This window comes from Phoenix dactylifera, chromosome 14 (genome assembly GCF_009389715.1).
Source record: "Phoenix dactylifera cultivar Barhee BC4 chromosome 14, palm_55x_up_171113_PBpolish2nd_filt_p, whole genome shotgun sequence".
NCBI lineage: Eukaryota > Viridiplantae > Streptophyta > Magnoliopsida > Arecales > Arecaceae > Phoenix > Phoenix dactylifera.
Window position 1 is genome coordinate 10,235,873 of NC_052405.1, and position 129,821 is coordinate 10,365,693.

Consider the following 129,821-nt stretch of genomic DNA (forward strand, 5'->3'; position numbering starts at 1 on the left):
ATGTAAATTAGCATATCGTGACAAACAATAGATGTATAGAGTGCTTTGAAGTGGCTTGGGTAGAAAGAGCACTATTATGTCTAGTACTTTTATAGAAAATTGTAGAAGATTTATGATAGATCAATGGCTGAAAGTTAAAAGTTGGTTTTCTAGTACTAGTTTTAATAACCAATAATCTTCTTGCCAAAAACTTCTTTATTACCAAATTTTATTGCTAAAAAAATTGAGTAATAAGAATTAGATGTTTAAGTTGGATGTTTCAATCAGTATAAAAATATGGCGAAGGCACTGCAAAAGAATATGAAAGTTTGGATAGACTATTTTAGGTGGAGACTAATTTTTGTTCAAGAGAGGCAATAATATTAATTAATAATCCAAATATTATATTCTATAATTCTTTGAAGTTAATATTTTCCAAATTTTTCATCAAGAAGATGAATGAGTTTTATTATTGCAATTGTAATTAGAATCTAACAAGGTAATATAATTGCGAGTTATGTCATAAATGATGAATTAGCATGCAAATATGAGAGACATGTTTGATATGACTTGTATCCTGCTCATCAATATTAAGAAACCAATTTGGGCATAGAAAATATTTTCATTTATAAGAAAAAATAATTACAGCAAAAGTAGATTAAAAATTTGTAAAAGTCCAAATTCAACATATATCAAGCTTTGCATCTAATGAGCACCTACTGAAATAGAGGGAAAAAATACATATTTAAGAAAATGATGAAAAGGATTGTGTATCCTATTGAGAATGAACTTCATGTAAGTCTGTATTCTTTGCTGAAACTTTTCTTTCCTTTTTATTTTCTCTCGCCCTTACATCTGAATTTAGACCGACTTATACAAAAAGGAAGAGAAGTGGGTACTTCATGGAAAATGTTGAATCCTGGGGATAGCTCAAATAACAGGCTAGCTGGTCTTTTCTTGAATGATGAAATGGATCATTTTCTGAGAAGTTCTTTTTCAGAAAACTTAATCACCGAATGAACATGGATGGCTGTTTAGGTGATGATAGAGATTCACGAGTTGATTAGTGCATATAGGTTTGACAATTCTCCTGATTTTAGAAGAGAGAGTTTATCCTAATTTGTAGGGGAGCAGTCTAAGTCTATAGCCGGCTGAAAACCCAGAAGTCAAGGGGGTAATTGCTCCTCCTTGTCCCCTTCAGCTTAACCTGGAATGACATGAACTGTGAGTGATATTATTTCTCCGCAGGAGGTCCAGACAGCAACAAAATGACTAATAAATCAACCATACTAAAATCTTTTGAAAGAACGAGGAATTATGGGAGGATCCTTAACCTTTGATGAGGAATATGGCAGTGATAGAAATGCTGTTATCGTTCGGGGGATGGTGCAGCCTAATAAGCTGAATTATAATAAAGAGAAAGGGTGAGCATCCACTTCAAACTTGAACAAGTTATACGAAGGTAACCCTAATCTGACACCGGGGCGAGGAGAAAGTTTGAGATACATTATTTTCTGAAGAAATCAAACATTAGCAACAGTTTCAGAAAATAAAATTTTCAGCTCAGAGCTAGCTTCAGATTATATATTTGCATGCCTGAAAGTGATTTATATGTATACAAGGTACTGTAAAAATCATTAGTGATATATTTGCTAGCTTTCGAATAGTTTCAGATTATATATTTGCTTTCACCAAATATATACATATATATACTCTCCTTTGGGAGGAATACAGACTCTTCTTCAATATAATAAAGCATAAAGCTTTCATCTTTACAAGAACAACAAATACAACTTGACAACCTGAACCAATGATTTGATCTGCACCAAAGGCTAGCTTTTGATTATTAAATAGGTTGACACAATAGAACCTCCCATGCATCCTTAACAATAGGATCCTAAACAAAACAACAATAATTGTGACAAAAAAAAAAAGGCGATACAAAGATTTACAAGATTCAGATCTGAAAAAGTAGCCGGGCCAATGTCTGACCTTCAGGCATCTGCTTCCACATCCCTTCATTTCAGAGACAGAAAAGTAACACCTGAATTGTCTGGATCTTTGACGGCATGTTCGCGATGATCAACCTGAGGCATGCCCTACCAGAGTTTTTCTTCTTTTTTTAACCATGTGAAGCCCTACTTGCCTGACACCTGGTGCTTGTTTGCAAGTTGCCCTCATCCCTTGACAAGTTCTGCATCACAAGTGCAACTCAAAGTTTGTCATCCCAGTCACAGCGTGAGATGCTAAGTTTATTCTCCAATGCAATTTATAGTACACTGTACACTTACGGGAACGTCTGCAGTATTGACAAGAAAATTTCTAACACGAAAAGTGAGGTCTTCTAATTTGTGAACTCCTTCCTTTTTTGTTCAGATGTTCTGTAGACTATTCTTTGTTATGTAAAGAAGTGCTTTGGAAGGGTAATTCATAGGTGGGAACTAGTACAGAGGACGCCAGTGGATTGGCTACACACTGCAAACTGAAGCAAATCATAAAGCAGTAGCAAGTGCATTAAGTCTGGTGCCCAACATCTTAATTTTATTTTCATATAGGACCTGCATGGTTGCATGTCACTAGCTGGGGGCATCTCCAGTTACGACAACCGGTTGCATTCTAGTGTTTGTTTTTATTTTAACAGGCCAATTACATGTAATTGGAGCTACATAATCTGCTCTCCCTCGTATAACACTGAGGGTACTCGCCCAAGGCGGGTTCCATTAGTTTAGCTAGTAAGGTAAGTCAGTACAGTCTAGGATGATGAAAGGAAGTCGAAGGTTCGTCCATCCAATTTAAATCTTCCTGTGGCAGACCTTACTCTACCCCATCGGATACCCCACCAGACAACTAAGGAATCTATGTAGATGGGCTACATACATGGACAAATAGAAAGGTAACTCCCAGATGCCGCAAGCTTAAAGGTAAAAATAATGAAAGAGAAAATAAAAGCATAAGTTCATATATTATAGTAAGAAGGCTGGAGTAGACAGCATGAATCATCATAACCACAGCAACAAGCATAGAAGTTTATCTTACTTCATGGAAAAAAATGAAATTTATGCTGACTAAATCTACAATTTCTTAAAATACTTCCTCATGCTACAAGAAGTGAATAATCTTCTGGAAGGGTTTACACATCAAGGGTTCACATTGGGTTAATCAAGGGTTCACATAGGTATTTCAGTTGACTCTGGCCAAGAATGACTTATGCATTATGGACTAGGAGCTCAAAAATTCAAATTAGCTCTGTAGCCACAGGTGAGCAGCAACATGTTGGATTGAGCCTGGTAATTTTGATTGTATGGTAGAACTGATTATTCACAAGCAAATCACCAGAGAATATCATGAACTATAAGAACTATCATATTTTCATGACCAATTTATCCTTAACTACCATTACAGGATACTGGCTACATAAAAGCCTAGAATGTTGGCCATTGGTCAACTTAAACATGTGCAACTTAATTTCTATCTATCTCCCAAGAGAGGTGGTAATAGTCAGTAAGATACTGGTTAATCAAGGCTTGGTTGAAGTGATCAGCAAGGTTATTCAACTAATGGTTAAGAGAACAAAAGAAAAAGATTCTGTAAAGAAAAGTGGATGTATAGCTTGCTCAGGATTTGTCATGCTTTGATCTCCACTTTAAATTCTTCACTTCTCTCTCACATTATTTGGATGCCCAACCCTTGATCTCTTCTCCTTGGTTAATTTGTTTTCATTCCTTAAGGTACATGACTGACAAATGAACCCCTATAAATGGACTGGTCATTTGGGTATGGGCCCGTAAAAAGAAAATGGGCTGGTTATGCATTTATTCTTCTCAATCTGATTATATATAGGTCAGCATTGATGAAGAGTTTCTTGACCAAACCTGACTGATTGCCACCCTTAAGAAGTAGAAGCTCCACGAAGACGGGGAAGTAATTAAGAAAAAAATGCAATGACTCACCAAGCTGTGATACTAAAAGAGACGAACCTCGCCAAGTTGCAATACAATAAGAGATTAACTAAAGCAGGATTGAATGATAAACAGTGGCGGCATCACATATTTACAACTCAAACAGTGGCGGCATCACATATCCACAACTCAATCAAAACGAGACAAATTATAAATGTGGTTTTTAATGAAAATTGAAAAAAGAACATTGAAAATGCCAACAACAAATACAAAAATACTGCATTCCATGAACTTCACAACTATAATGACTAAGATAAGAGTCAATCAGTGCTCATGCAGGTATGCAATGACATATGTTTGGCTATTATAAACCCGTGCACTGCTTTGACATGAATATACAATTCCACTGACAAGGCCACATTGCATCATACAAAATTGGTTTTCACATGTTTAAAGTACAATAAATGACCAAAACAAATCAAAATGATTTTGTCTTGAATTAATGTTAGCATGATCTAATCTCTAATACACTCAAACATGCATGCTTGCATGTATATGTGTTTGTATGTATACGCATGGCATGCACATCCATACATGTGGGTATATTTATAAATTTTATATATGTGACTTCAACCACACTCCAAACAGGAGGATTAGAACCTGAATCCTGCCAATTAAATACAAATACTGACTCATCCAAATTAAAAATCCACAGTTCATCATGATTGTTATTATTTAAAATGCCTACAGAGCAAAATCGACATCATATGAAAGTAAAATTAGTGCTAAGATGCAAAAATAGATAATGAGCTATATAGAGTTACAAACTATGAATCGACATTACACAATTTATCATGGCATACGCATCTTAAACTACAAACAACAAAAACACAATCAGTCTGTGTACTTCTAAAACATAAATATAATTAATTCATTGCACTCTGCCATTAAACTTGTCCATTTTATAACAACTTAGTACATGATAAGACAACCTGAACAACTAATTAATACTTTTGTCCTAACTTTCTCTTGCTTGGTGCCTCTCTTCCGCCATCCACAACATCCTCTCTCTACCTCTCCACCCCCTAACAGCACTACATAGCAAATAATCCGATAGGCAAGTTCTTAACAACCTCTCCTTGTCATCCCTCACACTCTTACCTCATTATTTTATCATTAATAAAATAGGAAAGGTTATCATAATTAAGAAAAGGAAAATGTATCATCATTCAAGAAATTGAAGAACGAGAAGTTTTCAATCAAGGTAAGGTTTGTGATACTTCTCTTGATTTTCCAACTTTTTTTTGTATTTATAGATTTGCTTTCATGTTTACCACTTGTTTCATTTTTACATTCAGAAAGTGGCTCTAAACCCAACAACAAGTGCATTTTAGTTGTCCAGGTTACTTTTTATTTCATTTTTTCAATCGATAATATCAACTTTATACATAGTTTATCATGAGTTTAAATTCTGTTTTGTATTTCAATTTTGTAAGTATATTGATTTTTTTATCTTATTACTTAATTTTATTTTTTAGATTGATATTTGCTCAATTCAGTTGATGTGTCCTGTATGAGTTTATCCATGTGCATTCCCATGCAAACTGATATAATTTTAATGAACAAGTAACTTGTCAACCAGCTCAGAATTAGATTAATTAAGAAAATAAACATTCATAAATAATAAGATTTTCTTTATATTTTTTTCAACAGGCATAGAAAATTTGGTTTTTCTTGTCTATATTTCTGATGACACAAAATGTGAGAGTGAAATAATGAAGCAAAGAATTATACAAAGATTTACCTTGAGATACATCAGCATCTTTACAAAAAGATGCCTGAAGATTTTGTGGTGAATTGAAATGTGACTCTGTCTAAACAACTGCCCTAAGAGCAACTTAATGTGAACACTGAAACTGCCTTAAAAATTGAGTTTCTTGATCTCATCTTAATCCCCATTTAGAATGATAATTTCCATTCTCTATGGCAAATTCAACTATGCATTCAAAAATGTGATTTATTGAAGTGACATTAAAAAGAGAACAGGGGGGAAAATAGTAACTTGAACAAATCATCAGCTTTGGGAGGAGATGGATAAGGCATCATTAAGGCTGGAAATGGGCTTGAGCCGGGTTGCCTTCGGGCCGGGCTTTGGGCTAGGCCCGAAAGAGTTCATGCCGGGTTTGAGCTTAAATGTAGAGCTCATTGATTTTTCAGGTTGTGCTCGGGTATGCCGTTGGCCCAGCCTAAGCCTGAGCCCGAACAAGGCCCAACTTAGAGCCCAAATGCAGGCCCGAACCCATTGGGTTAGCATGGCCCAATTTATTTTTTGGCCCTTGCCTTTGGGTTAGCATGGCCTAACATGTCCTTTGAAAGTAATCTTTGCATTTGTGAATGGGTTAATGTCATATATTAATATTACCATGTAGTTCTCCCTCCCTCTCTTACAAAAAAAATAAGGGTATCTGCATTTCTCAGAAGTGCAGCAAAGGAGTCTAATTAATCCTCAGGTGAAGAAGCCGAATGCTGACACAAATTACATATGCTAATGCTGAAGCATGTTTCCTTGCCAACAATGTCACCTCTGCCTTCTTTTTTATTCTTTTAGTAGTTGGAATCTTAACCAAATTGCCTGATCTCAAAGCAGTCACAGGTCATGGTAAATCTCTGGTTATGTGCAGTACCCACCCTATGTCTACTTGAAGTACAAAAAACATAGCTAGGAAGAGCTACCTGAAGTTCCGACTAGGCCAAAATGAGCCATGTTTCAAAAGCCTGATGCTAAGCTCAAAAATTGGGGATATATAGAAAAGCACGGTCCAACGCTTTTTTTGGCCCAAATGCGTAAATTTGGGCTAGGGCTCGGGCCGGACTTGGGCCGGGATGGACAGGATGTTATCAAGCTGGCCCAATTGGGCTTGGGTTGGGCTCGGGCCTGGGTTTTTGAAAGATTTTCGGGCATAGGCCCGGCCCGAAGCCCGGAAAAAAATTCGGGCCAGGCTCGGGTAGGGGTGTGACCCAGCCCGACCCAACCCATTTCCAGCTCTAGGCATCATACGTCCAAGTCACAAAAAAACCAGCAAACTTTATATGGTTATTAGTAATTTTTAAAATATTACAACATAGGTACATATCAAGTTTTGGTAGGGCAAATGGGGAGCGGCGATGGGGGTTCCCTTCCCATAGGGAATAAAGGTTATTTTAGGAATAAATGATAGTTTGGAAAGCATATAGCTGTTTTATCCAAATACTGGAAATAGCTTATACTTGCCTCCTGATTAATTACTTCACAGACTTAAAATTTTATGTTTTAATACATTACTCAGCCACAAAATTGATCCAGATTCTTAGAGAGCACCAGGAACACCAAATAGAAAATCAAACAAACAATACCTGGTTTTGTTGACCACAAGGACTTTTTTGCAGAAACAACTTCATCAAAAGCCTTTTGCAGAGCATCTTTTGCAGCCTTATAAGTCACCAAAGATGTTGCCCCTTCTGCTGCATGTTTTAGAACATCTAAGAAAAGATCGTTGCATCGCTGAGTAAAAATATTTTGAGCATTTCCCTGAATGTTGGCACAATTTTCATATAAAACAGTGCCACTCTTGGCATTCTGTGTCCACCTTTTCAAAATGAGACCTTCTGGAAGCTTACAAAGACCAACCGCCTGAAAAGCCCTCAATATATGTCTGCATATGATGCCTGAGAACTCAAACTTTTGGCAACTACATCTTGCTCTTGTTTCAGAAGAATCAAAGGTGACGTCATATGTCATACGGGCACCCTCTGCATTAAGAGCCACATGGTATCTGCAGACAGAACCATCCTGGAATTTTTCCACCGAATAACCCAAGGCCTGGACAAGCTCCTCCTGAAATATGGCAAATATGGTTTTTGTGTAGGTCTCTGATGCTTGCTTTTCTAATAATGATGAAGTTTTCAAAACAGGTCTAGTTATCATATTAGCAAAATCTGCCTGAACTTCCTTCTCATACTGTCCTGCAATGGCCTGATCAAACTTTGCAACAAATTCAAATAAGCTTGTCTTTGTTTCAAAATTTCTTTGAAAAAACTTGTTCATACTTTCAGATCTTTGAGTAGGAGACATTTCTGCGAAGAACTTATCCTTCAAGTATACTGTGGCCCACTGTTGGCGGACCTCATATAATGATTGAATCCATTCATTCTCCGTCAGATTATACTTAAGAAGGAATGCCTCCCATAATGACTCAAAGTCTTGAACCGTATCCGTCTCATCGATGCATTTCTTCATATCCCCTTTGAGAGAAGCTCGAGCTGCTTGTGTTGAACAGATATCAGGCAACTTCTCCTTGCATTTGCTCAAGATCCTCCACTTGCAAAAACGGTGATGGGTGCCATGGAATACCTTCATAACTGCTGCTGCTAAAACTTTGCAATGATCAGTAACGAATGAAACTGGAAGACGTCCACTCATAGCCACTAGAAATGTTTCAAACAGCCATATGTAAGAAGTTTCTGTCTCATCCAAGAGCACGGAACACCCAAACACAACAGGTTGCAAGTGACGATTTACCCCTGTAAACAGCACAAAGGGCATCATCAGCTTGTTTTTTTTATATGTTGTATCAAGAGCAACAACATCACCAAAGTAACTGTATGCCATCCGAGCCTTTGCATTGGCCCAGAAAACATTCTTTAACTTGTTAGTTTCATCAACTTCAATTGAATAAAAAAATGCAGGATTCTTTGTTTGCATCTTTCTAAAGTATTGCAAGAGGCTAAAGGCCTCGCCTCCTCCCCAGACAGCATTTTGTCTTTCCTCAGCACCAAAGCCTTCTCCAAACAGTGAGCTCATCTCAACAGGGAAGGCTAGCGGTGCCCTCTTCTTCTTGGGCTTCGATGCTCTAATATTGACAACAAATGCATGGTTGTGTTCAATAATGAGCTTAGTTACTGCCCATCTGTCCTTATCCTTCCGAACCACCTCTAACATTGCCTTGCAACCTTCCCTTATTGAAGCACGCTTCCGCCTCTCCTTGCCATCATTCTTCCTCTTCTCGTTCTTCAGGTAGAATCCTTCCTTGCAGCACACGAACCGCCTCATGATGATGGAGTCATCACGCCTCGAGGTCCTAAACCTATTGTTGCGGACTCGGAAGCCCACATGCTCAGCATAGTCAAAGTAGAACTTCCTTGCAGACTCGAGCGAATCAAATTCCATGCCAACGTAGGGCTCGCTCGGTTCCATTTGAAGTTCCAGTTTCCCCTGTACACCTCCATCAAAAGGGAACTCTGTCCCCATGAACTGGCAGCTCATTTCAACCACTGGATTTTCTACATCTCCTTCCTCCTCCTCCTCCTCCTCTTCTTTTTCACCGACATTATCTTCAAGTAAAACTGAATCACCAGCGTCAACTTCAATCGACTCGGGATTGAAGTCCAGGCCCAATGCCGCTCCAACCTCCATCAAAGTTACAATTTTTACGGCTATAACACACGCGAAACCTATAAATCCTTGAAGATTTCAATCTGATATCATGCTTTTTGCCAGAATTTCCCAAAACTTCTAGAGATACGCCAATTATATGTGGATTTTCATGCATGAGACCTAATAACCACATCAAAAAGCCTACAACAAAGAAGAAATACACAAGAAACGTACATCAGATCATGGAACGCGAGCATCTCACGCCGCCCATCAACAGTTGCCGTCTTGTCCCTATGCCGAAAATCTCCGTACTCGACTACAAGAAATGGCTCGAATCGCGGGCCCAAAACACTGTTCTTGAGCTCCCCAAGCCGAATAGGGAATCTAGTCACGGAGATAACCACAAACCCTACGCCACTAGCTGGTGCCCCGAACCCTCGACGCTGAGAGAGAAGTAAAACCCTAGAGAGGCCCCTTCTTTCCCAGGGAAAAACTTGGAGCCGTTCGTCACCTACGCCAGAGAGAGAGAAAGAGAGAGAGAGAGAGAGGGTGGGGAGGGCAGACGAAGCCGCCGTTTGATCCGGAATTGACCGTATTCTAACACCAATCATCTGATCTTGACCGAATGCTAATCTTACAGTTGCAGGCGTCATCTTACGATCGACGCTCCCGCATATTAAAAAATAAAAAAATGTATATCAAAGTGCCACGTAGGCACACGGAAGAATGCTTAGAATTCTATGCGGAAGTAAAGCCGCATAAAAAGATATATACGGACATCCTCATACCGCGCACGCCGACACGCATACAAAAGAATGCATAAACGTTCTGTGCGGATGTAAATCCGCATAACATATATATCAGGAAATTGTCATAAATTGACCCATAGAATGACGTCACGCATAGGAATGAACGCATAAAGTTTCTGCGGAAGTAAACGCGCATAAAATATATATGCGGACGTCCCCATAATTTCACTGCGGTGCACCTGCATACAAGAGAATGCATAAACGTTCTATGTGGAAGTAAAGCCACATAGAACGATATATGCGGCCGTCCTCATAATTATCCCAAGGACGACAATGCACTTGCGTACGAAAGAATGTGTAATAGTTCTGCGGGAAAAATTAATCCGCATAAACAGACATATGAGGACATCCTCATATATTGCACCTACGGTGCACGTGCACACAAATAAATGCATAACAGTTCTCTGCGGAAGCAAATCCGCATAGAAACATATCTGCTGACATCTCATAAATTGCGCTGTCAGACAGCGACCTGCATACAAATGAACGCATAGATATTCTATGCGGAAGCAAATCCGCATAAAACAATATATACGGCCAACCTCATAATTTTCCATTAAGAGCGCACACAAATCGAATGAACGCATAAATATGCTGTGCGGCCGTAAATCCGCATAACAATATATATGCGGACGTCCTCATATGGGATCCACATCGGGGAAAACGAGACACTATCCAGTGCGATCAACGCCTCTGCCCCTTCGGCGCCACCGCGACCAGCCTAAACTCCGGCGGCCACCGCCGACCACCCCAGTCTTAGGCCAAACGCCACTACCAACTCCGCCGACTCCGATGTCGCCGGCGGCTTCTTTGTCGTCCCATTCCAGCGACCCCACCCCCACATCAAACGTTTCGAAGTGAGGGGTCGGGTCGTTTGACGGGGTGGCGACGCCGGCGAAGGGCGGGGTCGGAGTTAAGGACGGTGGGCTCATGGGGCTGCGTTCCAAACTTCCAACAAACAAAACGAGATGGATGGATAGCATGAAAAAGAAAAAAACAAACACTTTCCACTATATTTGAACCCTGCATCTTGGGAAAAACATCTCTCCATGAAGTCACTTGCTAAGATTATCTTGATTAGGAAATCAGAATCCAACATCTCCTCTTTCCAACTCACATGCCTCCAACAACTCTTCCAGGGAAATTTACAGAGCATCCTGTTGAGTCAAAACACACACACACACACACACACACACACACACACACACACACATATATATATATATGTGCAATTTTGGGTCATAATTAGCTTAATTAATCCATATATATATATATATATATATATACATACATCCAAACAGCTAATATGAACAAAAATACAGAGAGAAGAGAGAGAGAGAGGAGAGAGTTTCTGATTTCTGGTACAATAGATCATATCAACCTGCATGCAAGGTTGGAGAAGATTTTCTATTGAAGTATAAGGTAGAGCTCGCATAAACTGTTAATAAGTGATCAAGTTCCTAGAGATCAAAGCTGTGGCTGTTGAAATGGAAGACTGCTTGATTCCAGCTGCCTCTGATGTTCTGTGACCTGATCTCCCTCGCAACACCAGACTGGAGGCCAGGTGGTCCACATACAATTACACCCACATCGGCACGGCCCACATTCTCCGAGAACGAACTGAAAATGTCTGGGAGAACCAAAAAAAAAAATGCAGATTGAGTCACCTAGTTCAGTTTCAAACTAAAATACCACTGTCATGAGAAAGACACACTTAAACTTTTCTTTCTCCCTTGCCCTTTAACTTGTGGTTGTCATAAAATGTGAAAGAATATAAAAGACTGTTGGTGAAGACAAGGGGACTATTTTTTTGTTTTGGCAGGAAGATAAAGCTACTATTTGCAATGAAGTTGAGAGAACCTAGTTCTATATAGAAGTATGAGAATCAATGAGGCACTTCAGCCTTTTTTGTTATTATAAAGGCATCAATTTCCTAGTAGGATCCATCATAATTTAGCCTATGTGAAGTTGTGATTGTGCTTAAATGGATTTTGAATGTCTTAATCTAGCTGTGTCATGCTGTGGTTTTGCTATGTCTCTCCAACTGGTTTGCGAACTAGGCAAAAAACATGGTAGTTTGAATAAAGGTTGACAGACGATACGAGAAATTGGAATGAGCACCGATCTCTGGAGACAGTGATCAAATAGAAGAACTCAGTGGATCAATGTCAAAAATCTTGCATCAAACTTTATCAAAGAATGAAAGTAGGTCAAGGCATCTGAAGCTTTAGTCTGTTGATGTATGTATTGTCAATCATTTGAGGATTTTGCAGGAAGGAACGATTTATTTGTGCCATATGAGCACGTGCAGTTGGAGCAATCCAGTAGAAGTATGCTTTGATATTGTAACATGAAGCTAATGCGACATGGTAACGTGTCGGGTAATAAATTTTACATAATTTGTTGCAAGTCCTTATAAGAGTAAAGAAAGAGTGCTCATTACCTTGAAAATCAGGCCTGCATCCATACCGAGTCGTTTGCAGACTTGAAAGACTTGTCATACTCATCTCCCCATGGAGACTTGGCTCCCTGCAATGCCCCAAGTTGCCTTTTGCAGCATCAACTGTCCACTTTTCATTGCGTGAGCTACATTTTTCCCATTGGTTCCAGAAGTAAACAACAATACCCCCCAGAAAAATGACACCAGCAACCATGCATAAGGTAAACAAGAGCCCCCGGTACCACCAAGCAGATACTCCAAATGGTTTGATGTAATATACTTCCACAATACCGAATAATAGAATGAAACCAAGAGTAGATGCAACGACATAAATTCCAGACCAGATGTTATTCCCTGTGCCAACCAAACATGACATCATACTACCATTTGTTGTGGAAAGAGAGGGAGACATCATGCTCACATCAACTTTACCCTCTTCCTGCAATGAAAACATTGAATAAGAGTCTAGCGGCTATTCAACCCAAGGAACAAAAGAATGATGTTGATGTTGGGCATCTAGGCATACCAATGAAGGCTCTGATTCTTGAGTTACATAAGCTTGAATATCCAGATGCAATTTATCGGAGAAAGATGAATATATGTGCTGTGCATCAACTGCTGAAAGGAGAGAAAGCTCCTTAGATTTTTTAACAGCCCAAACAACCAATACATTCTTTGGTAAACAAGGTTTTCCCTCCCTAATTCGGTGAAGGATGTCACTCAATATGGCCAGGAAGGGTGAAATACCAATGCCACCAGCTACCAGTATGAGATTTTCATACCTGAGAACAGAAAGTGAGAGTTGAATCATGTGACTTAACGGCAAGCAATGACATGGGCTTCTAGTGCAAAAATGTCAGTACACACATTTCTCGCAAAACAGCATATCAATGAAGTACTGGAAAAGTTAAAGTGATACAACTACTGTTTGCTTGTAACATTTCTTTTTCTGTTTTTTAGGGAAAAGAAGAGGACTGTGGTTTCCTGTAGTCAGATCAAATTACGGAAGAGAGGAGAGGCTCACATCAAGTGGTAGGGCGACTCATGTCCATATGGCCCTTCAACAGAGGCTGTTATACTACTAGGTTGTGACTGAGAGTCCTTTTGAGGCTGGTCCGGAACATTAGTGATGATATCCCTCAGTTTCCCTGTCCATGTGCCAAGTACTTTTATTAAAATTGACAGATGGTATCTACCATCCAAAGGACTGGAGGAAACACTGAATGGATGCCACTGCAACCATGGCAATTCTCGTACTTGAAGGAAAATAAAGCTGAGAGCATTGTAACGAAGATCTGCATATTCGAACAAACTCATAGTTAGTATTAATTTCTATTTAAAAAGCTAGAACTTGAAATTTCTAGCTAATGAGAGATGGCATCCCTCTGACGAGCATCTTGTTTACTTTATAACTATGACAAAAAAGGATTGATAATAGCTAATCAGTTCAAAAGAAATATTTTGATCTTAAAGAAAATGATCAATAAGTCATACTTGCTGGCTTCGAAAGGATCAATTCCACGGTTCCACATGGGCGAGACACTGCTGAAATGATATCAACTGTAGTTCGAGACTGGCAGAACCGCAGAAAACGATCAAGTATGAAAAGGAAAACTGCTCCAGCTGCCATGCTGAAGATGAAGTCTCCAACATGCAGCGCTAAGAACACAACAAAGATCACATACAATTGATGGGTGTAAAAGAAAAGCTCAAAATAGTTTTTCCGCACAGGATGCAATGATGTCACCCACATCAACAAACCCGCCAACAGGCTAATTACCCCAGGAAAATTAGCAACACCAATATTCTTCCACTCTCGAATCTGAAAAACAAAACCAAGTGTCAATTGATTGATTAAAGACAGAAATACCAATTCCAACATGATCCTCAATCAAAATTTTGAAATTATTTACATATTGAAAATAGATCGCACAATATGGGTTTCAGATTCTGATTTTATGGAATCATTTATTGTTTATAGTAGTTTGTGGTACTGGTGTATACTGTCGCGTCCCAAGCACAGCATGCCACACCATACCATATCATTACTTGATACAGGAGGCGTGCCAAGTGTTGGTATGCAAAATTGATCCCCGTACCAGGCATGCCAATACTGATACTAATATGGTACCGGTATGGGGTCTGATACCAAGATTGCAAACCTTGGCGTATGCTATGGAGTTATTTAGTATTTGGTTTATTTGATACCTAAACTTCGAATCTATATAATTGATGATCCATCCAATTATCTCTAGTAGGATCTTGGAATAAAAGAAGTATTCAAATGCACAGCTGGACAAAGCTCTGATGCCAAGGATCAGGTTATGATCCTCCTTGATATCTTGAGGCACTTTTCAAGTTATAGGTTGTCTAGTAGATGATCCGCACCAATGATCACTAGCAGCATCTTGGAATGAAAAAGTATTCAGAGACAGTTGGACAAAGCCATGATGCCAAGTATAGGGTTGTGGTCTTCCTTGATATCTGTAGGTACTTTTCAGGTTAAGTTGTCCAATGATTTGGACCCACAAAGCTTCTTAACAATTTCCCCGGAAAAAAATTGCATGTATATTTGCATGTCTTTGTGTGTAGATTCATCATCCACACCACATGGCTTAAAAGTTCATAGAGAAATTATTTTTCTACATTTAAGAAAGGTTTAAAACCAAGTTGTCCCTGGAAAGAAGATAGGCTTTTAAATACAGAAGTTTTCTGCCTTTCCAGCATCAGTTATTCTTGTAATTGTAACTTTAAGTGAAAAATAAGTAACCAAATTACTCATCCAAACTCACTTCTTGCTGGAGACGCCCCTGCAATGACCACGCAACAACATAACATATGCCGTGAAATGTGAAGAGAGCCATTGTAAGATGTCCAAGCCAGACATGGTATCTGGTGGCATGCTCAAATGGAATATCTATTAAACGAAGAAGAACTGAACCCCTTGCAACTGGCAGAAACAAGAATAGCATGCAAAATAGTCCAATTGAGCCTAACCGAAGCCCAATAAGTTCCAGCATGAAAGTACTGCAAGTTTGAAGTTAGAAACAAGTTAAGGCTCAACTAAAAAAGCAAGCTACACATATCTAAGTCTAAATGAACTTCAAGAACTATTCTTTTTTGAGAAAAAGAACACCTGTTCTTAATATGTGCATCCCATCATACTATCTTAATTCAGGGCTAAGTTACTAGAAAGCATGACAATCAACAGATTGTGAAGTCATGAGATGTCAAATTTTGGAAATCTCAAGAGTATAAAAAAAAATCTCTGCAAAGTTCCCAAAGTAATTCACCTTGTCTAAACCTATTTTAGCGCACGTTGCATGACAGTCAAAAACGTCCTTTGCAGTGATACAACAACAGCAAACTGATATGATGTAATTTCATTCTTATAAAATTACTAATAATTGCAAAAAAGTGGACAATTTTGAAGTTCATAATAATGCCTTCAGTTCATGGTTTCAGCATATGAAGATAACCTTGGCCATGATAATATGCACTCACAATATGTGTGTGTGTGTGTGTGTGTCTGTATACATATTTCTTTGGGGTTACTTCTGGACTCAATCAAAGATAATTTAATCTTCAAAATAAACCAAACATAGGAATATTAGAGAAAGATCTGTGAATCCAATGAGAACAAAGAAACATATCAATTAGGAATTTGCAGAAGCTCCAATATATGTTCGCATGTTTTCTCTCATGCTCTTAGGTACGAATGTTGTTGATGTAATTGTACTTGAACGCATACTCCACATTAAGCATGTAAGCAAATGATTTAATTCAAGGTTCGTTAGGAATGGCTGCAATTTTTTAAGCTGAGCATCAAACATGTTACAGAGAGGAAGATATATACTTTATTGGTGGACACCATAAGAGCATTTTGATGTAAAATTTTCCGTTAGCAGAAACACAAGCAGGAAAGCATCCGGAAGTCCATGATAATTATTTTTCTGGCCAATAACAACATTTAAAAGCATGGCAAGGCTGTGTCATGATAACAGAAGTATTCAATAAGAAATTTTAGAAAATTATTCTTTAATCTGACAATAAGTATGAGTCAAACAAGTCGATAGGTTGTTTCGTCAATGAATCTACCACATGTAAACAATGAATAGTTTCGTTTGTGGAGGTTCAGAGGAGGAACGAGTGCTCTAATAGAAATGATGAGGATAATACCACGTTTTCAGGACTTTATGAAAGAATTAGTGGAAGGCAATCCCTGCACATACAGAAAAATTACATCTCTGATACAAGATATCTGCGACAAATGTTAAATGGAGACAGGCAACAGCTTTTATCAGGTTTTTGCGAGCCAAGCAATTTTCTAAGATGCTTATCTTGTTCAAAGTAATCAAAGTATGTCGTCCATGTCTTCAAATGGCAGAGCATACGCATGAAAGAGAACTCTGTGGCCTCCACAGATATTTATTGACCAACTTGTGAAAAATTAAGAAACCTGATACCAGAGGCATTAAGAAAGACCAAATTGTAACCTAAAAGATTTAATGGAAAGACCACATCACTCAAAAAGCAAAACTATGAAAAGAAAGATGGCACCTTATCTATCAGGATTAAGTACAGAATTGTCAAACAGACATTCAACTTTGTCATGAAAAGTTTCTGTGATTGGCTAGATTAAAGGGAGGAAGTATATGAGATACCTAGTTTCAAACTTTTTCTTAGAAAAAAAAAGTTCCTTTTACTGGAATAAGGGATGGAAAAAATAATTGCTTCTTCATACTTAGCATACCCTTTTTCTTTCGAAGGCAGTGGAAATTTCGAAATCAAGCTATCGGCTTGTATTGTATAAGCAGTAATCGACCAGAGAACATATACAGAAAAAAGGAGGATCCCGATAAATTCTGCAGCAGAGACAACACCAAATGGTCCATCAACTAGGACAGGGAATGTCCAGAGTCGAAACCTCGAAAATTTTGAATTCTTCTTCCTGTCGATGAAGTGAAGCCTAATGAGAAAACCAAGTTTTCAAAAAACAAATAGGATAAACTGTAAATCATGATCATCTTATAAGAACAAAATCATGAAGCATCAAGAAATTGCATTGGTGCATACTCAAAATGATCTCTGGGGAAGGCAGTTATGTATATAAATGCCAGAAATGCAATGATGAGAATCGGCGCACTGAATCCAAGAAATATGCTTCCTGCAGTTCACAAAGCCAGACATTACATTACTCACTAGTATTTGTCCACCTCTTATTTAACAAGAATTAACTTGAAAGAGAGAGAAAGGCTCATTTTATGACAGACCTGTAATCCCAAAAACAGAATTTTCGGTAATACTAATCCATCTCGATTGCAGACTCCTCACCAAGTCGGTAGGGTAGAAAAATATTGCAGCAACCCAAATTATGAAAATGATCCACATCAAAGATTTTAGCACCCATTTAGCCAAAGAGCATGCAAAAGGCATGTGCTTGGAAGAGCCATGCTCAACCCCTCCATTGGACAGAAGGGGCTCGTGAACCGAGAGTTTGGCCATGGGAGAGGAGAGAGCACAAGGTTAGCTTTCAAACTGAACTACAATCAAGAATTTTGACGTACACCAATGCTCACACCAACTTTCAAACGACCTACTTCCCTATGAATACCACAAGGCTGACAATATAGACAAAAAGAATCCGATAATCGGCCGCATTCCAATCAGTTTGTCTGTGAAATAATTATATGCAACGTATGGCCGACCGATCGACACATACGAGCTAATTTAGAGCTACATGCCAGCAGATGATGAGGAAATGTCCCTGAACCAACAAGCATCACACATTCTTCTCATGGATCAACATCAGGAGTCAGAATAGATGAATGACCCAAAGAGCATCAATCTCCTAGACACCAGAAAAAAGAAAAAAAAAACAGAACGTAAATATAAGAAAGGGAGGATTATAAATGGCAAAGCATTTCAATCAATCACAAGATAGAATTTGACCTTTCATCCCAAATTTATGAAATCAATCGCACATAAATTCTGAACCTTGTTTTTTTTTTGATGAAAAGGAGGCTAAAAGCCACCCAATTTTATCGGAAAAGATGAATCAAATAGTACAAGGCCGTAGAGATGGCTGAAAGGGTTCAGCTTATTACAAAACAACACCCAATTAACTGAAAACACAACAGAGAACGGCTTAAGTACTAAAATATCTATAACTCTTCTTTTTTAATTTCTTGCTTCTTACTCAATTTTCATTTCTAATGTCATGGGGCCAAACCAGCTGAAACCAAGTAAAAAAAAAAAGAAAAAAAAAACTACCATAGAATTAAGGAAGGGGTAATCCTTTGAGCTGTATTTTTTTGACCTTTTAATTGTGACATGGTGATATCCATTGCTCAAATTTCAACAGCCCTTCAAAATTCAGTGGTGGCCAAGAGAGTTATCCTTTGGAAGTGTGTGGACCGAGTGGAAGCAATAAATAGAGCGGCAAGGAAGCAGGTAAAGCAAATGCCTGAAAGGGAGAGGGGCTTTATGTGGTGGTCGTAGTGGGGATCAATGGTGGTGGAATTGGGGACCGCATCGTTTCGTAGAGATTCCTGAGAAGCACTGCTGTGTGATTTTTCCACACAGTACTTTGTCATTGGGCTAAACATTGCTATCTTTCTTAATCATGGAAACAAGGAGAACAAATTCATGAAGAAACTGAGTGGCTTGGAGAGAATGGAGTGTCAACTGCGGCAGAACAAATAAGGCTGGCTCGAACAATACCGTTAACCATCGTAAACAAAACATATACAAGCGAACCGCACCGTTCAAAACTCGGAATGCTGTAGATTTTGAGTCTTGGAACCAGGGGACGCACAAGTTTCATGTCGATATTGGATAAGAAATAGATAAAACAACAATAATAAATATCATAATTTACGAAAAAGATAAAATATTAAATTTAAATATTAAATAATATTAATAAAATCAATAAAAATATTTAAAATAGAAAATAGATTACAAGAAAAATAAGTTTGTTACATCGAGTGGGTGGCTAGAATAGCAGGGATGAGAATTTTGAGGCTTTAAAAAAAAAGGAGTGGGTTTGGTAATTTGAGTTTTTTTTTTTTCAAAACAATCTATTTTGTTGATTATTATATAATATAATAAAGTTTTTGAATAGATTTCACCCATAGATAAATTTGAAAGACCCAGAAAACTCTCAATGACGTCTTTAATGTGATAGCCATTCATGTTTGTTTTCATGCGCATCACACACATTCAATGTTAGTTTTATTTTATCGACTTATATTTTAATGATAGAGCGAAGATATTACCTACCTTAACTTATCTTATTAATAAATTTTTAAAAATAAATAATATAATAAAGGGCTCCGCACATGTCTTGCTCGGAAATGAGTCTGCTTCTCCTCGCAAGTAACTAATTTTGATATCTATAAACTTGTATAGGTTTGATATCTTTTTGGCAGGAGATGATTTTTTTTTAAAGGAATGATGATGTCATTTGATTTTTCTTCTCCTTTTAATTACCCTCTTTCTTTGTAGGGTAAGAAAGTGTTTGAGCCTTTTGTTTATTTTGGAAACAAGACCATTTAATTTGCTCGTGGGGTCCTTGCGAAGTTCATACTAGTACTATCCATCTCACTCTAGTTGTGAAAATTGGATAATTTAAATAGCATAACAATATACCACTAGATGCATAGAATGGTGATTTTCAAATTACATAATTTATTAACAATAAATAGTTTAGAGGTAATAGATTATATCCAATTATTCCTATGTTAGCACCTTATTTCGTACAAACTAGGTCACACTTAAACCTAAGTCCTTTTAGCGTAAAGGATTCTAGGGCATCAGCCAACGTGGGCTCATCCCCTGAAAAATCCCCATGGACCATTTGTTGCTTTAGTGTTAGTAATTTGGAATGCTGACACAAATTCCAATTTGACTGGAATCACCTTATCTCCCGCAATAACTTCTCAGCTACATCGCTTTATTATTTATGGGAGCAGAGTCATGATAACAAATTTAATGTACCAAATAAAAAAAAGATTTTATATTAAAGAATATAAAAGAAAAAAATAATATATTAAAATATTTGTAGAAGAAAAAAAATAAAAAAATAAAAAAATATTTTTCTATTCGATGCGTATTTGGTATATCTCAAAGGTTATATAAACTCATCTACATACTCCATATACGAAAAATAATACAGGCTCATATAGAATCATACTAACAAAAAAAAATATTACTCGTTGATACAAGCTATTATGTGATCCCTAAAATCATTCTAACAAGATCATGCTAATAAAGAAAAACAATGCTGATTGATACAGGATCACACTAATAAAGAAAAATATTATGGGTTGATACAGGTTGTTACGTGATCTTTATGATTATGCTAACATCCTTCTCAAACTCAAGATGATACTATAGGTGCCAACTTAAGTTTGAAAATCTGATCACGAATATACCCATGTAATAGATCAAGCGCTGAAGTAGCAGCTCAGAAGCCGACTTGATAGACTAGGAGTTGATAGAGCAGCTCAAAGGCGGACGTAGTGGTAGATCAAGAGAGCACAGCACGAGATGTTATAGCAACTCAGAAGCTAATGTAGCATATTAGGAGTTGACATAACAATGCAGAAGCAGATATGGCAGATTGATGTGTCAAGTTAATATAGCAATATAGAATTTGATATGGCATAACAGAAACTGACATAGCAACTTAGAAACTGATGCGGTAGATCAGAAAGCTAATGCAATATACTGATGTGTTTGACAATACTAATATAGCTAACTAGGTAAAATAATGTGTCCACTGACATGACCGACTAACATAGCAAACTAGTGTGTCTGTTGATGTGTCTAACCGATGCGACAGACTACGCATTTGCCAGTGTGGTTGATTTGCTTATCTGATGATGTGGCAGCAAAAAGACAATAAAAGATGACACTAGCAGCGGGCACAAAGCTCAAAAGAAGGCAACAGAAGGTCGACAATCCTCATAGATGGAGGCACTATGGAAGAGGAGCAAGAGACCACGAATTGGATGGTGAAAATGCTAGAAGCAGCAAATAAAATTGGAAATGGAGGAAAAGAGGCCAAGCAATAGTGAGAAGAGATTGTCGAAGATCTGAAGCTGGGGAGAAAAGAAGTAGAGCGGAGCTGCAGATCCATTAGAAAATAAAGGAACTTTGGATGTTAACCTACCGAAAGTAGAGGATATGCAGATCGACTTAGAAATATGAGATTTTCGAATATTGATTCACTAAAAAATAGAGGATCTATGGAAAAATAGAGGATTTGCGAATCCACTGAAAAATAGAGAATCTTCGAATATTGATTTACCGAGAAACATAGATTGATAGATCGGCAATAAAAGTCTTCAAAGCTTCTAGACATGGTAACGATGGCCACAGTAAAGGAGGAAAAAATGATGGCGGCAGATTAGGTGATTAGTGGCTCTGATACTATATTAAAATATTTGCAGAAGAAGAGAAAAACAAAAAAAAGAGAGAAAAATAATTTTATTTCGCTGCTCAATCACATTCAGTACATCTTAAGGATTATATATACTCAATATAAGAAAAATTATATATATACTGATATAGAATAATGTTGACAAAGAAAAATATTACTCGCTAATACAAGTTGTTATGTGATCCCTAAAATCACTCTAACAAATATTATACTAACAAAGAAAAATAATACTGACCAATACATAATCACGCTAACAAAAAAAAATATTGTGAGCTCATACAGATTGTTACCTGACTTCTAAAATTATGCTAACACAATACAATATATAATAAAATATTGATTTGGGTTTATGTCATCTTGCTTTGCATACGAGTAAGGTCAAGGTAGAAGATGTACTTGCCAAATGCAGGTAGTGGCTGATTGAGAGGAAATCGTGCTAGAAACTACTTGAGTTTGGATTGGATGAAATTTCACACCAAGCAAAAACATGGATCAAACCTGACTTTATATTGAGTTGATGTCAAATTACCAACACAAACCTAAACTAATCATGTAATATAAGTCCTGATTATACACAAACTATTGTTAGATCCAACCATATTCAAGCTAAAGCGGCCAAGTTGCATCCATAAGTTTTACAATCACCAATACCAGTCATTTATTTTCTTTTTTTTTAAAAAAAAAGCAGGAACCAAGTGGATTATCATACATACTGCCCCAAGGAGACATTTTCTTTAGATATTGGCTTGCTCAACACTCTAATAAGCTTAATTTTTCGAAAATACGATGCCTATTCACCATCCTTCTGGTTTGAACATGAAATCCCCCATCTATGGAGAAGGGTGCCAATCGGCTAAACTAATAGCTATTGACATTACTCAAACTTAATTTGATCAATTGCAGTCTGACTTAAATCATACAAACATCAAGGGAAAATAAGTCTTAGATTGTGCATGGACCACTCTTAACTAATTGGTTTCAAAGCTCCCATCTTTACCACTCACCAATAGTTGAATCCCCAACATACATATATAAGAATCGGCAATCCCTCAGTTAACAAGCCGGCAATCCCTCCTCACCTCTCCCTGGTCCCCTGTGAGTACCTCCACCAACCCCATCTTGCTCATCGCCTTGGCAAACTTCCTCGCCCATTTACTTCGGTCTGCCGCCATGCGTTCCACCACCGTCCTCGTCCTTCTCTCCGTCATCAGCACCTGGTCCGACGCGAGCAACCCCTTCCCCATCTGCATCTCCGCGTAGTAGGAGCCGTCGAGCGACGTCCCGGCCGCCGGAATAAAATTTACCTTCTGCGCCTCCAAAGCTTCCGCCGCCGTCGTCCTCGGATCCGGACACTTCGTCTTGAGGTACTCAGCGTGGACCGTCTCTATGGTTGGATCTTGTGGCAGGGCGGCCGTGTAGTTGTAGAGCCGGCCGCTGAATGAAGGGCAGTGAGCCCCTCCGATGGAGTGCGCACCGGAGAGAACGACCATCTCGCTCTGCGAGAATCCTTTCTTGGCGAAGTTTCTTGTGAGCTGCTCGACGGTGGCGAATGGCCCCGGGAGGTCGAGCGTTTCTACGGCACGGGAGACGGTACCGTCCCGGCGGCCGGAAGGAACCGGGTAGTGCTGGAGCCCGGCAAGGACCGCAGCATCACGAGCGGCGAAGGCGAGGATGTCGGCGCAGGAGACGGTCCCCGGGCAGAAACTCTCGATGATGCTTTTTATTGTGTCGATGACTTCGATACCATGCAGCGTGTAGCCATTAGCCACCGACACCTTCTCGACAGGCTCGCCGGACGGCGTCTCATCGAGCAGGATGGATGCATCGCAACCCTATAGGAGAAAAAGTCCAAATCTTGAAATCTCGTGCGAACCATGCAGGAAGAACGTTAGCTCAAAAATATGGAATCAAATCCATGCATGCATGCAAGTCTTTTCACCAAAACCAGGCCTGCGAACGTACGTCATGACAAACTTACTCGAACGAAACAGTCGTGGAAATGGAGGCGGATCAGGCCGGCAGCGATGGTCGGATCCAGGAAATGGCGGTTGCGGACAACATCATGCACAATCTGTTCAACATCCGGGCATGTAGAGTTGTAGAATCCAAGTTGGAGTTCTGACCTCCTTGTGTTCAAAGCATTTGCGGATTGCACGAAGATGAGGAAGAACAACAGGGTGGCCGGAGCCATGGTGGTGGTGGTGGTGGTGTCACCCAGAATAATTGGAAGAGCACAAGAATTGGGAAGGAAAATGGATGAATTCTATTTTTAGAGGTTCGTTTGTCTCAATCACCCCGTTGACAGAATTATTGGCCGCGTTGAAGGGTCCTAGATTGGTATGTTCAAACGGTCAAACTGTTAAGATTGTCCTCCAAAAGTGTAAGGTCAAAGCAGCTTCGATGTTGCGAGGCTCCCATTCATGCACAAGAGAATTTTCTCTGAGAAAATTTGCTAAGACCAATTTGGACTATATTTATAAAGCAATGCTATGAGAAAATGCTATTTATGCGCATTGTCTTGTTGTCACATAGACTCAATATAAACCATGGTGCTATCAAGTTCACCGTGATATGTGTAGGATGAACCTTTTTTTCTGCTCATAATTGGCATTTTCTCAATTTATGGGGATTAGGATATAATTAGATATAACAATTGTTATTAACCTGGAATTAGAATATAGGTAGCTGTAACAATTGTTATTAACAGTTGCAACGAAAATTAGTGCACAATAAGCATAATATAGTTGTAGCTCGAATTTCTATATACGAGATTAAAAATTTAAATTTATTTTTAATGATTATTATGCATATTTAAATTAAAATTATTTGTTAAATTTTATTATAAAGAATGAGAGAATGTAAAAGAATAATTATAGATTCAATATATCTCATCCATTGCAATGAGATTATTGCTAAATGCTGACCATTAATCAGTTCCTCATGAAATTTGTAAACCTCCTAAGTAGTGACCTTCCAAAAATATTTTAAATCAAGTAATGGCCAGCAAAAACTTTGGAATTTTGCCTTCTTGCCCCTTATACTTGGGGCTTAACTTTCCCAGCTCCTATTTTAATTTATCTAATTTTTTGATATATTTCTTTCTCTCACCTATGGCCTTAGTAGTAGTAACCTTTATTACCACGAAGATAATTCAAGAATTTTGTCTATATATTATTACTTTTCCTTGTCATATTTGATGAATGTTTTACTTCAAAATGTTAAATGATTTTCATACTTTGTTTACTTTGTCATTGAACCAAGGACTAGCTTGTTTTGAAGTTTCTATGATCAATTAATATTTGAAACTATAGTCTCATAAGTTTATAAAGAAAATTCTCTATTCAATATCATTAATATATGCAAAAGAATTGCATATGCCACATAGTGGACCAGAATTATCAACTTCTTCCTCTTATGCCACACAATGATATATATATTATTTTTTTAATCATTTTACAAATTTAAATATTATATTTAGTTGCCGCACAAGAACGTGTTAATTAATGTTTGTGTGCATTGAAGCCTATTTTGTTTATTTCTTTCTCTCTCTCTCTCTCCTTATGTACGATATTTTCTCAACTAGTGGTTCCTTAGGCCTTAAACAAGGATCCATAGAAATAGCCATGTGCCATCAGATTAATCGATAGTTTTTATTGTGCAAGTCCTTTTGATGCCAAACTTGGTTTCTTATTTTCTTTCTGTAGTTATACAATGTAAGCTCTATAGGCAGTTTCATTCATCTATCAACTAACCAATTGGCAAGTCAGTGTTTGAAGGCACAAGGGAGGAAGGGACATAGCATAGTTACTCGCTTAACCAAAGGAGTTGTTGTGGAAGAGGTGAGATTCAAAGGGTTGGTTTCTTCTGGACCGAGTTTATCAGCAATTTCAGAACTATCAAAAGGACCAATGGTATTCGATGAATTCCACACCAAAAATATTGTGTTCCCTATACGCAAGGATAGTGCATTATTAAGTGGGAAAATTTTGTTCTAATCTCTTAGCAACATTTTAGAAGCCGATGAACCTTTAGTTTGCCTAGGAAGGGGAAGATAAGATTCTCTGCCTGCCATCTCATGTCATATTGTAAAATCCATCTGATTTCCTAGCAAAGAAGGCTATCTTTTCGGTGTTAGATCTTGATATATGCAATGCATGTAAATGAAGCACCACTGCTTTCCATCCATATCTGATTGAAGAAAATGAAGAGTCGGCTAATATAATGTTTTTGAGATTTGGGAGTTAATTTTAAGATCCAATGTTTTACTTTAAAGAATTTTGACTTTTTCTTTTTTAATTTAATAGTGAAATTCCTAACCATTTAGTTTTTCTTTACTTAGTGCTAGTTGGAGTTTGTAACTGGAGTTGCATCAGCTCAAGTAGCAGGTCTAGTCTAGTTTACTTGTTTGGATGATTTCAACTTAAATTGCATAGTAAGTTGAGTTTCTTGTTGAGTTACAATTCAGAACTATTTTGCAGTAGGTTGACTTACGATCAAAATAGTTATGGGATTAGTTGCAATTGCTTGAATAGGTATCGTAATAATAAAAAGAAATATTTTCTTTCCTTCTCCTTCCTTTTCTTTCTCCTCCCTACCTCATGCTTTCAAGTCTCTCCTCACCACCTTCAATGTCTCCACCGGCCTCTACCACCCCCGAGAGCCCCATGATCTCCTCTTTTACCTCGATCTTCAATTCTTCACTGAAGAAGGCTTCTCATTTTTCCCTCTCTATTCTCCCCCACCCTACTATTGACTCCCTCCTAGTTTCTACCCTTGTTGTCGACGGTGGCACCTGTCACCTCTGGTAGGCCCTTGGCTGCATCCTTCATGTTGGGCTTCATTGCAGCACCCTCTTCCTCCACTCCACCTCCTCTTCCTCCACCTCTCATCCTTCACCTTCTTCTCTTTCCTCAAGACTTGCACCACCACTTGTTCCCTCCTAATGGATGCATAGGCTCTCTCCACCAACAGCTTCAACACCAACCTCTTCGTTTAGAAAATCTTCATCTCCATATATGTTGAGCACTCTCATCCGATATACGTTTGCAAAGTGTTCGATAGAATGTATATTAAAGGCATACATCTTTTTCCCAAATTCTCCTCTAAACATAAGAAGTGAACTTCTTTTTGTAAATCAACTATTGTAGCTTAAGTTGTAATATGATTTGAGCATTCATTCAACTTCAACTACATGGCTCCAAACAACTCTTCTAGTATTACATGTGATGCACATGTAGCTGGTAGGGATAAAACATTGCAAATTGAAAACTTGATGGAAGTAGAGTCGGTCTAAAAGTAGTCATACTGAAGGAATTCTGTTACAATAGTAGAAAGATAAAATTAAATTCACAATAGAAAAGTCCTACATTAATTAAGATTTCACCTCTATCTCCTTCACTACCATTTACATAAATGCATTACTAAATTAGTCATGCTAAAGCCAATGTAATGTCTCATTTTTGGGAATGTGCATTTTAAAATATGGGCAAGTTGGGAAGACTTTTCTAAGTAACAAATAGAGGTAAAAATTTTCAATTATTGAAAAGTAAATGAATGAGAAGATCAATGGAATTGATTACATGGATGACCTAGCCATGAAAGTATTTAATTAAAAAATGATCAAGCATAAGAAATTCCATATTATTGCATGTAGAAATCTAACAATCCGCAAAGAAGACCATCAATATTAAGAAACCTTTCTAAGTATTTAATTGAGTAGAAAGTAAACTCTAACTACCTAATTGAAATGTTGTATATTATGTCATATTTGTTACTAGTTAGCATTATCTCCATAGGATAGAAAACATAACTGACTTAAAGAACAATAGGGAGTAATGTATTGTTTACTGGGATGGTGGTAAGATGAAGTAGTGATTGTGATTTTACAATTTACATATACAATTTTTTTTATACTCAAGGGAGTAATGTTTGGATGATTGAGATCGTGGTGAGATAAAGTATAGATAGTTGTGATTCTATCGTTAAAATATTTAATTATTTTGCTACTAAGTCTAGATTCTTAGGATGCACTATTCAGAATTGAACCATTGATTGCTAAGCAGAAAGGTGTAACCATTAAAGGTTGGAGCAAGCCTCGATTCATCTCTTAATCATAATAACAATTGAAAATAGTTAATTTTATAGGGTTGTGATGTTAGAAAAAAAATAAAGAGTTTATTTGGCTAAAATAATGCTAAGATAGTATATTTTGTCCTCTTCATTTTATTTTTCTTTGGCATGTACCATAGGAAGACAACACTTTTGAGGATGTGTTCCATAATATGCCGTAACCTCCCTTTTTATTTTATCATGACATCTATGATTCTTTTTTCATTTATGCATAATTTTTTCTCCAATATACTTTATATTATACATTCACAAATAACAAAGAGAATAAAAATTAAGAAAATAATTATCAGATCTATTATAAGACTTTTTGATTGATAGGATCATGGCCATTCATCAAGATGGCCCTTCTGTTCAAACACGTGCATGGCACGTGCTCCGTCCTTTATTCATATGCTAAAGGACATGTGTCGCACCGTAGCTTTCTTATTGATTCGGTTGCAAGAACGCAAAAGCTTCTCTCTCCATCTCTCTTCAATTCATTCTCTTCTTCCCCACAAAATTTCGACAACCGTAGAAAGACAAGAAGGAAGAAAATCGAAACCCCAGAAGGAAGATTTAGAATATAAACAACGATCTCGTCTTCTTTTCTTCCCCTCCCTCTTCTCCCGCCAAGAAGGAGAAGCGAAGACGAGTAGAGAAGAAAGCAAGAAAGAAGGAGAGAGAAGAGGGAGAGGGCAATGACTCTGCGCCCGGTGCCGGCGAGCGTCGCCAAGCAAGCAGAGCTCCGGAGGCTCGATGGAAACGCCTTCTTCAAGAAACAACGCATCGGCGCTGCCATTGATGCCTACACAGAGGTATACTCATACCCCAACCGCTTCTTTCCTCCTGTTTCTTCCGGTTCTTAATGATCCGGTTCTTGATTATTCTCTAGCAGCCTTCGATTTGATTTGGATGGTCTTGGGACTTCTTTTCTCTTACATTCAGTTTGTTCTTTGAGTCAGAGGGAGTCAAATCACGGTCTTTAGGACCAAGATGCTAGTTTTCTTTTCCAAATCGAGTTCTTGATCTCGTTGTTCGTCTTAAGTTTCGACCTTTATTTGTTCTCTGTTACCTGTTCTATTTCTTTGCTATTTGATTGGTTTCTTTTGGTGTTTTTTCTTAATTTTTCACATGAATTCTGAAGGTTCTATATTCTAGGCCTTGGATAAGGAAGCAAGAAATAGCTGTTCCCATCAGGTCAATACACTACACTACTTTCTAGGTTCTCGTGATGTCAAACTTGGTTTCTTGTTGCTCTCCGTGGTTAAGGAAGTTACACTCTTTAGGCATTTCCATTCATCTTCCAACTGATTGATAGACGATGCTACAGTTCTAGATGGGGATAGGCAAGTCTACTTTTAAGGCAAGGCCTGGACGTATAGGGCTTGGAGCACCCAACTTGTTTTCTTCTGGATTAAGTTTACTGGTGATAAGTGTCAGTGATAGTTTATTGAATTAGTTAGTCAAATATTTATGAACCTTCCCTTGGTGTCTTTGTGAGGATAGAAAAAGGCTTAGGTACTATGTGAGCATTCTAAAATATCGGCAAGCTGCAAGGCTGCTATTAAGGAAACGGAGGCAAAACCTTCAGTTGAATGCATGATCTAAATATTGAAATATTTCTTTGAAAAATGATCAGAGACAAAAAAAATTTCACCATATTGCATGTAGAAATTTAGTAGTCTGCATAGAAGTCCTTTGTTTTATGATTTATATATAATATCTGGAAATTTAATTATTTCCTATAAATATCTGTACTCAATGTCGCTCACTCATGCCGATAAACGCTCTTATCTTGTTTTCAATTTAGGGTTTGCTAATGTTACCAACTTACCCCTAGTTATTTCAATGCATACTAAATAACAAGTAGAGAACAAGATGAATATTCTTAGAAGTCAGAATAATTTAAGCAAACAATTATATTAAAAGTTTGTAGCAAGAACCAGTACCAGAGCTCGTATTGGCCAACAATCGATTTGGTATGGTACTAGTAAGTATCGTACTGAGCCAAGGTGTATCGGAGTTGAAAGCTTGGGAGAAGAGGAGGGGAGAGAGGAAGAAATCCTAACCCTGACCTTGACCCCTACCCTATCCCTCGAAGGAGGAGAACCAGGAGGAGAGAGAAGATGAAAGGGGGAAGAGGGAGAAGGATAAGGGAGGGAGGGGGAGAGAGATGTACCAAGGGAGAGGCATTAGCATCGATGTTGATCTAGGGCTTGAGAACCATGCCAGATCGAGGGAAAAAAAGGGCGTCAGCATTGCATTGGCGTTGATCGAGAGGGAGATACCGTCTGAACTGTCAATCAGGGATAGAGAGAGCTGGAGAGAAGTTTCAAGAGGTCAATAGACAGAGATCGCTGGGAGAGAGATCATCGAAAGAGAGAGATTACAAAGAGAGAAGAATCTAGAGAGGGAGACCGGATAGAAGCTTCAAGAGACCCATCGAGCCATATATATATAAAAGAAGATTTAATTGAACGGTTGAACCGTGCTAGTTACCGATCGGTCTAGTTCGGTATGCCTCGAATTACCTGGTTCGGCAGTCCATGGTTTGTAGGTTATTTAAAAGAAGAGTGATTTATTTAAAAGTCAAAGGTTTATATGGGGTTACCTTCATCATTAATTTATGCCACTTTTGTTTGCTAATTTATGGTATAAGGCGCACGCTTATAGTTTTTTGGTCTTTATTGTACTTATAGTTCTATGGCATTTAAGCTCTCTAGAAAGTAATAAGTAGCTCGCACAATTAATTCCCAGGGGAAATTAAGAGTGCCATAAAAGCTAAACTGCATTGCAATCTTTTAAGTACTTTATTAAAATTCTGTGTATTGTGCTACATGCACTGCTCAAAAGATTTAGCATCATCTCTCTATATATAATGCAAGAGCCTAAGGTGAAGATTTAGATTGATTGTGGTTCTCCTTGTAAAAGTGGCCTTTATTTAGTAATTATGTCCTATTAAATGCTTCCTTCCCTCTCTTTCTCTGTGTGTGTGAAAAGGGAACACAACTAATGAAACTTTGAAAAAGTTTAATGTCAAGAAAAAAATCTGATCCCCAATCTTTACATTGGTTGATGGAATCATGGGTGTCCATGAATACTTTCCTTTTTAATAAGTCCTATGTATGCTGTATATTCAGTAGTTAACATAAATGAATATTTAAATATTTAAGATTTATCATATGTTGAAGGAATCATGATGACCCATCAAATATCTCCTACATTGTATCAACATTAGCTTGTTCTAGTGCTAGTGTGTGTGTATGCACACACAAATCGATCTATTGGTTCGATCTGCAAGAATGCTGCATATGATTTTTGCTAGTTATTCTGGTAATATTCACTCTCCACACCTCACACCTTTATAGGTACTATGGATACTAATAGTAGCTCATCATGGTTCAGTTTTCTCTTATTGCTTTAGATAAACAAGAAAAATTTACGAGCCAAAAGTAGGCATGCATTTACATGGTACATAATCAAATAATAATAGAAAAATCTTTTTTCAAATAAATCAAAGCCGTCCTGGATCCTCTGACATGCATTGCATTGCATGAGGCCAACACTTAGTGAATGTTGAAAGGACTGTATACAGTATATGCTATCATCCAATGCTAAAACTTGAAATTAGCTTCAGCTGGTGTGTCCATAGCCCTATCACACTCCTCAACCTTAAAGCTACTTCCATTTTCTGAAAACACACTTAGTCCAGTTCTTACTCGGTGGGTGAGAAACAGATAAGTGGACCTCCCAAGAGAAGTTGGAGGGTATTTTTCAAGTTGCATAAATAATGAGAAATATTTTTAGGAAATCATACTTCCTATTAGGTGCCTTGCACGTGCCCAACACTAGTTTATTTAATGTTAGAAGGATAATAAGCCTTGAAATGTTCACAATCTGCTGTCAGCTGTACTAGTTAAAACCCGAACTTTCATGTTCCTTGTTCTCTGCAGCAACTCCACCCCTCAACCCCACCCCCAAAAAATTATTTCTTGGTTTCTTTCTTCTTTGGAAGCTTTATCAGGAACATAAAAGAATGATAAAAATCTGAACCCTAGAAAGGAAATCAGGAAATATAGATGATCTTTTCTTCACTCCCTTCCTACCTCTAAGAAGAGAGAAGACAAGTGGAAGAGAGGAAGGAGAAGGTGGGGAGGGTGATGGCATTGGTGCTGGTAAGCATCGCTGGGAAAGCTAAGCTCTGGAGGCTTGATGGTAATGCCATTTTCAAGAAAGAATGCATTGGAGCTGCCATGGATGCCTACACCGAGGTGTCTGTAAACCTTAATCACTATTTGCCTTCCCCCCCTTCCAATTCTAATGATTAATTTCTTGATTTCATGGCAGTCTTTTGACTTGATCTTTGGACTTGATTCGGATGGCCTTGATTCTTTATTTTTTTCTTCTATGTAGTTCATTTTCCAAGTCAAACGGTGTCAAACCATTGAATTCTTGTCACGTCAAATCACATTTTTTTCCCCTGATATATTGCTCATTATTATTAACATTATTTTTTCCTCCCCAAATGGAGTTCTTGATCGTATCCCCTAAAGTTTTGTTCTTTGTTCCTACTAAGCTGTTTCATATCTTTGATATCTCTTTGTTTCTTGATTCAATTGTTTGGGATTTCAGGCAATTACTTTGTGCCCAAATGTGGCAGTGTATTGGACAAACCGGGCACTCTGCTATCAGAAGCGGAAGTCTGCAAAAGCAATATATATCTCTTGTTCTCCTTTTTCAATAATTTCTCTTCATTATGTTGATGGGTTTTGCATTTCGTTGCTTGTTGCATTTGGTAGAGAGTGGACAAAAGTTGAAGAGGATTGCAGAAAAGCTCTCGAACTTGATAGCAATTCTGTTAAGGTAGGCACAATCTCACTATTTATATGCATATTAGTTGTTATGCTAAATTTATGTTTTAAAAGTGGAAGCCATGGCCTTCTTTGTTTTTACGATGTTTGCATATTGTTAGATGGTTTGAATGCTCTCAATTGATTGCTGCCCTACTAATTATAGTTGTGCTAGGTGATTGCCTATTTTGGTTGATGATTTCCTATTTTGCTCAAAGAAATATCAATTGGATCTGTTTAGACCTTTTAGGCATGATTCATTTGTTGCAATCTGGAGTAAATAATTATGTTTACTCTGTTACGACTGCCATTTTACTGGGATTGTTGTATTTGGGCCATTCTTTGTAGTCTAAATGGCATTTTAGGTCTTTATATCTACTTTTTGCTTTAGTTAATCTTGAGAGTGCATACGTGGCAGCCTGAAATCTGTCCAGAGGGACTAATTTGAGCTGCATGAGAGATGGTGTAAGGTGCGATGATTGTATTATTCCAGGACTGCCTGCAAAATGCATATTTAAGCATGTTGACAAACATTCATGTATTCAGATACATATGCTCATACATACTCATGTTGGTACCAGTTTTCTCATCTAAGGTAAATGTAAACTAGATTGATGGATAACATGTTGGATAAATCCAGGTAAGTGGTTATGGATCAGCTTAGGTTGTCTGCTTTGCAGATCCCCAACCATATATGAATAAATAATCTAAGAATCCTAAGATTTACATCAAATGCTATATGTATAACTGTTCTAGTAAGATGGTCGTAGTTACATGTATATGGATAGGGAATTGGTTAATATGAAGGCGGTTCCAAACTGGACAGTTGGTTGAAATCATCTTGTATTGGTTAAAATGGAATCTTCCTGATTACAGAGACCTATACAATCTAAGGTTCGCCATACTGGCTAGTACCGTACCGGTACCGGTACCGCACCGGTATGCAGTCTTTTACTGTACTAACACTTGGTACTTCTCACCATCTTGTACCGTATCGTGTACCGACATTATAATAGGATGGTATTGGTTCGGGGTCTAGTCCGGAGACTCCTTGATACAATCTATTAGAGTTTTTTTAATCATTGATAAAATTCATGGTGGACAAGAAGGTTGCTACAGTGATCAATTGGATCCGGAGCGGGCATGCCAGGACGGACTTGCACCCCCTAGTCCATGATATTTGCCACCTTATGGAGGAGTTTGGGTCTTTTCGCATTTTGCATATGTTTCGGGAGGCGAACAATGCAGCGGACTGGGTCGCCTCCTTTGCAGCATGCCATCCTGGTGCCATCTCATGGGAGGCCTTGGAGCACGTGCTGCTGGCACTAGAGCATACTTTGTACTGTGATTATTCTGGGTGTACTCATGGCCACATGTAGTGAGATGCCGCTGCACAAAAAAAAAATACGTTTTAGTAAATAATCCATCTTGTATCCAAGCTATAAATGTTTTCAGTAAATTTTGAATGGACAGTCGAGCTAGGGCTATGTTGCTGTCAAGAGCTCAATTTCTTTCATAAATGTAGATTGTTCATTGTCTGAAGATGGTGTTAAAATTTGGTTACTAACTTACTATCCGGGATTGACATTAGGCCTCTTAGTCAGAGTTTTTCCTTTATTTTTTCCTTTGACATATAGCTTACACTCATGCTAGATGATGAGCATTCCTTGTTTACTGTCATTTGTTTTACTATCACGTGATTGGATAAGTTGGAATATTGTATCACTCTAGGTTTCAGATCTTCTGGATGCTTGGATTAGTTTTGAGAGAGTTGGTACATCAAAGTGGGGAGGGGTTTAAGTGGGCAATGAATATTATCAGTTTGAGCCAAATGGTCATGGAGACATCATAACGCTGATAGTGCCTGGTAATCTTTTTCTTAACTAAATTGTGTGGAATCTTCAGAGAAACATGTCAACAGTAACCACACTTGCTAGAATTGTTGACTTAAAGAATATAGACTCTCTATAGAAGTATGTTCCAGTGGTTTGGAGGGACTGTTAAAAGTTTTGGGAGGGCTTCTATTTGACTTTGTTTTGAGGTTGGGCTTGGTTTTCAAGTATTGGAGTACTGTATGGTTCTGGAAATTCTGTTATGATAGTTTGAACCGGGAACTTTTTGTGTTGGATGTGGGGGAAGGCAGGTTTGCAATTTAAGGTTCACAAGACATGCACAACCACTATTGACTTCAATAATCAATCGATTATTGTTTTTGAGGTACATTCCTAGAACAACCGCTAATAAATGTCTCATTTATTATTACGGGGAAGAGATGGTAGCAAATTAGGTTATTCATTTTGAGTTAAGATGAGACTGAATGGTTCTTTTATATTTCTCTCAATAACTTGTCGATGTTAAAGTGTGTTTGAAAAAAGCACCTAGAAGATAGGTTTAATTTGAAATAACTTACTTTCTGTGGGAGATTCTGAAGTTTTTAACAGGTTGGATATTTCAAAATGATGGTGATGTCTAGTTCTGTAGTTCTAGGGACAATAAACTATAATTTAACTATCATTGTGCTGGATAGAACGAAACAAACTTGACAATATCATGCAGAATTACGCCCATTTTGAAAATTATTCTTAATAGACAATATGCATGTATACACATGCACACATGTGTGTCTGTCTTTCTGTGTTTGTATGCATCTAAGCAGATACACATATACATATCTTGTGTTCTTGTGCATGCATGCACATAAGGGACTTGTTTGGGGGTTGCTAAGATTTTGACATATTGTTGCTCACTTTTCTTTCTTTCTTGTTTTTTTTTTCTTTTTAATTTTTTAACACTTGCTGTGCTGCCTCCTGCTGCGGCATATTGTAGATCTTGTTTTCCACATTTTGATTGACACCGTATTCATATCTTGGGAATCAAATTGGAAGATATCTCAGTTAGTATTCTTAAATTGGGAGCTTCTTTACGGTAGCAAATTGGAGACTATAAGTGCTTGCAAAGCCATGGGAAAGTCTACATGGAAGCTGGTTCTACGTGTGCCCATGTGTTTCCTTGTGCTTACTTTAATTATTTTCATGTCCATATATATGTGATGTATATGTAATATATTTGTATCTGTATATCTATTGTGCATAATTTTATTCTTCCCTCTTTGCCTTTATCTCTTTTCATAATTGTTTCTTGGATGACAGTCTTTTGTTTGTCCATATGCTCCTGAACTGATGTCCAATTTGCTTTAAGACATGTTGTGCCTTGAGTAGATATTGAAAGGATTATAAGTCTTTGTAACATGTACATAATTCTGGCTGTCACTGGAGCACAATTACTTTACCTTGAATCTGTTTCAGTTTTGCCTCTTTAAATATGTCTTGCACATAGGGAAGACATACTTACATAAGTATTTGAGGCTTTTCTTGTTACCTGCAATTTAATCAAATGAAGACACACAAGAAAATTAGTAAAATCTTGAAAATATTAAACTAAAAGAATATTAATGTATTTTGCATATCACAAGTCAATATAGTTCTGTAGCAGCCCTGTGCTTTATCACTATTATGGTGTGATCTAAATATGTGGATGAGGTATTTTACCTTCTTGTTCCCTTTGCCTGTTTTGTGCCCTGCGACAAATATTGTGATGTAGCATCTGCCATGTCTTTTTAACAACCATTGATTCAAAAATTATTGTTACTAATATTGTGGTTATACAGTGGTTCTTCATAATGAATATGATATACTGTCATGTCTTGCATGCAACTGCAATTTCTTTTCCCTTATGTACTGATTTGTTTAAATGATTTTCTATGTCTTGTGTCATAACCGACTGTACTTTCTCTGTTATATTGAAAGGCTCACTATATGCTAGGGCTTGCATTGATAGAAAGGCAAGAATTTGCTGGGGGAATCAAACAACTGCACAAGGTTGGGTACTTGTAATAACCACTATAGTCCTTGCTCTCTTCCTTCTACATTTATATCACAATACTTGAGTCAAGCTCATATCTCTTTTTTTGCCTTTCCTTTCTTTCCATTTTTTATCATGACTCAAGACATTCAACTTGGCTTTCAACTAAAGATTTTGTGAGCTTTTATTTCTTTCATGTGCCTATGATAGTCCGCTTGACCGGTACCGGGACTCGTACAGGTCAGCGGCTGGTTCGGTACGCTACGGTACCGACATACGGCATGCAGTGGCGTGCCTGTCGGAACCGACACACCATTTTTTTTCAATATTTTTAAGTTTGAATTAATGGTAATTAATATTTTTTTTATTTTTTTCAATGATTTTAAGTATAATTTGATGTTTCTTGATGTTTTTAATGTTTCTATGATGTTTCTTGTCCTCCTCCTCCTCCTCTTCTTCTTTTGCTTCTTCTTCTTCTTCTGCTTTAGCTTCAGCTTCTTCTTCTTCTTCTGCCTCTTCTTCTCCTTCTTCTTCTTCTTTTCCTCCTCCTCCTCCTCCTCCTTCTCCTTCTTCTCCTTCTTCTTCTCCTCCTCCTCCTCCTTCTCTTCCTCCTTCTTCTTCTCCTTCTTCTTTTGTTCTCCTTCTCCTTCTCTTTCTCCTTCTTCTTCTTCATCATTTTCTTCTGCTTCCTCTCCATCTTCTTCTCCTTCTTCTGGTTCTTCTCCTTCTTCTTCTTCTTCTTCTCCTTCTTCTTTTTATCCTTCTTCTTCTTCTTTTTCTTCTTTTGCTTCTTCTTCTTCTTCATCATCGTCTTCTTCTTCTCCTCCCCCTCCTCGTTCTTCTCCTCCTCCTCCTCCTCCTTCTTCTTCTTCTTCTGCTTCTTCTTCTTTTTTTGCTTCTTCTTCTCCTTCTTCGGCTTCTTCTACTTCTTCTCCTCCTCCTTCTCCTCCTCCTCCTCCTCCTCCTTCTTCCGCTTCTCCTTCTTCTCTTTCTCCTTCTGCTCCTCCTCCTCCTCCTCCTTCTGCTTCTCCTTCTTCTCCTTCTCCTTCTTCTCCTTTTCCTTCTGCTCCTTCTTCTCCTTCTCCTTCTCCTCCTCCTTCTCCTTCTTCTTCTACTTTCTTCTCCTTCTTCTCCTTCTCCTTTCTTCTCCTTCTCCTTTGTCTCCTCCTTCTTCTTCTCCTTCTCCTTCTCCTTCTTCTGCTTCTTCTACTTCTCCTCCTTCTCCTCCTCTTTCTTCTTCTACTTCTTCTTCTTCTCCTTCTGCTTTCTTGTCCTTCTTCCCCTTCTTCTGCTTCTGCTTCTGCTTCTTTTGCTTCATCATCATCATCATCATCATCATCTTCTTCTTCTTCTCCTTCTTCTGCTCCTTCTCCTCCTTCTCCTTCTCCTTCTTTCTCTTCTTCTTCTTCTCCTTCTTCTCTTTATTCTTCTTCTTCTTCTTCTTCTTCTTCTTCTGCTTCTGCTTCTTCTCCTCCTCTTCCTCCTCCTTCTTCTTCTTCTTCTTCTTCTCCTTCTGCTTTCTTTCCTTTTGCTTTCTTCTCCTTCTTCTGCTTTCTTCTCTATCTCCTCCTCCTTCTTCTGCTTCTTTTTTTTCTTCTTCTCCTTCTTCTCCTGCTTTCTTCTCCTTCTTCGACTTTCTTCTCCTTCTTCTCCTCTTTCTCCTTCTTCTCCTTCTTGTCCTTCTTCTCCTTCTCCTTCTTCTATTTTCTTCTCCTTCTTCTCCTCTTTCTCCTTCTTCTCCTTCTTGTCCTTCTTGTCCTTCTTCTCCCTCTTCTCCTTCTCCTTCTTCTTCTTTTGCTTGCTTCTCCCTCTTCTCCTTCTCCTTCTTCTTCTTTTGCTTGCTTCTCCCTCTTCTCCTTCTCCTTCTTCTTCTTTTGCTTGCTTCCTCTTCTCCTTCTCCTTCTCCTTCTTCTGCTTTCTTCTCCTTCTTCTTCTTCTGCTTTCTTCTCCTTCTCCTTCTTCTGCTTTCTTCTCCTTCCGCTTCTTCTCCTTCTTCACCTTCTTCTTCTTTTGTGTCTTCTCCTCCTCCTCCTCCTCCTCCTCCTCCTCCTCCTTCCGATTCTTCTTCTTTTTCTCCTTTTCCTTCTGCTTCCTTCTCCTTCTTCTGATTTCTCTCCTTCTCCTTCTTCTGCTTTCTTCTCCTTTCTTCTCCTTCTTCTTTTGCTTCTTCTGCTTCTGCCTTTTCTTCTTCTTCTCCTTCTGCTCTTTCTTCTTCTTCTCCTTCTGCTCTTTCTTCTTCTTTTGCTCCTTCTGCTCCTTCTTCTTCTTTTGCTCCTTCTCCTCCTCCTCCTCCTCCTCCTTCTTCACCTTCTTCTCCTTCTTCTTCTCCTTCTTCTCCTTTTTCTTCTTCTCCTTCTAATTCTTCTTGTCCTACTTCTTCTGCTTCTTCTTCTTCCGCTGCTTCTCCTTCTAATTCTCCTCCTCCTCCTCCTCCTCCTCCTTCTCCTTCTTCTTCCTTTTCTCCTCCTTCTCCTTCTCCTTCTCCTTCTTCCCCTTCTCCTTCTCCTTCTCCTTCTCCTTCTTCCCCTTCTCCTTGTTCTTCTTCACCCTCCTCCTCCTCCTCCTCCTCCTCCTCCTCCTTATTCTCCTTCTTCTACTTCTCCTCCTCCTCCTTCTCCTATGTCTCCTTCTTTTTCTCCTTCTCCTTTTTCTCCTTCTTCTCCTTTTTCTTCTTCTTCTTCTTCTCCTTCTCCTTCTCCTTCTTCTTCTTCTTCTTCTTCTTCTTCTTCTCCTTTTCCTTCTTCTTGTTGTTGTTGTTGTTGTTGTTGTTCTCCTTCTTGTTGTCCTTCTTCTTCTCCTTCTCCTTCTCCTCCTCCTTCTCCTCCTTCCTCTTCTTATTCTCCTCCTTCTCCTTCTCTCCTTCCCCTATTTCGAATCTCTCTCTCCCTAATTGGAATAGAGATCCCCCCGTTTCAAATCTTTCCCTCCCTTCCTCCCTCTTTTTCTCTCTCCTTCTCCCTCTCTCCTCCCTCTTTGGCTCTCGCTTTGTCAATATGCCCTGGAATGGCACAGTACGGATACGTACAGTGCCAAACCGGTTCCTAGCCGGTATGCCTTCCGATACCAGCTCGGTGAACCATGCCGATAGGGTTTTGCTTTGTTCTGATTATATTGTGCCATGAGAAATTCAACTTTAATGTGTGCTTTGGCATCATATTTTAGTTATCTTTTGAGCTGATTTTGAATCTTGAATAACTTATTAGTTTACCGCCTAAAATAGGCTTTTGATCTGGGGAGAGGGAGAAACCCTGTGGGATGTATGGTGGAGGAGATTTGGCAGACTCTTGCCAAAGCAAAGTACATGGAATGGGAACTTTCATGGAGCAATCATGCGTGGAGGCTGCAAAATTTGAAGTAGGTGATGCCTACCAGCACTTGTTGCCAAATTTCTGTTTCTTATCTTTATGTATTATAAAGCAATGCAGGCATCAAGACCTATTATTAGATTTGACATTACCAAAATATGTGCTGTCAAATCAGGGAGGCCTGTGAGAGAGCTTTGGCAGAGTATCATTTTCTTGATAATTCTCTAGCTGAAGATGCATCAAAAGATGCTGCTGATGATCATTCTGAACAACTTGAACTCCTAAACGAAGTGTTCTGTAAAGCTGCACAAGCTGACATGCCGACACAAGTGAGAACTCACTCTTAAGAACCCTATATATGCATCCTTATCATCTGGACCAGTAATATTTGCCATACTTGATATTGTAGGTGCCTGACTACTTGTGCTGTAAGATTACACTTGATATCTTCCGGGATCCTGTGATCACCCCAAGTGGTGTTACCTATGAAAGGGCAGTGCTTCTTGAGCATCTTAAGCAGGTGTTTTATTCTTTCTTGTTGTAGACATGTGGTTCTCTAACTTATATGTTGCTGCCCTTCTCTATAATTATGCATCAAAGCCTTGACTATAGGTGGGCAAGTTTGACCCAGTCACAAGGGAGCCGCTTGAACAACACCAGTTGGTGCCAAATCTGGCCCTCAAAGAAGCTGTGCAAGCATATCTGAATGAGCATGGCTGGGCTTATAACAGTAGCTGATGCTGGAGTTGTCAAGCCAGACATATATACAGCATGTTGCCCCCTCGCCCCTTCTGTATTTTTGATGCCATCATTGGCTTCAGTAGTGGTGTGATGCTTTATTTTTTGTATGATTCCTTCCGCCCATTGCATGGAAAACCTTTTTTTGGTTCCTTGGAATGGTTGTATAAAGATCTTTTAGTTTCTGGTCTGCAGTGATGGTGTAGTGTTCTGGGAAACTTATATCTTTAGTATTATATTTAAATATACTAACTGGCAAAGGTGGCATGAGGGTTTGGTTTTGATGTAATTTCTTGTTTGCTTTCCAATGCTGTGAATCCTGTTATGCAATGCAGGCATCCCAATTCATCTTTCGAATATGCAATGCTAATTGTTTGGGCATATGCAATGTGGGCGTGGAATCTTTTTTCTTTTTATTGTATCAATGTATTTGTCGTAAAGGCATTATCTTTTGTGACTACCGGTAGATTTCAAGGAATCAAATCTGAATTCCATGACTAAAAATCCTTTCATCTTAAACTTCTGAAACATGCCTCCGACATCTCCTATAGGCTAGTTTTGGCCTATCTAAAGATTTTTTTAAGCATAGATGCCCAACAAGAAATAAGGTCTCTACAAGCCTTCGCTTTAAGAAAGTCAAGCAGAATTTTGAAATGGGTAAGGTAACAAGGTTGCACCTTTTGGCAAGTAGGTGGCTTAGTGTTTCTCGAATTTTTTGTGCAATATGATTTTTCCGACATGCAAATTTTTGATTGCTGGGTTTGCAGCAACAGAAAGTTCTTAGGAAGTAAGAGTTGAAATGAGAATGTTGAAGTTTACTTTACCTTCCATCTCCAGCCTTGGTATTTGAGCACCATGGGGCTGCAGAATGATGTTGAAATTAGAGGCATCCAAAATCAACTACTTAGAGAATTTTTTGCATCTCAGGACTGACAACAAAGGTATCTTCCTAAACTGTTTATTTTCCTTGTCGACCTATTTCTTGATATTTTTAGCTGTAACCTGGTTTAAATATCAGAAGAACGAGGGCTTGGATGCTTGAGTTTAGGGGAAGAGAAATATCGTCTCTGGATGTTTGATATCATAGGTTTTGACAGTAAGTGTGCAGCAGATCTTTGTAGTTTGTCACTAATTATGCAATCATTTCCTATATAAATTTGCAATATAGATGGGTATGTGGACTGGATAATTAAGTGGAGTGCATCTTATAGGCCTATATCAGTAGGATCTAGCAGTATTACTGATTGCTTATAAAAAAACTACTGCCCTTTGTTCACATAGCACATGATTTATTTACTTAGTGCCTACATCTTGCTGACCTTAGGTGCTTGACCTCACGGAACCTCTACCGGCCATGATGTTGGTAGTTTACTATTTCTGACCCCCTTGAATGAATTGGCATGGGGCTTGGTGATGTTAAAACTCCCTATCAAAAGGATAAGGTATATGACTCTTGGATAAGGTTGGTGAGTCAATATGAACCTTAACAGAGGTGCATAAATAGCCCTGAGATCCAGCATAGAAGGAAAAGTGATTGAAATGGTGTCTCATTACCATATGCTCGTTAAAGGATTTTAAGTATCGGTGCACACAGTCTATACTGGTTGTTTGGAATTTACCATTCGCCGTTTGAGAACACCGGGGGGTTCGGGGGGTGGAACCCCCTGGCATATCATCGGTAAAAATAAATATCCTATTCCCCCCCGAGGGGGGCTTTGGGGGGGTAACGTTCCATAACCTAAGGAAGGGGAGGGGGTTCGGGGGAGGAGAAACCATCCCCTCCCCTGATCCAACGGAAATAAATTATCGAAGAGAAAAGATTCCCCATTCTATATTTCTATAAGTATTTCATTCTCCCGAAAAACGAAGGTCGAAATCCCTCTCTTTCTCACCCCAGGGAAGACCACTTTTATCGTATATAAACAACAAGTAATTTCCTTCCCTGACTCGCTCGGACACCTCGCTCAAACACCTACTTCCAGATTAGATGGACGTTACCCCCCTGCCCCCTCGGGGGGATATCCGGTCCATAAATGGACCTGTCACCTGGGAATTGGTCGTTACCCCCCTTCAAAAAATACTAATACCAGCATTCCTCCTTTATGGGGATTGTAGAGTTGTACGGTAATTCATCTCTATTTTGCTATCCAAGTAGCAAGAGGCATAGCTTGTGGCAGTATGGTACTGTAACATACTAGTATGAGTACTGGAACTTTAGACCTTGGTTTCACTTTTTGGAAGAAGAATGGGCTGCAGATGTTGATGCCAACTTCCTTGTGAATTTGACAAGTTTTTTGCAATAATCAAATTGCCATATGTTGGTGACAGTTCACTAGAACTTCTTGAGACAATCAACTGTATGTAGGATAATATGATGCAATTAGACTGGAAATTTGCTGAGGATGAGATAGGTCCATAAATTTGTCAAGAAAGCCGTACCATTATACAATGTAACTTGAGGAGCATCCTTGGTTTAGAATGGATTTGATGCCTTGTCTCTTTTGGACAATGCTTGGATGACTATTAATCTGTTCCTTTACGTTGTTGGGCTTCTACTTGGTGCATTGCCTTTTCCCCTCCCCCTTGAGATCCATTATAGGGAGAATCAAACACATCATAATCTTAGAAGAGAATATTACCTCTTTGATGGGTGAAGCCATAACTCTTTACCTTTTGCAACTTCCCTACTAGTTAAATCTCCTTCAAGATGCCTGTGGTGATAGTTGAGAAAATTGAGAAGATTTGGGGGAGGCAATGATGGAGCTTAAAAGCAACACTTAAGTGAGGGCATCAACAGATTGGTCATAGGCATTGGCTTGTTGTTAGTGGTTGCTGTAATTTTCAAAACTGGCTCCCTCTTTGGAGATCTTGATGGTAAAAATAGTCTATAGATCGTTATTGCAAGATATGCAAGAGGAACAATATTTACTTTCACATTGTTTTCTTCAAGTATGCTGAAGCTGGGGTTCTTTGAAGCACGGTTATTTTATGATTGGGAAATGAGCAATACTCGCATAGATTTTGAAACAAGTTTATAGACCTAGTTTATACAATTTTCAAATATACTCGCAAAACTACCTGCAAATGCATGCTAAATTAAATACCATTTTAAGAAAAAATAGTAAATTTGCCTATTATTTAATGTATATCAAATGGTTTTAATTTTGAGGGTCATAATGATTTGAAATATTTATTAGTGCAAATTTGAATGGGAAAGAGTAACATTACAATGGCGTGAAAAATACTAGTTCATCAATACAAGGTGAATGCTCAAAATTATACCTGTTGGAATCCTGTGGTTGAGAGGACATGGGGCAATAACACACGTGTTTAGCATAAAGGTCTCAAGTGCCTTACCTTCTTAAATTATCAAAGGTTTGAAAGTTCAAACCTTTCTCACCTCATAGATTTGAAGGAGCATGACAGTCATCTAATTATCTCACACAACCATCTAATATGACCCCACCCCCCTCGGTTGGTAGATTTTCTAATCTTTTCAAAAGACAGAAAGATTTTGGTGCATGAGAATATCCATTTGTCAGTTGACGTAGTTTTACAAGTTCAATCACAACTGTCGATGGTTATGATATCTGATCATTATGGTACAGTTGGATTAATATGTAAAGTAACAGATTTGGCTAATCAATGTCCTCTATTGACTAACATTCAAATTCTTGAATTCAAAGAGTGATCCAACTATTCTCATAAAAGAAGGAGAGTTCCAAGTGAATTGTGCAAAATGTTAGCCAAAGAAAAAGGGGGTTATGATGGGATTAAGTCTCATCCTCCCAGATCGATCTATTCAATGGTATGATATGATTCTTTAATAAAATTCAAGGGCTGTAAATAGTTCTGAGTTTCATATCCTACACATCCAAACTTCTGATTTTAGTAGAATTCCCTTATTTTAAGTTTGATGCAGGTTGTTTCCACTTTGATTCAATGGCTTTGATTGTCTCTGACAGAAAATATATTGGCACATCTATATATAGTATAAATTAGTTCAATAAAGATCTTTTATGTTATATGAACTCATAAGTGATGATCTATTTCACGACATATTTTCCAGACTAGGACTCTTGGGATGTGAAATTGAGTTTATGCTAAATTGCTGATATGTTTGCTATCATAAAAAATGTAGCTCATAATGTGGAATATAGAAAGGTTGGTGTAGAATGCAGACATAATATTTGCTCCTACAGAATTCTTCAAGTGCATTGTATGCATGCTATGCTATCACAAAATATATGTCATGTCATCCATGATTGAGAGTAAAATTGTTGATTGGACATCTTGCGATAAAATATGCACTTGAAAAGAAAATATGCAATCCTTGTTGTGCACTTGAAAGTATGCAAATTGTTGTGCACTTGAAAAGAAAATATGCAATCCTTGTTAGGAGATAAAATATGCAATTTTTCCAAGAAGAGAAAGTATAATGAAATCTAAAGAAAGCATTGCAGAATCTGTTTGCATTATATAAAAGAATGAGGAGGCAATGAGGAGCTACTTTATTAGTTAAAGTGTCAGTAGATGGATGGGTTTCTTAGTTTGATGTGACGAGTTGAGGTTTGTTAGGGCATTGACATTTTCATTCCTCAATACAAGTTCAGCATGGTGTAGAGTATTTTGGCATCTGGAAGTGATTGAATGATATATTTGAGGATGAAATTTCCTAACAAGACTATTAACATTCTCAAGCAGCGTTAATTGGTCAACAATTTGGACCCTATCAGTTAACACCTAACATAATGGCAAGCATGTGTTCAATGTAGCTTAAAGTTTGAACATCGATGATTGTTGCTTAGGACCCAACACTGAGATTTTTTCATTATCGGAGAGTGAATTTATTTTGCATGATGCAAACAGATAAAAGGTTATTCTGTGTATGTGACTGTGTATGTATGTATGGTGGGAGTGGGAAGAGAGGCCTTAACCTAGGCCTCCTTGGATGTTTCAGACACCTACAGCCTTCCTTCTCCATATTAAGCAAGGTGAGGCTATTTCTTTAGGATTTTGTCATTCTCGCCACAACCCCGCTGCCGGCCAAAAAAAAAAAGGTTGTAACTGGTGTACTGGAAAAATTGGCCTCTTTTAAAGATGATGCAATTGCTGGTTGGTGATGAAGTAACCCTCCTTACCTGTTGATGCTTCATGCTCATGCTGCTCTGCCATCTGAATCTCTGTTAAAGGTGAGAGCCACCTATTATGGTGCTTTAAAATGTTAATGAACTCAAGCTAGGTCATTAGTACCTAATAGTTCTTCAAGTAGTGCAGTTGTATATAAGCATGTCTTACCCACTTTTTGGTTGTTTTCCATTTGTGATTACAACAAATCAGATACCCATCGCTTCCATTCTTTTTTTTTTTAAATTTTGCTTTGTATAGAGACAATTTTTTATTCTGTTGATCCATCGAAAAGAAAAATGTTGTAAACTTGAACTCATGTATTCTCATACCATCTCCATCGTAAATTTTCCCAGTCTTGAAAGTGGTGCAGTTGTGCATAGGCACGTATCACCCACTTGTTGGTTGCTTGTCATTTGCATTGCCATGTACCTGATATGTATGACGTGCATTCATTTCTTTTATCTGTAGAATAGTATATCATGCTTGTACCTGTCAAAATTGGGAAATAAATTCATTTACTGTTCTGTGTTGCTCTATTGTGCTTGTCTTATCCAATATTCCAATCCTCTCTTCTTTTCTTTTTTTTTCCTCTTTTGTCCAGAGGCATATTCGGATTTACCTCATGATCGTGATAGTTTTCTGATTTTGCAAATGTTTGTCAAAATATAATCTATGCCTTAACTAAAAGTAGAGTTGTCAACATCTTTTAGAATTTTGGAAATTGAAAAAGATAAGTTAAATAAGTATGTTCATCCTTTGTTTGAATGCGCTATTAAACCAAAATTGGGATTATCCTCAAAGAACTATAGTCGAGTGATAGGGAGGAACCGAGTCATAGACCAAGAGGGAAGTTTGGTCTCTTGAGTTCCTGATTGTCAGTCTACCATGGATGGATCTGACTGGGAAAGTGAATCTGATTGCGCTTTCATCTTGAAAAAGGATGGGTGATCTTTGCAATCATGGGCAAGTCTATTGGTTAGTAGGGTGCTACCATCGAGGGCAGAATGCTCCTCTACTGATTCCAACAGCTTTGGCAGATTGCTTAGCACACCGTTCATCATTACCACAACAATTTGTTTTATCAATTCAAATTGTGACTCAGATCTCACATTTATTTCAATTCCAGCAAACATTGACATTATAGCTTCATTCTGATTGATTCTTAATAAATTAGTATCCGCATGCGGTGGACTTGATTCTAACAAGGATGATGAAAACATGAACTAAATTCTGATAATATCAAATTTATTTAATATTGAAGTCCTAAATTCTAAATATATGCGGATGTAAATATATGCACATATGAATGTATATAAAAGTATGGATATATGTATACCTACATGTTTGTAATAAATGTTTTATAATAAGATATATTATTATAAAGTATCACTTCTTGTTATAAAGAAATAAAAAAAATAAAGATATATAAATAAAGACATAAAACAAAGATATTGCCTTTTCCTCCCTCACCTTACTCCAAACTTCTGGAGAACTCAATTTGAAAGTTCCAATCTTCTCTAAGAAGCAAATTGCCTGTTATTAAAACAAACCTAAGAAAGCAATCACTACTATCAAAGGAACAGAAAATTAAAAAAAAACAGATTGGAGGTCAAACTTTTTCTCCTTCTCCGTCTGGTTCTTTGGTGTCAATGTTTGAGAACAAACTTAAATTCGCATAATATGATTGTAATTGAGACATTCATGCATTGTATGCTGTCTGAGTGGACTGTTCTTTTCTACATCTAAATGATTTATGTGATTGTTTGTAACATGCATATGAGAATTGATCAATTAGTTCATTTTGCAAGTTAATATTGTCTGAATCCCTAATGAGGAACAAGATGATTATTATCATTGGTGGTCTTTGCAGGTTTGATGAGGCATCATACTGAGATGCTGGAAAAAAACAACTTGGGAGGGCTGAGGGTGGAACTTCAGTAGCATAGAATTTTCACCTGATACCTCATGCTGCCCTGATCTCTCTCAAGTATGACTGATTTATTGCAAAGACTTTCATTTGATCATGTCCAGCCTGGATATCCTGGACAATGCATGTTGCTGCTTGAAGCTGTTAAGGTTATTGCATGAGATTGCTGAGGAACAAGCTCATACCTCAGATCTGTATGGTTGTCCCTTTCTTGTTGACTTTGTTGCCTGCAGAGGCAGCATGGACTTTTGGAAGTTGGTATAGTCAGTCTGGTGTGATGTGATGCCTACGTTTTACCAACCCATGATCCATACCCTAAGCATATCGTAATTATCGGAGTATTGCTTAGCATGTTCTAATCTGTGTATATTTTTATTTTGTCCTGTTGCAGTTGTATATGTTTTCCATAATCAGTTGACCTTGAGCCATGATAGTAAATCTTGGAACTTTCTAGCCCTATGATGAAAATCTTGGCTTTTTGATTACTGACCACCAGCACATTATTTTCCTGCTGCATCATTTTGTAAATTATTGAGTAAAAAAAAAAAGGTTCCGTTCTGCACTAGACTTCAGTATTTCTGGTCTCAGCCTTTGTTTCCTTTAATCTGTTAGGATGCGCTTGTTGAAATGCTCTATGGTCTGAGTTATGGAATAGAAACTTTAGTGTTTTATTTGTCTCGAAGCCTCTTTTATGTCTTTGTTAATAGCGATGTTACTTAAAAAGGTGCCCTTTTCCTTGCCAAAAGAGGGTGCCAATTTTGCTGCTTGTGCCTTAATAGAAGCAATTCATTGCTTAAGTTTGCTTATGCGGATTAAGTGCTAAATACTGTTCTTTCTTTGTATCTATTGTCACAAGGGCTTCTCTTTTCCTCTCCTGTGGGCACTCAGCAGAGCTGGGGCAATATTTTGGAATTATTTTGTTTGTCTTCCATTTGCTATGTTTGTACAAGAAAAAAGAGCTGTCACCTTCTACCATTTTCAATGAGATCATCTCTGAGGTGTAACATAAAATGCAGGGCCTGTGTGTTTGCCGAGGCAAACCAGAATAATTCTGGACGTGGATATTGTCGGTGTCGCTGGTGGGCTGGAACTAAGATTCGCCATCTTGGTATCGGATTCTGTACTGGTGCCGCACTAGCATTGTATTGGTATGAAATTTTTTCAATGTAGCGAGTGTCGGCACGCCTTTTATACTATATATCGATATCCAACTGGTACAGTACGGTATGGTATATTTCATATCGTCCGATTCGGGTTAGTATGGCGAACCATTGCTGAAAGTAGTTAAGCTTTTGACCTCAGAGATGAAGGCGAGGATTTAAGAGTGAATTTCTCTTGTCTTCTCTTTATTATTTATTTTTCTGCAATCAAGAGATTGGTGGAGCCTATGATATTGTATTTGGGGCACATGGTCGCAGCATGATCCCATCTGGGATTTTCGAAGCCATCACTGCTTCAACATCTGCTCAAATTACCTCCATAAAATAATTTGATGAGGGTTAGTATGATTCGCTGGTACTGGTACTTGAAGGAGTCAAAATATATTTTTTTCCATCATTTTGTCCCATTCTTCTTAGCCCCTTATCCATGATGTCCACCGACGAAACAAAGATACTGATGTTTTTGTTAGGATAAGATTTCTTTCCTTCAAAAAATATCAATGAACCTTTCAGTTTCAATGCTTATGAAGGCTTTTAATCCTTACCTAGTCCTCTTTTCTGGCCCCTGCTTTCATGATGAGAACGCCTATTGATAGGTTATGATCAGTGACCAATAAAGTGGATTACCATGGAGTGAATTGTTCTATTCTGAGATGTGAAAGTTTGCACCACCATAGCACGAGGTAATGTGTACGTGATCAAATATTCTTGCAAATGGGGTCGGGTCTCTTTTGGAGTGAGCTGATGATGGTGGTGGTGGCAGTAAACAAATGAAGTTGAGAAATACTAGGATGCTGAAATATTCAAACTGATAGACTTGCAGCTGTTATATGCTATGTTTTCTGTATCTGTTTGAATCTTTCTTGGAGAGTTGGGAATGAGATGGACGGCATAGTCGAAACTTATGGAAAACAGAAAAATTAGAATATAGTGCACGATTCATGGAAGCTTGCAGGTTTTGCACTGCAATTTTCTAATCCAACTTGAATGTTAGTTAAGTCAACGAAGTTGGAGGCCCTCTCTCTTAAGGCTTCAGCATTTGATTGAGCCGCGCAAGAAAAGGATGGCTTTTACATCAAGAGGAAAAGGATGGCTCAGTTATCCTATTCTTTCATGCCAAAGATTATCAAAGAGTTGGTGGCAAGTTGAACAGGTTATGTAGTGGCATTTATTAAGATTTTTTATTTTGTCACTGCTCTGGTTCTCTGGAAATATATCAGTAATGGGGGTCTTTGTATGTTCCTTACTATGATATATAGCGAGGGAGAAGGCAAGCTCTCCTTGTTTCTAGCCCTAGCAATCAACACAATCTAATTTACATCAAGTTTTTGGCTTAACCTGGTGCTGTGGGCATTGTGGCAGGACATGGGATGATCATCATGAAGATGGATTCTTGAGGACAGTTGTACATGCGAATTTAGGGAGAAGTTTGGTCGTCTTGAAGCTTCGTGCTGGATTTGTATGGACCTGCTACTTCTTGATAAACGCATTAACTGGAGTTTGAGATTAATGAATCCAGGATGTTGGGTTTTCTTGCTTGTTCTTCTCATTCAAGTGTTGGTCATATCAGCAGAAACAGACCCTCAGGATGGTATGTATGAATTCGTTCTCACTGTTAATAATGTTCCTGCTTAATCTTTTTCCCATTTGGATGGACAATGATAACCTTTTGGTATTCCATTTGGGTGTGAATGAGTCTTTGCATGCTCGTGGATTTTTCCAAAAAAAAAAAAAACAGATGAAAAAACCAGGTTTATGTCTGGAGTGACAGCTGATAAGGCATCTTGTGATCACCTACTCTGGATGGGGCTTGTGGGTTCTTTTTGTTATTTTTTGCTAAGAAGGGCTGCTTCAGGCTTACCTATTAGATGCTTCTGTCTTAGGGATAATTCTGCGCTCAAAAGTAAGTGTTTTTAACTTCAAATTCTTTCCCATGACATACTTAAGGTAGTAGGCCAGGCAAAGATCCATCTGTAACAGGAATAAATCTTCTCTGTCTTACCAGTTAGGAATATATGAAGAGGCAGGGTATGCAATTCTGTTCTAATTGTCACTATACCAATTTTAGCACTATATGACCCAGATGGACTTTATTCTATATCAAAGATGAACATGTCCAAAATTTTGTGGCAGCGATTGGTGTGTTTTCTTTTGAAATAGAATGAAAATGACAGGTTTAGGCTAGCATAAATTGCTTTTGTAAGAACTCATAATGGAGCATATGTCTCTGATGAATCTTTTTTGTCCTGTACAGCTGCTGCGCTAAATTCGCTTGCCAGTTTGTGGGAGAACACACCATCCAACTGGATCGGCTCGGACCCTTGTGGCAACAATTGGGTCGGAATCAGCTGCACCAATTCACGCGTCATTTCAATGTGAGAGTGCTCCGAAGATTTTGTCTAATTCTCTACAAGTGTTCTGAGCTTACCTATAGGTTTTGCTGTATTTCCTAGAACCATTTTATCATGATACATGTTTTTCAGAACACTCTCAAGCTTGGGACTGATTGGGACACTTTCTGGAGATATTCAGTCTTTAAATGAATTGCAAGCTTTGTAAGTTCTCTAATATTTGGTGATCAATCTCTTCCAATAAGGGCTTGTTGGAACTTTATATCAACTTGAAAGGATAATTTACTTTCCATGTTGATTGTTACCATTCAGTTGTAGAGGCATGAAACAGTGACCGCATACCAAATTCAAGATTATCCCGCTCATAATTTGTTGAATTCACTCTTTCTAAAGATGGTTGCCTAGAAGGCCCTGCTTAAGCTGAGCTGCCAGGGTTCCTGCCTTAATATTTTACATCATGCTTGAGAATAGAGGATGAGATTGATTCACAAATGAGTATTGGATGTTGCCAAGTCAATACTTGCAGCTGAATTACTGCATCTTTTTTGATATATTATATTCAATTTGTTGGTTGATAATTATTCTTTTAGGTTTCTCCCTATGTTTGTTAGTTTTTTTTAACAGTATTTCATTTTTTGGGCTGCCGTGACCTCTAGGCACCTGCCTAGGTGCTGGGACACTGTAGCTGCCTGTTGGTGTTCACATTTTTTGAAAACAATGGTTGAACTGATACATCTCTCTTTCTCTCTCTCAGCTGGATTCAGTCACTGGTATATATGCCTGCTAATAATTCTTCATATACTACATTATTTATCATCAGCTAATCCATGCAGGGATCTGTCTTACAACAAGGGTCTAAATGGGGGGATTCCAGCATCAATTGGGAGTTTAAGTAAACTAGTAAACCTGTAAGTAATGTTAGATGATCTAGGTTGATGCAGCTATGAGTATCCTTGATGGATAAAATGCTACAACTGACATTCTTTATTTCGTTTCCCTTTTAGGATTCTCGTAGGTTGCAGCTTTTCCGGTAAAATACCTCCTGAAATAGGCAACCTAGCAAGGCTGGTCTTTTTGTAAGATCTGGAGTTCCATCAAGATTTGCTTGTTTTCTTTATTTACTGAATATGGCATTGACAATATTTGCATCAATTATTATTATTTCCAAGATTTTCTGCATTAATTTCAGGACCAAACAAACAAACAAAAAAAACCATAATGCTTATCCAAATTGTAACCATGCTAATCTTCTATTAGACTAATATAGATAAAGGGAAAAAATTCTTTATGATGCTAATGTTACATAATTGCCAAAATTCTTATATTATGCTGAAACAAGAATATTTTGTGGACATGTATACTCCAACCAAGAGTTTCTGCTTCTGTTATAACAGAACTTTGGAGAATTTTCCTATTTACGCTTTTTAGAAGTGAGGTTTGTATTTTAAGAGACCTGAAAACAAATAAAATTTTTTGGAGTGAGATCATCAAAAATTGTGACCTTAGAAAAAATTCTTTAGGATAATTATATATTCGGATATGCTGGCAATTATTTTTGTTATCAAGAATTTCTTCATCAGTATTGGGACAAATAGAAAGCCACTATGCTTGTCTAGTGCAAGTATGCAAATATGCTAATCTTGTACCAAACAGTGGACGAATTAACATGAACAAAAAATGATTTCATAAGTTAACATCAGATTACTGCCAAAAATCTTAAGAAAAAGGTGAAATGAGAATACTCTGAATAGGTGTGTACTCCAACCAATAATTTTCTTCTTTTCTTCTAACACAGAACTTCAATAATATCTCACATTAAGACATTTTAGAAGTGACTATCTTAATTTAAATGGCTAGGAAGTAAATAAGTCACTTTACAGTGAGTTTCTGGAAAGATTGTGGCCTTTAAAGTTTTTCTTTAGGGCAAAAAAGAAAAAACGATCTCTGCTTTTCATGTATCATGAGATCAACAATTCCATGGATATCTGTATAAAACAAAACTGGAAATATTTGTAGACCATATAAAACCATTATATGTATCTTGCTGCATACATCTGAAACTGAAACACATATTTCTGAATTGTGTTTTTGACTTTGTAAGAATAGATATATTAACTTCTGCAATGTGGGAGAATATTCTATTGTATGAGCCTCATATCTAGTGGACTTTTACATTTTTTTTCAAGTCCTTAGTTAATAAGACTTTAGAATTTTTAACCTCCTTAGGTCTTGCTTGGATGATTGGGCTGAAAATCTTATTGGATTCGTGGGTTGAGCCAGTACAACCAGCAAGATCATAGGATTACAGGCTAGGCTAAGCCTATATGCATAAATAATACCCAGAAATAGCTTTGGAGTAGGCCGGCCCAAATCCCATAGGGAGAAAAAAAATTATCTTGAAATACGCATTGATCCAATAAGATTTTTAGGCTAATCATCCAAACAGGCCCTTAATATTTCCTCTCCCAATAAAACACAGAATGAGGATTAGGTATCCTAGATATTCAATTATTTAAAGAAAGAATTGTCAAATTGAAATTCTTTTTAACTTAGAAAATAATCACAACATTATTTTAGCCCAAAAGGAAGTTCTCCTTATCTTGCAAAATCATCACTCCTTATCTTATGATATTTCTGTTAGATATGTTAAGCTTGATATACATTATTGACCCTTTCTCTATCAACTTAAGATTTGGGGTTAATTGGTTACTCAACATAGTATCAAAGCTCAGTTGTGCTGGAATTCTATTATTTATTTAATTATCCCCATTTATCTTTTATTTTTGTTCTTGTCTATTTCTGACTCATCTGTCCCTTCCCCTATCAATTTAAGCATTTGGGTTCAACTGGTTACTCAACAAACATCTGCCATGGATGTCTACAGATCTTTAAATTCTAATAGCTTTACTGGAAGCATACCCGAAACCGTTGGTAACTTGTCAAAACTTTATTGGCTTGACATGGCTGACAACAAGCTTACTGGAACAATACCAGTCTCTGATGGCAATAAACCTGGTCTCGATTTGTTGACCCATTGCAAGCATTTGTAAGTTCCATCTTCTCTAACCTTGATGTCAGCAAGTTATTCTATACCATTGTTTAGTATTTTGAATAATTTACATTTATATGAACTACAGCCATTTTGGAGTGAACCAGCTCTCCGGTACCATCCCAAGTAAACTTTTTAACTCAGACATGCGACTGATACATGTGTAAGCTTATGAACCTTATTTGATGTATTTTAGTTTTTAGATATTAACAACTAGTATAAGGAAATTCTTGCAAAGTCGAAGTTTCCATAACTCATTTTGTTGCTCAGGCTTTTTGATAACAATAATCTTATGGGAAGCATCCCACGTACTCTGGGACTCGTGAAACCGCTAGAGGTTCTGTAAGTGCTTCACATGCATAATTCGACAAAGACAAACACAAATATGAATTCAATAAGCTTCTAATATTGATTGTTTCATACTTGGACAGCCGCCTTGATAGTAATTCATTAAGTGGGCCTGTTCCTTCAAACATTAACAACCTCACCAAAGTTGCCGAACTGTGAGTTAATTATTTGGTCTACACTATATAGAATTACGGTTTTTATATGCACATGTTCAATTTCTATTTAGTTCTTTCTGAAGATGATCATCTTTAATTCCAGGCATCTAGCAAATAACCGGTTGACTGGTCCCTTGCCAAACTTATCTGGCATGACTGCGCTCAGCTTTGTGTAAGTAAATAATAGTATTGGATGAATTTTCCTGAAGTTATAATTTTCGAGGATCCAGAATAATGAGATCTCCCTCTTGCCATTGGGAGCTTTAGAACGATGGAAAATAGAAATCATGGATCCAACTTGAAGTGTATTTTATGGTCCAAAGTCTGTTCTTAATGTGTAAATGTCATCTCTACTATGTGTTAAGACTGTTATGAATTATGATTATATTGGCTGTCAACTAATCAGTCAACGACCTATACAGGGACATGAGCAACAACTCCTTTGATGCATCAGATGTTCCACCTTGGTTCTCAACCTTGCCATCTCTGACATCATTGTAAGTAGATACATAAATTTATAGGTATATGGTATGCGTGCATGCATTTGTGCAATCATGTGGTCATGCATACATGATGGAAGGATGAATGTGTTATGCATATATGAATGTTTGCATCTGTCATATGTGCATGTTAAATGAAAAATGTTGCTTGCATTCTGTAAAGTAGATCCATTCTTCCTTAGAAACTTCCGAAGAGCAATGTATTGCAACATTAGGTATGGTAGAATTACCCGCAGCCTGCAGGCCACTTAATACATAACTTTTTCATGAATCTTCCAATCCTTCTTAACTACAGATACTTGGAATACTTAAAAATTGAAGGGCAGCTTCCAAGTGCTCTATTCAGCTTTCCACCATTACAGACAGCGTGAGTATTGCTTGGTTGAATGGCTCTCTCTCTCTCTCTCATGCATACAAATATAGGGAATATCAAAGTTTCACCCAAATTCTATAGATGACCTGCATCCGTACGTAAACTGATGATCTTGTTGATGCAGGAAGTTGAGGGGCAACCAATTCAATGGAACTCTAGACATTGGCACAGACTACAGCAGCTCACTTGAACTTATTGATCTGCGGGACAATGATATCAGTCAGATCACATTAGGTGGAGGAGGATTTGACAAGGGAATTATGTAAGTCACTGCAGATTTCTTTTCTGGTATATGCCCACTTGAGTAAAGATATAAAGATAAATTTATTTTTTTTTGTCTGGATCATTTCCCATTGTGGGGAATATTAGAAGTATAAACGAGATTATCATGCTTAAGAAAAGGATTATTTCCCCTTACATTTAGTGGGGTGGGGTGGGGGGGGGGGTTGGGGGGCGCGGGGAGGATTATAGTATGCATGCATTGGGACTAATCTTATGTCACATACACATACCTATGCATGTATTTGTATTTATGTGTGTATGAAAGAGAGTAAAACATAAAGTAAATTCTTTAGTTCTTTTCTCAAATTATTGCAGGAAATACTAGAAGTACAGAAGAGTGATAATCATACTGAAGAAAGGGTTCCACCCGTACATTTAGTGGGAAAATGAATTATAGTTTGCGTGCATTAGTACCATTTTTATATCATATAAAGTATTCATGCACACATACATGTGTGCGTACATGCCAGATACTGGAGGCACGAAGGAGATAATTGTGCTTAAGAAATTATTTCTTGAGAAAAAAGTAATAGATTGCAATTTTGCATACAATGCTACAATTCTTATATCATAACCTACTGACTTTGCATTCGTATAATGAGTTTCTTGCAGACTTGTGGGTAATCCAATTTGTAATCAAGGTGGAACTGATCTCCGTTACTGCAAAATTTCACAACAGTCCACTCCTGCATATTCAACTCCACAGAACTGCGTTCCTATTCCTTGTCCATCCGACGAAAATCTCAGCCCCAATTGTCATTGTGCATATCCATATACTGGCACTCTATATTTCAGGTCTCCTTCCTTTTCAGGCCTTGGGAACGTCACAATTTATCAAATCCTAGAGGATGCTCTCAAAAGTTCATTACTAAAGCAGGTCCCTGTGGACTCAGTGTCTCTTCAGAATCCATTTGTAGATCCTGATAACAATCTGGCAATCACTCTGCAAGTCTTCCCAGGTGCCAAAGATCGTTTCAATGAAATAGATGTTTATACGCTTGGTTTTATTCTCAGCAATCAGACCTTCAAGCCTCCCTCCCTTTTTGGGCCTTACTATTTCATAGGAGAAGGATATTCTGCTGTCCGCGGTAATCTATCTAGACTCATCCCTTATTCGGCTTCTCTAAAGCATATCTGATGGGCCTTTTTATTTTGTTTTGGCATGCAATTGTGTATCATCCAGTTATGGCACCAAGTTCAAAGTCAAATCGCCAGAATGTGATTATTGGTGCATCAGTTGGTGGAGCAGCTCTTGCTTTTCTATTGACTGGTTTTGTTTTTGTTATTAGACGCAGGAGAAAAACTAGAAAGGTTGAAGGGAAGAGCCAGTCTATTGGTAAGATGTCAAAAAATCAATCTGGATTTTAAGCCTTCTCTGCTTACATGTTTTTTATTGGCATCATCAATTGACATGCTTTTCATTTGTAGCATCTTGGGGTCGCACTAAAAGCAGCAGCAGTGTTCCACTTTTAAAAGGTGCAAGATCGTTCACTTTTGAAGAACTAAGGAAGTGCACCAATAACTTTTCAGAAGCCAATGACATTGGAAATGGTAGCTACGGAAAGGTACTCCCTTCCTCTTTCGCATATATGGTACATTTTAGTTGTGATTGATTCTAAGTATATCCATATATCATAGGATTAGGATGACACAATCTTTGAGTATATCCACACAATCGGTATACCCCCTCCCCTTTCCAAGCAGAGAGGCCGAGCAGTTGTTTTGTACCCGCCACCGCCACCGCAGCCACCCTTCCTTAATTAGTGATTGAGGGAATTAGAAATGTTCATATCCTCCATTTAATTTCCTGAGCTGCTCCTACATTACTTGTTGGCTTCACCCGACTCCTAAAAGTTCCTACAATTAATCTTTATCCTAAGGTACTCAGCAAGATCATTAGAGCTTAGAGTTAGTGGTCTCACTTGTTTCTAGTTTATTACCAGCTCCAAAAAGGAAGTATATCTTAAATTCCATGTACGATGCTTCATGTTTTCACAATAGTTGTGTCTAGCTTGTCACATGCACTGCATGATACTGCAAATGAACAAGTAGAGAAGGCCACTTATGAGCTGAAATACCTAGTAGGGTCTGAAAGTGGCTCACCATTGATTGGATTAAGCTGCAAACTATGCTTCAAATGAAGCTTCATTGATCAGTCAGGGGCATCAATATTGATCAAGGAGGCATGAGATTAGGTCTTAGGTTTACTTCTGTTTTGACAACAAATACCATTAGTGAAATATTTTAAGAGCCTAGAAACAGTGAGGAGAACCAAGTCCTTCATTCTCGACAGGCAGTGGAAATATTGCTTTAAATAGACAATAATGAAGCAAGGTTCAAAGTCTAGGTACTTATACCTGTACCAGTACCAGTACCAGTACACTATAATACCGAGGACCAAGAAGCATAATGGTACAGGTGTCTTACCACTATGGTTTGGTTCTGCCAGTACTGTACTTCAACCCATTAATGAAAGCATGTTGCTAGGATAAGAATACCACATACGTAAATGTAAAGTTGCAAAGTTTAGGGGTTCTGCTCTGTAGATAGAGCATAATCATGGTGACTCTTGATGAAACCTACGTCAAGAATTGCACACACCTAATGCAGGCAACAAGGACATGATTAAGCTTGCAGGGATATTAATAGAGTCAACTAATTATGCTAGGAGAGCACAAAAAATGAAGTGGAGGCTGCAGGTATGCCTCTTGTAGATACCACCATGAAGTAATAAATTCTTCATGCCAATCTAATAAAGAGTTAGGCTGTAAAATTGTGACAAGGATAACCAGAGAATGGATTATAGTCATCCATCGATCCTTTCCATGCGGCCAACGACCTTCTAAAAACAATTTTATATTACATGAGTGAGCTTTATATATCTCTTGCTATGAAGTGCATCAGTGTAGTTTTGAAGCATTTCCTACATATGAGGCATGGATGGTTAAAACCACAGCCTATATCTGGTACACATAACAGAACTTTCTTGCTACTTGCCATTGTAAATATTGAAATACACAGTTGTTGTAATAAAAATAATTGCGTGAGTTCTGCTTACTGCAAGTATCCCTGCCTCTTTTTTTTTTTTTTTTTTTTTTTTAAATGAAGGAAAATCATCCTACTGCTCAAATGCTTCAAAATAGAACTTGTCTGCCAGAAAGTCCGGCACTTGACAAGCATAAAGCCACTTAAGAATGTTCCTGACCATTAAGTTCTGTATTATAAGGTAATAAAATAGAGAGCCTTACAAATGGTGCTCTCACGTAATAATACAAAATGACGTGTTCTATATACAAATGAAGTGTCATTGTCACACTCCATATCCGGCCCGTGACACGGCCGTGGTACCTCAAGCTACTGCCCACAATAACACGAAGCCTCATTAACAATTCATACAAAAGTATTATTTTATTCATTAATTTTTTTTTTTAACAGGAATCATATGAGCTATAAGGTTCAGTAAGTAACCATGCACCATTTTATCGGATCAAGCATAATGTTTTTCATGCTAATGCATCATTTGAAGAATACAACAATCATAGCAAAGTAAAGCATTTCATAGACAATATACTCAAAATAGTCATAAAGCAATGCATGTCCAATTATGCGAGTTCATAAATATGGCTATGCATCATAAAATTTTGCCATTATTCCATGCTTTGATATCCGTACTCTCAGATGGTAATGCAGCTATGGACGCTTTTATTCCCACAGCAAGGCCTTTACCAACTACTATTATCTATTGGCAAGGTCATATGCCGACTTACTATTATCCACTGGCGAGGGTCGTATGCCAAGTTGCTATTATCCACTGGTGGGAGTCATGTGCTGAGCTACAGTTACCCGCTGGCGGGGGTCATATATGGCAATCTAAGAGTTCTTAAATCATATCATGCTTTTCATAAATCTTACTTCATAAGTACATTGAAAGATGAATAATGGCATAATAATGTGTAAAATCCATGATCATGCTACAAACTTCATTTTTCATGCAATTTTCTACATCAGTATAAATTCATACTTACAATTAAAGAGTGATTTTGAAATCAATAAGATTGTCCAAGATTACTTACCGTGATTTGCTCACACAATCCTAATCTCGTCCGTCAAATTCTCTATACCTATCAAACAGTTTAAGATCCATTATTAAATTAAAATCTCAAAATGGACGTGAATAGATCTCAAGCCCAACCGGATAATTCGGACTATAAAAACCGTGATCTCTCTCTTAATTATTATTTTCTTTACTTATTCTATTATTTATATTTTTATTTTATTTTTCTTTTCTTTTTTCTTCTCTGTTTCTTCCCGAGGCTTCCCCTTTCTTTCGTCTTTCCTTTTCTTCTCCTCCTCTTCTCTTCTCCCGACTTCTCCTCCTCCCCCCCCCCCCCTTTCTTCTTCTTTCTTCTCCCGCGAAGGGAGGAGGGCGAGCTCGGGAGGGGCCGGGCCACGGCCAGCGGCGCCCTCGGCTGCGCCTGCGGCCGACGCCCGCACCGGCGACGCTCGCGGCCGAAGCCAGCGGCGGCCGCACGCGACGACGAACCGGTGAGGCTTCCCTTCATTCTCTCTCTCTCTCTCTTTTTTTTCTTTCTTCTTCTTTTTCTTCTTTCTTCCGTCTCCCTTCTTCTCTTCACCGAGATCCCCTGCCCCACCGAAGAGGAAGAAGGGGACGGGGCTCCGGCCGACAGCCGGCAGCTGCCGGCTGTCGAGCCGTGGAGTCCCTCCTCTGTTTCATTCTGGAAACAGGGAAAAAATAAGGAAGAAACGGAACGTGATCTGGGAGCTTACCAATTTCCCGGGATGAACTGCGACGACCCCTGCTCCGGCGCCTCAGTGGTTCGTTCAGGAAATCCTCTCTGAAGAAGGAGGAGGAGAACAGTGAGAGGGTCTGGAAATAGTGAGGCTTCGGGGCTTCTTAGGAGGTGGTAACCGCTTTAGCGGCCTGGCAGCTGTGCCTCCCTTCTTTCGGCCCGAAGCAGGAGCTGGTGGCCTCCAGATGGGCCGCCGATCTTGGTCCAGGTCGGCCCATCTGGCCGCCCAGTAGTCACATCATTTGTGATTTCGTGATTTGTGATTTTGCCTTTACAGGTTTACAGAGGGATACTTGGAGATGGGCAACTGGTTGCTGTCAAAAGAGCACAGCAGGGATCCACGCAAGGTGGGCTTGAATTTAACACCGAGATCGAGCTGCTTTCCAGGGTCCACCATAAAAACCTTGTCACTCTTGCTGGTTTCTGCAATGACCAAGGTGAACAAATGTTGGTCTACGAGTATGTTCCAAATGGTACCCTGAAAGAAAGTCTATCAGGTATTCCAAATACTTCTTATTCTTATATATTTTCCATTTTAACTGAAAAAACTGGAAAGGTAAGTACTCTGAATTTCAAAATATGCAGAATTTCGATCTTTCTTCTGATATTGTCCCTCTTTGAGAAAGTTTGCCTGGACATTGCATGCTGGCTTAGTTAATTAATCACTTTTCCGTCTTTGTGATTTCTTGAACCCATGTCTTTGACGAAAGGACACAGAATTCATGGAAAAAAGGGACTTATTTTAACATTTCTTGTAGTATTTTACTTTTTCATGCATAAGTTTTATGTGCATCATAACAGTAACTGCAAAATGTTACAAAGGAGTCAGGGAAGTAACCAATTGCATTGAAAATCTTCAGAAAGCTGTGTATAAGGGAATCAGCCAGCAATCAGTCCATTGTTCATGCATCTTCATAAGAATCTAACCTAATTGTCTGGCAAGCAGCAAGTCTCAGTTGACATCCACCTTGTTTGCGATATTATCATAGAAATGTATCTGCAAGTGTCATATGTGTATAGGGTTTATAAGGGCACCTAAGGCACTTATATTCTTGAATATCTGTTATGTTAACTTCTTATAAAGAATACGGCTACATTTCTTATGTTCAGTGATATGTCGGATCGTCTGGACCAGTTTCAGGCCTCAAACCTCAAGTTTTATGTATAGCCTCAGGTTACCACTTTCATGATATTCGGTTGTCATATGCTCTTACTATGTTTAATGTCCTTTTGGTGTACATTTCTGGGGATATATCCTCATGCTGCCAAAAATTATATTGAAGTATTACTTGAAGCAAAATCAGATTTTCTTGTCATGTTATATTACTTGTATTTGGGTACAGAAATATGGTATATTGGTTCCTGCCCCTGGTTCTATCTTTACATCTGTCAACACAATTACAATATCTTTTAACATTACATATATTCTTGAATGCATTAAGAATTTGTGTCACCAATTTATATTGTTTTTATCTATTTGTTGTTGAAAATGAATTTTGCTCTTCATCTTCAGTCATCTGCATCAGTGGTTTTATTCACGGCCATACTTCATAGGATTATATCTTTTTGTTGACTTCTATCATGCAGGCAAATCTGGCATTCGCTTAGATTGGAAAAGGAGACTTCGAGTGGCACTTGGTGCAGCTAGAGGTCTGGCTTATCTACATGAGCTTGCAGACCCTCCCATTGTTCACAGAGATATCAAATCAACCAACATCCTCCTGGATGATCATTTGAATGCAAAGGTTTCTGATTTTGGTCTCTCGAAGCCACTGGGAGATGATGCAAAGGGATATGTTACGACTCAAGTGAAGGGGACGATGGTGAGTAGCGAACTCATTAATATAAACTGTCATAAATTTGATTTCTTTTATCTGTAAATATGAGAGTTCTGAAGAGAGAGTACTTGATTCTATGAAAGAGAGAGTTCTGCTAGACCGTGTTCTGATCATGGTGCTTCTACCTTTTAAAGCATGGTTGTTCTTGTCTTTACAGGGATACTTAGATCCTGAATATTACATGACTCAACAGTTGACTGAGAAGAGCGATGTGTATAGCTTTGGTGTGTTACTCCTAGAGATAATAACTGCAAAAAAACCTTTAGAGAGAGGGCGATACATTGTAAGAGAGTTGAGGGTTATGATGGACAAGAGAAAGGATCTCTACGGCCTTCATGAACTTCTTGATCCAGCAATTGGGTTAGGGACAACCCTTGGTGGCTTTGAGAAATATGTTGACTTGGCAATCAAATGCGTAGAAGAATCATCAAATGATCGGCCTGCAATGAGTGAAGTGGTGAAGGAGATTGAGAACATCATGCAGTTGGCTGGTATAAACCCAAATGCTGACTCTGCGTCAGCTTCATTAAGCTGCATCGGTTCAAGAAGTAGCCCTCTTCATCATCCATATGGTAATGAAGGCTGCTTTGACTACAGTGGTGGGCAACCTCCTTCCGAACTAGAACCCAAGTGAGTAGTTGTCTGCTATTTGCCTACAAGTTTTCAGATATTGGGGCTATTAGAAAATTTCTATCTGCTTAAAATTCAAATTGTTTTTAATCATGCGATGAACAGCATGTTTGATTTCTGAAATTGCGGTCTAGCATTAAAAATATTTTATTTTTTGGCATACGTGCTTCAATTGTAGAGGTTTATTTTGTCTTTCTTTAGTCTACCTATCATTTACCCGAGTGGATTTTGCATAGCATCCACTTGATTATTGATTTTGCAAGAAAATATCAGTTTTTCCTAGAATTTTACATGTTTAGATAATATTTTTTTGCAGGAAATGGTCATTTTTTTCAAGCTCAATACACTTTTAGGGGTCCCCCAACAATTTTGCCCTTGAACCTAAACAAGGTGGATGGTAGTCTAAACAAATGTCTATTGGATATTTAACGTGTATTGGGAGTTCAGCATATATATATTAGGTGTTATAAATTTGCATATCACCTATGTTGTACTTAGACCCAAGGGCAAAATCGTCTAGGGATCCCTAAATGTTTATTAAGCTTGAAAAAAAAACTGACCTTTTCCTGAAAAATCAATAATTAAGTGGATTTTTATGCAAAATTGACTTTACCAAAAGACATTCTCCTCTCTCTCTGTCTCTCTCTCGCATTTGACACGACACACATACATAATGTATTTATGTGTGTGCATAGCTGACTCGAATAACTGGGTAAGATGGGACAGTTATAATTCTATACTATTCATGCACATGCAAACATTTACACAATACATGTATATATGTTTGCAAGTATGTACGTTTATGGCCTTCTTCTCCCTTATCTTGTTGACTTGTAGGTATTCTTCTCATTGCGGCTAAAGCTGAATCTTTGCATAGATTATCATATATTGCTTTTAAGCCTTGCTCTTATCATCTCTACTCCCCCCCCCCCCCCCCCCCCCCCCTCCTCTCTCTCTCTCTCTCTCTCTCTCTCTCTGTCTGTCTGTCTGTCTCTCTCTCACTCTCACTCTTTCGCTCCTCCCCACCCCCTCCCTCATATCTTTTCCAATCTTTAGTGTTTTGTGTTCTGAGGATTTTCTTCAAGAACACACTATTCAGTGAAAACCTTTTGCATGCATTCCACCACCAAAATTCTTAGCATATGCCCCTTACCTCTGGAATCTTAAGAATTTCTCTAGCTATTGTCTTTGCACCTTCCATCTAAAATGCAAGTACCTGAGAGAATGTCATATCCCACTACTTCCTCTTCTTGTGCTGAGTGGAGATGAGGGTTAAAACACAAATGAGGAAAATGGACACATTTAATGCTCATTTAAACTACATGATTAGCCTTCAATGCTTGGAAACATCAGAAGGTATCTAAGTAATTGGGTAGTGTGTGTAAACTGCTGTATCTGCCATTTGTACTGTAACCATGCCCATACATATGCAATATGGGTCTGATAAAATGTTCATTGGGCATCTGCCTTGTAACTGTATATATTGATGCATGCCCCAATGAGATAACATATGCACCCATTACTTGCTCTGCAAATTTTATCATACATTTTTAATATATTTGGGTTGAATCAATTGAACATGTAAAATCACAAATTACACTTCTATGCTATTTTTTATATGAATTTAATGGTCTTTGTGCAGGTGAGAAGTGATCAAGATCATGTCCATGTATATTTTGTGAATGCTGTGCTGTGGATTGTATTCACTCATTGCTTCAACTGGTCTACTGAGCCAGCATACTGTGGCAAATTATTTTGAAGAGGCAATGTTAACTGGAGTATCAATGTATTTTTTTTGTGTGTGTTAGTAGAGTTTGTTGTATGTGCACATTCTAGTCCACTAGTTTGTATTGAGCGTCAGTCAACTTCTAAGTCTTACTGTATCTGCTGTTCATTTGAATTTCTTTTGTGCTTCAGAAAGTAATTTACTTGTTTATTACTTGAGATTATGAAAATAGAGATTTTCTTTTGAATGCAATTCATAATAGCCCCTTTCCACCAGCTTGTGCAAATGCTTGTATGTGCACGTACATGCTGCTTCTCAAGGTGGCAGAGCCTCTGCTCCGGAATCATATTGACATGGGGTCTGGAATAATGTTGCTATTTGTCAACAACAACTGCACTATGCCCCTAAACATTTACAGTGCAGACCAGCATGCGGTAATAACTAACCATTATGGAGTCAAGATTTAAGAAAAAAGTAAATTCTAACAGTGTATAACAACATTTATCTCCAAAAGCCACTGCAAAAAAATGCTAAATGTTTGATTTATAGATACATTAATAAAACACTAATGTAACTATTTTAATACAAGAATCTTCGAGCAGAGCTGTTTCGTGTTTGGGCTATTATGACTGTCATAAAGCACATAATAGTCAAATGCTAGTTAAATACTTGCTGTTATATATTTCATTTATTCAACAGAGGTGTTCTGAAACTGTTGAAACAACCATTGTAACATTAGAAATATTTTGTGGTGGAAGTTGCTGTATGTGCAGTTTCTAGGGGCTTAGGTTGTATATTGAGTTAGTCAACTGGGAAGTCCAATGTATTCTGCCCTTGAATTTCTTTGTACCGAAGAGGGCAATGTAAACTGGAACATGCATTGATGTTTCCTTCTGAAAAACATGATGAGAATGCCACCATTCATATATTGAAACCTCAGGACCTTTCCCAAGAAGAGAGGGGTACCAACATGCTTGACCTAAGGTCCATTGGCCTATACAGTGGACTTTTCTGTATGTGCAATGTCTAGCAGAAGGATTGTTGGGCTACATTATTCTGTTCTATATGTGAACATCATCCCTCTCTACTAACTCAAGTAACTTATCCGTGTTCAATACTAGCCACTGGATTGGGTTTTGAACCAAGGGCTGATATTTATGCCTGCTGGTTGGTCTTTTAAGGGGGCTGTTTTTGGTTGGATGAGTGTGTGCAGAACAAGAGAAAAAGAGGGAGAGATGAAGATCTTTGAGGGGCCTCTGTACAGTATGATCTTGCATCTTTGAGGGACTGTTCTTGTTCCCTGTTTTCCCCAATGTTAGGGAGCAAGTTAACTAGTTAAGGGTTGTATTTATCCTCTAATCTTATTTGAGATGATATCTTCCTACTTGTATTTTTTGTAATATCCTATTGTTGATAGCGAAAATTACATTTGCGTTGTTCTCCTGTGGTTGCAGGCCTCGGGTTCCGAATAATGTAAATTTGGTATCCACTTGTGGTTGTGTGTTTGCGGTTGCTTGATAATTGTTCTTGTTATATTATCTATTCATGGTGACCATAGGTCTGATTGATATGTATGGATTTGAGTAGACACCCACCAAGCATTTGCAACAAGGCCTAAATAAAGTGGTGCATGCCTTATTGTGCACAAGTGTTTCTCTCCTGGGAACCTAGTATCATTTCTATTAGAAACAAAGTTTCATCCTCTCATAACATAACAATTGGCAACAAAGCTTAGTCGATTTATGCTTGGTTTCTTATTTCAGAACTTTGGTGGAAGGGTCGCTTCTTGGGAGATTGTGGTCTTCTAGTCCACCCCCCCACCCCCCTTCTTTCTCTCAAATGGACAAGGCAATGGAATTTGAAAAATTGAATGAGAGAATTAGGCAATTTGGAAAACCATGATGGAGGACTACCTTATTGCAAAGAAATTGGATCTACCATAGGAAGGGAAAGATGTTGAGCCCTTGGATGTGCTGGACAAAGAATCGGAAAGTCTTGACTGAAAATGCTTGGCGGCTATTAGGTCATGTCTTACCGTTTATACTCTTTGATCTTTGCTAATGCGAGATGGCCTCCGAGCTTTGGGAAACTTTAGAGTATTCATTTGAGCAACCTTTCAGTGGGAACAAGATGCATTCTATGAAGAGGCTATTTCTTGTGAAAATGAAGAAAAACATCACAATCTAAAAGCATGTAAATAAGGTTTGTTGTACCGGTTGGTACTATATCATACCGGATATACCGTATTATACGGATACTGAACCATTATGCAGTCTCATAACGTATTGATACTCGGTATGCTTCGCATTATCGTACTATACCGCATACCAACATTGTAATAGGATGGTACTTGTATGGGGTCTGGTACCGAGACGGCGAACCTTGCAGGTGAATGTGTTTAATTCTATTATGGTTCATTTGAAATCTTTGAAATCTTTTGCCATACAGTGACAATCACCACAATGAACATGATATTTTCTTCTAGAATAAAAAGAAATTGTGTGGTTATGACAGCCAAAGTTAAATGCTTTAGTGACTTGTAAGATATTATATCTGTGATTGCTGGTGTATAAATACTAATTGATTGTATACATAAATGTAGCATGTATATATATATATATATGTATTTATGTATGTATGTATGCATACATGCATGGATGTTTGTATGTATGCATGTAAAAGAACCTTCAAGGATTATTAATTTGTTTAATGTCCATCATGACTGTCATGTAGCACATGACAAGCATAGTGTGTATAAAACATTCACTGCTAATATGTTAATAGTGTAAGAGACGTGTTGTGAACCTATTAAAAGAGCCATTATAATGTTATAATTTTTTTTTCTAAAACCATGATTGACAAAAGATGTTATGATCTCAAGACTGTTAACTCGCAAACAAGAATCCTGTGATTTTGTTTAGCTATTTGTGCCATTACGACCTTTCAGAGCCCCATTTATGCCTATAAAGAAGTGCAATATATGATATATCTTTCATTATTATTTCAATACATGACATGCAAACTAATTTTTTCGTGATGTTTTAGGGATTCCTCTGATATGATGATTTGTGATCTAAAATATTCCAGTTTCAGACACATAGTAGTGGTGGATGAGACAAATGTTTATGTGATTGTAAAGTATTGAATTGTATGCAGTGAAACTGAAAATTGAGGTAAATGCCTGTCATGAGACAGCTTTTCTTATTCTAAGTTCTAACTAATTAGGCCCACAGGATTTTGGACAGAACAGTTTGTCACAAATTGCACTTTTTTGGGTGTTTAAGTTCCTTGTAGATATTTTTCACCATCATCATTTTCAGGATATCCATTAATCAGCACTTAATATTGTGCACTTAAAATGTATACGCTGACAGAAAATTAAAATAATCTTCTTTAAAATCAATGTCTCTATGTGATCAAACTATTCGGGATCAGCTGATGTATTATGGTTTCGAAATTTATTTTGTTTAACATCATCGAAAGCTCTTTACTTCTACCCTTTTAAATCAAGTCTTACTAATATGCCATATAAATGTGAAGAAGTACTACTATTAGCATGGTAATAATTTACTTCATAATTGATAGTCATTACTGTTATGATGTTGTTGTGTCACATCTACCATTTTTTTTTATATCCTTTTTCTTGCTCATCCACACCTCTTCTGTCATGCACAAGGATATGAACATGCATCCAAGAAGTGCAACCTTATATTTTGCTCTCCATTTGTACCGATTATTTTTGCAGATCCAATTACATGTTCAGATAAACAATTGTGAGGCTCCCATCATATGGTAGAGTTAACAATCAATAACTGCCAATATTGTACTACTGTTTACAATTGGAGCTTCATACCTTAAAATTGGGGTCAGGTCCTGTCTCTTGGACCAATAAAGGGAGCGAGTCAATCCTTTCTGGGTGGTATACCGTACACAAGCTTGGTGATGACGTTCATACTTGTCTGGAGTGGAGGGCAGAGTTTAAATTTTAGTTGGTGATAGTGGTAATAAACAAATGATTGGAAACTTAAGGAGGCATGCTGAAACATTCAGCAATTCACATGCCATTTATATATAGAGAGACTGGCCAAGTCAAACCCTTGACTTGTTGGAGGGCAGTCATGAGAGGATATAATATCCAAGTCCCAAGACATATAAAAAAGAGAAAATTGAAAAGAATTTTTCTTCTCATCTCAATTGTATTTGAATACAAACTGAAATATGGGAAATTTCAGAGTTTTTCGCAAAATTTGGTCAACTATAAAGGTCCTACCTTCACCAGGGAGAATTTTGGGGTTCCTTTGTTTTGTGCTAGGAGCAAATTGACCTTAAAAATTAATAGATCACTGAAGTAGGTCTATGGTTGAATTGGCTTACCAGATGTGATAATGGGAATCTCTATATATACTTCTGTTAACGAATGAAAGCTCCACAAATACAATGATAATGGTTTGGTATCTTGAAGCTTAATAAACAAAATGACAAGTTTAAAGCATTGCCATGGAAGAACTGGTTTTTCAGAAAAGGTGATGCCATGACAATTACTTTTGAATCTTCTAACAACCACCTAAGCAACTTGCTCTAAGCGTCAGAACTCATAAGTCAACTATAATTTCAATTGCACTTAGCTTAATAGCTAGCATTACAAAAGTTAGCTAGAACTAGTTCCTCGGGGCATTTTACCATGGATCAAATGTGATGAGCATGTAGACTTTGGGCCTTTTTAGATTCTGTAAGAAGTTGATCCAAGGAGCGCAATACCCAGTTTATGGTTATTCTGCCAATCAAACACCTTGAAGCTATCTCTTTGGTTTCAATGAATCATCAGAGATTAATCGGTCGAGGATGTTTGGGGTGTTTGCTGACTCTGATATTTCTCACTTCCATCATCTCAGCAGATACTCTTCCTGAAGAAGGTCTCTCTCCCTCTCCCCCTCTCTCTGCTCACCCCCCCAACACCTCTCCGTGTGTGTGTTATCTGCACCTTCCGGCATGTGCACCCGGCGTGTGTGCATGAATAAGCAATTTTTTGTGTTGTTTACCTTACCTGTTTCCATTGAAGCTTTATTTGTGCCAGTCTAGCAAAGTATGACTTTTAAGTTTTAACTACAAATTAGATAGTGTTTATGGTATGCAAATGTAATTACTCTACATAAATGAATAAAATTTTAGTAAAAGTCACACAATTGTGCAAAGTATTATCTGCCACAATAAGGATGAGCCTTTTTTTGAGAAAATAAGGAAGATCATTTATTTTTAAACTGTTCAGTCAAATAGCTCTCTTGGGTAAATAGGTCATGGATGAATCCAAGCCTAAGAGATGCAGAAAAATGTTGTTCTCTAATATAGGCAAATTTCTGAAGTGATACTGGAATAAAAAGGCATATATGGAACTTGAAGAGTTGAATATTCTGGCTTAAAGGGAAAGCAGATATTATATATATATATATATATATATATATATATATATATATATATATATATATATATATAAATGTTCCTTTCTTCTCTACCCTCTTGTAGTTTCCTTACTGATAAACATAATTGGTTGTGCTCTTTATCTAGGTGGATGATTTTTTTAGGAAAAGTGCACAAGTTATATTCAGCAATTTAACAGAATGATTGGTGTTTTATTTCTTTATTTTGAGCATGTAACTCTTTTCTACTAATCCTTGATATATCTTTCTTTTCCTGACATAGATGCTGCTCTCCATGCACTGGCCGAGAGTTGGGATAACCCTCCTCAAAGCTGGGTTGGTTCGGATCCTTGTGGAAGTAATTGGGTTGGAATCACTTGTTCCAACTCTCACATCATTATCATGTCAGTTCTGCAGACTAAAATTTCATTAAACATTCACAGAAAAAATACAGCTGCAATTTTTGGAATGCTTAATTGCCATACATGTATTTCAGAACACTACCAGGATTGGGACTTGGTGGGACTCTTTCTTCAGAAATTCAGAATCTGCCCGAGTTGGTGGCTCTGTAAGTTTCTGTATCTGGTTCTCTATACTGCAGAAAGGATGAGCCCAGCTATCAACTAATTGCCAGAAAACATATGCTTTTTGCTTTACGGTCTTGGATATCATGAAATAAAAAATATAATGCATGAAGCACACCATCAATATTTAATTTAACTCATTCAACATCTCATCTGTATTTTCTAGTCACCATGATTTGCATGTTTCTAATATGCCTTTAACTTGTTAGTCTTCTTATAAGTTCACTTTTGTAGGGATCTGTCTTACAACAAGGATTTGAATGGACCAATTCCCCCATCTATTGGGAATCTGGTGAAGCTAAAATACTTGTGAGCTACTCCTGCTGTTTGAACTGACATAGATCTATGTAGGCTAGCTGGATCATGACTTGGAGCTGATCTTTTTTAAATTTCTTTTTTCACACAGGGTCCTTGTTGGTTGCAGCTTTAGTGGTAATATCCCTCCAGAATTAGGCAACCTAGTACGGCTCTCCTTTTTGTACGTGGCACAGCTGTGTAAACATTTCTTCTGCTCTCTTAAAGTTGTCATCGAATTAAGAGGAAACTTGCATGAAGAGTTATTGGTTTTTTTCTTTTTCTCTTTTGTGTGTGTGTGAGAGAGAGAGAGAGAGCGCTCACACGTGCGCGCCCTTGCGATAGAGAGAGAGAGAGAGAGAGAGAGAGTTAAAAGTCCACTTGAAAACATCAAAAATTAGAGGATATTGTCATATGCCTTGTGTCATATAGTAAAGACTACATTGATGTCAGAAATTCAAGTTACAAATACACAATAATGATATTCACTTATGATCATTGTCTTGTGAAGTTGAGATTTTTGGGTGCTTTAATAAATTTGACTGCTCCCATGTACTTTGGTTTTATAGAGTTCCAAATATGGCATCAAGTGCTGTTACAATCAGTTCACCTAATTATCATTTTGCACCATTCATATCGTTCAGTCCTTTTGGCATGTTTCTAAATTAAATTAATCAACTGCACTTCTTTTCATCAGATCTCTGAATTCTAACAACTTACGTGGATCCATCCCTGGTTCTCTTGGTAACCTGTCAAAACTGACTTGGTTGGATATTACTGACAATGAGCTTTCTGGACCAATTCCTGTCTCCAGTGAAAATAATCTCGGCCTGGATATGTTGACCAATTGCAAACACTTGTATGTGATGGTATTGTTTTCTGTGAACTTTGATCATTTATTTCATGCCCTTCTAACAACTTGAAGGAGCATTTTCTTTGATTACAGTCATTTTGGCAAGAACAATCTCTCTGGAGCCATTCCACCTAAACTCTTCCACTCAGACATGCATCTGCTACATGTGTAAGCTCCTGAAGTCCCAAGTTCATAAGCCTTCTTATCATTTTTTATTATATATATATATTTATGAGAGAATAGGAGAGTAGTGATATATGAATTATGAAATGCTTCATAGAGTAAGTAAATCTCTGATGAAACTGAAAATGAACAAGTTGTTGTTCTCTCTATTAACAATTTTAGTGCTCAGGCTTTTTGATAGCAATAGCTTGTCAGGAAGCATCCCTCCCACAATAGGACTTGTGCAGTCCTTGACAGCTATGTAAGTTGACTCTGTAATTAAATTAGGCATGAACACTCAGCTCATGTTGGTATTGCTTCTAAATTTTAACTTTTTGTTTTTGCTTGTTTGACACAGTCGTCTTGACAGGAATCATTTAAATGGTTTTGTTCCTTCAAACCTCAATAATGTTACCAGCCTTATAGAATTGTAAGTGTTTCTTTCTGCAGTTAGAAATTCCTCTCGTTCTTTATTGCTAGTTTCAGAGGATGATCACCTTTTCATTTCAGGCACTTATCAAACAACCAGCTGACTGGTCCCTTGCCAAACTTAACCGGAATGAATGCGCTTACTTATTTGTGAGTAATAAGACAATTGAGTTACAGGATAATAAAACTGCAATACATTTCTTGAGGCTGAAAGAAAAACAGAAGTGACTTCTTATTTCATAGGGACAACCAAAACAGTTGTATGGATCCTATCAGTTCATATGAGAAAGCAGTTTTTCTTTTATCAATTAATAGTTCTCTGTTGTTGTCTAAGGCATGTTCTCACCATGTAAATTTTATTTCCAGTACATTGAATTTGATGGTCATTTTCAGTGGTTTCTAGATTCACTTCTGTGATGAATCTCTGGCTGTAATGAGTGTATTTTTTTTTGGGAGCTGTAATAAGGTTCTCTGAGTACTAACCGACAATTTCTTGTGTAGGGACTTGAGCAACAATAGTTTCGATGAGTCGGAAGTTCTACCTTGGTTTTCAACTTTGTCATCATTGACAACAATGTATTCCCCTCTCTCTGTCTCTCCCTCCCTTCCTCCCTCCCTCCCCCTTCTATGATCTGTGAGGTGTGAACAGGAGTTCCAAATTTTGGCATATCCAAAAGGTGCCAACTAGATGAGTTGTTAAAAACTCGTGTTGATACAAGAGACTTGGGTTCAATTCTTTCCTGTATCCAATAAAACAAAGGAGGAGCTTCCACCCTCCTACTAAAACAACAACAGCGGCAATAGTAAATTTAAAAGACTCGAAGGGCATTTCTATATGACATAAGTTAGGCAATTCTACTCTTGCACTAGGTCCCTTCATACATTATCAACAAGTTGTCTTCTTGGCTTGCAACATCAGCACAACCTTCCTTAGTCATTTTCTGTAGTTTTAAGGTATTGCTTCTAAGATTTGATTTCTTTGTCAATTTCAGAATGTTGGAATACTCAAAAGTTGGAGGGCAAATACCAACATCTCTATTTGAGTTTACACAGATACAGACTGTGTGAGTATGATTTACATAAAAAAATGATACTGTTTTTCATTTTGAAATTTAAATTAGTCAAATTTAGCTTTTAACCCCAGAATATTCAAATGCGAATTGTGCACCCTGTAAAATCCTTCTCTTTTTTATCTATGTTCTGATGACTTGAAATGGTGGAGCCAGGAGGCTTAGGAACAACCGGTTTAATGGCACTTTGGATCTAGGAACCAACTACAGCAACCAGCTCTATCTTGTTGATTTGCAGAACAATGAGATTCAAAAACTCAACTATGTAGTGTACCCCAACAAACTAATGTGAGAAGCCACATATATTTTTTACTCAGATACTTTCAATTAAGAAAAGCTATGTTCAGTTTTAGCTCTATTTATCAAACGGTGATAGAGTTAATGTTTAAAAGAGGATTCTCTATATTCAATCAAGTTATTTATTTATCTTTTAAGAGAAACCAGAGTTAAAATTTTGTTGCAATTTATTCTTCTCGTTGTATTCTGGTGTTGATAGCCATGCATTCTTACTTTTTCATATTTACAGACTTGATGGCAATCCATACTGTAACCAAGGGGGATCAAGTAACAGCAAGTATTGCACAGTTCCACCACAATCCAATTCCACCACTTATGTGACTCCCATATTGAATTGTGGGAATATTGTCTGTCCTTCAGATCAAGACCTCAGTCCCCGCTGTAACTGTTCATATCCATATGTGGGCACCATATATTTCAGGTTTATTACCTTCTCAAACACAGATAATACAAAATATTATCAAGTTCTGGAAGAAGGTCTCTCCAAGTTGTTTGAGGATAACCAAATTCCGGTGGACTCAGTGTCTGTCCATAACCCACACATAAATATCGACAACTACCTTCAAATTGATTTCTGGTTCTTTCCAGCTGGAAAGCTACGTTTTGATGCATATGATGTTGCTAAAATTTCTAACTTGTTCAGCAATGTAACCTTCGAGGCCCCATCTGATTTTGGGCCCTATTATTTCATTGCAAGACCATATACAGGTAACTTAATTTCAAGTTATTCCCCTCCTACTCTTTCCGACTTTTTGGGGTTTGACAGATTAAAATCTCTTCCTAATTCATTTAGAAGCTGAATTGGGTTCGAAATCACAAAAAGTGCCGGTCATTGTTGGAGCAACAGTTGGTGCAGTGGTTCTTTCATTGACAGTTATCATTTTGATCATTTTTGCACTTCGACAAAAGAGAAAGGCCACAAAGGCTGTAGAATTAAGCCAGCCTTTTGGTAAGATATGGAGGACAAAATTTGTAACTCTTCTGTCTTTCCTGTTTATCATGTCATATCTATAAATCTGAGTTTTGTAAGCATTAATATCTAATCGTTTTGGCAGGATCTTGGGACCTGAGCAAGAGCAGTGGCAGTGCTCCAGACTTGAAAGGGCCAAAATGGCTTTCATTTGAAGAATTGAAGAAATGCACGGACAACTTCGCAGAGCAAAATGAAATTGGGGCTGGTGGCTATGGAAAGGTAGTTCTTTTTTTTAAAAAAAAGAGAAAAATGATAGGTGTGAGGCTTTGATTTTGTTATGTCTATTCAAAATTTAGAAGTTTTGCTAGTATAATAAGATTATTCAGCACTTGAATTTATATAAAGAATAAATACAGCTTATGCAAGCAGAAACACTATATTGACGGTTCCTAGGTGGAGCTAAGCAGATAAATCTTTTTTTTCTCCATTTTTTCCTTTTTTCTAGAACTCTGAACACTTAAACAGCAATAACGTAAACAAGTATGTCCTCTCTAATTTGATCCTTACCAAGACAACTTAAATATGTCAAATTAACGTGCTTGCAGTAAGATCCAGATGTAGCTTTAATATGTGTTATCATTAATTTTACTGTATCCAAGTTCCTTTCAGAAATAACCTATAAACCTGCACCTGAATGCAAATGCATTCATAGGATCTGAGTTACTGGCAGAAATAACCAAGACTGGTACCCATAGTGCCATATGACTGCTATGGGCATATGGAATCTTCATAGTTCATATGGTACACCAGTCTGATAACTATTGTTGGTACAAGGATCATACTGAGTGCCAATTCCCTATCAGTTAGGTATGGTATGCTTGGTACTGACCTGCATTTAAAACCTTGTGTATGACAAATTCTTACATACTCACTCCTGAAATTACATCTGAGTATGTTGAAACTAGCAGTTTCTACATGCTGGTAAATTGATAAAGAGCTATGCACTTGAAAAATTTCAATGATCCTATAAACCATTTCGTTTTCAACATTACTACTACCACAGCTATTGTGCTGAAGAACATTCAAACGTCTGACTTTGATTATATTTAGACTGATATAGAAGTGGACTACCAAAGCACCAAAGTATTGCTCATTGACGTCCCAATGAATGAATGAATGCATATATTGGAAACATATAAAAAGTTTGTCATCTGTAGTTTATGGCTACTTTTACAGGTTTACCAAGGAACACTTGCCAATGGGCAACAGGTTGCTGTCAAAAGAGCTCAACAGGGATCCATGCAAGGTGGTGTTGAATTCAGATCAGAGATTGAGACGCTGAGCAGGGTTCACCATAGGAACCTCGTCAGTCTTGTTGGCTTTTGCTTTGACCAAGGTGAACAAATGTTGGTGTATGAGTATGTTCCAAATGGCTCTCTAAAAGAAAGTCTCTCAGGTATTTACACTTCCATTATGGATGTTTTCTTTCACTAGAAAGCTGGGAAAAAAATGACTCTAAAGTTTGTTGTTAAAGATGACGATTTATATTTGTTGCTGGAAACTGGACCCGGGGGCGACCGGTCCGCTGAGAAGGAGGAGCTCTGGCGAGAACTGGCGGGCGGCGATCTGTCGGCGAGCGGCGTCCTCCGCAAGGGGCCTGCAAAAAGCCGGTGGCCGGGGTTTCCGGCGCCGGCCCTCCGATGCCTAAGTCAGAGGGGGCAAGTGTATCAAAGGAGAGAGGATCTGTGTCCAGGTTTTGGCGTCCCCCCCTCTAAGATGGGAAGGTTCCCTTTTTATAGAGGGGCGCTAGGTTACCTGTGATGTGATGGGGCGAAATTGTCGTACGGCTGAGCACGTCGCATGAATTGGTGCACGATCAAATGAATTAATGCCTTGCCGTTGGGGATGAAGTCGGGATCAGAGGGTTGTTACGGCCAACTGGATGCAGCCGAACTAATTTGCCGTGGAGGACTGGAGATCCGTAGATAACAGGCGCCACGCACATTAATTGTTGAGTAGGCCGGAGATACGCATTGATTGTTGAGTAAGCCGGAGATACGCATTAATTGTTGAGTAAGCCGGAGACACGCATTAATTGTTGAGTAAGCCGGAGATACGCATTAATTGCTAGGGGCGGTGGTAGGGTGTGGTCTCTGATCGGACTACAGAAGGATGTGACCGCAGTAGGTGAGTGGCGAGGTCGGACTTCCGAGATCGAGAGCTCCGAAATCGGGCGCCTGGTAGGGCGCTAGGTCGGGCGTCCGAGGTCGGGCACTTTCGAGGTCAACACTACCCCTCGACTTCCGAGTCCGAGCCGTTTCGCGAGCTCGGGCTTGGGAAGTAGTTGCCTTTATTGCATTGGTGGGGGCCAGTGAGTCTTAAATTATTCCGGCGTTCCGCGTATTTCGGGGCGTCTTTAATGAGAGGAGAGGGGGCGGCACCCCTTCGTCCTTTGAGGTCGCTTCGTATAGTGGGCTCATGATGGGGCTCCAGGATCCGACGGAACACCGCCTTGATTCCGTATTCGAGCTCGTGAAACGGCTTGGACTCGGAAGTCGGGGGGTAGTGTTGGGGAAATACAAGTCGCCCCAAAGCACGTGAGCACATCGGCAGCACATGACCTCGAAAGCGCCCGACCTCGGACACCCGACCAAGCGCCCGACCTCGGATGCCCGACCTGGCGCCCTACCAGGCGCCCGACTTCGGAGCTCTCGATCTCGGAAGTCCCACCTCGCCACTCACCTACCGCGGTCACATCCTTCTGTAGTCCGATCAGAGACCACACCCTGCCACCGCCCCTAGCAATTAATGCGTATCTTCGGCTTACTCAACAATTAATGCGTGTCTCCGGCTTACTCAACAATTAATGCGTATCTCCGGCTTACTCAACAATCAATGCGTATCTCCGGCCTACTCAACAATTAATGTGCGTGGCGCCTGTTATCTACGGATCTCCAGTCCTCCACGGCAAATTAGTTCGGCTGCATCCAGTTGGCCGTGACAACTCTCTGATCCCGACTTCATCCCCAACGGCAAGGCATTAATTCATTTGATCGTGCACCAATTCATGCGACGTGCGCGGCAACTTCGCCCCATCACATCACAGGTAACCCAGCGCCCCTCTATAAAAGGAAAACCTTCCCATCTTAGAGGGGGGGACGCAAAAACCTGGACATAGATCCTCTCTCCTTTGATACACTTGCCCCCTCTGACTTAGGCATCGGAGGGCCGGCGCCGGAAACCCCGACTACCGGCTTTTTGCAGGTCCCTTGCGGAGGACGCCGCTCGCCGACGGATCGCCGCCCGCCAGTTCTCGCCGGAGCTCCTCCTTCTCAGCGGACCAGTCGCCCCCGGGTCTAGTTTCCAGCAACAATATTATTTATGTACACATGTATGTAAGTTAGTCTTGTTCCCCCCTTAGTGATTGCATCACAACTTTGCGTCTGTAGGTGGAGAGAATGCTATTCTCATCTTGATATTGTTGAGAGAAGGATGGGAAAGAGGATACCATTATAGAATACCGGGATCCAAGTTACCCCAAACTAACATTGAAGAATGAATCCCGACCTTATCTTAATATTGTTGACAACTATATTAACCCCTAATGCAACATCATCGAGACACCTTGAGTCATCTTAAGCCCCCCATTTACAAGTATGTGGGCTACCTAATTTAGCACTTCATCATGTTTATTCTTTTCTTTTCTTTTCTTTTTCCTTGTCTATGATTTTTTTGTTGCCTTTTACCTTCAACCATCAACCGATTCTTGCGCACCTACCACTTACATTTAGTGGTGAAAATTACTATAAATGTCTAGAACATTTAGGGAAGCCTGAAGAAAGTGGCTGAAGAAGTTTACACATATCCAAGTTCCTCCACCGTTGTCGCTGCCCCTCAAGCTGACCTCCTGCAGCTTCACTGGTCTTTAGCAAAAGCTCTCTATTGCTCAGGTTTATGAGTAGGCTATGGAATACACCACTGGCTAAAATGATGCCTTCTCCATTGTGTATTTTATATTCAGTGTTTCGTAGTCTTTTGGCTGACACCATATGCTGCCACTTTTGTTACTTTACACCCATAAATATTTCTTGGCTCTAGGGATTGCATTTGTCAATCATATATACTTGTAGGTATGGGCTTTATAAACCAATTTATAGATCTCACTTTGTTTTTCCAAGTTCATGCATTTCAAGTACCGTAAGGTTGAGGTGAACATTGATGCATTTCAGTTGGTTGCAGCAGTAATTTCATTGTGTCCATACTCTACAGACTAAGTGTTGTTTCTTAAATTTTAATCTGAAGGTAAATCTGGAATTCGTTTAGATTGGAAAAGGAGACTTTGGGTCGCCCTTGGTGCAGCAAGAGCTCTTACTTACCTACACGAGCTTGCAAACCCCCGCATAGTTCATAGAGATATCAAGTCAAACAACATCCTTCTTGACCATCATCTAAATGCAAAAGTTTCTGATTTCGGTCTCTCTAAGCCAATAGGTGACGACAATAAAGGTTACATTACAACTCAAGTTAAAGGGACAATGGTGAGTACTCTAAATGAAGACAGGTTATTATGCTGAAAAAAAAAGAGGTGGGGCAACAGTTTCTAATGTCAGAAAAGAGCTCTTATGTGCATAATCATTTTGTCATTTTTACTGCAGGGCTACTTAGATCCTGAATATTATATGACTCAGCAGTTGACAGAGAAGAGTGATGTGTATAGCTTTGGTGTTCTACTTCTGGAAATGGTAACTGCAAGAAGACCTATAGAGCGAGGACGACACATTGTAAGGGAGGTTAGGGCTGCTATAGACAAGTCGAAGGAGCTGTGTGGTCTCCATGAGCTTGTTGATCCTATAATTGGGTTAGGCATCGCACCAGCAGGGTTTGGGCGATTCATCGACCTGGCGATTAAGTGCGTGGAGGAATCAAGTGCTGGCCGGCCTTTAATGAGTGAGGTGGTGAAGGAGATTGAGAACATCATGCTGTTGGCTGGCATGAACCCGCATGGCGGATCCACTTCGACTTCTGAAAGCTTTGTAACAAGGACTAGGGGCCATCCGTATAGCAGCAACTCTTCTTTTGATTACAGTGGTGGGCCATTTTCTCCCAAGATAGAACCTAAGTGAGTTGCAGCAATTAGTAGTAATAAATTGTTTGCCACTGACCTCTACATGTTGTCGATGTAAATTCTCTTATCTTTCTGGGTTTGTTTGAAAACATGAGGTGCTTTTTGCTAGTCAAATTTGGCTATGAACTTATTTGACTTCCATTATATGTAAGTTTATGTACTTGTGATATTGTGAAGAATGCTTTCATCATTTTTGTTCTCTTTTTGAAAATGAAAACAGGGGATGGTAATAAAAACCAAGAACTTTTTAGGGAAAAGAAATCAGAAACTGGATTCTCCCCCCACTTTGATGAAGACTCAAAATACAGGTTAAAGTCAATTGCTAAACTGGAAAAGCTGTGGAAATTTGAAGTTCCTATTTATGCAATTTGTTTTCCAGAACAATGGTCGACAGCACATACATACTGCCCATATGTGCCTGTTGCTGCTGATCCCTACTGAATTTATTCTGCATCAGAAAGAAGCAAAGAATGTGAACAAAAACTCAAAAACAAAGCCCTTCATAAAATCTTTCAGCTCTATTGTGCATCTGTTCTTTAGCTCCTTTTATTACCTTCCTTATGTCTGCTAGTACTCACAAACCCCTCATCCAGTTCCAGCATTTGATCTTAGTCATTGGTCATGAACTCATCAGGTCATTGGCTTCTCCAGCAGTGCAGACATGTACCACTCATCCATCTCTATTCCCCGGTCGAGCTTCCGTGCGGTGTTCCACCTCAGTTTCTTGAATCCAATGCTACTGAATATGGGCAGATATCTGGTGTTCATCTGCGTGCCGAGGCAGAAGAAGTGATCAAGCCAGAAGAGCCCCCCCGGCCGTAGCACCCGGTAGATGTCATAGAGCGCGAACTCAAGCACAATGTCAGGGATCCAATTGCTGAGAACATGCATCGAATGCACGATGTCGAGCGTGTTGTCGAAGAAGGGAAGCCGGTGGGCGATGCTGATGTGCATCGGCACGAGGCCTCTCGACGCGATGAAGCTATTGAATGGCCCATCAAAGTTCATAGTGCTTGTGACAATGGTGATATTGCGCTCCCGCATCCGGGCTGCGAATGTGGCGGTGCCACCGCCGATGTCGAGGCCAATTCGGACCGTTCCCGGTGGTTTGGTCCCCAAGACACTGTCAATTCCAAAGTCGAGATTGCCGTTGTCGCCGAGCCACCGGACCTTCTCCCGGCCATTCAAGTCAAAGCAATCCTTGCAGTCATAGGACCCTTTTGCCTTGCCTCTATGAACCAAGCAGCTGTAATTCTTGCAGCTGTATGCGTCCCAGACGATGCTGGTGTCCGGCGGGATTGTCCAAAGGCTTGCCGGAAATGGGGTGGGCTCGACATACCCGTCAGGAGATTTCGGATGGCATCGCCGGCGGGGGAGCGGCTCACACCCTTTGAGCATCAATCTCTGCGCGAAGATGTCGTCGCTCGGGCAATCCTTGCCGACTTCATAAGACATGTACTCGGTCAGCTCCGCTTGGAATCGCCGGCAGGGAGAGCCGAGCGTCGGGTAGAGCTCGTCGGTCCCGAGATTGGCAGTAAATCCAAGAGGGAGCTTATGCGGCCCGACCGCAAGCTTGAGCTCCCCGGAGAGCACATTTTGCCAGCCGTCGAGATCCTCCGGCGGGGTCTTGTCGCCATGGGCCTTGCCAAGCTCATCGAGGAGGGCCTCAAGGAGGGTATTTGAGGTGGACAGCCGGCGGTGGAGGTCGGCAAGCTGCTTTTCGCTGGCGGACAGCTTGTGTCGTGTCGAGCTGAGCTCTCGGAGGAGGGCCTCCGAGTCCCAAAGGTGGATCCGGGGGGCAGACTCCAATGAGGAGGCCGAGAAGAGGTAGATAGAAACAATATTAGTCGAAATTACGAGCAGAAGGATCTTCAACTTCGATCCTATTGCACTCTGCTGCTGCTGGCCATGTCTTCTGGGGTGGTCCTCCATACTTCTACCATCCAACTACTACTGTTGAGTGTATTTAGAAAAAAAATGGAGTTCCTCCACAACTCAATGAGGTATTCTCCTAGTAATGGGAGAGCATGGAATTGGACTCCAATGGAGAGATGAAGAGTGGTGTTGTGGAGGGAGAGGAGGGGGAGTTCTGTTTAGGTTTTAATGATGGTGGGAAGGTGGCGAAGTATTGTAGCAGCGAGGGAGTTCGCACCTGCCTAACGCGCTAGTGTGGGGGAGGCGTTTTTCGTTATCCGCCACTTGGGTCTTTCCTTTGGATTCAAAATTCGGTTGCTTGAGGGGATTGTCTACCGTTGTAGACTGCAACGGCTAGTTTAATATTATTATTGGTGCCTTGGATCCCTTACTCGCGTCGTGTGACCCGGCGTCGGTCGGGTTTGGGATGAGAGAGAGGAGTGAAAATTGTAGTTTACGGTACTTCATGTGCCGGTCCAGATGATGGTCAATGATTTTTTTTTTTTAGACGAATGGACTATATCTGAGAAGTATAGATACATCCAAAAAGTAAAAAATAAAATATATCGGAGTGCCAAGAGCAGCTCCCTATCTTTAATTCACAGAGTACTTATAGAGTGAATGACTACATAATCAGCCATCCAATTTGTAGCTTTATTGGCTTCATAGAAAACATATTTGGCTCTCATCTATTTAGATATTCCGAAGCAAAAAAATTAGGCCTAACCATGACCTCTCGGGTCCTCAGATCCAGCTGATACCGTGGCCAGCTGGTTCTTTTTGGAAGAGGTACTAAGGTGGTGCAGAAAATGTGAGGGGATGGTGCTGGAGTTGACTCGGAAATTAATGGAGGCGAAAATTATTGGGATTGGTTCCGATTGGTGGGTGAAAACCAGCCGAGAGCAGGATTGTACTCAGGCATCTTGAATCAATAGAAGAGACTTTACAGCCTGTACTATTAGAAACCTAATTCACTTTGATTAATGATGTGTCCGAAAATAAGATCAAAAATAATTTTTTGAAATTTGAGATTAAAGTATCTTTATTTAGTGTCCGTCGTTGGAAGCGGTAGCCCCAAAGTGTGCCCGTTCTTGAAACTCGTTTGGTCCGCAATATATATATATATATATATATAAAATAAAATAAACTCACATGGAAAATAAAAAAATTCATTTTTCACCGGTCAGCTGAAAATTGGGATAATTTTTTTTTCAAAAATACCTAAAGCTTTTAAATAGAATATGGTAAGATATTTTTTTTTGTTAGAGTATAACATATATTTTATATGACTTTTCTAGAAAAATAGATGTTCAATTAAACATAAGCCACTCTAAAATGTGCTCCTTTTTTAAGGTCAACCAAACATACAAAGCCTACATTTTAGGCATCTTATATTCAGGCATAAGCTTTTCAAGAAATCATTCAAATTTTTTTTTTTTAACGAACCAAATGAGTCTTTAATATACTTCTAAGACTTTAGTTCAGCAAAAATAATGGCACTTATTTGAAAAAAATGGCCAATTATCTCGCAAATTGAAAACTATCTATCTCACATATTTGAATCATATATTTTATAATTTGAAAATGGAACTTCCTTCCTCTAGCAAAAGAGGGAGCCACCATATAACCTATTTTACAAGCCTAGAGATACTAATTGTATTAATTGCCATTTGCTACTAAAACTTATTTTATGAAGCAATAATTTTCACAGCAGTTAATATTTACTTTAGCGGTTACAATATTTTTGTACTGAATTTTGTGAGGCAAAATAATTTTTGTGCAAGTCTAATTAATTTTTATAAATTAATTTTTATAGTTTGTGAACTGAGCTTTAGCTCAATTATCTCAACCCCTTGTTTCCAAGGGGTCAAAGGTATGAGCCAGTGTTATTCCTCAAGATATTTAACGTTTTAGGATTTTCAGAGAAAAACTTCAAGATTCTACATTAGTGTCTCAGACACACTCATGTACATTTTCTTATAGTATAGGGTAAGATATGAAAAGCATAAATCATAAACAGCTTAGCTGACTCAAGGATAAGAATGTTAATGATATGGATTCGATGCAGTTAGTAAAAAACCAAAATCCACTACCACCTTCCGAAACCAAAATTGAAATTGAATATTTTTTAAAATAAAAAACTATAACTGCCACCGAAAAAAACCATAATATTGAAATCAAAAACCATTTAACTTTTTTATGTATTTCAAAATTTTTACATATATATAATCAAATTAAAAATATCATCCATAATTTTTATAATATAATTCATGCCAACTCATCTAATAAATATATCCAAAATAATAGCATAGCCATTCTTATGGAGTCAATAATTGGATTTACTCTAAATATAAATGGTATTAAAGGTATTAAATATTAGGTGTATTCAGTTTCGAGTTAGGTTTCGGATTCGGTTTTACTCGGAGATTCACTAAAACCATAACTGAAACCAAAACCGAATGAGTTTTAATTTTTAAATCTATCATCAAAATTATTCTCATTTAATTTCATTTAAAATCATCCTGCTCAATTCAGAGACATATAAAAAATTTAGATACCCGTCTCGTTGCATTCCGAGTCCTATCTCAAAGTCCCAATCATGCTAGATTATGAAAGTTCGTCACTAAAATAATATTTTTTAATAATAAAAAAGGATTTGGGATCCAATACTTGGATATGCACCATTTAAGATTCAAAAATTTTAATTGACTAAACAGATTGGACTAACCACTAGAGTAAGCCCTAGTTCATCAAAGTGGCAGAGGTAAAAGCTGCAGCAGTGCATGTCAGAGTTCGCCAGTACCAATGGGTCTTTCTTGGCAAGTTCCCCCCAATAGTGTTACAGAAGTTACTTATCCAAAAAGAAAGAAAGAAAAAAAAAAAAAGCTGTTTTTAGAAGTCAACAAAGTTAGAACCCCATCTCTCCAACCAAACTTTGAGGTCAACCGACTCGAGTTGGATTCCTTCCACCATTGCCCACGGGAAAGACGTAGAGAAACTATCAAACTTGAGATAAGAAATGGAGGACTTCAAAGCTTTGAACTTTAAGAGCATGTAGTAGAAGGATCGCTGGTTTAAGTGGAGCTATCACGATCCTGGATCGTGCTATTTTTTTTTATTTTTTTTTGATGTATCGGAGTCTTACTATATACAGCCATGAGTATGCCCGAAATAGTTACAGTACAAAATACGTTCTAGTGCTAATGGCACTTCCTCCGTTCTAGTGCCAATGGCACTTCCTCCAATGCCCCCTATGTGATGGTTGCAAAGTGATGTGCTGCGAAGAAAGCGGCCAATGACACATTCATTTATTTAAAGCTATTGTTTATTATATTTGGTGATATGTAGATGTTAATCGCTTTTTCTTACTCGTTCGTGCCACAAATTTAACGCAGGTTCCAACTTGGGGCAAGATCCTGTGCTCAAAAGGTAGCTTTAGCTCCAATAATTTATAAGAACTAGCCATGGAAGGAAAAGAATGAGTCGGAAACTTTACAGCAAAGAAAGACTCGGGTAAACCTGGGCTAAGCTTGTTATATGTTTGATTTGAATAAATTGAAGTTTTTTGGCAGGGGACATAATGGAATTCATATTCATCCTTTAAGAAAAAGGCTATAGGCATTAGGCTATGCTGATACAGAATAGGAGATAGATCTATCCCCAATCTGACTCCTTCCAGGACCAAGTTTCGGATTGGTGGGACTATAACTAAGTAATGGCATTTTGAGAAAATACTTACAGATAATGGGCTATATAAGAAGAGATAGCCCTTACACAAAGGGCATATTTGGTTGGGGAGAATTGGACTCTGGAATGGAAATTAGAATGAATGATTTCTATGCCTCCCATTTGGTTGGGGGGAGTCCCATTTTCATTCTGATTCCATGGAAGAATATAAATGCCTTAATCCCTCAAAATCTGATATCTATTCTCTCCTATTATTCAACTCTCATTTCGATTCTCATTCTGATCACAAATTAAATATGTCGGGGATATGCCCATTCCGATTTCTATACTAATTTATTTCGATTCTAATTTCAGTCGCAAACCAAACATGCCTTTAATCCCTTGAGCCTTAGAGAACACAGGAATCAAGTCATTTTGGTGTAATTACCGAAAATTTGTACTAGATTGGCGAGCTAATACAATGAAGATTTCTTGGTGTAAATTTTGAAAATTTTTTGGTTGCAAATTCCATCCTTTTTGCTTCCTAATTTCTTGAAGCAAAACCAAATTTGTCCAATCCCAAATTTATGCACTAGAATCTTGAGTCTAACCAAAATGCTGTTAAACCTATAATTTGACAGCATAAGCCTTTTGACTCAACCCAACCAAGTTGTGGCTTCAAGTAAAATCTCAATATATTATCAAAAGAAAGCATCATAGTAGTCTACTAATAGTTCTCCCAGGAAAGCTAGTGTGAATAAAATCTTTTGGCGGTTCGAGGAGAGAACCAAGATAAGCTTATGCCTTCATTAATATGGAAAGGTTCGGGCGTGAGAGATAAGCCCTATTGCAAGCCCAAAATTATTCATTTCCGAAAGACCAAAAAATAATTTAAAATGTAGTCATCTATTTAAATAATGAAACAATCTCAAACATATCATTGCTGATGATATTGAAGATGTCCATCAAATATTTCTTCCCTTATAATCAATTCGTGCCTTGTCCATGCCGGGTCTAGGTTTAATCAAAGGGATTAGAGCAGTCCATCATGAACGCCAATGGAATCACAATCATCTATAAAACATTCAACACTCTTAAATTGCACCATATGCATCAGATCAGCAAGTTCTGTGAGGCTCGACTATTTGGTCAGCCTACCACCTGAGCTAGACTTGGTCCATTGATCAGCCTGGCCCTAAGACAACCAAAAAAAAAGGAATAAAATAGGTTTTTCTTGTTCGAGTTGGAGGAGGAGACCAACTCCGGCTCCGCCCCGACTCTTTTAGAGGCTCATAAACCTTAGCCTCTACCATCAATAAATCATTCCCCACCTTTGGTGCACCATCACCATCGGGCATCCTTCTTTCTTCCGAAGGAAAAAATATGTTGTATTGTGCGGCAACCGCATCATCGCTGGGGCTAAAGTATTGTCACCTCCTATCTCAATAGTATCCTCTTTCTCCTCTTTTTTCTACCTCAAGTAGCTGCCACTGGTCGAGATCTTATCGCAAAATCGCCAATTTTAAATAGCAATCAAATCCCTTATTTTTGAGATCCACCCCCTCTTTCTTTCTTTTTTTTCTTTCTTTCTTTTTTTTTTTTTTTTTATGATGGCCAGTTGGACCTCCGACCAACCCTTCTTGAGACTCTCCTTGACCTACATGATGGAGCCTTGGCTAGCTGCCGACGAGTGAGTCGAGCCCAAATGAAGCTTGGACCCTTGTCTTTCAGCCCGAACCCTTGTTCTTTCAATTATGTTTTTCCTTCCTACTATCGACCGCTCATCATTACAATGAACTGCCATCTCCGACCACTGCCGTCGCAAGGCCCCACCCTTCCTCAACTCTTTTCTATTCTAAAAGAACATGAAAGGGGATTTCATGTTCTTCCTCATCTCTCTCTTTTCCCTCATCTCCCTCTCATCTCTTCATCTCTCTACAAACCTTGGTGGACCCTAGTAGGAGGGTCCCATATCCTTTCTTTGTGGACCCTAGGTTGACCCAAAGGACCCACCATTGACTACTTTTAATATGTTTCATTGCCATCAATTCTTAGTTGGACAAATTAGATTAATTGTTCTGACCGATGTAGGCTGATAAGCATCGCCGCCCAGCTAGCATTGTCCTTCTTCCACTCCTTTGCATATTTTCTATTATTATTTTTTATTTCTTGCGCAAATATCTTCTGATGGTTGGTCCTGATTTTGCGTGGGAGTGTAGTCATCCGGATAAGGAACACCCTAAAGGATTTTATGCTCTAGTCTCTAAATTGAGATAAGACGCTAACCCATTATTTATTTTAATTTTGTATTAGGTAGGACAGAAAAAATAGCGCTAAGAGTATTTCAAACATTAAAACTCCAAAATTAGGAAATTAATATTGCTGGTGTTTGATCAAAGACAAGTGGATTAAATTAATCAAACTTGTTAGGTGTGGACTTGGACTAAACTTGGTATCTAAGTTGGTTTGCAGCTAGATAAAGATAAGAATCCCTGTATAAAATCATATATATATATATATATATATATATATATATATATATATATATATATATATATATATATATATATATATATATAAAATTATATTTATTTGCCGGTATGAATAGATAAGTATATATAATTTTTTTATTATGTATATATGTATCAAATATCGATGTCTTTGGTTACATAGAATATGATACCAGTTGCATGATTGTTGGTATGAACAAATAGTTTAGTGATCGATGGGACCAAAATTTGTCCATCCAATACATAATCCCAGGCGTTGCTGTATATGATGTTATCATACTTGAAATTTTCCAAGTTAGCACAGCCGCTTCTAGAAATTATTTGTTGCAATGAAATATATCCCACGAGAATCTCTCATAGTAATATCTCTAAATCATCGATTCATTTCTTGGATGATAAAAAAGGTAAAAGAAGAGTCCAAGTTGAAGAAATAGGTTATTTTCCATGACGGTCTCATATATATATTTGATTACTCATATATATTACTTTTATACTCCTCTTTTTTTTTCTCTAGTAAAGCATTCAAATCGCACCACTCATGGGACAAGTTTGTGCTAGCATCTTAAGATTTTCAGTGCTCATGACCAGCTTCGTATTGAGTCTATTCACAAAACATTTGGGCAACCATCCAGCCGGATCTAACTGCAAAACAACAGCACAAAACCAGAAAAAAAAAAAAGGAGCAACATGAGACACTTATGATCTTTTCTTTTTCTTTTTCTTTTTTTTCCTTTTGTTACAAACTTAGAAAACAAAAACAAAAAAGATGGTTTTACAAAGACTAGACCTCATCCAAAGCCAACTAATTAAGGACTTCAATTTAAGCTACTTTAGACTAAAGTGGCATAGACCCAACAAGTTCAACCCTATTCATGATGCAGGTTTGTGATCCAATGGGACCAAATAGATTGACCAAGGTGCATATCAAATTCTGTAAGTTTTCTGAACTACAGCATACATTAACAGCAAAATGCATAATTTTATCAAAATCTGTCATGTTTGTTCTTTGAAAATCTGATTTCTCATCCTTGATCTGCATTGAGAAGCCATCAAAATCGATGTGCTTATTTCTTGTACCTCATAGCTTTTACTGCATTTCTTGATGTTGCTTCATGCATTTCCCCATTTCAAGTGTTTCTATATGGATTTTGTTATCTAAATTGGTTTCAGAAAAAGCTTGGTTGCATGAGAAATGGTCTAGAAAATATTATTACCTGAACGACGTAGGTCACCATGCAGGAGTCATCCTCAAGCTTCTCAACCACCCATCCAGACTGCAGCAACAGCCCTCGAATTGCATTGTTCTTCTTAGGCTGCAACCCTGCAGCGATCTCCTTCGGTAGAGATGCCACAGCAACCACCTAAATCAACAAGTTTCTCATTGCGTTACATTAAACACCGGTAATCAGAAAGAACACTGGTTTTAGCATTGGGAAGTTGGAATAGTATATTTACAAGAGTTCCATCATCCATCGTCTCACGTCGTTCGTAGACTATAAATTCTCTGTTCTTGAAGAGTGGCTTTGAGGCATCGCCAAACCTGAGGCAAATAATGCTGAGGTTATCGTTAAGGTCCTTTATGTATTTAGCCTCCACTAGATCAGGATCCCATTGCTGGTGCAGAAATATAAAGGATATATTAATATAAATACTCTAGTAACTGCCAACTCGGATGAGTAAATATAATTAGATAATTTCTCCACTGAAAGTTGGAATTTTACGAATGCAATGTTGAAAGTAACAAAAAGAAAAAGGTATGAATAATAACAAGCATGTTAGACTTGAAATATATATCAAACTATTCTGCATTCGAGTCTAATCACTTTATATAACATGAATAGTATTGCTGGAAATTGGACCCGGGGGCCGCCGCGAAACCAGGGGAGGAGGAGCTCCGCCGCAGGGACGGTGGTCGGCGGTGCACCGGCTGGTGGCGTCCTTCTGGAGGGTGCGAGTCCTGCAAAAAAACCGGTGGCCGGGCTTTCCGGCGCCAGCCCTCCGATGCTTAAGTCAGAGGGGGCTAGTATGTGGAGAGAGCAAAGAAGGGATATATTTTCTTGTGTGTCTGTGCTGTTTACTTCTTTTTCATCCTCCCTCCTTTTTCCCCCCAGGCTCCCTTTTATAGAAGGATTTTTTGTTACCTGGGAGGTGACAGGGGAATTTGTTCTCTTTTGCAATAATTGGGCACGATTTGGCCCATTAATGGCGTAGTGGAGAATAAGGCCGAATCAGACCGGAGTCAGGGAGTTGTCGCGGTTGATCAGACCCATTGGAGTGGTTGAACCGTCGGCCGTGGTGGGCCTGGGGTTCGTAGATGGTAAGTGCATTTATTACCGAGTGAACCGGCGGTCAGGGAGAGCCATACGCTTTGATGGTTCAGTGATCCGGAGATCGTCTTGAGCCGTGTTCATTAAATGACTGAGGGCTCCGGAGACTTAAGGGGGTCTCATGCATTAATGATAGGTCGTGCCAAAATACCTGCGGGGATCTTGTGCCTTGACGGCTCAGAGATAGTGGCAGGTGGCAGGTTGTAGTGGAGTTGTGTATATAGCCGTCAGATCCTTTAAAAGGTTAGGTGGAGGTTGAGTATTTGATTAAGGCACCGGCTCGGCAGGGGTGCCGAGCCGAGCTGGTCGCCCAGCAGGGCGCCCTGTGGCGGAGTCGCTTCGAGTCAGTACTTATGGTCGGCGCCCTTTTGGGTGAGCACCTTCTAGCCGAGCGCCTCGGCGCTCTCTTTGGTTGGTTCTGGTCGACGCTCTCTGGCCGAGCGCCTTCTGATCGATGCCCTCTGGGCGAGTGCCTTCTATTTGGTGCTCTTTCTGGTCGGCGCTCTCTAGTCGAGCGCCTTCCTGGTCGGCATCCTCTGGTCGGCTCTTGTTGGTCGAGCGCCTCCGTGGTCGGCGCTTCTTGGCCGAGCGCCTCCGAGGCAGTATGACTTGGGTTCTTCCCCCAACACTACCCCCCGACTTCCGAGTTCCAGCTGGCTACCAGCTTGAGCGCGGGAAGTAGTTTTAGTTGGGGTTATTACAGATTCTGGAAATCTTAAACAATTGCGCGTTTCGAATTATCGGGCGCTTCGAGGTGCCTTTAATAGGTGGCGTCTCCTCCTTTCCGAAGTACCTCATTATTGGGATGCTTTCTCCGAAGCGTCCTCGCGTCGTGGGCTCATGATGGGGCCGCACGATCCGATGGGGCGCTTCGGTGTCCGAAGCGTCAACCTAAATTAAGTGCGGCGCTCTGTCTTTTGGGCCGACACGTGTCGTAATCTAAACGGGATGCAGCGTTTTTTTCGCTGATTCGGGCCGTTGGGGAGGTCTATATAAACTCTCCCTTGGCCCTCTATCCTCTTCTTATTGCCTTCTTCTTCCAGCTTTTTACAGTCCGAAGTTCTTTTTCTCCGGCGTCTTCCACAGGTCCCTTTTTCCTTCCTAATCTTCCTCTTCTTCCTAATGGGTTCCATCCCAAGCGAGGTCGAGTCTATTATGAGTGTCCTGGAGGTCGAAATGACCGAAGAGTGGTTTTTCCCTCTTCAAGGGTTCCGTTTGGAACCCGCCAGGCGTGGGGATCGGGTAACCGATCCTCCGGTAGGCCGGATTGGAGTGTATCTAGAATCACTCTGGGCCGGCCTCCGATTTCCTCTTCACGGCTTCGTGAATGAGTTGTTGACGGTATACCAACTGGTTCCGGCACAACTTGCTCCGAACGCCTGGAGGACAGTGATCGGTTTCCTGTCCTTGTGCTTAATGCAAGGGATTTCGACCTCTGTCAACGTCTTCCGGCAACTTTTTGTGTTGAAGTCGAATCCGGGAGACGGGGAGTGGCTCTACATCGCCCTTCGGGCGGGCCGGCCGCTCTTTCAGGGTGCTCCCTCGTCCATTCACGACTGGAAGAAGAAATTCTTCTTCCTAGGTTCTGAAAGGACCTGGGGGTTTGACCCTAGATGGGAGCCGACCCAGCTCGGGTCTATCAACAAACCCCCCAGGCTTTCTCCACGTGAGCAGGGGATATTCGACACCATCCGCAGCCTCGGGGGTGGGATTTTACTGAACGGCCTCATAAGTGAGGACGCTTTAGTGAACGTGGGCTTGAGCTCGGCGCGTCCCCACGGTAAGAATAATTTCAAGGTGTCTTTTTATTTTATTACTGTTCTAATATTCTAATCCTGTTCGCCTTTGCAGATATCGCAAAGATGGTGACCAAGAGCGAGGTCCTCTATGCCCGCTTTCAAAAGAGGGCAGCCGAGCTCTCGGGCGAGCCCACCGAGCCGAGGAAAAAGGCAAAGATCTCGGCGACCTCGGCTCCCCCGGCGACAACAGTGTCCGAGGCGGGCCCTTCTCGCCCCGCGCATTCCGGCGCGGATTCCAGGGGCACGGGCTCCCGGGGAGCTTCAGGGGTGCTCCCATGCCCAGTGCCCCTGGCACAAGTTCCTGGTCGGCAAGATGCTCCAGTTGCCGACCAGGGGAGGAGTCCCGCGGGTCTCGCGCTTGCGCGCCCCGCTTCAGTCGTGCGGCAGTCAGATCGGCCGCTTGTCCGACCCCAGCCCCCTAGCTCCGAGCCGGGGAGCAGTCAGGGAGCCTCGGGGTCGGCTCCGCCTAGGCCAGCCGATGCTGACCTTCCGGGCCCATCAGGCTCGGGGGAGCGGGTGCCCCTTGCACTCACCTGGTCGGTATTCGAGGGCGATTCAGCCCTCGAAAACCCTCGAGTGGCGCGCGAAGTATTTCAGGTCGCGCTGCTCCCGGCCGACCAGGCTAGGATACGGTCCATGAGCTATAATGCTTTCATGGACGCTACTCTATGCAACGCCGTCCGGGTAAGCTAGTTTATTCGTCTTGTGTAGTTTATGAAAAATTTACTCAATAGCTCCTTACGTTTCACGTTTCTTCTACAGCATCTGCACGAGACGGAAATGCTGATGCATGTCGTCCAAGACTACCGGGAGCGGGCCCGGAAGTATCAGCGTGGGTACGAGGAGGCCGAGGCGAGATGCCAGGCCTTCGAGGCTGAGCGCCAGGTGCTCCAAGCAAGAGTAGGAGCATCTGAGGAAGGAATCCGAGCTCTGACCGCCGAGCTCGATGAGGAGAAGCGCGCGCATACACTAACAAGGTCCGAAGTGCGCGCCGCCGAGGCTCGTTTAGCCGAAGCCGAGCTGGCGTTGGCCTCCCGCGAGCAGGAGGTGGGGAATGCCCGCCTTCGTCACTTAGAGCTCGAGAGGGAATTGAGAAATCTCGAGCGGAAGGCTGCGTACCACGAGGCTCGGGAGCAAGCCCAAAATGCGGTGGCGCTCTTCCGGGAGTCGGAGGAGTTCCGCGACCTCCTAGAAGAGGAGGGCGTGAATGGGCTGATCCAGGGCTTCCGGGATTTCCGCAACCAACTGCGGCGGCTTCTCTCGGATTTCGACGTGAACCTGCTCAAACCGGGAGCAGGAGTCGAAAGGCCGGAGGCGGAGGCAGACACCCCGGAGGCCGACCAGAGAGGTCTGGCTGAGGTGGCCGAAGCCGTCCCCGAAGTTGTTGAGGTTGCCTCTGAGGCTGCTCCAGCTGCTACCAAGGCCGCTGAAGGGATTCCAACTGCTGAGCCCGCCGCTCCCGACACTGCTGAAGCCGAGGCGGTCGAGCCCGATCTTTAGTGTACTTTTGTGTTGTGTTTTTAAGTCGGGATGGTCCCTATGTTTGTAAGGGCCAAGCCCGAATCTTTGTACTAAGCCTATGGGCTTTTTGAAATGAATATACTTTTTTGGAAACTTGCCTATTGTAGACTGAAGTCTCTCTGCTCGGATCCATTTTAGGTTCCAAGGATATGGGCTCCATGGCCTCAACTTCATCCGCCACAGGGTTTGGGTTTAGGTTCGGCTTGCCGAGCTCCATTGCTCGATCTTTCGACCATCAGTACAGCGATTTTTATGCTTAGGGGATTTGGGCTCGGAGGGTCTTTCCGAGCCTAGACTAGAATTCGATCGAGCCCTAAGGCGGTCACTAGGACTTAAAACTCTGGCGAAGTTAGTGAACTTCGGGTCCGAGCCTCGAGTTACCGGGGCGGGCTGGATTCTTTTTCAACGAATGGGTTGAATGCTCGTCAGCTCGTGACGAGGATTCACCGGACTTAGTATAAACTAAGCTTGCTGGTACCGTGAGCATTTTCACGCCGAGGCGACCGAAAACGTTCCGCTCGGAGTCCACTCTTTGAGGACATCGGCATAGAGAAATCAAAGAAAATAGACAAGATAATGTAAAAACATTAAATAAATGGGTACCTTGTACCGTGAGCGTTCCTACGCCGAGGCGACTGAAGACGCTCCTCTGCTCGGGGTCCGTTCTTTGAGGACGTCGGCAGAGAGAAATCCAAGAATAGACGAGATAATGTAAAAAACATTAAATAAATGGGTACCTTGTACCGTGAGCGTTCCTACGCCGAGGCGACTGAAGACGCTCCTCTGCTCGGGGTCCGTTCTTTGAGGACGTCGGCAGAGAGAAATCCAAGAATAGACGAGATAATGTAAAAAACATTAAATAAATGGGTACCTTGTACCGTGAGCGTTCCTACGCTGAGGCGACTAAAGACGCTCCTCTGCTCGGGGTCCGTTCAGCGATGGAGAACGAGCCGAGCTCGTTGGCTGAAGTCGATGGAGAACGAGCCGAGCTCGTCTGGTTAGTGAAGACCGCATCCCAACGTATCGGGGCATCCCGATAAATCGGGGCATCTCGACGTCTCGAGGCATCCCGGCCGAGGTCGGGGTAGGAGAACGAGCCGAGCTCGTTGGCCGATGGAGAACGAGCCGAGCTCGTCGGTGGAAGTCGATGGAGAACGAGCCGAGCTCGTCTGGTCACTAAAGACCGCAACTCGACGTCTCGAGGCTTCCCGATGAATCGGGGCATCCCGACGTCTCGGGGCATCCCGACCGAGGTCGGGGTAGGAGAACGAGCCGAGCTCGTTGGCCGATGGAGAACGAGCCGAGCTCGTCGGTGGAAGTCGATGGAGAACGAGCCGAGCTCGTCTGGTCACTAAAGACCGCAACTCGACGTCTCAAGACTTCCCGATGAATCGGGGCATCCCGACGTCTCGGGGCATCCCAGCCGAGGTCGGGGTAGGAGAACGAGCCGAGCTCGTTGGCCGATGGAGAACGAGCCGAGCTCGTCGGTGGAAGTCGATGGAGAACAAGCCGAGCTCGTCTGGTCACTAAAGACCGCAACTCGACGTCTCGAGGCTTCCCGATGAATCGGGGCATCCCGACGTCTCGGGGCATCCCGGCCGAGGTCGGGGTAGGAGAACGAGCCGAGCTCGTTGACCGATGGAGAACGAGCCGAGCTCGTCGGTGAAAGTCGATGGAGAACGAGCCGAGCTCGTCTGGTCACTAAAGACCGCAACTCGACGTCTCGAGTCATCCGAACGTATCGGGGCATCCCGAAGTATCGGGGCATCCCGACGTCTCGGGGCATCCTGACCGTGGTCAGGGTAGGAGAACGAGCCGAGCTCGTTGGCCGATGGAGAACGAGCCGAGCTCGTTGGTCGATGGAGAACGAGCCGAGCTCGTTGGTGGAAGTCGATGGAGAACGAGCCGAGCTCGTTGGTCGGTGTAGAGTGCATCCCGACGTCTCAGGGCATCCCGACGTATCGGGGCATCCCAATATATTGGGGCATCCTGACGTCTCAGGGTAAGAGAACGAGCCGAGCTCATTGGCCGATGGAGAACGAGCCGAGCTCGTTGGCCGATGGAGAACGAGCCGAGCTCGTTGGCCGATGGAGAACGAGCCGAGCTCGTTGGCCGATGGAGAACGAGCCGAGCTCGTTGGTCGATGGAGAACGCATCACGTACTCACGAATTATCTTCAGGGAGTCCTTGTAAGTACTCCATCATCCCGAGACATCGGGGCATCCCAACCGTGGTCAGGGGAGGAGAATAAACCTGGTGTCATGAGATAACCAGGAGAATCGGTGAGTTTGAAATAAGTACGCAGACCATAAGTTTATTATAAAATGAAATTCATAAAATGAAATTCAATAGTTGAATAATGGGGGACCCCTTGGGGTTCTACTGGTGGTACACGCGGAGATTTTCAGAGCTCCAGCTTCGTGGAATGGGAGTCCCGTCTAGAGACTCTAGTTTATAGGTTCCGGGTCGGCGGATGCGCGTGACTCGGTAAGGTCCTTCCCAGTTTGGGGCTAGCTTCCCTTGCTCAGTTGGTCGGGAGGCTTCAGCTCTTCTGAGGATAAGGTCCCCTGGTCTGAAAGATTTGACTTTGACCCTGGCGTTGTAGTACTGAGCTGTCTTTTGCTGGTACCTCATCATACGAACTCGGGCGGCCTCCCTTGTTTCCTCGATCAAGTCAAGGTTGCTTCTGAGCTGCGAAGAGTTGGAGCTGGCATCGTGATGCTCGACTCTTGGAGAAGGAAGCCCGATTTCCAGTGGGATGACAGCCTCCGTCCCATATGTTAGGTTGAAGGGAGTCTCGCCGGTGGGGACGCGGAACGTGGTCCGGTAAACCCACAGGACATTGTATAGGTCTTCGACCCATTGTCCTTTGGATTTGCCGAGCCTGGCTTTGAGCCCCTGCAAAATAGTACGGTTTGTTATCTCGGTTTCTTCGTTCGTCTGAGGGTGTGCGACCGAGGTGAAGCGGTGGTCAATGCCAAGCTCGGAGCAGAACTCTCTGAAGTGAATGTTGTCGAACTGGCGACCGTTGTCAGAGATGAGGATGTGGGGTAGCCCGAATCTGCAGATTATGGATTTCCAGACAAAATCCCGCATCTTCTGCTCGGTGATCCGGGCAAGGGGCTCGGCTTCCACCCACTTTGTGAAATAGTCGATGGAAATGACCAGGAACTTCCTTTGCCCGGTGGCCAGTGGAAATGGCCCTAGGATGTCAATTCCCCACTGGGCAAAAGGCCAAGGGGAGCTGATTGAAGTTAAGGGGGCCGAGGGTCGGCGCTGAACATTGGCGTTTCTCTGGCACCGGTCACATCTTCGGACAAAGTCCGCAGCATCCTTCTGGAGCGTCGGCCAATAGTATCCTTGGCGTAGGATTTTATGGGCCAATGCTCGTCCTCCCAGATGATTTCCACAAATTCCTTCATGAACTTCGCGTATGGCGTAGTCAGCCTCCGTTGGGCGAAGGCATCTGAGGAGGGGAGAGGTGAAGGATTTCCGATAGAGCTTTCCCTCGTATAGTATGTACCGGGTGGCGGAGCGCTTTATTCGACGAGCCTCTCGTTCATCAGTGGGGAGGACTTCGTCTTGCAGATAGCTGACGAGTTCGTCCATCCAGCTTGGCTCGAACTCAATGCAGAGGGCCTGCTCGGGCTCCTCCGTACTGGGTTTTTGGAGATACTCCAGTGCTGCCGCTTTGGGAAGCTCACTCATACGGGAGGACGCCAGCTTTGATAGCTGGTCGGCTCTGAGATTCTCTAACCTGGCAACATGTTGAATGTGGAAAGAGCCCAAGGTCGAGGTGAGGTTCCGTACCTTCTGAAGTTACTTTTGCATGGTCGGGTCTCTAGCTTCGAACTCGCCCATGATTTGATTGACGACGAGCTGAGAGTCACTGAAGGCCTTCAAGTCCTTCACTCCTAGCTCTTTGGCTAGCTTGAGTCCGGCGACGAGCGCTTCGTACTCCGCCATGTTATTGGAAGCAGAAAACTCAAGGCGCAAGGCTTGCTCAGCGACCACCCCCTCCGGGCTGGTGAGAATGAGTCCTTCTCTGCTACCCCCCGAGTTTGAAGAGCCATCAACATGCAGAGTCCATGTCAAACTCGAGGTCTGCTCTGTTGGTGGCTCAGGCTCGGGCTCGACCTCATCCGGTATGGTGCACTCGACTATAAAGTCTGCGAGCGCTTGTGCTTTGATCGCCGGTCTGGGTCGGTATTCGAGGTCGAATTCCTCGAGCTCGATGGCCCATTTAGTGATCCGACCCGCACGGTCTGATCTCTGCAGGATCTGCTTGACCGGCTGGTCGGTCAGCACGGCCACTGTATGAGCTTGGAAGTAGGGTCGGAGCCTCCGAGCTGAGATGACCAAAGCATAGGCAGTCTTCTCAAGCTTGGAGTATCGGGTCTCAGCATCCCTCAAGACCCTGCTGGTGTAATACACTGGCTTTTGGAGTTTGCCCTCCTCTCGGACCAGGACCGAGCTTACTGCTACAGGGGAGACAGCTAGATACAGGTAGAGGAGTTCACCCTGTTGAGGCTTTGTGAGCAGGGGAGGGGAAGCCAGAAGGCGCTTGAGCTCTTCAAAAGATTGCTGGCACTTGTCCGACCATAAAAAGTTCTTCGGCTTCTTGAGGGCAATAAAGAATGGAAGGCAGCGCTCGGCCGAGCGGGAGATGAATCTTCCGAGGGCTGCTACTCGGCCCGTGAGCCGTTGTACCTCCTTGACCGTCCTAGGAGGTGTCATCTCCTGGAGGGCTCGGATCTTTTCAGGATTGGCCTTAATTCCTCGTTGTGTAATGATGAAGCCGAGGAATTTGCCGGAGGTGACTCTGAATGCACATTTGGCTGGATTGAGCTTCATCTGGTACTTTCGGAGTGTGGAGAATGCTTCATCAAGGTCGGCCACATGATCTTGTGCAACCCTACTTTTCACCAGCATGTCATCTACATAGACCTCCATGTTTCGGCCTATTTGGTTTTTAAAGATCCGGCTGACCAGCCTTTGATAAGTTGCCCCGGCGTTTTTTAAGCCGAACGGCATCACTTTGTAGCAGTAGGTTCCCCCGTCGGTGATGAAGGCTGTCTTTTCCTCATCTTCTGGCGCCATGCGGATCTGGTTGTATCCGGAAAAGGCGTCCATGAATGCCAGCAGCTCATGACCCGAGGTGGAGTCCACGAGCTGGTCGATGCTGGAAAGTGGGAAGCTGTCCTTTGGGCAGGCTTTATTCAGGTCGGTGTAGTCCACGCACATACGCCACTTCCCGCTGGCTTTCTTGACGAGGACCACGTTGGCGAGCCACTCCGGGTAGGATATCTCCCGGATGAAGCCAGCTTCAAGGAGCTTGCTGATCTCCTCGGCTGCTGCTCGCTGTCGTTCAGGGGCGGCGCCTCGCTTCTTTTGTCGCACGGGCTTGCTGGTTGGCTTCACTTGGAGCCGGTGGACCATGACCTCTGGATCTATCCCTGGCATGTCCGCAGGCGACCATGCAAAGACGTCCATGTTGTCTCGTAGAAAATTAACGAGGCGACCCCTCTCATGCTCGTTGAGGCCAGAGCCGACCTGCACGGTTAGCCCGGGAGAGTTCTCTCGTAAAGGAACTTGAATTAATAACTCACCGGGCTCTACCCGCTCTTTCTAAGGGTTGACCCGTGCCTCCATAACCTTAGTTGAGGGTTGGTCAGTTGCTAGGGCAGGCACCTCGGCTGGCCGTTTTGCCTCGTGGGTTGCCAGGTAGCATCGCCTTGCCACCATTTGGTCCCCTCGAACTTCGCCGACCCCCTGGCTGGTGGGGAATCGCATGAGCAGGTGGCGGGTCGAGACTACTGCTCGGAGGGCGTTGAGTCCTGGCCTTCCGAGGATGGCATTGTAGGCTGAGGACAGGCGTATTACAAGGAAGCTCATTCCCACGGTACTTTCATGGGGGGCGAGCCCGGCTGTGACCAGAAGGTCGATCTCGCCTTCTACTGGGACTGAATCCCCAGTAAATCCAACTAACGGAGCATTCATCCTCCGTAACTGTTCTTTTGTCATCCCCATTTTACAATAGGCACCAAAATACAAAACATTCGCCGAGCTTCCATTATCAACCAAGATGCGTTTTACATCAAATTTATTTATGATCATGGAGATGACCACGGCATCATCATGGGGAGCTTCGACTCCCTCTAGATCATCATCTGAAAAGGAGATGGCTTTAGAGGCGCGCAGGCGCTTCGAGGATGTTTCTTCCCCTGAAGCTTCTCCAGCTGAGGCCCCGCCTCGGATGGTGTTGATGATGCCGGCGATGGGCCTGTTGGCATTTGAATCTTCAGGCTGGGCGGCTCCTTCGGCTGGCTTCTTTTCTTCACGCCGGCCTTGCACGAACCGATCGAGCACCTCTCGACGTATGAGTGCTTCGATCTCGTTTCGGAGCTGATAACAATTCTCAGTATTATGGCCGTGATCCCGGTGGAAGCGGCAATACTTCCGGAAATCACGCCGGATTCTGGTATCTTGTTTCGGAGATGGGAGCCGGATGCGATCCCGACCCTCAATCTCCATGAGGATTTCAGCCCGAGGAGTATTGAGGGGAGTGTATTTTTCATACCTCTCCTCGGGTGCACGGGCTCGTAGTGGGAACCTCGGGCGGAGTGGTGACCTCTGCTGCGGCCGTTCCCTCAACCGGGGTGGACTCTTCGGACGGGGCGGATTCTTAGCTCGTCGTGGAGACAGGCTTCTGGGCTGGCCGCGCTCCTCGCGGCGTCTCTTTTTGGGGTTCTGCTCGGTCCCGCCCCGCCTAACAGCCACAGCTTCCTCAGCCTTGGCATACTTCCGCGCCCGAGCGAGCATTTCGGTGAGGTCCGCGGAAAAATTCTTCTCGATGGAGAAGAGGAACCTGTAAGACCGGGCCCCAGTCTTTAGCGCTGACATGGCGATGGACTGGTCAAGCTCCCGGACCTCCCATGTTGCAGCGGTAAACCGGTCCAAATACTCCTTGAAGGATTCTCCCTCCTTCTGCTTAATATCTAGGAGGGAGTCGGATGTCCGTTGCTGGGGCTGGCTGGCGGCGAAGTTGCCGGCAAATTGTCTATCGAGCTGCTCGAAGGAAGAGACAGTACTCGGCTTCAGCCCAGCAAACCACAGCCGGGCTGGTCCTCGGAGTGTCGCCGGAAAAGCCTTGCACATCATGGCCTCCGAGGCTCCTTGTAGGGCCATTAAGACCCGGTAACTTTCCAGGTGGTCAAGGGGATCAGCCTTGCCGTTGTAAGGCTCCACCTGGGGCATCTTGAACCGTAGCGGAACCGGTTCATCTTCAATCTCCGGGGAGAAGGACGACTTCGTAGTGAACTCAAAGTCGCCCTCACGTCCTAATTTTCTTCCGTAGAGTGCCTGGATTTGGCGCTCCAACTGCTCGACCTTCTTGTCGAGTTCGTCATTCTGGAGGACCGCTGCGGCGGTTCGTTCGGGCGCAGGTTGCCCTGGAACCGACTCAGCTTCTGAAGGTTGTGGCTAGCCTCCGTGGCCTCTGACTGGGTGCTCTCTCCAGAGGGAGGCCTGGACTTGAGAGTCCTGACCTCGAAGGGGAAGTCCGCTTGTAGGAGGCTCCGGTTGAACTGGGGTCGGAGGAGGCGGTGCCGTTGAGATGCCCCTGGGTTGCAGGCTTTGGACAGCGGTAGCCAAGGCCTGCACCTATTGCACCAGGGCATCAAACTGCTCCGGCCGAACTTGAGGAATTGGCTCGACCGGAGGCGGTGAGTTTCGGACAGAATGTCCTGGACTGGGTGGAGGACGTCGAGAGGCATTGGAAGCCCCTTTACTTCTTAGTTTCATGGCAGCAACTCGGTCCCTTCCTCTAGCGCCAACTGTTGCTGGAAATTGGACCCGGGGCCGCCGCGAAACCAGGGGAGGAGGAGCTCCGCTGCAGGGACGGTGGTCGGCGGTGCGCCGGCTGGTGGCGTCCTCCTGGAGGGTGCGAGTCCTGCAAAAAAGCCGGTGGCCGGGCTTTCCGGCGCCGGCCCTCCGATGCTTAAGTCAGAGGGGGCTAGTATGTGGAGAGAGCAAAGAAGGGATATATTTTCTTGTGTGTCTGTGCTGTTTACTTCTTTTTCATCCTCCCTCCTTTTTCCCCCCAGGCTTCCTTTTATAGAAGGATTTTTTGTTACCTGGGAGGTGACGGGGAAATTTGTTCTCTTTTGCAATAATTGGGCACGATTTGGCCCATTAATGGCGTAGTGGAGAATAAGGCCGAATCAGACCGGAGTCAGGGAGTTGTCGCGGTTGATCAGACCCGTTGGAGTGGTTGAACCGTCGGCCGTGGTGGGCCTGGGGTTCGTAGATGGTAAGTGCATTTATTACCGAGTGAACCGGCGGTCAGGGAGAGCCATACGCTTTGATGGTTCAGTGATCCGGAGATCGTCTTGAGCCGTGTTCATTAAATGACTGAGGGCTCCGGAAACTTAAGGGGGTCTCATGCATTAATGATAGGTCGTGCCAAAATACCTGCGGGGATCTTGTGCCTTGACGGCTCAGAGATAGTGGCAGGTGGCAGGTTGTAGTAGAGTTGTGTATATAGCCGTCAGATCCTTTAAAAGGTTAGGTGGAGGTTGAGTATTTGATTAAGGCACCGGCTCGGCAGGGGTGCCGAGCCGAGCTGGTCGCCCAGCAGGGCGCCCTGTGGCGGAGTCGCTTCGAGTCAGTACTTATGGTCGGCGCCCTTTTGGGTGAGCACCTTCTAGCCGAGCGCCTCGGCGCTCTCTTTGGTTGGTTCTGGTCGACGCTCTCTGGCCGAGCGCCTTCTGATCGACGCCCTCTGGGCGAGTGCCTTCTATTTGGTGCTCTTTCTGGTCGGCGCTCTCTAGTCGAGCGCCTTCCTGGTCGGCATCCTCTGGTCGGCTCTTCTTGGTCGAGCGCCTCCGTGGTCGGCGCTTCTTGGCCGAGCGCCTCCGAGGCAGTATGACTTGGGTTCTTCCCCCAACAAATAGTTACTTTCAACTGCTCATATGTGTTAATCGGTGGAAGCAGCACCACACTAGTGACCATTCTAACGGCTACATATAATAAACAAGGAGATAGTTTGGCTATGTATAATTTTGAATTGCTAAAAGAGTGAAGAAGGCTCAAATAAAGAAGAGAAAGAAAAAGAAAAAGAGGAAAAAGGAGGAAAGAAAGGGAAACTTGCAACAGTAAATATATGTAATACAGGGAGATAATTGTGCTTTAAGAGAAAGGGTGAAAGAGAAAAGAAGTTAAGAATAATAAAAAAAAGACAGCCAGCTTTACCGAACAAAATTAACAGAAGGTTTTTCTAATGTACTGGAAAAACTATCATGGGAGGAAATATATATGCTAATAGGATGGAGGAACTCCTTTTCTCTCCTTTTATCTTCGTTTTTTTTTCGAAGGGTGGAAGAAGGCCCCTAATTACATCTTCTGTATTGCTTAAAAAAAGTGTAAAAGTTAAAAAAAAAAAAAACTTCTCAAAGAAATATAAGTATTTGGTAGCATTATATGAAAAATTCTCCTAGAAAAAGAAAAAGTCAAAATAGTGCTGTTAAAGAAGCTAGAAAACCTAACTTCTAACTTCTCCTCGTTTTCTGAAGTAAGAGCAACACCAAGCACACACCAAAACTTCTACATAGTATTTGAATTTGAATGCTCATGGGAGACAAAATGGATTGTTCTATTCCAGCACGAAGCCACCCAACCCCGGCCAAACAAACCTCAGAATCAAGTAGGCCGAAGGGACTCCTTCGACCGCAAGCGACGACCTCGACAAGAACCAGGCTGACGTCAGCTCCACCAAGAATCAGACAGACCTCGGCTCCGCCAAGAGCCAGAGGCTTGGCTGACCTCAGACCCCACTAAGGGCTGAGTCGACCTCGCCAAGTGCATGCCAAGGGCCATATCCTGCCACACCTGTCAAGGGTCATACCCTGCCACATCTGTCAAGAGCCATACCCCACCACATCTGCCAAGGGCTATACCTCGCCGCACCTGCCAGAAGCCATACTTTGCCCCACCTGGCTAAGACCATTCCTTCCCATGATGAAGATGATCTATATGGCAGCCACCTGGTCGCCCTTGTGAGGACTATATATAGGCCACGCCAACAATATTCAGGGACTTTTCTCCTTTCCTACAAAAAATAGACTCTCTAAAAAACTCCACTAACTTAGCCATTGGAGAGCATTCGTTGAGATTCCGACAAAGGCTTTGTGCAGGTCCACAGGAGAGCAGGAGGTGGCTCTCCTTCTCTGCCCCGGCCGGTGGCTTCTCGTCCTCTTCTGACATGGTCACCCACGGGCCAGATTTCAACCGCAACAAATGCAAATATGAAACTTGACCCAACTGACATAAAGACAGAAGGAAACCATCTGTCCACTATCATCCATTCTATTTTGGCTGAGTGTTCGCCATTAATGCGACTTATTCATATTAATCTGTACCTCTTGTTTCTCTTCTGCTAGCTAAATATTTGCTTGCATTTTGTCTAGCAAAGCATTTGGGACTGCACATGTGACCCTTCATGTTTCTCCACTCATTAGTGCTCTAGGGTGCTGCATAACAAACAGATTAATGCCAGGAGGGTCCCATGCCAAGAGCCAGCCAGCTTTTTCTTTTTGTTTTTTTTTTCTCTTGTGGATACAAAAAGTGTTTCTGATCCTTTTCTTCTTCTTCTTCTTCTTCTTCTTCTTCTCAAAAAAAAGTCTCTTTTCTTCTATCATTACAACAATTTCCAAAGTGCCGGATGATTTTGTTGTCCTTGCTGTTGTAGTTGTTCTTGCTGCTGTAATCCTCCGGTTGACATAATGTTGTTCCACCCGACAAGAAGTATGCTATCGAAAAAAATTGGTAGTTGAATGGCATTAAAGTTTGGGTGGTACCGGCTGCTCAAAAATATATGATCATAGTATCTAAGTAAATTACATTGTTAGAAATTTAACTTTCCTTCTTTTCTTTTATTTGTTGTAAGTATGTTTTAAACATCAAATGATACTATGAAAAGGAATGATTATCTCCAAAAAAAAAAAAAAGAACTCTGAAAAGGAAGGGATATAGAGACCAGAGAAGTGTTTCAATTCGTAAAGATCATTAGAGAGCACCTTAGCAGCGTCAATGGCGTTGGCGACGGTGATGAACTGCTGCGGCGAGACCGGACGGAGCAGCCACCTGCTACGGAAGACATGCAGTGAGCCCGAGCACCGCTTTGATATCTCGACACCGTTCTCAAATGCCAACACTTTCCATCCATCTTCATATCCAGGTCGGCTCGAGTCTGAGGCAGATAGCAGCTCCTGAATGCAGCTCTCGCTTGCATAAGATACATACCTCCTCAGTGAATCCTCACTAACAGACCTGTGAACAAATAAAGCAGCAAAATAGAAAAGGCTGTGAGATTTGGTGCGCAAACGACAGGTGCATCATAAGAGAGGAGTTTCACCAAGAGCGAGAAGCTTTGGTGGCAGCAGCTGAGGAAGCGCTCATTGTGCCAATTAGCTTGAGAGGTTGATGAAGAGAGTGGTTGATATATGAAGGGCTTGTTTGGTTCACGGGAAGCATTTTTCCTTCTAGGATATGATTTCTGAAAGCAGATTCCTAAGAAGAGGATGCCTATAAAAGTACTTTTGGCATGTTTGGTTGACTATCCATTTTTCTGAAAAAGTTATGTGTAATTTCTATTATATCCTTAATAAAAATTAGGTCTTTAATGCCTCTTTAATGCTAAAGAGTTTTTTTGGAAAAAAATAAAAATGCAGTGATTTTCAGCTTACGTGAAAGTAACTTTCTCATATTTCTCATGGAAAAGACTTTCCTATGTGAAACATTAAAAGGTTTTTCCCATAAACATGAAAATCATATTCTCATGGAAATACAATTTTCTCATTTCTCTCCTTTGAAAACTCCAATCAAACAATAGACATCTCATTACTTTCCCGTTGACCATACTTTCCCCCTTCTTTTTCCGTGAACCAAACGAGCCCAAAGTGTTTGCAAGGGGAAGAGATGGAGGCAAAGAAGGGGATAGGAGTGGGCTTGCAGTGATTGGATCACATGCAGTGCAAGTAGAAGAACCTCCATGATTGGATTTGAACGTGCTCTCTCTCACGCACACATTAAAGAAAGATTCTGTTCTTTAAAGAGGAGGAGGGCAAATTAAGGGTGGGGGAGGTGAAGCACATGGAGTGTTGGGGAGAACCGGAAGAAAAGAATGGGAAGGGGGGCAGAAGGAAGATAAACTAGGGGCCATGCAAGTTCCAATCATCTTTAGAAGCTTTTACTGTTAAAAGTTGTTCCATTGTGTTTTAGTGGGACTTGTGATAAAGGATGCCAAACTGTTGAAAGATTGAAAGCTAAACTAACAGAGTGACTACACGCTTTATAGAACATCCATGGCATTCTACAGCGCATGAAGCATGGAATATATCTCTATAGCACACAAGAAAGGCTTTCACTTTTTGATGAAAAAGAATTTATTGAGAGCCAGATTCTTGCATGGTGGTTAGAGATAAAAAGGAAAAATCACAAAGGAAAAGGGGACTTTATTGGGCATTTACAACGTTTATTAGCTTACAAAGGTGGTGAATCACAAGCTTGATATAGAGATTAGTCGTAATGAGTGTTGGAATTTGAATGGATTTTTAAAGATTTTAAAGAGGTGTTAATAAAAAAAAGATTTGTAACCCCCAAAGTTTTAAAAGAATTATTTCAAATTCAATTTGGAAGTTTCAAAACTTCCCATTATCTCTCATTATGGCCTTAATGAGGCCATAAGTATTCAACCGTTATGGTTGGGTTACAAAAGGCCTATAAAGGAACCATTCCTTGTATCTAACAAAAAACAATACAAGAGTCTTTTTCTTGCTCTCATTGTTCTCTCTACCACAATTCTCTCTTTTACAATTTTCTATATTATTTTATATTTTGGGCAACCGATATAGACTAGGTAATCTGCCTACTACAGACGTGCACTGTAGATTAGGCCCGCTGTGAGCCGTTTGGGTTGTATCTTGGAGCCGTCGTTGACCGCCAATACCTGCACGTGGGGAGGCAACAACGGTTTTAGGACAGTGCGTCTTTTGGCGTGCCTCTCACACCTCACAGGCCAGATATTTTCTTACTATTTTATTATAATTGTTAGATTTTCTTTTTATGTGATTTAAGTATTTTACAAAGCATCTTGTTTTGATCAACATTCTAAAACCGTTGTTATATTGTTTTATCTATATGTTTATATATTCTGCAAGATGCATAGTTGAACACTGTTTTTGCTCATCTTTGATAGAAATCATTGTTGAATACACTTTTAAATAATAATATATATAGTTTAGCTTTAGATTCTCAATTTTAATATTAAACTGTTTAATAAAAAAAAAACAGTTTACTGCTTAATAAAAAAACAGTTTCTGTTTAATTAAAAAAAACAGTTTACTGTTTTACTGTTTTAATAAAAAAAAGTTTACTGTTTTGATCAAGAAAACAGATTACTGTTTAATTAAAAAAACAGTTTACTGTTTTACTGTTTTAATAAAAAAAAGTTTACTGTTTTGATCAAGAAAACAGATTACTGTTTTAATTAAAAAAAAAACAGTTTACTGTTTTACTGTTTTAATAAAAAAAAAGTTTACTGTTTTGATCAAGAAAACAGATTACTGTTTTAATTTTAAAAAAAAACAGTTTACTGTTTTAATTAAAAACAATACAGTTTACTGTTTTAATAAGAAAAACAGTTTACTGTTTTAACAAAAAACAGTTTACTGTTTAATCAAAAAAAAAAACAGTTTACTGTTTCAACAAAATACAGTTTACTGTTTCAACAAAAAAACAGTTTACTGTTTAATAAAAAAAACAGTTTACTGTTTAATAAAAAAAACAGTTTACTGTTTAATCAAAGGAAACAATTTACTATTAAAAAAAAAACAGTTTACTGTTTCAACAAAAAACAGTTTACTGTTTTAAATAAAAAACAGTTTACTGTTTAATAGAAAAAAAAAAGTTTACTGTTGAATCAAAGAAAACAATTTACTGTTAAAAAAAAAAACAGTTTACTGTTTTAATTAAAAAAACAGTTTATTGTTTTAATATAAAAAAATAGTTTACTGTTTTAATTAAGAAAATAGTTTACTGCTTTAAAAAAAACAGTTTACTATTTAATATATATAAAAAAAGTTTACTGTTCTGATTTAAAAAAAAAAAATAGTTTTGGTGAAGATATAAGTATTAAATCTAATTGGTGACATTAGGGTTGTTTTCCTTTACAATTATTAGTAAAGTTATTGTTACATAGTATATTATTAAGAGATACTCTTAGGAACATCTTGTTTAAATTTATTCATTAGTGGCATTATTGTTATTATTTTTCCTCACAGTTGAATACTCTACTGCCCTTTTTAAACTTTAAAAACTTAGAGTTTAAAATTTAGAATGGCAAATATGGAAGAAGCTAATAGTATTAAGCCTGAAAAATTTAGTGGACAAAATTTTCGTAGGTGGCAAAGACAACTTAAATATTGGTTGACTGTGTTAGGACTTGTATCTGCAATAGAGGAACCACGGTCTAATCAAGAGTTACCTTCACAAATGACTAATGAGCAAGTCGAGTACCACTGCTATAATAGAATACTTAGTGCTTTGTCTGACCACCTTTATGATGTGTATCATGCCACTACCTCAAGTGCAAAAGAACTTTGGGATGCTTTAGAGGCTGAATATGGGATGATAGATGCTGGCATTGATCGGTTTACTGTCTCAAATTTTAATAGTTATAAAATGGTAGACAATAAACTAGTGGGAGATCAAATTCATGAGTATCAAGAACTTCTGAGAGGAGTTGAGAAAAAGGGAACCAAATTTAGTGAAGATTTTAAAGTCTCATGTCTTATAGATAAGTTGCCATCATCTTGGAATGATTTTGCTAGGACCCTTAGGCATAAACAAGGAGAGTTAACCTTAACCCAAGTCATAAACTCTCTTAGAGTTGAGGAAAAACATAGAGCCAATACTAAGAAAGAGGATGAAAAGACTTCTAAGGTGAACCTAGTTGAAAATAATACTAAGAATTTTTACAAGAGAAATAATTTCCAACATAGGGGTAAGAACTTCAAGAAAAATAATAGGTTCCACAATCGTTCTAACCAAAACCAAAACTTCCAACACCGTAATAATAATAATAATAAAACATTCAAGGGCAAAGAAAGTGAGAAAAGGCTATGCTTTGTTTGTGGGAGAACTAATCACATGGCGAAAGATTGCTTCTTCAAGAAGACTGAGGAGTATAAGCCCAAGCCCAAGTCAAATCACTATCAAAGAGATCCAAAGGCTCAAGTCTATATGTTGATGGATCAAGAGAATTAAGCCGAGCCATCCTTTAGGTATAACTTTAGTTCTTCTTCTATTAATTTTACTTATGGAAATAAAGATTGGTGGTTAGATTCTGGAGCTAATGTACATATTTGTTTTGATTATGGTTATTTTAAAACTTATCAGAAATCAAGTGGAGGAAGTGTAACATTAGGTAATGACTCTGTTGCACGTGTGCTTGGAGTTGGAGACATAGATTTGAAGATGACATCTGGAAAGATCTTAACTTTGAAAGGAGTGCGACATGTTCCAGAAATCAGAAGAAATTTAGTTAGTGGGTCATCCTTAGTCCAACAAGGATACAAGGTTGTCATGGAATCCAATAAAGTTGTAATTTCAAAAAATAATGTATTTGTTGGGAAAGGATTTATTAGTGAAGGGTTGTTTAAATTAAATGTACTTTCAGAAGTTAAAGTTATCTCTTCAAGTATTTTCAATGTTGAATCTTCTAATGTATGGCATGAACGATTGGGACATGTAAACTTGAAGAAAATTAAAAGAATGATGGATCTAGATTTAGTCCCTAAATCCAATCTAAACTTCAAACATAAATGTAAAGTGTGTGTACAAGCCAAACAACCTAAAAGGCCTTATAAGTCTGTAGAAAGAAACACTCAACTCTTACAGCTCATACATAGTGATGTATGTGATTCGAACAGACCACCTACTAGAGCAGGAAATAAGTATTTTGTGACTTTTATAGACGATTGTTCGAAATTCTGCTATGTGTACTTAATAAAAACTAAAGATGAGGTGTTTAATAAATTCAAGATTTATAAGACCGAAGTAGAGAATCAATTAGAAAAAAAGATTAAGAAACTCAGATCCGACAGAGGAGGTGAGTATACCCTTACTAATTTTAGCATCTTCTGTGAGGAATATGGAATAGTACATGAAATAACTCCGCCATACTCTCCCCAATCTAATGGAGTAGCTGAAAGAAAAAATAGAACTTTAATGGATATGGTTAATGCGATGTTGATAAGTTCTGGGCTACCTGAGAATTTGTGGAGAGAAGCAATTCTTACTGCATGTTTCATATTGAATAGAGTAACTGTAAAAGATAATGATAAGACCCCTTACGAAATTTGGAAGAAAAGAACACCTAATCTTAAAATCTTGAAAGTGTGGGGGTGTTTAGCTAAAGTAGCAATCCCTGAGCCTAAGCGAAAGAAAATAGGGCCTAAAACTATAGATGCTGTCTTTATAGGGTATGCTCAAAATAGTAGTGCCAATAGATTCTTAGTTATAAACTCTGAGATTAGTGAAATTTCAAATAATACAGTTATAGAATCTAGAGATGCTACCTATTTTGAAGATATATTTCCTTATAAAAATAAAATTTCACACCAAGTAATAGATAAATCATCTACTAATGATAAACCTTCCACTAGTACAAGTGCATCTAAGGAACCTGAAACACAATTAGAGTTAAGAAGGAGTAAAAGGTCTAGAATAGAGAAAAATTTTGGAGACGAATTTTATACCTTTTAACAGAAGGAGATCCTACTACCTATAAGGAAGCTATGTCTTCTTTAGATGCTCCATTTTGGAAGGAAGCTATACAAAGTGAGATAGAGTCTATTATTCAAAATAACACTTGGGAGTTAACTAATTTACCTCCTGGAAATAAAGCTATTGGGTGTAAATGGGTATTCAAGAAGAAGTTAAAACCTGATGGAACCATAGACAAGTACAAAGCTAGACTAGTAGCTAAAGGTTTTACACAAAAGGAAGGAATAGATTACTTTGATACATATTCACCTGTATCTAGGATAACTACGATTAGAATTTTAGTTGCTTTAGCATCAGTGCATAATCTAGTGATTCATCAAATGGATGTTAAGACTGCCTTTCTAAATGGAGACATAAATGAAGAGATATATATGGAGCAACCTGAAGGTATTGTAGTTAAAGGTCAAGAACATAAGGTCTGTAAGTTAGTTAAATCCTTGTATGGTTTAAAACAAGCTCCTAAGCAATGGCATGAGAAGTTTGATAAAGTGATCTTAGAATATGACTTTAAGATTAATGAATATGATAAGTGTGTGTATTACAAAGAGAGTAATGGAGAACATGTGATTTTATGTCTTTATGTTGATGATATATTAATATTTGGGACAAATTTGGAGATAGTAAATGTCACGACCCCCGCCCCGTTCCCGGCGGGCCGCCGCGACGGTCCTAGGGTGCGGGTAGGCATAAGGCCACCAGCCACCGCGTAGAACCCTACTACCTATCAATCATCAATAGATCTTGAAAAATTTGGCATGATACATGCACAAAATGATCACTTTTCCTATAGTGACCTGTCAGGATTATCTCAATACATACAACACACTACCTGTCAGAGCAGCAATCACATAATCCGTCACATAATGAACCTGGACAATATATATTAATACATTATCTCAGGCATATAACTCATCTGTATAAAAATCTGGTTCCCATTCCATCCATGGTCAAACCCATATCCACAACAGGATCTATGACTGTAACTATACACTATATACAATAGAAGGTTTATAATACACCAAAAGGGTATAAACCTCTATCTACATTATACTATACTATACTATGGAGCGGCACAGCTAGCAGGCAACCACTAATCCTGCTCTTCTCTATACAATACCTGCCCTGCAATCAAAAACACCAAACTGGGGAGTGAGTATATAAATACTCAGTGAGTGGAGTAGAGAGTACTATGCACATGAGACAGAATATAATCATGGCTCGAGATGAAATCTCAAGATCAATAACAAGATGAACATGAACTCAACATAAAGAATATGGAGTAAATCATCAATATCACCACAATCAATATCAACTCATCTGAAGCATATATGGAATAATCAAGTCAACATATATGCTACTCATGAATATGTTCAACAGGTCATAGTACTGAATCATATAAATCAGGTGTCAATAGGCTGAATCATCAACAAGACAGCTATCGGGAGGTGGGTTTTACGCCCCAGGCGAACCAGCAACAACTCCCTACTGCCATATGCATACATCGAATATGACACCACACCAATATGTAAATCATCACTAGACAGCTGTCGGAAGGTGGGTTTTACGCCCCAGGCGAACCAGCAACAACTCCCTACTGTCACATGCATATGCAGGATAAGACACCATACTGATAACATAAATGCTAGACAGCTATCGGGAGGTGGGTTTTACGCCCCAGGCGAACCAGCAACAACTCCCTACTGTCACATGCATATGCAGGATAAGACACCATACTGATAACATAAATGCTAGACAGCTATCGGGAGGTGGGTTTTACGCCCCAGGCGAACCAGCAACAACTCCCTACTGTCACATGCATATGCAGGATAAGACACCACACTGATCATATAAATGCTGGCCAGTATCCAGAACAGAAATCCATCTCACATCTACATACTAAACGGCACCTCGCGGGAATTCTACATCCGCGGAAAGCCATACTGCACCTCGCGGGGTCTTACTATGCCCGGCGGCAAGCAGAATATAAGTCGTAGGACCGGCCGATCCTACGCCTAGGGCCGTGTCCCCCCCTAGGAAGGGACTGGGCTCCGCCCACCCAGAAGGCTACTATGTGCACAAAGGCCGATGTTCAACCCCATCGACTATAGGTGTCCTGCAGATACTGCCAAGCCATGCATAAATGCCATAATGCACCCTCCCAATACTCTACTAAAAAGGAGTATAATCAAGATTACCACTCACTCGATCATGACCCAATCATAAACTAATATCAGGTTTGGGAGTGAGGGGTCAAGGGTGTGCAATGCAACTCAATTGTCACTGAAATGGGCTCTACAAATCTTTGAAATAGAGGAAATGAAATCAATTTACAAAAGAAGTTATTTCACAATTCGGAATCAATTTGATTACTCATCAACCCCTCATAATTCCTCTCAATGTTTCCTCAAATGCATGTACAGAATAATCAAGCATGGAGAATCAAGATTATAGAGGAATCTACTACAACAATTAATCAATAAGCTCAGGTGGAATCAAGTCACACTTGGCAACATTCATGAAAATGAATAAGGAATGTGCTCATGGTGCAAAGTACAAGCTCCCACTCACCTGCCAATCCGGCACAGCCTTGATACGCCTCTAGAATTTTACAGTAGGCAGTGGGGAACTTCTTCCTCTTGTTTCCTAGCTTCTTGCCCAACTGTGACATGCATTTACAATACATTTAGTCTTGTATCAAGGGCTATAATCTACGTGCCAATTATAATATAGGGAACTTTAATTGATTCAACTCCCCCGTTTCCTAAATCTTTTCTTTTCTTTCTCTTTTTCTTTTTCTATTAATTAACTCATCATTTATGTGTATTAGGGACTCCCTTGCACGAGTACAAGGTCTCCCTTAGCCTAATCTAGGCTTAATACCCTATTATGGCATGAAATCCCTTATTTTCCACCCGGATGAACAGTAACCCGAACTGACAGTGGGTTACTTCATCCCGGTTTTGATCCACTTTCAGGACTCCAAATTTGATGAAATTTTTACCTAACATTCTACACTCACAGAGGATTCCAAAGAGATAACATGCATCATCATCGGAGGCCGTTTGACCCCCTAAATAATTTGCCGAAGTTGGGACTTCGACACAGTTTTTCCGTAGTGCCGGAAAAATTTGTCAAAATCCGATTCTTCTTCTTTTAACCACCTCTACAACCCTTATCCGACCCCTCTAGACTATATCCACCCTTTGTATAGCCTAATGTCATCAAAAGACTAGATAGGGATGGATATTTACCTTTTTCTTTTTGGAAATCGAGGTCCTTGCGTAGAGGGGAAGGAGATCTACGTTTTTTCCTTCAGCTGGAAGTGCAACCGGGATCCCTTTCCTCCTTGAATCCCCTTCCTCTTCTTCTTTCTTCTTCTTCTTCTTCTCTTTTTCTTTCCTCTGTTTCACGCCTGAGAACCCCCTCCCTCTTTCTCTCGGTTTCACCAGCTCAAACCCTCCAATTAAATCACATCAAAACACTATTCACCCTTTGTTTAATATTATTAAATTCCCATTTTACCCCTAACACTTCAACATATCTACCGTTATGCCATTAACTTTTGATTCCTTCCAATTTTACCCTTACCACTTCAATGCATCTACAACTATGCCATTATCTTTTGATTCCTTCCAATTTTACCCCTTATATCAATTTTAAAGGACTATTCTATCCCTTTTTATATATAAAAAAAAAAAAAAATTTGGGGTTATTACAGTAAATGATGTTAAGTCTTATCTTTCTAGAAAGTTTGACATGAAGGATTTAGGAGAAGCCTATGTAATTTTAGGAATGAAGTTGGAAAGAACACCTAATGGAATTACTCTTAATCAAACCAGTACAATAGAAAAGATGTTAAAAAAGTTTAATTATTTTGATTGTAAATCTATATCAATACCATATGATCTAAATGTGCATTTGAAGAAAAATAATGGTGAACCAGTATCTCAACTGAAGTACTCACAAATGATTGGATCATTGTTATACATAGCAAATAAAACTAGGCCTGATATAGCATATGCTGTTGGGAGACTTAGTAGATATACTCATAATCCTAGCAAAGATCATTGGGTTGCTTTAGAGAGAGTCTTTAAATATCTTAGAGGAACCTTGGAATACTCATTGTGTTATAAGGGATTTCCGAATGTAGTTGAAGGGTATAGTGATGCGAATTGGATAACAGACAATATGGATATAAAGTCCACTTCAGGGTATGTATTTCTTTTGGGTGGAGCAGCAATATCTTGGGGATCTAAGAAACAAACTATTATCTCTCGCAGTACTATGGAGTCAGAACTTATAGCTTTAGATACAACTTGCTCTGAGGCTGAGTGGATTAAGAACTTGATGCTTGACATGCCTTTAGTTAATAAACCCATGCCTGCCATTTTTATACATTGTGATAGTAAGGCAGTAATAGAGTTAGTAAGGCAGGCACATACTAATAAGAAAATGAATAGACATTTGCAAGTGAGGTATAAATCAGTTAAAAGCCTATTGAATAAGAATATTGTGTCTTTGGAATTTGTAAAGTCTGAGAAAAATATAGCTGATCAGCTAACCAAAGCTCTTTCTAAGAAAGCTGTCATTGATTTGTCGAGGGGGGTGGGCTTAAGCCCATAAGGGAGTCACCTAGGGAGGTAACCCAACCTTTGTGATTGGAGATCCCATGAAGAAGGTTCAATGGGTAGAAACAATCCGTATTGCGTGACTCATTTCAGCACTACTTTTAAGGAGAGAGTCTCCTGCTCATCCCTATGGCAATAGTGCTTTGATATGTGACGTTAAGGAAGGGTGTTACCCTGAATGAGCCCGAGGCAGGCATACTCCTGCAGGATACAGGTCACATGTATTCTTGGAGGACTCACCTAAATGAGAGTTGTCGTGAGGCCGCGACTGTGAGAATTGGGCTGTTCTCTAATAACTCTCATGAGAATCAAGATTGAGCGCATGGCCATAAATAGCGCTAACCCGCACCAAGTCTATATCAATACTATGTGTGTGACATGTTAAAATCTGGTCCAAAGGGTCAAGTTCAAGACTTAGTCACTATGATCCTTCAGGTTAGAACTGTCAACACTAAGTGTAGGTTCAAGTCCGGAAGACACCTGCACCCATTGCATTGTATAAAGTTGCCCAAATTTTTATATATATAAATTTGTATGTGATTTTATAAAGTTTTGAAACTTGTGGGGGACTGTTGGAATTTGAATGGATTTTTAAAGATTTTAAAGAGGTGTTAATAAAAAAAAGATTTGTAACCCCCAAAGTTTTAAAAGAATTATTTCAAATTCAATTTGGAAGTTTCAAAACTTCCCATTATCTCTCATTATGGCCTTAATGAGGCCATAAGTATTCAACCGTTATGGTTGGGTTACAAAAGGCCTATAAAGGAACCATTCCTTGTATCTAACAAAAAACAATACAAGAGTCTTTTTCTTGCTCTCATTGTTCTCTCTACCACAATTCTCTCTTTTACAATTTTCTATATTATTTTATATTTTGGGCAACCGATATAGACTAGGTAATCTGCCTACTACAGACGTGCACTGTAGATTAGGCCCGCTGTGAGCCGTTTGGGTTGTATCTTGGAGCCGTCGCTGACCGCCAATACCTGCACGTGGGGAGGCAACAACGGTTTTAGGACAGTGCGTCTTTTGGCGTGCCTCTCACACCTCACAGGCCAGATATTTTCTTACTATTTTATTATAATTGTTAGATTTTCTTTTTATGTGATTTAAATATTTTACAAAGCATCTTGTTTTGATCAACAATGAGTTCGTAGCTGACTCTGACCAATGAAGCCCTCTGTTTTCAGGCTTGCTTCAGGGTCTTTGATTGCCAGCCTCTTCTATTGGTGTGAAGGCCAGGCCAAGATCAATCAGCTTCTTTGCCATGTCTTCGCATACCACATATCCCAGTTGAGTTTCTTGGGTAGAACTGTCTAATAACAGTGTTAGCAAGAAAGTATTGAATTAGTTGAAGCATGGAAGGATTAATATTCCAGATTCATGACAATCTAGAAAATATTTTAGAGGCTGCATACATTGCACTGTGGGCAGGACAAGCTGGCCCTTGGATAACAGTCCAGGTGCATAGGTTGCCAGATAAGAGTCTCTATCACTCTATGAGGGTGGATACAGAACAAATAAAATTATAAAAAAGGATACTGCAAGAAGTCTGAATAAACTATTTGCATGAAGAACAGAACAAATAAAATTGCATAGCAGTTCAGGATTCATAGCATATAATCATATTAAAGATGATAAATGAATGCATCATCGTTAATGTCGGTGTGGGTAAAATTTCTATGTGAGATCTAATTCAAGCATCAGCTGCTATTGCTCTTATCACCACAACTACTCATTTGAGATTTATAAAAGCAAAGAATAGAGGGCAAGACCATTAACCTGGGACAAGATAAGAAGTATCTCACTCTCTAAGGTCAAGGCTGATAATTCTGGTACTTACCTGACTAGGCAAGATAGAAGGCCACATGTTGAAGCCTAAGAGTCAGATCTTATTGTGAAATAAGAAATTTGGCTTCGAAATAGGTTTTGCGATCAAAGCATATGGTTATCCTCGAAATAAAAATAGGCAAATGTAGGGTTCATTTTAATTCTCTTCATATAGACAATTTCCATTGTGAAAACAGTGCTATGCTTGCAAATTCTAAGGATTTAATTTGACCACGATAGGCTGCCAACATTTACATTCTACTTAACTGAAATTTCCTTCAAAAAAAAATAAATGAAAGAAAAAGCAGGAGGTTACTAAGAAATATGGAGCTTTTATTTTTTTTGAGGAACAATACGGAGCATGTTATTCCTAATAATTTGAGAGTGTTTCTATGAAAAGATTGAATAGCATGTAATTACTAATGTTTCCATCAAGGATCGCCAAACCAGTACCGGTAGGCATACCGGTCGGCCACCAGACCGGTTCAGTACCGATTCAGACCGAACCAAACCGGTACCACCAGTTCAGCTTGGTTCACCCATCCAAAAGTCCAAAACAAATTGGAATCAGTGCGAACCGACTGGTTCGCACCAGTTCCTAGCCGGTACCGGCCGGTTCAAGCTGGTACGGGCCGGTACCATTTTTTAACGCCAAACCAAACTGGTCAGAGACCGAACTGGTTCGGTACGGGCTGGTTCAGCATTCCTTGGTTTACATATATAGATTGTAATGCTTGTCTATGCATTCGTTATAAAATATTTCTACATAAAATGGAATTAGATGTTGTGAGACATCAATAGAAACTTCTTGTGGTCAATCTGTTCTTCAACAACCAAAAGATTTCATAAATGCAGAACTCAAATTTATTCTTAAATTTATTAACTATTATACAAATTTATGACTCCATTTGGTCCAGGCTTGCAATACAACATAATTTTCAAGACACTAGCTAAGATGACAAATCAGCATAGCTTAAATTTCGTACGTTTATGCGATTGCACAAAAAAAAAAAGAACAATAAATGGACAAAAAGAAGGCTTGTAGACCATGGGACATGTCTGAGCAAAAAATGGATGTCTTTATTTTCACAGTGATAACTAACTATGGCCCCATGGAAGAAGAATGTCAAACCTATCTGCTAGTTGCGTTCCTTGAACTCCAATAACTAACCAAACTTGGGAATGGACAATAATAAGTGCCCACCATTGTGGCCAAAAGCAATGGACAATCATGGAGGGTCAATGGAATAACAGATAGGATAAGCACAATTGCTTGCCTGCCACTGTAGGGTTCAAGTCAATGTCTTGATAAGTGGATATGGACAACAGGACCCTACACTCCGACTGGCCAAACTTGGAAACAAACTAACCTTTCCTAGCATGAATCTTTCAGTATATCGTGATTCCAAATGATCCACCACTACAAAAAAACTTATCTTTTCTGGCGCTTTTTAAAGCCTATAAGCGTCGGTAATTTTTCTGCCGATACTTTCTAAAGCATCGGGTAGGTGGGAGTGAAAACGCTTTTAAGCGTCGTCTGGCATAGGGGTTTAAGAAAAAAGTTATGTGTTAAGTGGGGTGTTTAGTGAGTAGGATTCCGATGAGTCTTTTAAGCATTGTCTGCTCTTTCCTCTTTGGCCTCCGACAACGCTTAGAAGCGTCGTCTTACAATTTGGTTTCAACGACGCTATCTAGCGTTGTCTTAGTTTCATCTCTACAGACGCTACTAAAAAGCGTTGTCATAGGATTTTTCCATTTTTTTTTCCTCAAAGGAAGGAATCAAAGTGCGGTAGATTTGTTTACCCCATGCAATAAAGATAGCTAGGCCTGCAAATGCATTTTTTTCAGATAAAAATTTTGAACTTCTCTGTAATGATGCAAATCTATTTAATAATTTCAAAATGCAAAATAGGAACTGCATTCAATTAGAATTGAATAGCCAGTGAGGATTTTGGAAGCTTCCTGTGCTAGAATACTACAAGTTAATCCTTTCATATTTTCAAATGCCTACTGCATCCATGGGAAAAATTGTGGTTTAAGAAAAAGGATCTGGTTGCAGCTAGTTACCTGATGTATATTTTACCCAGGGGACAGCTAAACAAAAGTTTCAGCAAAGTCTTTCAACTGATGTGTTCCATTTGTTCATAGGCACTTCCCAGATGCATTGGGCACCTCTAAGAGCAAGATCTGAGCAGCAGCAACATCAGACACATGCACATAGCCCCAGTGATACATCTGAGTATCTTTTCACCCTATTTAATGAAATGACAATGACCATAATCTAACTACGCATGCAGTCAAAGAGTAATAATTTAAATGTTAATTACACAGACCTTGTAAGAGTTGTTGGAGGACTGCAGAGCTGGCATCGAGGAGATCGATAATTTGCATAATCTATCATATTATTTATCTAAGATATATTTTGTATTCTTGTTCTCAGCCAATGATCTAGTATTAGCAAGCAGAAGATCCACCTTTGCACTCATCAATAACAATAGTTCCCAATGGAACTGCTAAAGCTTGCTTGACGCATCTTCAACACTGCTACACTTGCAGACATCTCCCAACAACAATTACATCAAGCTTTTATTAACAAGTACATTGGATTTTTATGTCTCTTCCATTGGTGGGCTCATTGCATTTGTGGTATGCATGGTGATGACTATATTCACACTTTATGTTCCAGACTGGAGTTTTGTGGTGCACAACGCAGGCGATGTTAGAAAAACATTTACAGTATGTAAGGAAAATTTTCTGTGTTCATAGTAATCTAAACCCTATTAAATGCCCTATACTTACAACAACCGGTTTGCAGCCTTTTTTTTTTTGACAAAAGTTTTGGCATTTTATTTTCAGGTCCAGTGTGGTGTAAGAGGGCACTTAGGTCCCTCTTGTAATGAAGGCAAGTTTGGGCTATAAATCATCTCTTTACACAACCTGTTTGGATAAGATCAAAGATAGGTTTTGTTTAAGTTGGTCTCTTAGGTCAATTGAAGTACCACCCAGAGAAGCTTGTTCTCTGGTTCATCTGTTCTTGGATGACTGTCCAGGACTGTACAGATCGCCAAATGCAGGGCGACTGAAAAGATGCTCGTAGTTGGTGTCTTGATCCCTTTGCACCAGAAGGCTTGCTCAGGCTTGTTTAAATTCTCATCTCAAACAAACAACTTCAACTGTAACTTTTGTGTATACCAGCAGTATCTTTCCCACTTCCTGGTGGGACTGAAAGTGTTGCATATTGTTGTTTTCAGTTCAGTATCAGCCATCCTTTCAGGAGTCATTGGGGTCCATTATGGCATGGTCTGATCCCCATTTTAAGGCTCTCCTTTGTCGCTTTTGGCATGGTAATTTTTGTCTAAATGCCATATACAGATTTGAATATCTTGTGCCATTATAAGCCTCTGTCACTTTTGGCATGTTATAACTCTATAGCCTTAGTCTGATTTTATATGCCGGTAAGCTTTTACCTCTCTCATCTGGTAATTTTTATTGAAATGAAATGTCAAGATCTAGCTGTTTCAGTGTCATTGCCATCTTATTGTATCTTTCATGAAATTTTAGGCAAGGGGAAAGTTCTGAAATAATTTTGAACTTTGCTGTCTTATGATTTTTATGATTTACAGATTGATATACGGGGTTTAAGGATGTCATTCCTGTTTGGTCGAGTAGACAGGAATGAATTCAATGCTTGTCTTTGTAATGGCAGCGCAAGGCATCTTTCCTGCATTTGTAAATTGGTGGTATTATGAAACTCCAAATAATTCTCTGGTACGTACAGTCTTATGTTTTGATTCTCAAGAGTATATATTAGATATTTCACATCCATAAGAATGATTGTGTATGATTTAATCTGCATATCTAAGGGATCCACAAGCCTCTGTTAATGTTTAGCATTCAGAAAGGTTAGGGACTCTGCCTTATGTGATATTTGCTGAAATTGTCTTCTGGGAGTTGTATCAGGCATCTTTCACAGACTGAGAATTTACTGGACACTTTGAAAATTTAATTGTTGAAACAATATGAAAAATGTAATTTTTGAACGATGTGAAACATGTAATTTTAGATCTTTTAGATAACTTTGTCTCAGGTTCCTTTCCTTTTGTTTAATCCTCTATCTCGGGGTCCTTGAAAGCTATCGTACCTGTAACTGCGTATAATCAATGTAGAGCCCAGACCGGTTTACTTGGGCTAATGGCCCGGCCCGAGAAGCGTAGGCCCATTAGCCCTAGCTCTCCCGATTGCAGCAGGAGAAGGAGAAGAAGACTCCATCTTTCTCCCCAATTTCGGCAGAAACGGCAACTTCCCGAGGGTAATCCGAGTTCGATTCGAACTCAACAATCTTGCCTATTTAATCCCACTCCTGCTCCATGGATTTTCTCCATCGGAATCGTCAAGAATAGCCATTGAGTCCAAGCTTCTTCTTCGAGCTTTCTTCCTCGTTTCCTCACCAGAAAGAGCCATCGGAGGCTTCGACGAACCTACGTACAAGCTCTCCATATTCTCCTTTTCATTCCCTTGTGATTTGGGCTCTCGTTCCCATTGATTTGAGCCGGCAATCGCCGGAGTCCTTTCCGAAACAGAGCACCCATGTTTCGGTCTTCTTCCACCGAACTCGGCCGGCCGGCCGGCCGCTCTCCACTGCCCCTAATCGGCGCCTGCTGGGTCCTTGCCGGACCATGACCACGACAGCCACCGGTCCACCTCTTCCTTCATCCTCCTAGAAGAAAAGAAGAAGGAAGAAGAAAAGAAGAAGAGAAAGAAAGAAAAACAAAGAAGAGGAGAGAGCACCATCCCTCTCTCTCCACTTTCTCTCTCCTCTCTCCACATTCTCTCTTCACTCTAATTTCTCTCTACTTTCTTTCCCTAAAATGTTCAAGAAACCCAGATCTTGTGACCTAATTTACGAACTTGAGTTGACTCTCTATAAAGGGCCCTAATCTGCCGTAATGTTTAGGCTGCCTACTAGACCAATCACTCTAACCTAGTTGAATATCCTTGAAACCTTCATTGATTAATCTTAGTTCTAATCGAGTCCATGCCATATAATTTATTGATCGAATTGCTCAGATCCGAAACCACCTTACGCCCGGTCAAGCCTTCTCACACTATTTTATTAAAGCCATTAATTTTGTTGTTAATATTTTAGATAGGTTTAGCAAAGTCACCTAACAAAATCTGATGATATAAAATGAAAGAGGTAAATAAGCTTTATACTTCTTACTAATTTTCAAATTTTCACTTATTTTTGGTATTATGAAAATAGTATTAAATGTTGGTGATATCATGTTTTCTTAAAATTAAGAATCAAGCATACGATATTATAAAACTCATAATTTATTATGAATTAATGGATCTATGATTGTTTTACCGTTAAGCACTATTTGTGAATTATAAACTCCATATTTATAAAATTGTATTTTTGTTATGAAAAGAATAATTTCATGATTATTCTACTCTTAAATGCTTGTTTATGGGCTATGAACTCTATAAAGCCATTTAATATTTTATTCATATAAAATTTAAGAAAATATAATTCAAAAATTATGACTTAAAAAAAATTGTCTTGGTGACTATGACAAAAAGGATCTTAGATAGCTATGTATGGCCTCTGAAAGTAGGGTAGATCGACATTCAGTTTTATATGATCTTGCCAATAGGTAATAGTAGTTGGCATACGACCTTGCCACCCAATAATAGTAGTTGGCGTACGGCCCTACCAATAGGTAATAGTAGTTAGCGTTTGACGATTAAGACCCTATGGAGGAATCAGCGAAAAAGGCCCCGACTGGGAGTCTTTTTTCTCTCCGATTCTAGCAAAGAAGGTTTCCAAAGGCAGTTCGAGTTCAAATCGAACTTAGAGATCTTGCCTATATAATTTCTCTCCCCCTCCTCTGGTTTCCTCCATTGGAATCGTCGAGAATCGCCACCGATTTCCAAGCTCTTTCTTTGAATTATCTCCTTCAATTTGTCACCAAAAGTACCTGCGGAACCTTGTCGGACTGACGTGAGTGTCACCTGCCTTCCTCTCCTTCTTTTTCTATGTTTATAAGACGTCCTTGCTTGGGTTTGAGCCGGTTGGTCACTGGAATCCATCCGAAATAGGGGTACCCTATTTTGGCGACTCTTCCTCCCAAGTTACGCCGCTACCGGCCGCCGAATTTGGCTGATTTTCACTGCCGCTTAGGACCCTTGAGAGTGTGTGGCTGCCGGTTAAGGAGTCAGCCATGATTTATGCCTAGTTTGACTAGTTATTTGATGATCGTCCTCCGCTTCATCCCGTCTTCGTGCCGACTGACCATCATCGCCGATGGTGCGGAGGCCGAAGGTCGTCATCGCCTGTCGTGCCGCGGCTGAAGGTTGCCGTCACCAGGGTAGGGCCACCTGTTGACCATCACCCATGTTCCGAGAAGAGGGGAAGAGAATGGCTCTCCCCTATTTTGGGCAAATCTTCTTTCTCCTCTCTCCTTTCTCTTTCTCTCTCTTAGTTTTCACTCTCTAGCTAGATTTTTTCTCTCCCTTGTTTCTCTCTTTGCGTGGTTCTATGGACCTAGCAGTAGGGTCCCAGATGTTTTCATTGTGGACTCGGATCGACCCTAGTAGAGGGTCCGGACTAGTGTCGCTATGACCACCTATCGTGCTAGCCCTACCCCGACCATCGCCAAGTATCATTGGACTCTATTATGAAGAATCTCTATTTTGTTACCTGAACCATAGTCTGATTATTGTTTCGTGATTTGATTGGCCAAAGCGGACCGACTCGGTTTGTCAGACATTGTGACCTAGTCGACCTTGTCCGTCTTGCATCCGACTGTTGTCAGCTACCATTGGACCCATAATTGATAACCCCTAATCTATTGCCTTGATTGGATTTATGTTTTTTGATCAAATGAATTAGATTTTAATGTGCTGTCCGATTTAAACAATTAGGCATTGTCTTCTAGCTAGCCTTGTATATCTTTCTGCATGAATCTATTTTCACAGTCTGCCTTGGTTTTGTATGGGGCAAGAAGAAGTCCAACGAGATCTTGTACCCTAGTTTCTCTCTCTTTCTGTTTCTTTCTATTGGTACTTTCTCTCTCTATCTCGATCCGAAGAGATCATTGATTGTGAGGACTGCTGGATAATCTTAGGTTGCTACGTGATGTTGGATCTCTTTAGTGAATCAGTAGAGGGTTCTGGGTTGTCGAATATCTCATATAATTTTTTATGTTGATTTGGTTATGTAGAAGAACAATCTTTTGGGCAAGAAGACATTAAGCAGGGTTCTGCGCTCCCCAATTCGTAGATCGTTGTAGTCTGTCTGGGTTATTAGCAAAGAGATAAGAATCCTTGTATACCAACCTGCATGATGTAAATATTTTTGTACTTATATATGTATGATATGTTATGATCCAGATAAGTAAGATGCAAGAATGGTTTTATGATAGTTTTGGTATTAAATCGTATGTTGATTATGTTTGCTTGTGATTGATAGTATGATGGGTACATATTTGAGCATAACTCGCACTTGCATAATTGGACTAATGGATGTGATGCTTTAGACTAACCATGTTGTATTGGTTGCCCTGTCACAGGCTAGAACTATGATTGTGGTTAGTCTAAAGCCGAAAATAAATAAAAAAAACTGATGTGTGGATGTGAACTTGATTAAGTGAACAAGGATTTTGGGTCTGTCTCGATATCATTAGTTTATCCATTACAGGCTAGAAATATAATACTATTGGTTTGCTCCGTCACAAGCTAGAAATGTGAAACTATTGATTTTTTCCGTCATAGGTTAGAAATGTGATGCTATTGGTTTGCCTCATCACATGTTATAAATGTGAAACTATTGTTTGCCCCATCACATGCTGGAAATATGAAAGTACTGTTTGCCCCATCATATGCTAAAAATATGAAACTATTGTTTGCCCCGTCAGATGCTAGAAATATGAAACTACTATTTGCCCTATCACAAACTCGAAATGTGAAACTACTGTTTTTTCCATCACAAGTTACAAATGTGAAACTATTGTTTGCCTCGACATAGGCTAGAAATATTGATATTGCTGGTTGCCCCATCACAAGCTAGAAATATGATATTGTTGGTTGCCCTGTCATAGGCTGGAAACGTGACCGAAATTTGGCTCAAAGTCGAAAATATAATTGATCCAAATCAAGTTAAAAAGGAATGGAATGAAAAGCATTGAAAATATTAATAAAAATTTATGAGATATTATAGATATATCACTCTTGAGTGGCTGAATTTCTATTGATATTTGATGTATATATTTTGTACTAATTATTTGAACATTATTGATAGCCGATTTGTGATTTCATGATGTGTGCAACGATTTCTTGCGGTTTTCAAACTTATATTATTATTATATTGCTGTAAATTTGTGGAGATTCTTATTGGGCTGTAAAGCTCATCATCCCTTCTTCTTTCTCTTTTTCAGAGTTGCAAGATGCATGGTCCATAGCTATGGTTGAGATCACAGGTGAAGGAGATCATTAGATAGAGCATCACTGTTCCTAGTAGGATGATTAAATTTTATCATTAGATTAACTTTGTTGTCTGGTATGAATTGAGATCATTGTTGATTATGGATATTGAGGTTGTATTATATTTTTAGGCCTGGCATATTCTTTCGAGCTTTGCCTTAAAGAGTATGCCGTCGTATTGCATGCTAAACCCGGGTGCTGGATTCGGATCGTGACAAGTACCCAAAATCTACCTTGCGAATAATCGATGTGGGACTAAATACACGTTCGGGTCCTCACAAAATTAGTGCTGAAACAATAGTTAATTGGTTAGGCGACTAATTTATTATTGGTTATTAAAGATAAAAAAATTTTCCTTAGTATATTGTAGTTTTATCTTATTGACTACAGGAGCAGGGGGATGTCTCAAATGACTCTGCTGGTGGTTCCATAACGTGGACTGTAGCTATCTTGTCTAGATACTTTGCTCTTAAATAATGACTTGTCCAGGTTTCTACTCTGAAAAAATGCACGCCTTATTGGAATCAGTCAACCTCAGACACATAATATCAGGTTTTCTCCCATTTCACATCAATCAAATGAGTGGTTGGTTTCCACTGTTTTGCTTCTTTTTTTTTCCCCTATGATTTGAAAAAAAAAAAAAAAAAACCTTCGGCTGAATATCCATGGACTCACTTAGTGAATACATGCTGTTAATGAGTACAACAATTAAAAGGACATTGCTTTTGTTCAAGTAGGATTACAGTCACATGATAGAATAGATAAAAGAGCAAGATTGACACAGGTGTTTGGCAGTAGCATGCGTGCTGCATCTCTTATTAGTCCATTTAAGCGAGCAGTTTCTAATGGTCCTACTTCCCCGAGGAACACTACTGAACCTTGACTTGGGACAGCCATCTTTTCTCGTGAAAGTTTATGAGCAGACATCAAAGGACAGATGAAAACACTGTGCATTGAGAATATTTACATATTTACATATATACATCTGTTTGAGCCCATAAATCAGCAGCCATAGCCTTATACAAGCATGCATAGTGTAAGCTCCAGGGTGCAGGCAGAGGTTCTTATGAGCCATCTGGTGGATAACTCTGGTTTTGGTGGGACCATCCACTTGCTTCCAATGTATGTTTTATTAATTTGTGTGGAGTGGCACTATTTCACTATAGAACCGCCTGTTGAGGGGATAAAATAATCCATTATTTATTTATGTCTATAATGTAGCTGCTTCCAGCTTTATCAAACTGAGTGTAATTGAAAGATTCAAGCTTTTATCAGGTGCATATATAGAAAACATGTTCTTTCTAGCTGTCCTTTCGATATCTACCATTGCATTCATGTGAAGCAATTAATGTGACTCTGACAAACAATAGCGTATCTTGCTTAATATTGAGTAAAAAATGGAGTTTAGCATGGGGATATGGTTTCATCTCATTGCTTGAGAGAGAGAGAGAGCTTCAGTTAAGGCTATCGAACGAGGATCTCTTCGAGCCCCATAAAAATAAAAAGCAACAAACTACTTCCCTTGAATGATTGGCAACATTTGCTGCCCTCTTTCAGACCTTTCTGAGTTAAAAGAATCTCATAAGATCATGGAAAAATAAAACATGCCCATAAGCATTGATTCCTCCTTGCCATTTTTTTTTTTTCAAAGGATCAGTCCATCTCCTAGAATGGCCCAGCTCAAATTTCCCATGTTCTTTCTACAATTTGAAAAGCACCATCTATCATCTAGGAAATTTCAGTTATTTAAATGGAGCTGCAATGACTCAAGGTATGGCAGTGGGGCATGGTATTATAAGTGGGCCGCATTGATTGAAGTGGTGGTGCTGCTCACCACTCTTCACTACTATCTCTCATTGATGCGCATGGGGAGATGCTAATGCATTCAATAACAAAACATGAGCTGATCCATACTTCCGTACTCGAAAAGAGTGGCATGGGCAATGTAATCATAATCATCAAACTTTGTCCCTGATATTTAGGCTTTTCGATCCTCATTCTCCAACTATTCTTTGTAAGAGTTCCCTCTGGACTTATTGCAGGCTTTTTTGAATTCTTCATTGTCACGGGCTCTTCATCTTTGGAAAGTTTCAGTATCCCTATACCATGACAAACTTGTAACTGGAAAAAAAAAAAAACTACAACAATGAGATCATGTGCGAGGGCAGCTTTATAGATATCTGAAACCTCGGTCCTTTCCAACTTCCAACAATACTCTATTTTCGTAACCACAAATTGAAACAAATAAGCAGACTCTATTCCTTACAACCACAATTTTTTGCGCATATTTGATTCGCAATTGGAATCAGAATCAAAATGAATTGCAATGAAAATCTTAATGGCCCTATTTTTCGGCTCGGGACCAGAATCAGAATGAGATTGTCCAAATCTCTGAGCAGCTGTCTCTGCAAGTCTTCTGACACTATTATTGGATGTCTAAAGGTGGAGCATCAATAAAGAAAGATGTATGCGAAAAACTCAATCTTATGCGATGGCTCTCCTATACCAAAAAGAAAAGAAAACAAGAGAACAATCTAGGAAAGCAATTAAAACTTCATGAACTACAGGCCTAATTAACAACAAAGTTCCATTCACATCAATCTGAACTCGTAGTTTACATACCTAAAAACAAAAGAAAAATACCAACAGTAGATGGATGGACTATGTCTATGTCGATCACTTGAAATTAGTGAAGTCTTTTCCTGCCTCATGGATTTGATTCCATTGCCAAAGATTGTCTGAAATGGTTTCCAGTGAATTGGGCAGCCCGGTGAGGCTAAGCAGCTGGCGCTGCGATGGCATTGCTATGAATTGATTGGTTTGGTTCAAGTAGCCTCCGCGGTCGCCTACCATTTTATTGAACTCATCGGCTGTGGCGGTGGCCACAGGAGAAGTAGCTGAAGGGAGGAGTGTGCTTGCTGGTACCGGTATATTTGATGAGTTCAGTGAAATCCCATCTTGTTCGAGTAAATCTGTCATGTTCAATACTGGAGCTACTGCACTGTGAACTGATATGTTGTTCGTGCTGCTGCAAACTCCCTCTCCATGGATGTTCCGTATCCCTGATGAGGAAGGATCTCCTGCGAGAGTCGCGAACGAGGATGATGGCTGGTGAACTCTCTTGTGTTTTTTGTCAGGTCTGGTAGATTTGGAGGAGGATGGCTTGTGCATGACAGAGAGATGGTCTTCAACCCCACTTCTCTTGTAGACTCGGCAAAGTGAGATTTCAGCCTGAAAGGGGAACCGGGCTATCAAACCACACTCTATGAAGAAGAAAAGAAGATGTAAAGAAGAAGAAAGAACAATTCTTTAAAGCAAGGTTTCGATAGGAACGATCATATTTTCTGGAATAGGATGCAATAGCATCTAGGCTCCATTGGGCAAGACAATGTCACGGAGGAGCAGGTACCAGTAATATATAGGGCCAACTACTGTCAGCTGACCTTGTTGGCACCTCTCACCAATTAAGGGCTTCCCCTTGAAGGAGGTCCAAATTCAAATTCCAGGCTTTTTTTTTTCTTAGAAAAAAAGTCTCAGTAATAAGACTAGAAGATTTTATTTTTTTTTCCGTGTGCGTGTGTGTGTGGCTTCTCCTTGAAGGAGGTCCAAATTCAAATTCCAGGCTTTTTTTTTTCTTAGAAAAAAAGTCTCAGTAATAAAATTATAAGCTTTTTTTGTTTGTGTGTGTGTGAGAGAGAGAGAGAGTATGATTGGTGCATACGCATTGCAAATGAGGTTTCAACATAGTTGCTGTACGTTCTTGTTCTAAACTTTTTGGATTGTAATAAGGATGACATGCATCTCCTAAAGAAGGTTTGCAGTTCATTTTTTATAATCTCATGAATCATGTCTTGCTACCTTTTCCCCCACTGTTTGAGACTATGAGGAATCAAAACCCCATGACTGTTCTCCTTTGTCTGAACATTAAACCCAATGATGCATACAAGAATTTCTGGAAGTTACCTTGTGATACCGATCAGTTTCGCTCCGTGGCAAACGGTACTCATTCATGATCCAGCTTGTTCGAAT

At 40.0% G+C, this 129,821-nt stretch overlaps 9 protein-coding genes and 1 long non-coding RNA gene across 18 annotated transcripts in view; 3 read left to right on the forward strand and 7 right to left on the reverse strand.

The window, feature by feature from the left end:
- Positions 1–1,627: 1,627 nt before the first annotated feature.
- On the reverse strand, positions 1,628–9,850 carry LOC120113056 (protein FAR1-RELATED SEQUENCE 5-like). 2 transcript variants are annotated; one of them, XR_005514833.1, is made up of 3 exons: positions 7,272–9,850; positions 1,972–2,173; positions 1,628–1,876 (listed from the first exon to the last, which is right to left on the reverse strand). XR_005514833.1 is itself a non-coding variant. In XM_039133627.1 (2 exons), exons 1-2 carry the CDS (start codon positions 9,328–9,330, stop codon positions 2,157–2,159), a joined length of 2,076 nt encoding a protein of 691 aa, XP_038989555.1. In that variant the 5' UTR covers positions 9,331–9,850; the 3' UTR covers positions 1,632–2,156. The 2 variants fall into 2 exon arrangements, 1 of the variants encoding a protein (XP_038989555.1); XM_039133627.1 differs by having other exon boundaries at positions 1,632–2,173.
- A 1,475-nt stretch (positions 9,851–11,325) lies between these two features.
- On the reverse strand, positions 11,326–18,355 carry LOC103715667 (ferric reduction oxidase 7, chloroplastic-like). Its single transcript, XM_026808048.2, has 9 exons — positions 17,814–18,355; positions 17,617–17,707; positions 17,294–17,491; positions 15,333–15,567; positions 14,035–14,362; positions 13,565–13,835; positions 13,067–13,322; positions 12,544–12,979; positions 11,326–11,730 (listed from the first exon to the last, which is right to left on the reverse strand). The coding sequence occupies exons 1-9, from the start codon at positions 18,043–18,045 to the stop codon at positions 11,561–11,563; spliced, it is 2,217 nt and encodes a 738-aa protein (XP_026663849.2). The 5' UTR covers positions 18,046–18,355; the 3' UTR covers positions 11,326–11,560.
- A 4,484-nt stretch (positions 18,356–22,839) lies between these two features.
- On the reverse strand, positions 22,840–24,203 carry LOC103715656 (peroxidase 5-like). The gene is made up of 2 exons (XM_008803368.3): positions 23,964–24,203; positions 22,840–23,817 (listed from the first exon to the last, which is right to left on the reverse strand). Exons 1-2 carry the CDS (start codon positions 24,174–24,176, stop codon positions 23,035–23,037), a joined length of 996 nt encoding a protein of 331 aa, XP_008801590.2. The 5' UTR covers positions 24,177–24,203; the 3' UTR covers positions 22,840–23,034.
- A 4,325-nt stretch (positions 24,204–28,528) lies between these two features.
- LOC103715638 (E3 ubiquitin-protein ligase CHIP-like) lies at positions 28,529–41,204 on the forward strand. Of its 7 annotated transcripts, none has more exons than XM_008803350.4 (8): positions 28,529–28,908; positions 32,726–32,793; positions 32,893–32,956; positions 36,750–36,821; positions 40,025–40,158; positions 40,285–40,438; positions 40,519–40,629; positions 40,722–41,204. In XM_008803350.4, exons 1-8 carry the CDS (start codon positions 28,792–28,794, stop codon positions 40,845–40,847), a joined length of 846 nt encoding a protein of 281 aa, XP_008801572.1. In that variant the 5' UTR covers positions 28,529–28,791; the 3' UTR covers positions 40,848–41,204. The 7 variants fall into 7 exon arrangements, with proteins under 7 accessions (XP_008801572.1, XP_008801554.1, XP_008801578.1 ...); XM_026808038.2 differs by lacking the exon at positions 28,529–28,908 and adding an exon at positions 31,236–32,364; XM_008803332.4 differs by having other exon boundaries at positions 32,726–32,956.
- An 8,211-nt stretch (positions 41,205–49,415) lies between these two features.
- On the forward strand, positions 49,416–65,402 carry LOC103716123 (probable leucine-rich repeat receptor-like protein kinase At5g49770). 2 transcript variants are annotated; one of them, XM_039133628.1, is made up of 21 exons: positions 49,416–50,217; positions 50,427–50,655; positions 51,319–51,439; positions 51,548–51,619; positions 52,249–52,323; positions 52,420–52,491; positions 54,300–54,461; positions 54,553–54,627; positions 54,735–54,806; positions 54,896–54,967; positions 55,071–55,139; positions 55,390–55,464; positions 55,763–55,834; positions 55,965–56,102; positions 56,735–57,210; positions 57,306–57,458; positions 57,551–57,687; positions 61,211–61,430; positions 62,521–62,756; positions 62,929–63,401; positions 65,044–65,340. In XM_039133628.1, exons 2-21 carry the CDS (start codon positions 50,526–50,528, stop codon positions 65,045–65,047), a joined length of 2,904 nt encoding a protein of 967 aa, XP_038989556.1. In that variant the 5' UTR covers positions 49,416–50,217; positions 50,427–50,525; the 3' UTR covers positions 65,048–65,340. The 2 variants fall into 2 exon arrangements, with proteins under 2 accessions (XP_038989556.1, XP_026663823.2); XM_026808022.2 differs by lacking the exon at positions 49,416–50,217 and having other exon boundaries at positions 50,355–50,655; positions 65,044–65,402.
- Positions 55,592–61,196, reverse strand: LOC108511546. Its single transcript, XR_001879827.3, has 3 exons — positions 60,911–61,196; positions 60,196–60,243; positions 55,592–56,040 (listed from the first exon to the last, which is right to left on the reverse strand). It is a non-coding gene; the product is annotated as an uncharacterized LOC108511546 (long non-coding RNA).
- Positions 65,403–70,793: 5,391 nt separating the features above from the next.
- LOC113460918 (probable leucine-rich repeat receptor-like protein kinase At5g49770) lies at positions 70,794–80,458 on the forward strand (the record flags this gene model as incomplete). Its single annotated transcript, XM_039133948.1, has 18 exons — positions 70,794–70,945; positions 71,038–71,109; positions 71,360–71,434; positions 71,532–71,603; positions 72,117–72,278; positions 72,366–72,440; positions 72,625–72,696; positions 72,793–72,864; positions 72,945–73,013; positions 73,365–73,439; positions 73,856–73,927; positions 74,090–74,221; positions 74,460–74,938; positions 75,024–75,179; positions 75,286–75,422; positions 76,380–76,599; positions 79,446–79,681; positions 79,799–80,458. Coding segments are annotated over 18 exons (2,796 nt in total), but the record flags the coding sequence as incomplete, so codon positions are not given.
- Positions 80,459–80,527: 69 nt separating this feature from the next.
- LOC103715629 lies at positions 80,528–82,482 on the reverse strand. Its single transcript, XM_039133629.1, has 2 exons — positions 80,822–82,482; positions 80,528–80,716 (listed from the first exon to the last, which is right to left on the reverse strand). Exon 1 carries the CDS (start codon positions 82,198–82,200, stop codon positions 80,899–80,901), a length of 1,302 nt encoding a protein of 433 aa, XP_038989557.1. The 5' UTR covers positions 82,201–82,482; the 3' UTR covers positions 80,528–80,716; positions 80,822–80,898.
- A 6,282-nt stretch (positions 82,483–88,764) lies between these two features.
- On the reverse strand, positions 88,765–105,462 carry LOC103715620 (START domain-containing protein 10-like). The gene is made up of 5 exons (XM_039133630.1): positions 105,419–105,462; positions 105,081–105,333; positions 89,814–89,972; positions 89,573–89,719; positions 88,765–89,000 (listed from the first exon to the last, which is right to left on the reverse strand). Exons 1-5 carry the CDS (start codon positions 105,460–105,462, stop codon positions 88,881–88,883), a joined length of 723 nt encoding a protein of 240 aa, XP_038989558.1. The 3' UTR covers positions 88,765–88,880.
- A 22,865-nt stretch (positions 105,463–128,327) lies between these two features.
- LOC103715610 (NAC domain-containing protein 35-like) overlaps positions 128,328–129,821 on the reverse strand; it is a 2,267-nt gene continuing 773 nt past the window's right edge. Inside the window, exons 2-3 of the mRNA XM_008803297.3 lie at positions 129,756–129,821; positions 128,328–129,023 (exon numbers count right to left, since the gene is read on the reverse strand). The exon at positions 129,756–129,821 is cut by the window's right edge and continues 203 nt beyond it. Coding sequence (XP_008801519.2) covers positions 128,469–129,023; positions 129,756–129,821 — 621 coding nt within the window. The 3' untranslated portion in view covers positions 128,328–128,468. The remainder of the gene's footprint in view (positions 129,024–129,755) is intronic.

What these genes read in the sequence shown, in the direction of transcription:
- LOC120113056 (XM_039133627.1), bottom strand. Translation starts at nt 9,330, where the DNA reads ATGGAGGTTGGAGCGGCATTGGGCCTGGACTTCAATCCCGAGTCGATT.
- LOC103715667 (XM_026808048.2), bottom strand. Translation starts at nt 18,045, where the DNA reads ATGGCCAAACTCTCGGTTCACGAGCCCCTTCTGTCCAATGGAGGGGTT. An exon ending in AGGGGCGTCTCCAGCAAGAA is followed by an intron (nt 14,363 to 15,332) that starts GTGAGTTTGGAT and finishes TTTGTTTTTCAG; the next exon opens with ATTCGAGAGTGGAAGAATAT. An exon ending in AAGAATCAGAGCCTTCATTG is followed by an intron (nt 12,980 to 13,066) that starts GTATGCCTAGAT and finishes TTTTCATTGCAG; the next exon opens with GAAGAGGGTAAAGTTGATGT.
- LOC103715656 (XM_008803368.3), bottom strand. Translation starts at nt 24,176, where the DNA reads ATGGCTCCGGCCACCCTGTTGTTCTTCCTCATCTTCGTGCAATCCGCA. An exon ending in TCCACGACTGTTTCGTTCGA is followed by an intron (nt 23,818 to 23,963) that starts GTAAGTTTGTCA and finishes TTTCTCCTATAG; the next exon opens with GGTTGCGATGCATCCATCCT.
- LOC103715638 (XM_008803332.4), top strand. Translation starts at nt 28,792, where the DNA reads ATGACTCTGCGCCCGGTGCCGGCGAGCGTCGCCAAGCAAGCAGAGCTC. An exon ending in CCATTGATGCCTACACAGAG is followed by an intron (nt 28,909 to 32,725) that starts GTATACTCATAC and finishes TTGGGATTTCAG; the next exon opens with GCAATTACTTTGTGCCCAAA. An exon ending in GAATCAAACAACTGCACAAG is followed by an intron (nt 36,822 to 40,024) that starts GTTGGGTACTTG and finishes CGCCTAAAATAG; the next exon opens with GCTTTTGATCTGGGGAGAGG.
- LOC103716123 (XM_039133628.1), top strand. Translation starts at nt 50,526, where the DNA reads ATGGACCTGCTACTTCTTGATAAACGCATTAACTGGAGTTTGAGATTA. An exon ending in TTGACCCATTGCAAGCATTT is followed by an intron (nt 54,462 to 54,552) that starts GTAAGTTCCATC and finishes TATGAACTACAG; the next exon opens with CCATTTTGGAGTGAACCAGC. An exon ending in GACATGCGACTGATACATGT is followed by an intron (nt 54,628 to 54,734) that starts GTAAGCTTATGA and finishes TTTGTTGCTCAG; the next exon opens with GCTTTTTGATAACAATAATC.
- LOC103715629 (XM_039133629.1), bottom strand. Translation starts at nt 82,200, where the DNA reads ATGGAGGACCACCCCAGAAGACATGGCCAGCAGCAGCAGAGTGCAATA.
- LOC103715620 (XM_039133630.1), bottom strand. Translation starts at nt 105,462, where the DNA reads ATGAGCGCTTCCTCAGCTGCTGCCACCAAAGCTTCTCGCTCTTG. An exon ending in ACGCCATTGACGCTGCTAAG is followed by an intron (nt 89,973 to 105,080) that starts GTGCTCTCTAAT and finishes TTTCTGCACCAG; the next exon opens with CAATGGGATCCTGATCTAGT. An exon ending in TGGTGACCTACGTCGTTCAG is followed by an intron (nt 89,001 to 89,572) that starts GTAATAATATTT and finishes GTTGTTTTGCAG; the next exon opens with TTAGATCCGGCTGGATGGTT.